This window comes from Barbus barbus (genome assembly GCF_936440315.1).
Source record: "Barbus barbus genome assembly, chromosome: 43".
NCBI classification, from domain to species: Eukaryota; Metazoa; Chordata; class Actinopteri; order Cypriniformes; family Cyprinidae; genus Barbus; species Barbus barbus.
Genome location: NC_136721.1, coordinates 23,238,493 through 23,382,671, shown reverse-complemented (window position 1 = coordinate 23,382,671; position 144,179 = coordinate 23,238,493). Strand labels below are relative to the sequence as shown.

Genomic DNA, 144,179 nt, shown 5'->3' with positions numbered 1-144,179 from the left:
GATTTCTTAAACTGTTGCCAAGTTATGCAGCACTCTAGGTTTTGTAACAAAACTTAAATGTGAAGCATGCAATATTTTAAATGTTAAAACAGTATACTGTATGTGTGTGTGTGTATATATATATATATATATATTGTGTATATATGAAATTATATAAGTATTAGTATTTTTGTATTTAAAAAAAAAAAAAAAGTTAAAGTTAAAACTTAAAAAGCACAGCAAACAATAAATAAAACTAATGAAGAAGCAAACAGAACTGCTAACAGCGGCGCTCACCTGGTGTTCGGTACAGGTGTGTGTCATGATTAAGTGTAAATATAGCCAAAGAAAAATCCGCTGCAACCACATTTCATGACAAAATCCACAAGATGGCAAAACCTAAAAAGACTGTCCTTTAATAAAAGTTCTGGCGCGTCGGAAAGCGTTTGCAAACACATTCGTCTTTTCGAAATGAAAAACTAAGGTCAAAGCTTTGGAAACTTTCTTTATAAGTTCTTCACGTAAGTATTCTTGGTATTAAGATGAACAGTACTAGTAATCTCATATAACCTAACTTGTAATCATTCTTTTTTTCATATATAGATATTATGATATTCAGGGATGACAGACTGAATATGTGATATTGCTGAATTTCTAATATTATGCAGAGAAAGCTGTTTTAAACCGCTCTGAGGTTGATCATAAATTTAGCTATGAATGAAAATTATAATGATTATTATTAATACATTTGTTTATTGTGCATGGTGTTTTGTGCCATGTTGCACTTAAGGCAGTGAATTTTACCATGGTTAAGGGGTTTTAGACACTACATTGTGTTCTACAGTAACAACACATGGTAAAATCACTGTACAGTGAAAATAATTTGGTGTAGAAACTACTAAAATAGCAAGTCAATTTCACAAATAATTACAAAGAAATTTTGAAGTAAAAAGACTGAAATGGTATTTTCTTGTTCTGTTTTTTGTTTTTTTTAGTGTAGTGACCCTTCAGCTGTTTATTTTATTAAAATGTGTTAAATTAAAACAAAGAATACAGAAATGGCTTATGGAAAATATATTGCATAGAAAACATTTCCATATTTTCTGTATCAAGTATTCCAGGAAAGCATGTAATAATGATCTCATTCCTTTATTCTAGATCTCCAGAACTCTTCAAAGTGTTTTCTCTGCTTTCTTGTTTAGTTTGTAGCATGAAACTTTATGGCTGAGTGCTGACATCAGTGAGATCAGGCCAAGACACACAGAACTACAGATTCATCCTATTAAACTAGTACTCTAGCTGCCAGCTGTCTATTGTCTTTCTCTGTCCACCTCAAGCTGCTTTCACTCGGTGAAAACCATATTCTTTCCCTTTGTTTCTCTTCATATCAGCATGCTCTATTTCTGCAGTATGTAGTATGTATACTATGCACAGTAAGCACATTTTCTGTGTGCACTAATACCCAAATGACTACTTTTACCAAATTGCACCGTACAATACAACTGTAGATGCACTGCACTCAACTTGACCTTCAATTTACAGCGATTTGGTGCTTTATTTAATCCGAGAAAATAGTTTATAACAGCACATAAAAAATACAAAGTGCATTTTTTTAAAGGTGTAAATCAGAAACAAGCATGAAAGTGTGTTCTCTTTAAGCACACTTAATTAATATTATATTATCTGCAAGTAAAGTTTTTATTAAATATTCTTTTATGATTTGAAGTGCATTACAAGTTTTTCACAAGAAGCATGCTACTGTTTGAAATGAGATATTTCCTACTTTTTTACTCTCTATTTTTAAAAAGTAGGCGGTATACAGTATGTTCAGTAAAATAATGTTAGTATTCTATTCTAGCAGAGTCTCATTGTTTTCTATCTTCTGTCATATCTTTTCTCCCTTCTTCCTGTTTCCTCCCCCTCTTTCTTCTTCACTTCCCGCTTCTCTCTGTCTCTCATTTCTATTTATAGCACTGGCTCATTTGTGCCTCTAAATCAGAGAGCACTGTTGTGTAGCATGAGGGTTTTTAACTTTCATACACACGTGTCCACACATTGACATGTCTTACTGTTTCATGTGCACCGTGGTTGTGTGATTTCAGAGAGGTGTGTGCATGAACAACACATTAATGGGTGTGTGTGTGTGTGTTTGCTCCCTTTTTCCGCTGAACTAAGCTGTGATTCCCCCATCATTAGGGATCTCTGTCTTTCTGTCTTTCTCTCTCTCGCTTTTTGTTCCCAGACAACATGAGCCAACTAAGAATCAAGCACTTGGAAACAAACCATGCCACAGGGTCCAAATTTAAACTTTTGTCACATCTGCCAGTGGTTGGTGAACTGAGAAAATGTACTAATAAATATTACTGGCCATGAAACTGTATTCTGCATTATTTTTTATTACAAATACATATTTTTACCTACACTCTTTTAAAAAAAACATGGTTTTCAAAAGGGGGTGTATTCACATCGATGTCATAGAAGAATCCTTTTTGGGTGCTCTAAAGAACCTTTAGTGAGCATTTCTTACAAGAACCATTTGTTTTTTCTTAGTGTGAAGAACATTTTAATAATTTTAAGAACCTTTCACCACTATAAAGGAACCCTCTGTACAATGGAAAGATTCTGTGGATGTTCTTAAAGGAATAGTTCACAAAAAATGAACATTGGCTGAAAATGTACTCCCCCTCAGGCTATCCAAGATGTAGATGAGTTTTTTACTTTAGCATCACATCACTTGCTCAGCAATTGATCCTCTGCAGTGAATGGATTCATATTTTAGCCAGAAGCAATGGTTTAAAGTTAAAAACGTCTTAATAATGATTTTTTTTCGTACAAACACGCAGCTTTTGGCTTCTCAAGATGTTAATTAATGGACTGGAGTGGTGTAGATGACTTGTGGATTGTTGTGATGTTTTTATCAGCCGTTTGGACTCTCATTCTGACGGCACCCATTCACTGCAGAGGATCCATTGGTGAGCAAGTGATGTAATGCTATATTTCTCCAAATTTGATGAAGAAACAGACACATCTACATCTTGCATGGCCTGAGGGGGAGTACATTTTCAGCAATTTTTTTTTGGGTGAATTATACATTTAATGGAACCATAGATGCCAATAAAGAAGATTTATTTTTTGCAGTTTTCATTGCATTATTGTGACAAACTGTACAGGTCATTGTCTCATTTGCAGCATCATATACTCCACAAAACAAGCCAAATGAGCATCCCTGTCACATAAACGTGAACAGACATGTTCCACGTTTTAATTTTAGTGGCTTCATTTGCACATACAGTATGTGTCACCACATGGCATTAAACAGAAAAAAATAGGATTTAAATGTTTTCCAAGTACATTTAATATTGTGGTAAGTGTTTATAGAGTTTTAACAGATGTTAGTTTGCATTATGTTGCAGTTTTATTTACTAGCCAACTGAGGAGTAGCTCTGCACAGGTTATTTTTACTCACATATGCAGCTCAGTGAGTGTTAATTTTGGACCCTGGGCAGAAACATGCACAAACTGGGACAAGCACACACACACGCAAACACATGCAACCACAGCATTGGACACACGCAGTAACACACACAGACTAGAAAAAGAGCAGCTGCTGTGAGATGCGAGAGATGATTAAATTCCACATTAAATAACGTGTTTAACTCATTTTGCTTCCGTAATCTGACATATTTCCAAGTGAAAATGCAGGGCTGGACACTTGTTCATTGGGATTTGACTTGATGTATAGTTTGACGTTATATGTGTGTGTGTGTGTGTGTGTGTGTGTGTGTGTGTGTATATGCAGGTCTCCAGACAAAAAAAAACAAAAAACGAGTAAGGAGCCACTGGCTCATATAAGAAAAAAATTGGCGCCAAATAATTATTTTAGGTGCCACAGAATAAACGTGTTTTATTTTTTTTAACATTTTGACATTTCAATCATACCGTCATGTGTTTATGTCTAATCTTTTCTTGAATTTATCAGCATCTTGTAGATGACCTGGGAACTAAGGTTCACTTAAAGTGGGAACTAAACATCTTTTCCAACTTGAAATATACAGTCAGAAAGAATTGTTTATTACACAGAATCTGCAATATTATGGGCCATAAGCATCACTTGGCCATTGAGTGTACACTTTTAAGTAATTGCAATTTAATAAATTTAAGTTGGTCCAACTTTTTTTTAAAAAGTGAACACAACACATTTTCAAACTGTTGTCAGTGTAACGCAAAATTGTCAAGTTCACTTAATGTATTTCTTTAATTATGCATGAAGTTTATTTACTCAGTAATTTTAAGGCAACGGTTTCCTCAGTTATTTTAAGAAAAGTCAACTGATTGCTTTTTACAGTGTTGGGCTCCTCCTCACATCCACTTGGTTTTTCTTCATTAGTAACATGCAATTTTATAGGACGTGTTGAATTTTATCTTTAGCTTGCATTCTTGCATTTGTTAGACAACAGGTTAAATAAAAATATTAATATGCAATAGCAAAATGCATCTCTTTATAATTATTTTTCTAGCTGACTGATGAGCTAATGGACACCAAACGGTTATTCTGAGGTAAATGAATTGTTACGTGGCATTGTTTAGAAACTTTACATGTTTTCTGCAGTTTGACACAGAATGAGGGATTACATGAGACATTTCAATAACTTGTACTATAGGCTCTCTTATAAAATAGCTTACCTTTTGATGTTAATTCACGTTAATGTCATAGAGAATGATATAATGCGACCGATTTAGTTGCAATCTGGAGCCCTGATATGTATGCATATATAACGTGTGTGTGTTATTTCATATATAAATATATATATCAAAATATATACAATGCTGCTCAAAAGTTTGGGATCAGTAAGATTTGTAATGTTTTTAAGGGAGTCTCTTCTGCTCATCAAGGCTGTATTTATTCGATCAAAAATACAGAAAAAACTGTAATATTGTCAAATCTTACTGCAATTTCTAATAATGGTTTCCTATTTTAATATACTTTAAAATAGAATGATTTCTGAAGGATCATGTAACAAGGATTAATGATGCTGAAAATTCAGCTTTGATCACAGAAATACATTTTATTTTAAAGTGTATTAAAATAGAAAACTGTTATTTTAAATTCCAATAATATGTCACAAAATAATAGTTTTTTCTCTATTTTTGATCAAAAGATGTTGTTTAGGAATAATACTGTTCTTATAGACTTCCTCCTTGTGGGTGTGTGGGCCTGGTTTCTGAACAATGAATAAGGGCCGTTAATGTGTAAATGTGGACAGTCGTGTGCTGATTGGTTCATCTAGCTGAAGTTTGTGGTTGTTTAAAACAAGACATTTTTGTATGTTTAGTTTTAATAGACCCTCTATTTGGACGGGCGAGGAAGTTCTGAGCGCTGAAACTTACTGTATGTCTTCATAGCGCATACTGCATTTCAAAGTTGTTTTTTAACGCTCTCAGTAATTATAACCTGGCTGTTGGTTAACAGTACTCGGTTTCCACCCCACTTTTCTCTGTCATCTGCATTTGTCATTTTCTTGGAAGGAGAGATGGGAGGATCCCGTCTGTTGTAAAGTGCTGACTGTGCCAGGCTGCCCGACCTCATCATGTCTAAAATGTAAAAGGAAAACGTTCGGGCGCACTGTGGATGTCTGCTTGCGGGCCCATTAAGGGCCCCATTAATATTAAAGCGCTCGGGATGACCTGAGGAACATTCCAGAGGCCAGTCCATTAGCGGCCAGCTCCGGCACAACAATTCAAGGGTTTGTGTGTGTGTGTGTGTGAGAGAGAGAGTGTGTGTGTTACAGTGGCTTTTCCAGTCCTGGTTTAAATAAGAATCAGTATTTTAGAGTAGCTTTGCATGTGACAATATTCAAACAAATCCATCTAAGGGGGATTTAAAGGGATAGTTACACAAAAAAATGATAATTCTGTAATGATTTGCTTAAGATAAACCACAAAAGCAGATAATTTGCAGAATGTTCACACTGAAAAATGACCAAAAAGCACCATAAGAGTAGTGATACATACAATTTGAGCAACATATTCCAAGTCAGGCAAGGCATTAGTAAATGAGTAAATGAAGGCAGAATTGTGATTTTTTGGGGGGGGGGGGTGAACTACCCATAAATGGATTTGTTTGAATATTATGACATGCAAGTTACTTTGATTCTTAGTTAAACCAAGATTAATACATACCCTCACTTATACAAACAAAATTTAAAGGTATAATTCACCCAATATCGCATTTACTCACTCCCTATTGGAATATGGCGCTCAGATTTGATATATGACTACCTTTTTTGGTGTTTTTTGCTTATTTTTTTAAGATTGGCAGCATTTGTACCCATTTACTTTCACTCCATGAAAAAGAACAGCGTGAACATTCTGCAAACCATCTGTTTTTGAGTTTTATGGCAAGTAAATGATGACAATATTGTGGCATGCAAAGTTACTCTGAAAATCTAATTCTTACTTAAAGGGGTCAAATGAAGCTTTTTTAAAGATCATTATTTGGTGTATTTGGTGTAACAGAATATCTTGACACACTTTAATGTTCAAAAAACACATAATTTTTAAAATACTGTACATTATTGTAGGTCCTCTATGCCCCGCCTCTCTCAAACGCTTCGTTTTCTACAAAGTCCCTCCTTCCAACAAGCACAGTCTGCTCTGATTGGCCAACTGGCACATTGCATTGTGACTGGCCGAACACCACACGTACTCGTCGGAAATGTAACGCCCCTTACCATAATCGCGAGATTCAGCTTTCAAAACAAAAGTAAAGACAGTTAATAATGTCCTTAGTTTTACCATCAGTGGGGAACAGAGTCACGTGACAGACACAGTGATGAAGCTAGTGTGTGTCTGAACACAAGCCGCGATTAAGACAGCTGACTCCACTGTGATGTGTGATCCTGTCTCTCTCTTCCTCTCTCACACGTGCGTGCACACGCACACACACACACGACGCGTAACTCCGCATTTGAACAGTCAATAGCAAATACTTAAAACTAAAAACAAAACATACAGTCGCTGATTCAGAAGCATCAGTCTGTCATAGCAAAATCAGAATTACCTCCTCTACTAGGTTCACGAAACGGTCATCCATAAAATGCGTTGTGATAACATCTGGGTTGTGCTGTTCTATTGAAAGTAATCTTAATGATTCCTAAATGCGTCTACTTTCGGACGGCCAAATAAAGTGCTTTTTCTTTCATGTAGAAACACACAGTGTCTCCCTGACATGCCTGCATCAACACTACTGCGGTACTGAAACTGTGCCTTCTTTCTTTGCGTGAACATTTGGGCGGCGTTATGCAAATATTTCCACATCGTGATGTAGACATGTGGGGGCGTGTTTAAATGAGCCATTTAGGGGACGTGGCAGAGTCTTAACTTTGATAAAGAATATCTCTTTGGTTTTGACACTTTAGTCTTTGCAACTTCAAGGAGTTTATGTATTTACGAACAGCTTGTAAAACTCCAAAGAGAAAGGAAAACTTGAAATCAGGGGTCGCCACAGCGGAGTGATCCACACAAATGATTTGGCACATGTTTTTTACGCCAGATGCCCTTCCTGCCCTGAGAGTGCACTAACTCATACAACCCCAGTGCTGTCTCCTTTAGCCTTACATTAAACAGATCATTAACTGTTAAGTGTGTGTGAGCTGTGTCCATTTCCGGCTCCTATGCGAGACCAATAACCGTATATGTTTTTTTCCTGCATCAGTTCCACCAGCAGCTTCATCATAGTGAAAAGGCACAATCATAGTGAACAAAGTTTATGTGTGTTTGTGCACGACATTGCAGTGTTTGGATAATTTAATCAGGGTTGTATTACCTCTTTTCCCTTGACACTAGTATTTATTTATGCTCTTGTTCTCTTCAGCCTGCACAACCTTCTGCTTGTTTCTTTCTTCTGCAAAGTCACTGGTACTGTTGCTCTTAATCGAGTTTAAGCGTTAAACTAAAGTATTAAACAGGTGAAAAAATAACACATGCTTACTTTGAAGGATGGACCCAAGCCATATCTATATGTATACATATAAATTATTTTAGTATCATTAAGACACTGTTAAATTAATTTAACAAATAAATAATTAACATAAAATAATTTAATTAATCAAATTTGACTTGTAAATCTTTTACATTTTCAGTTTTTATTTTAATTGTAGTAATTTTGTTGTCATTTTTAATGTCTATACTGGTAGATTTCATTCTTTATTATTACTTTTTATTTGTTACATCAAGTTAAACTAAATGACAACGAGAATTCATTCTATTTCAAGTAATTTTTTAGCTTTAGTTAACTATAATAACCCTGCACCAGACAGAAAGAAATAACCTAGCAACACCTTAGCAACCATCTACAACATCTCAAAGGTGCAGTCACATTTACAGCTGCACAACGTTTGCACAGGCAAGCACCAATCACACTTTCTTTTACTAACAGAACTCATTGACTGATGGAATATCTATTGATTCTGTATGTTGTCCTCACAAATCTCATTTAATAAAACCTATGGTGCACTGCGTGACCTCCTTGCCCTTGAGCATAACCTGCTGACCCTGCTATAAGCGAAGTGAAATTCGACATCCTCCCGGTCCTCTGTTCCTGTGAGCCTGACTCTGCCAACAAACCCACGTGGGTAAACAACACCTCGGCCTTCTGCTCTCCACGCCTGCTGACCTCAGCTGCATTTTTTCTGCTGCGGTCGGTGACCTGCACGGCACATCCTGCTCAAATTAACGCTGCTTCAAGACCTCCGCCCCCCATAATGGGCGCAGTTTGGCACCATTCTACGAGCCCTGCTTAGTTTGCACTGGCCAATGGCTAGTGGTCAAAAAATTAATCGAGGAACAATCTGGAAACATCTGCCAGCGGTCCGTCCCATCCAGGTACTAACTGACACTTTGTAAATTCTATAAAGTTAGTATAATTAGTTAGTCAAGCCCACACTGAAAAAAATGCTACAAAATTTTTTTTAAGGTAAGTGGTTGCAAACAATTTAAAAATTGTTTATTTAAATGTAGCTGAAATAAATAGATTGCAACCACTTTTAAACATTTTAAAAGTATTTTTTTTTCAGTGCACTTTTGTGCAATAATCATATTTTATTAGTTTTATTTTATAAAACAGATGCAAGATGCAAACTCAATGCATCAGTTAATCAAATGAACGAGTGCAACTGGTAAACAGTAATCTTAAAGGGACAGTTCACTTGACGAAGCAATATTATGGAACGTGGACTCGTATTTTAGCCAGAAGCGACGGTTTGGTGTTCAAAACATCTTAATGATTGATTTGTTTCTTACAAACATGCAGCTTTTGGCTTCTCAAGATGTTAACTGATGGACTGGAGTGGTGTGGAATACTTGTGGATTATTGTGATGTTTTTATCAGCTGTTTGGACTCTCATTCTGACGGCACCCAATCACTGCAGATGATCTATTGTTAAGCAAGTAATGAAATGCTCCATTTTCCAAATCTCTTTTCATGAACAAACAAACACATCTACATCTTGGATGGCCAGTGGGTGGGTAAGCTGTCAGCAAATTAAAATTTTTGGTGAACTATTCCTTTAATATGATGAGCTCCCACTTACCAGCTTATAGGCAAATGACTTAAAGCTACTGGGAAACGTTACATCACCTAATTGTATTTGTCAGGCTAATGAGTAGAAAAAAAAGCATGCAGGAAGAAATGCATCTCTGTCAAGCCTGCTGACCATGTAATCTTTAAACTTCTGGTTGTGAGAAACAGGAATTAGCATGCTGTATATTTTTATCACACCCTACTTCCCCATTTGACATACTGCCTGTCCTGAATAGTATGCAAGATTGGAATTAATATGTCCCCCGATCATACAGTAGCATGTTGACAAAAGCAGGCCAAAGTTGCCCGGATGGTGTACTATTTCTGGTGGATTTTGAAAGTGGGTATTTGATATGTTTTTGGGGTTAATGTGGATTTTAACATTTAAGTATATTTTACAGAGCCTGTGGTTTGATTTCTCAGAACACCTGCGTTCATATGTTTGGGTTGGTGATATTTTTGAATGATTTTGAACGTCTCTTCTGCTCACCAAGGCTGCATTTATTTGATCTAAAATACAGTAAAAACTGTAATATTATTAAATATTATTACAATTTCAAATAACTGAATATATTTTAAAATGTAATTTTTTTATGTGATGCAAAGCTGAATTTTCAGCATCATTACTCCAGTCTTCAGTGTCACATGATCCTTCAGAAATCATTCTAATATGCTGATTTACTGCTCAAGGAACATTTCTGATTATTATCAATGTTGAAAACAGTTCCTGCTTTATATTTTTTGTGGAAATTTTGAAATATTTTTCAACATTATAAATGTCTTTGCTGTCACTTTTGATAAATTTAACACATCCTCGTTGAATTAAAGTAGTAATTTTTTCCAGAGGACTCACCAGAGTGCAGAATCTCTCCGGTGGATTGCCGCAGGTGACGCCTGGCGGCTCGACACGGATGCGCATGTACTCCTTCATGGCCTGGGCTTTGGGTTGGCACGCGTAATGCTCCCACACAGAGCCTTCGTCCGTGCTCACGAGAGACTTGCACAGGTCGTACTGGCCTCTTGCTCTCGCCAGCACATGCACCAGCAGGTAGAGGAGTCCCGCGCATACACGCATGGCAGGCGTGCGAATAAGAGGGGATTTCCAAGGGTCCGGAGAAACGGAACAGGGACCACCGTGGGTTCAGAGGTGGGACGTGTTAACATGGAACAGCAGCGCCGGTGGTCAGGTTAAAACATCCCATAACATCGCCACAGTCATTATTCCAAAAGGAAAAAGTCAGATATATAGAAAAAGAAAATGTGCATAAAAGTGTTTCGTTGTTATGAGGTTGAGGGGATGTCTTGTAAAGCAAGTTTATTGTTTTGTGTATTGACTTCTGTCTTACTTCTGCGTGTTTGGACACTGTCCTGATATGTTGGGTCTAAGGTGCTGATGCTTCTACTTGGACCTACATCCATAGCAGCTCCTGGACTGCGTCACCGCAGAGCATATTTATGTCCCGAAGGTCACATGAAGTGGGTTTCCCCTTTTCCAAGCTCAGAAATGTCCGCCTGGTCGCATCCTTCACTCTTTAGCAGCTGCTGTCCATGGTCCTGAAAGCAAACACCACACATTTCAGTGTTTAACTTCACTGCTCTTTTGTACACAAGCTCTTGATGTCAGCCTGTTTTTTTTCTAGCACCGCTTTCTGCTGATGGTCTAATTTGCCAAACCCCCCCTAAACAGACGTTGGATGTCATCCTGTGAACCGCCACCGGTCCGGACAGATGGCTGATCTCGCATACAACACGAGTCTGCAGTGAGGAACATGCGTGGTACATGCACACACACAGACAGAAATTATACAAGACAGGACTTCGAGGAAGATAAGCAAAAGGGATGTGCGACATATCTCATGCAGATATTACCATGCAGAGATTGTATGTTAAATATTGCACGGTATAGTTTCATGAATGAACCACTTAATTTCCATTGGGAAATAGGAGGAGTGAGGAATGGTCTCACGTGTGCAGATACGCACATAGCGATGACATCCATTTCTAAGGTTGCAAATGCAATGCATGGTAGGATTTTTGCCAAGTCAAAAATAGACAATCAACCTGACTACATTACAACATTTTTATATCAGATCAGGTAGAAAATATCATATTTGCATGTAATTTCACAGTAAACAAAACATATTTTCAACTCCTTATTGCATGCACATTTATAAATGTTTCACGAATAAAAAGTAAGAACTGCAATATAATTTATGGGGAAATGGCCGTTTTAAGAATTCCCTGCACAATGCATAACATTTAGGTTTTGTTTAAAAAGTTTTTGTTATCTTTCATGGACATTTAATGGTGAGTAGACAGTGTTTTAGTGAATATATGCATTTCTTTGGCCTCGAGAGACCAGTTATGACGAACTTTAAGTCATTTAGTAGTTAGTAGGTTGGTAAATGTAACATTATATATGAGTTAATGACAGTTTCGAACTATAATATTCAGTCTTACCCTAACAATTGTAATATCGTCAACATGGCAACCACAACTAGTTTTAACCTCAGAATTAACACATTTACTAGTCTTCATAACGCCTTAATTGCATTCCCGATGTGTTTAATTCTTCATTTATCACCAATCTGATCGTGTTGGAGGTTAATACAGTATAGAAAAGTAATTAAAACGCTTTAATATTACATTTTCGTTCTGCCTCACGTAAAAACATACAAGTTCCATTCGTTAACAGAACATCCTCCTCCGTACTGTACTGTAAAACATCTCCAACAAGCATCGATGTTCCTCATACACGCCCTGGAGGTAATCCAACATCCGCACTGTCACAAAAACCATGACTAAAGTTGAAAACTGTGGTAGTTTAGCGTCAGAAAACAGTTTTAAATCGGTCTTCCCTCTGCAGAGCGGAGAAACGCACGGGGTGTGTCGCACGCGCGTCCCGACACTAAAGATGAGGAACTGCGATAAAACACACTCTCGCGTTTAACGGTAACAGGGCTGATTTTGCGTTTGAACTCGAGCAGAAACAACTTTTTGGCGTTTCAAACATAAATCAAAAGTGAGATGCATTGACAGGCTCGTTTCATCCGGGTGGCTGAAGTAGTTGAGATGGACTCACCGCGCGCTCGACTTGGGTCCGTATGGAAACGGCATCGCCTCCCGCAGCGAAGATGCGGTTCTTCCGTATTTGTTTTTTTATCTTTATCTCTCCCTGCCGGAGAGTTTCTTAATGCACACTCCGTCGGTTTGTCACGAGAGTACGGTGCCCTACTTCTCCAGGAGATGCTGGATGCAGGGTGCGTGTGTATGTGTGAAGTATCCAAAAGTGAGAATATGGACTTGTAGTGCGTGTGCTGTCTACTTTACTGGATCAGATTTGCCCTGTGTGTTCAAGGGCAGAAAGCTTCATGGCAAATCTCCCTCCCCTCTCTCTCCCTCTCCCTCCCTCTCTCTCTAATCCATTTAACCATCACTCTCAATCACTATCTGCTGGTTTGAGTCAGGCTGGCCCGGCTGTTCTGCTGTCTTCTTGGAGGGATGAAACTGAACCGTCCCACTCTTGAGGCACCTGGGAATCCACATTTTTACGCTCTCCAGACCTCCCTGCTCGGGGAAGCCTCTGACAGGTCGCTTTCTTCCTCTTTTATTGAATGGATTCTCTGTTTCCTCGGACTTTCATTCAGAAATGCTGATAGAGCAACTCTCAGTGCAATATTTGCTGTTCAATGCTCAAAACTCAATATCCCATAACAGCCAAATGGCCCTTGATGGCTGATGTGTTGCCATAATGTTTTTAAATGTTTTTAAAGTATTGATCACTTTTACAGTCTGAGAGTTTGAATTTACATTTACAGTAGAGTTCTTCAAAAAGTACATGCAATGACATTAGAAAACATGCCTAATTGCATTTGATTTTAAAAAAAACAATAATAATCAATGTCGTTTTTGTTTATTTATTTATTTATTTATTTTAAAGATAGCAGATGTACAATTTTTAAGAAACATAAAACATTTTTGGGGTTTTAAATGATAAACGGTATGTATTATGTTGCATGTTGGGTTTGTTTGTTTTGTTAATGTCATGTATTTCACCTGTGGTTCTTCTGCCTGTGTGAACTGATTAAAAACCACTAAAACAACGGTTGATTGCAAAAAAATATGAAAAAATATTTTGGGACCACTGTGTGTTCTAATATGCAAATATAGTATGACAGAATTTCCATTAGGGCAAACAGGTCAACTGATTTACATCAGTTCTCTAGTATACTAGCGTTAATGCAAAGACTTAAATGAATGGTTAAAGGAGAATGGGGCGGTTCATTTTCAACCATTCATAGAAAAAACATCAGCTGGCCCACAGACAGTGATGAATTGTGATGGTTAAAAAATTGTTTGTTTAGTTATTTATTTATTTCCATGGCATTCAGACAAAAAATACATTTTCTCATTTATCATTATTCTCAATAATTCTCATTATATCCCCAAAAGCTTTATTAATAGTATTATGTATTTTTATTTTTATTATATTGGCATGAATTATAAATACAATATTAAAATTAATTTTTATTAAATTGGCATAAATTAAATATATAAATACTAGTGAAAATATATAAATACTATATATACATAATAAATATACACAGAACACAAACATATATTATGCAAACAAAAGCTTTTATTTTGGATGCAATTAATCGTTTGACAGCACTAATAAATACTCCTAATAATTATATTATTATTCTTTGCATTCAGTAATTAGGCTCCAAGTGTCAGGGAAGTACTTAATGTTCATGTAAAAATTCTTAATGACCCTAAAATAAACAAATTTGTTCATGCAAATTATAATTTCATATTCTTACTTTTGATTTTTGGGATGAAATTTGACCCGGACATGTTCTTGGACAGGTTTTGTGAGATTCACCCTTGTATTTCTCAGAGCAGAATTCTTTATGGAAATTGATATGGAATTCTTTTAGTTCTTTTATGTGAATTGATAAAGTATATGTGATGTTAAAGAGAGCAGAACAGAGAAAGAGAGAGAGAGTTGGTGTGATTCTGTGCTCTGGACGGTCTGCGTTGACAGGAGTGTGGATCAGATCGATAGTTTGTCCTTGCTGTGTCTCAACGGAAAGATTTCCGCATCTCTCTCTCTCTATCTCTCTCTCTTTTGCTCTCGCTCTCTCTGAGCTGACTTGACTTTCCCCCTCTTGACACACACCCAGCCTCTTTGTTACCTCTAAAAAAGCTATTTATAAAAATGTAACTGTACATTAAAAGCCATTATGGCTCTAAAAGCGAAAGCGATGTGATTTATAAATGATTCCAATTAATCCCCATCTGAATAGTTTGACCCGAAACGCGCAAACAGGATTATCCATCTTCAATTAAATGGGGAAAAAAGAAACTCCCTTATCCTATCTCTGTCATGACGTCACAGTCTGCCGAACTTTACTCGGGTTGACCGTCTGTTTGGCACGTCTGCTGGATGAATCAGAGGAAGTGCGTAATCCACTGGCACCTGTCACAATGTTGACATATCATGTCTTAATAAACCATAGATTAGGGATTGTAATCAGTGAAGTCAGGGAGGGCTTATGAAACTTCCGAACCCGTGACGTACTTATAGGTCATGAACTGCTTGTGACCTAAAAACGAGAAACTGAACCAATGATGATGAGCAGCAAACTGTTGGATGAGCTGGGTGGATATGTAACATTCATTAAACAATTTTGGGAGTACACAGCTTTGACATTCTGCATCCCCTTTTGTGCTCCACAGGAGGATAAATGCCATGTGCTTCTGGAACGTCATCAGGGTGAGTAAATGATGACAGGGTTTTTTTGGATGAACTGTGTCTGTAAAAGTTTGGAAGCCTCAAAAAGAGATCGAAAAGAAGAAAATCCTCCCCTGCATTGGCGTCTGTGTATGTTGAGCATAGGAAGCTTCAGAAGTCATTTACACATGCACCGTTCAGCCAGACGCCGCCTGATTCAGGCCTTACGGTTGGCGTCATTCACACGCCCACAACGCACTCATCCACTCGACCAAAAAAAAAACACATGGCAGGCTAATTCATACATTCATGAGTTTAGTAGGAAATAGCACTTTAGTCATGCCGTTGTGTTAATTTTGGTCCAAACATTCACTGTTTTTGCCATGAATAAACATTCTCATCATATATAAGACGCCTGTTTTTAGACTGCCCTAGAGTGGAGTCAGTATATTTAAATCTGGCTCAAAAAGGAGTTTGTTGAGACAAGACAAAACCTTGTCTTAAAGTTATGAAAACACCCTTGCAAGTGTCCTTTTATTTGATATATTGAATTCCAATATATCACATTAGGTTTGCAGTTTGAAGGTTACACAAGCAAGGTTACACATACAGTTGATTGAAGGTGGAAGTGTTTGCAGGGTGGTTGTTAGGTGCTTGCTAAAGACTTATGCATGATTGAGAGAAACAGAGAGAGCAATAGACAGACAAATATACTGATGGATGGATGGATGGATATACACTCTTAAAAATAAGGGTGTTTAAAAGGTTCTTCACAACGATGCCATAGAAGAAAAAAAGTCAAAGGTTCTTTAAAGAACCATCTCTTTCTTAACTTTTATAATCTGAAGAACATTCTTTCGCCACAAAGAAACAAAATTTTTTTTATGGAACCATTTAGACGAAAAGGTTCTTCTGTGGCATCGTGGAACACCTTTATTTTTAAGAGGATAGATAGATAGATAGATAGATAGATAGATAGATAGATAGATAGATAGATAGATAGATAGATAGATAGATAGATAGATAGATAGATAGATAGATAGATAGATAGATAGATAGATAGATAGATAGATAGATAGATAGGTTTGTATGTATTTGTTAGCTGGACTAAAATATGTATTTCCTCAATCAACTTAATTCATCTTTACTTAAATGTGAGTGAAAGCTGATGATTAATGTGGAAAGTTTGGCTGTGTGTGTGTGTGTGTGGCCTGCTTGGCAGACCTTCATGAAGGTATACCCTTCACAAACACACCCCACTGTGGCCTGACTCTGTTCATCTCTCTCTCTCTCACACACACACATTAGAAGATTGACAAAAAGCACGAGATCAGACTCCAATGCAGCAGGACTAAAATGCCGGATAGAAATCAGTATTTTATGCAGGTAAGAGTCTTGGGCTTTAGTGCGTGACCTGCAATGTCTTGCCTGAACTTCCGGGACTCCCAACTCAACCAAAGCGTAATATACACACACACACAGAATCGAGATGCACACGTGCTCCTTTGTTCAGGACTGTAGATGTAGATTCGTAGATGAAGTGTTGATCCAGGATTGACACAGCATTATACAAACATCTCAAAATTGACATTCTGGCCTCATACTGCAGCGTGTAGTGTGCGTTTGTGCAAGAGAACAAGAAAGAGATTTGACTTTTTCTGAAGAGAATGTGAGTGGTGCATAGCTACAATGCTGGGATGTTGTGGGTGGCTGCCAGTGTGTTGCAATACAGAGGGTAAGTTGCTCTGAGTGCTTGTCAGCACGTTGTTATGCATTTGCTGTAATGTTCTGGATGGGTCAAGTCCATAGCAAAAACAGTTTAATACTTAGGGTTAAGGGCTTGTCTAAATCATTAACCCTAAATTTGAGCAATAGTAGTGAAACAATAATAGGGTTGCAAGGTTAATCAAAATAAAACTAAAATCAAAATATAACATTCTGCGTGTTTCAGAGTGAAGCGTGCCACTGTATTCTTTTACACACAAGCATTATAAAATTAGATTATTATTATTGTAAAATTATTATTATTTTCTTAGGTTTTGTTATAATTGTTTATTCTTAAAAACTATTTTTTTTATTTACAGTGAAATAAATGATTATTATTATTATTATTATATTCATATTGATATATAATCACAATAGTTTGGTCAAAATTTTGCTGACCTAAACCAGGGTTATTATATTTAACTACAACAATTAAAATCAGTTTTGTTGTTGAAATAAAATAGGTGTTAATTGAAATAAAATGTATGTGTGTGTGTGTGTGTGTGTGTGTGTGTGTGTGTGTGTGTGTGTGTGTGTAGATATGGTATACATACATACATACAACACCACCAACAGCATTTCTCATTTTTATTTAGTTTAATTTGATGTACTAAAATAACTGATAAAACTATATCAAACAACAAAAACTTATAAAAGTGATAAAAACCAAACTTAATTACTTTAATTAAAACTAGCATGGCAACATAAAATATAAAAAGTAAAATCTGATTCAAAATATTACAAAATAGTATAACAGTATCTCAATGATACTAAACTAACACTGCCCTAAACAGCAAACCTGGAGCTTTTTACAAATTGCAATCACAGTTTCTAATCACAATTGCAAAATTAGATTCTTTTCCCCTAATCATGCCACCGTAGTCTATTTATTTTAATGTTGACCAAAATTTGTTTCTGCTCAACCATTTGAAACACAGGCACCCTTCAAATAGAGGCAGGCAGTCATAAGTAATAAGAAAAGTAATAAGGAGGCTTATTTCTGTTTAAATCTTAAAGAGCGCTATTAAAGTCAGTGTTGTTACATCAGCACATTTTAGCATGGTTTAGTCCACAAGGACAACCCCATCAACCCAAGCAGCTGATCTCCTCTCTTTTGGATCACAATAACTGTGTTTTCAAATTCATGAGGCATGATGGAGCTCTGCTAATATCCTTACTGAGTGTTTTGTCTTGATTTAATGGGATGTCAGGATTTGCTCCTGACCCGTGTGAACTCTAGAGACTTCTAAGGGTCATTACTGAAATATGAGCTGTTTTGTCCATGATTTGACATTTTTATTGAGGTTGTTATTATACAGGCTAACAAAATGGATGTTTGGGTAAACAAAGTTCAGCAAACACAGGCAGTCTAACTGGGGATATGTCACATATTTAGTTTTCTACAGTTCTGTAAGACGCCTGCTATAAGAAAACCTTGCAGTAAATTTGTAGAAAATATCTTATTATAGTTATTACAGTCCATTGAAATAAACCATAAAATATTTGTGTTACTTTAAATAAAATAAACTTTAACTTGATGTACTGAAATAACAAACTAAAACTGAAATAAAAAAATTAATAACTATGTAGACATAAAAACAACAACAAAAAACTTTTAAAAATGACAATAAAATTACTAAAACTTTAATTAAAATTAAAGTGGAAAATACACAAAAACAAATTCAAAATAGGCCTATTAATAAAAAATTTGGTAAATGTAAATTATGCAATACTTTTTAAGATTTTAAAGGAATAATAACTTACATTTTGGTCTGTTTACACACAAATTATTGTGTTGCCGCAGAAGACTTGGACAATGCTGTCACACTTTTGTCATAGAACACATCAGAGAACTGGGGAAGCGTCGACATCACCATGGTTACCATGCTAAACAGACTTATAATTATGGGATATAGAGCCCCGGGGGCTGCAAAGTAAAACTAATTTATTCACCACGGATACATTGTTCTTCTAAAACAGACAGAGGGCAAAAGAGAGAGAGGAAGGAAAAAGGTTTGGGGAAATGCCTAGAGAATAAGAAAGAGGCAGAGAAGAACGACTGTAACATATAAACTAGATCTTTGTGTATTAGATTAGAAATTCTGATTATTATTTTACAGAATAAAATGTAAGTCATCATGTTTAAGGCAAGACACCACAGACAGGGTGAAAATGTAAACTTTTTAAAAAATCATTTTTTTAAATAGATGCCACCATACTTTATATATGTATGTATAAATAAAGACAATTGTTTTGCATTGCAAGTTTCCTAATATTATTTTTAATAAGCAAAGCAGAGCATTATATAATTAATTATAAATTAATATGCATATATTTCCAGAACATAAATCTGAACATTGGATAAAACCAGGTTGAAAATTCTTATAGATATTAGAAGTAAAGGTTTATACAGAAGGGATTTTGGATATCTTTTTTTTTATAACTATATAAATCAGAAACTGCCAGAAGAAACAAAATACATTTTAACCATGTTTTAAGGAATAAAATGTTAGATAAATCGGTGTGAATTATTATATATGAACAAACCCTCTATAAAAACCTTCAGAATAGGAATAAAACTACAGTATGGTGTATGTAAGTGCTGCTGAAGTGGGGGAAAAAAACTTTTAAAGATATGTATTATAACTTAAATCTATGTAATGTTTAATAAAATAAACACGTAAATGTGTATTTTGAATGTTTTCTTTCCACCAGTCTAAGAAAAAGATATGTCATGGAAGCAAAACCTCAAAAATAATAAATCAAAAATCAACAATGGTTTTGCATGTAGTGTCTTGTCTTAGCTGTGTATATGCATTGCTATGAAGTTCTTCAGGTGTTCTGAGTGTTTGTTTGCATGTCCCTGTACAGGTGCTCGGGAGGTTTTGGTGGTTGCCTATTGGTCCAAGTTTGAGTTAATTAACACAGTATTTCCATGTTTGTTCATTTTTCTGGTCTGATCTGATCACAGATGACTTGGACCCTGTACAGTCCATGAACAGTAAATGACCCAATACTCTCTCTTTAAACATCCAGTTCTTCCACTCGGCTGAATTTGGCTGAGGTAATCGCCATGACGACCTTGCATTTCACCAATCGATGTGAACATTTAGAGGTGCCTTTCAGAAACTCCAGTGTTCGTGCGTGTGTGTTTGAGCTTGCATAAATGTGTGTTGTGTTTAATTATGTGCATGTGTTTGCATTGTTTAGAGGGTCTTTGTGTTTGTTTAGTTTATGTGTCTCTAGGGTTGTGTTGGTTTTTGCTTACTCAGAGAGATATAAATGGATCAGTGCCTGTCCTCATATGATTGATCGGTTGCCTTTTCCCCAGACCCTGACCATTTCACGCTGTCTTTAACCACAGATCCCAATACACACGTTTCCTCAGAAAGATCTTTACCGCATGTTTGTGTTATTAACTTATCTGGCTTACAGTACAAACACTTGTTCTTCAGGAATCCTGCAGTAACGTACACTGTTTCTAGATCACCAGCGTAGAATTGGTTTGAAGTTATAATATCAGTTGTGTACTCCCAATAAACAGTGAGTAATTCACAGAAAATATTTTTTTTTTTACTGCTATTGAACAAGGGCAAATGTCTAGATATAAATGTACTCTTTTTGATATTTTATTTTTTATAATGAGCTCTCAGTCTTGGAAATAATTGAATTAATTTAATTTAATATAATTGTGTGTGTGTGTGTGTGTGTGTGTGTGTGTGTGGCCTTGGGCCTTGTACCTTATACCAGCCGAAAAATCTGAACTGTTGATGATCTTTATAAATGATATATGGCAACAGAAAGATTTTATTGTTGTCCCATTTTGTAAATGTTATTATTTCATTAGACACTATGACATCATCTGTGGGTGGAGCTTTAACTCATGAACTGTGGGGCGTTGCTCGTTAGGGTCTAACTGAGGCTGTTACCATAGTAACCATTTTCAAGACATGCGCATTATGTAATATTATCTGTTTTATGTTGTTTGGCCACCAGTGATAAGTCAAGTAATTGGTTTATCGTTTCTTTCAACAGAGCAAGATGAAACAGGTTTTGCTCTGTTTCGCACCACTAACGACAGACAGCAAACATCTCTCTCATTAACATGACCGGCCTCATTGTAAGTTTACTCTTCATGACAAATCTTTTTCTATAATGAGGAAATATTTCAAATGTTTAGTTGGATGACATTTGCTGCTTGTTTTAAGACTAAAGTTGCAGTGAAACACCTCTTCCATGTTTCAATGATTAAGAGTTCAGTTCGGGATGATTTGGAGCAGATGGTCCATTGGGTCACCAATCACTGATGGATGGATGGATGGATGGATGGATGGATGGATAGAATGATAGAGGGATGGATAGATGAAGAGGTAATTGATGGATTGATGGATGGATTGTGGATGAATGGATAGAGCCATGGAAGGATGGTGGATGGATAGATTGATAGATAGAACGATAGATAGATGGATGGATGATAGATGAAGGAAAGGATAGACAGATGAATGAAAAGGATAAAGGATGGATAGACGATATAATGATGGATAGATGGATGGATAGATAAATAGATAGATACACTGTAAAAAAAATGTGTTCTATTTATCTATCCATCCATCTATCCATCTATCTGTCTACACTGTAAAAAAAAAAGTTGAGCAAATTTAAAAGTTTAAGGCAACCAGCTTCAGCAGATTTTTCAGTTTTCTCAACTTGTTGTTTTAAGTTTATACAACAAAGATGTGAGAAAACTCAAAAATCTCCTAAAAAAATAAGTTGAGAAAACTCTGCTGAAGCTGGTTGCCTTAAACTTTTAAGTTTGCTCAACTTTTATTTTACAGTGTAGATAGATAGATGGATGGATGGATGGATGGATGGATGGATGGATGGATGGATGGATGGATGGATGGATGGATGGATGGATGGATGGATAGATAGATAGATAGATAGATAGATAGATAGATAGATAGATAGATAGATAGATAGATAGATAGATAGATAGATAGATAGATAGATAGATGAAGGAATGGATAGACAGAATGATGCATGTATAGATAGAATGATGGATGGGTTGATAAATAGAACAATAAAACAATAGATAGGTCAACAGAAAACTATAAGTTTTCACTTAATTTTATTAGTAAGATCACCAGTTAAGGCTGATTTATACTTCTGCATCAGACCTATGGCGTAGCCTTTATGCATCAGTTTTCATTTATACTTCTGCTTCGTTGTCCGCATCGACGTGCAGTACACCTGCAGACTGCAGTGTCCACGGGCATGTTGCTGGTGAAACCCAGAGTATCAAGGCAAAAGCCAAAGAAGAAGCGGCTCATCGGAGAAGCATTATAGCGTAAATAAATACCAAATCATTATTTAAAACTACAAAAAGGAGACAACAACAGAACAGGAGAAGATGGCATTCTTTCAATCTGCATAAGGACTTGTACCACGGCAGATCAACATTGTCTGTTGCGGACAACTAGTGATGTATAAAGTTATGTAGTATAATAAATAAGACACTTGTTTTATTTTAAATAAGAAGGTGTACCATTAAAATATATTTCACATAAAACTCAACATACGAGGAGGGAGGGGTTCTAGCAGACCAATCACAGCGCTTGCTGTCCGCGTAGAATTGACGCGCTGTTAGATTTTTGGAGAGGTGCTCGTCAGGCTATGGCGTATTACATAGAGCTACAGCGTAGGTTCGACGCAGAAGTATAAATTGGGCTTTACATTTTACAGTGTAGATGAATAGATAGATAGATATGAAACATCCTCCATGTTTGAGTGATTAAGAGTTCAGTTCGGGATCTTTGTTTGCCGATGCTCCATTAGGTCACCGAGCACATAAGTGCCCGCTGGAGGTGAGAGGCATAGTTTTCCGCAAGATTCCTGGCAGGGATGTGATCCGTGTGCCAGGAACATCAGAGCAGCTGCTGCAGCCGTGCGTCGCAGAGAGGGAGTCGGAGCCAAGTGACACTTTCTCTCTGGAACAGTTGTTCTTTTTATCCTTCCTTATGTGACAGATGAGCAGAATCATCCCTGAAGGCCTCCATCAGTACAGCTTATCCATTCATCTCTGTCTCACTCTCTTTAGCCCCCTTTTCCCGTCTCACTATCTGTCAAGATCAGCTTGTTCTTCTGTTTGGTGTCATTTTCGGCATAAGTAGTAACACACGAGAGCTTCTGCCCTTGCTGGAAGGGTCTTGTGTACAGCTGTCTGATTATTACAGCGCGTGACAGAACAGCGGTGTGATCACTACATTTCTCTCTCTTTCTGTGGATCTGTTCCAAACCTGTGAGCTACCGACATGGGCAGCATTTTAAGGCATCATAAGCATTAAGATGGGATTAGTTTTGTAAATAACAGTGGAGTTACAGTCATTAACATCGGACATCTGTCACTGTCTGGATGCATGAATCAAAAACCAACAACTAAAATATAACATTTATTCAATGGAAGATGTGTGTGTGCGTGTGTTTATTAAAAAAACTTTAACCTTTAACATTCAACAGTTAGTCTTCTGAGGGGAATATACAGATTTCTTATGTTCTTACTCTTAATTATTACTCCAATTTGTTGTTTTAAATACAGAACTGTATGGGATTCATTATTTTATTTTAACTTTAAAGTGAATGTCATTCCTGATGCTGCACTAGTTCATTGAGCAGTTCATGATCAAACTTTTCTTGCTGATTTAATTTTCTTGTTACAGATAGATAGAATGATGGCTGGATGGATGAATGAATGGATGGAATGATAGAGGGATGAATGGTGGATTGATTGATGGATAGATAAATTGATAGATAAAACAATGGACAGATGGATGATAGAATGATGGAATGAGGGATGGATGGATGGATGGATTGAACAATAGAGGGATGGATGGATAGATTTGATAAAAATATGGATAGGTGATGATGGATATAACGATAGATAGATAGATAGATAGATAGATAGATAGATAGATAGATAGATAGATAGATAGATAGATAGATAGATAGATAGATAGATAGATAGATAGATAGATAGATAGATAGATAGATAGAGGATAGATCAGTAGAATTTTACAGAATATTTTAGCATGAGAAAACAGGATTTAAAAATTTGTGTGAGATTATTAAAATCTCAAAGTACATCTGTGAAATGCAAATTTAGTTAACCTGGGAAATCCCATCCCATCTAAATACTGTAGCTGCGCTCCAGACATGAAGAATGTTCCAAAACAGTCTGAAATGATCTTTTAAAGATAATAAGATGGCTAAAATCAAAGGCAGCATCACATTTATCCTTAATAGAGTAGTAAAAAGATGGTAAAAGAAGAGAAATGTTGAAAAGGCATTAAATAAAAACTTGTTTGACCTTATTAAAATGAACCATTGCATGCAATATTTGTGTATGTTATGTATTTTCGTGTTTATTAGTCATTTATAGCTTGAAGCACTGTTTGTCTTGTGGCCTGTTCCAAATCAGTCACCATTTCTTTAGTTAAGATGCTGCCTATGTAGGGAACACATCAAGGCAGCTCACCAGGTTTTGGAGTGGTTCTGCTCTGTGTGTGTGTGTGTGTGTGTGTGTGTGTGTGGACCCCTGTCGAGTCATCTGCATTACTCCAGTCTTTTATCAATGATGTACCCTGCTGTTCAGACACAACACACACTCCATCACTGTCACTTACTGTGAGTGTGTGTGAGCGTGACATCATAGCCCACATTTCCACGCTTCAGCTTACTGCGATTAATAGTCAGTCTTTACGGCGTGTGTGATTGCTAACGGCCCAGGGCTCTAACGCCATCGTTTGGGGAGTGTTAAGGCTGTTAAAGCACCTGTTTAAGCACAGCGTGTGTGTGTGTGTATGTGTGTGTGTGTGTGTGTGTGTGTGTGTGTGTGTGTGTGTGATCGCTGTATCAAGACATCACGCTCAGCCCTCCGGCTGTTCCTGTAGACACAGGAGATCCCAACGCACCTGCTCTAGTGCCAAACACACACACATGCTCTTTCTCTCTCTCACACACACATCTTTCTCTCTGTCTCTAGTCTCATTTTATCATGGCATAATTTCATGAATATCAAAAACAGCTCTGTCTCAAGGTTATTATAGTTAACTAAAACTAAAACCATGAAAAACGTTCGGAAATAAACTAAAATAAAATTCATTTTATAAAACTTCAACTTGTTTTATTGTAGCTAGCTTCTAAGGCAATATATGTATTTTTTTTTATTAACTCAAAATAAAACTGAAAAAAGAACAAAAACTTTATAGGCATGTTTAATAATAATAAATTATAAAATAAAAATTACAAACACAACAAAATTACTAAAACTAAAATTACAATGAATACTAATTCAAATAAATATTAATACAAAATGCTAATAAAACTATAATACTATAAAATCACGGGGATACTAAAATAACACTACTTCGTATACAAAAATAGTATTTTCTTATAAAACGTAATACACTAATATTTGTTTTATTTACCATTTTGAAAAATATTTTTATAAGAAATAATAGCATATTTCATTCCCTTACACGATATAATATTCTTTTTCATTCATAATGTTATATTATTTCAATACTGTAATGCATTTTTACAGTATTTATCCACCATATTTTGTACTGCTTTTCATGTACACAAACAAAATAAAGCATGCTATGTTTTTCAAAAGACAGTAATTTCAACATCAGTTTGTGAAATAAAAAGTTGCATTTAGTATAATAAGTTACACTATAAGTGTAAGCATACTAGAAATGGATGCAATTGTGGAAAATACTGTTTATGGATTGCTTTATTTTTATGTTATCTATTTTATATAGATAGATTGTTTCAAAGCATCTTCAGGAAAATATTAGAGTTACATTTTACTGTAAATATAACTGGTTTACTTATTACAGTTGAACCATTAGTAAAAGAACGATTTATGCACTTTGCTGCTCAACATTTTTCTATAGAGGAATAATGTAAATATTTAAAGAAAAATGCATTCCTAAGAGCTGTGCTTTGAAAACCTCCCAACTGCCATTGTAAGTGCATTACTGTAAATGTGATTTTGTTTGTTTTTACAAACTGAGAAACAAGTCAATTATTTTCTCTTGTGATCAACAGCAGTATAATTGAAGCGGAACATTTCTTTAAAGATGAACAAAGGCGAGATCAATTTTGATGTGTGACGGCCTACATCTGTTAAACATTTGTATAAGGATGGATATTCTGTGATTTCTCTGTTTTGGTTTTACAAAATATGCTTGAATATTATTAATAGCGCTTCTCTTCAGTCTAACATTGTTCAAAGGAGACGTTTGATCTTTCATTGAATTCTAAGGGGAATCTACTGTGTTTTGTCCATGTTTTCTGTAATTACTCACCATATTTGTTTTTTGGCTTCTTTTCTCTGGCTATAAACCTCTCCAATCTTTTCCTCCACACACACGCTGAGATCTTAAACGAAGGCTTTGAGTGATTTTTGGCTTGTGGCAGGTGTTGATAAGTGTCATTGTGTCACCGCTTCAAAAATGACTTGGGATTTAAAAGTTCTATTGCTATTTTTCTTTAATACTTTCTTTTATTTGTAACAGGTCTGAACACCAAACTACCGTGAGAAGTTCATCGCTTTGAAGTTTGTCATGTGCATATCCTGTTTCCTGTGGGTGTGAAGAAAAGCTGTTGTGACTGCATGTGACATCCATCTACAGTAAGACAGCAGCATCTAGCAATCTGAAAATCAGCAATTAATTCCACGTTAAAGCAGCAAGCCCCTTGAAGCCGTGGTTTACAGTGAATTTATAACAGCGCCGTGCCTACAACCCCCTTAGCTGTTATAAATCCACTGTAAACCACGGCTTCATGGGGCTTATTGCTTTTATAAAACGGTTATTCCATAAACCTAGTAAAGTTTCACAAAATAAAACAGAGCAAATAAAGTGTAATGATATTAATAAAAACATTCTTCCACCAAACAATGCAGTTGCTCAGAAACAGATGTGGTTCCAACAAAGTGGTTGCAGAGCAACACACAAATGTAAATAAAGGTGTATGTCTGTAGAGTAATTTACAACAGATGCAAATTTGGCTCGACCAATCAGAACCAAGGACCGGAACTATCCGTTTTATTACATAAATCAGAGATCACCTATATATTTGTGAAGATTTTGTTAGTAATGCATGATCTATTTGGACATTAAAGAAATAGTATACACAAAAAGGCCAATGTACTCAGGCCAAACAAGATATGTGGATGAGTTTGTTTCTTCATCAGATTTGGAGAAATGTAGCATTGTGTCACTTGCTCACCAGTGGATCCTCTGCAGTGGATGGGTGCCGTCAGAATGAGAGTCCAAACAGCTGATAAAAACATCACAATAATCCACACCACTCCAGTCCATCAGTTAATGTCTTGTGAAGCCAAAAGCTGCGTGTTTGTAAGAAACAAATCCATTGTTAAGGCATATAAACCTTGGCCACTTCTAAAATATGAGTCCATATAATCCATAATAGCGCTTTCTCCAGTGACAAAGTCCATCTCCTGTTGTCCACCCTTGTGAAAAAGAAGTGCACTTAAGTATACTTTTATAAATTGTACTTATTGCAGAAATAATATACTTTAAAAAAACACACATAAGTGCAAATTAAATGTTATTTTCAACGCTTAAATACATTGTATTTGTAATCAACTTCAAATGTATCACATTTTAAAGTGATCTTAAATGCTGAAAAAAAAGTTGAACTTTCGAGTAATTTTTTTAAACCACTTAAGTGGTACTTTTTAGCACATCTTTATATGTACTTTCATAATTGTGTCTAGTGTCTTTAAAATATGGTTAAAATGTACTACTAATGTACTGACAAGCAATTAATGTTAACTAAAATATACTTTAATGTCACTTAACAATACACTTCAGCATGAATTAAATGTAATGTTTTCGACCAACTAAATGCATGTTATTTGTAATTGATTGCAAATATATAACAGTTTAAAATTACAGTAAATGCAATTAGTTGAACTTTTGAGTGATATTTTTGAACCACTTAAGTGGGACTTTAGTATATTAGTGGTGCTTGCCAAAGGCAAGGCATCACTATTGTTATCTTGCATACTTATTATTCTGCTTCTTCTTCTTCTTCTGGACAAAACTTTGGTTTGCTACTCCTCCTGCACCGTTTGTCACAGATCCATGAATGAGGTGTCAAATCGAACGGCTCATTGAGGAGAGGTGTGCTTTATCTTTTCTAAGCGATCGGACCTACGATGTTCGCACAGCGGACGAAAAAGCGGGCAAAAAAGTCCCATTGACTTACAATGGTGGAATGTTCGTGAATTTGAATCTCGACTGTCACTTTCTCACACACACACACACACACACACACACACACACGCAGGCCCTTAGGAACCCCTTCTCTCTCTGTAACTCACACACACTCATTTGACTCATCTTTTAAGTAACCAATAAGTAATAACCTATGATCTTCATAGCCACACCCTAGCAACCACTTACAGCACCCTAGCAACCATCCTATAGACCTCCATTGAAAACAAATCAAAAGGGATATCTTTGGATAGAAGTGTCATAGAAACATGCAGGTTTTGCTCTTTTGACTCGTGATCGCAAACAGGACTTCCCTCATGCATGCTACACATGCTAGCAGTGAATAGCTACATGCTAATAGTGATTAGCTAAGTGTTAAACCAGGCTAAGAACATTCTAAGAACTAGAATGCATATAAAAATGCATAGTAATGATGTTAAATCATGCAGCATATTGAGGAGAGGTGTGCTATATCTTTCATAAGTAATTGAGTGTATGGCGAAAAAGTCCCATAGACGTAACATTGGCACAAAATTAGTGAGATTATATCTTATAAGGGCTCATTTGACTCGGCCTATCAAGCAGCCAATAAGTACTGACATGATAACTTCATAGCTATGCCCTAGCAATCACTTACAGCACCCTAGCAACCGTAAAAGGACATTAACAAACTATTTTTCAGCACCAAAAAACATTGTAGAAACATGGCGTTGGGCTCTGTTGATTCAGACTGTCAGATATTCTTTAAATACCATCCCATAAACTGTATAGCCACACCATAGCAACCATTTGGAGTACCTTAGCAACTGAACAAACACATGAATAAGCAATTTCTCCAGAAAGTGGTATAGATATGGTTTGGCCTCTTTTGTTTGGGCTGAAAAACCAGTCTGTAAGTATCACCATGGCGACTGTGCAGCTACACCCTAGCAACCATATAGAGCACCCTAGCAACCATATAGCAACATAAAGAAGCCATATCTCTGCTCCACAACATCATACAGACATGGGAGTTGGCTCTCTACAATCACGCTGAAGGCTCGACTGACGGTCTAGTGCCGAGTTTTGCCACGGTAAGCACCACTCACATTTTCTTCAGGAAATGTACATTCTAATTTTAAATGTACTTTGAAATATGGTAAATATGTACTTCTCAATAAGCAATTAATGTGAACTGAAATGACATTTAAGTATATTTTAATGTACTTCAATGTTACATATCTCTGGCAATAAAGTTGAAATTCAGTATAGGCTATTTAAAATTTAATTTTAAAAAGTCTGTTTATTACCTAGTTACAATCAACACAAACCCAAAATGAAAACCCACTACATTTATTGACAAAAATCTCTAAAACAAATACACAAAAATGCTTTTTGCTTATGCACAAGAAAAACCCAACACTATACACAGCATGCAACACTTTAACTCACTTATTAGAAAGAGTCTGGAGAACAATGCAAAATCACTTACATACAAAAGTACCTAATCTCGCCATCATAGAAAACATAATTCTGTATAATGTATAAGTCTGTTTCCTCATTGGGGACCTAAAAAATGTCCACAAGTTCAAAATTGACTGGTATTACTATCCTTGTCATTTGGTCTCCATAACGTATAGGATTACTAACACACACTTAATACAAAAAAAATAATAATTCAAGAAAATTATCATTCGTACAACAAATGAGACCTTGTTGTAAAACATTACCAAACTGTGTTAATGGTACCCTCGGTTTCACAGACAAGGCTTAAGACCAGCCCGACTAAAATGTAATTCTGAGCTGTTTCAATTGAAAGAAACTTGCACTGACTGATCTTTAAAAGTATCAGTGCCTTTGTTTTGTCCAAGATGCACACCAGTAATGTTTTTTCTAAGGCATGCTAATGAAAATGACTTAATGATTAAACCAGACCAAAAGGTTTCTTCTAAAATCTTACTCCAGCATTAGTGAATGCAAGTTTGACTAAATAAATAAAGTCCCAAATGAACTTGCTGGGAAGTGGTGTTTGTCAGTGTCCCAAGCTCTTCATCGGCAGTAAACTTCCAATGTCATGAAGCTGCACACCATCTCTCCACAGTCTCTGTGAATGGAAATGTTCCAAAGAGACAGGAAAGTCAGAAAAAAACATTCTTGAGGAAAGAAAGAAGAACAATTGTTATAAAAAATATCCAGTCATTATAAATGGTTCAGTTGAGTAAAAGCAATAGACACAGTTGCAGTCCAAAGTTTATATACACCTTGCAGTATCTGCAAAATGTTAATATTTTAAGCAGTAAGAGGGTAGAGGGATAGAATCATTAAAAAATGGCAATTTCTCCTCTGATGAAGCAGTTTATTCTGCAAGGTGTATGTAAACTTTTGACCACATCTACATCACCTAAGAGGTTAATTACCTCAATCATCAGGGCAACATCGTAGTAGAATGCTGGAAGATCTTCCTTCAGATTTCCTACACTCTTAGAAGAAAAGGTTCTATATAGAACCTTAAAAGGTTCAAATTTTTTGCATATGGGCCCGGGGCTGACTTGCTACGCCACTGATATATATATTGTCCAGCCCTACTAGCCTTTACTCCTTATATTGTACATTATGTGCATTGTCCTTTTGTCGTCTATGTTTGTGTGTCTGTGTATTTGTAATGTATGTGGGTTTGTTTTCCAGGCAGTAAACGCTCATTAGTGGTGAAAGCGGTCCACAGGGCTCTTTCAATCAGTCGGCCAGATGTTTGCTGCTCTCTTTACACCGAGAAACCCAACCCACACAACATGCTCACAGGTACAGCAGCCCAGATCGATTTCAGCTCAAATACATTCAAAAAAACTTCAAAGTCACAACACAAGGGAGAAGATGCTCTAAAGATTCTAAAAAATGAAGGTTCCAATTAGAACCCAAACAGGTTTTACCGTTTGACTAGAACCTTTTTGAGAACTGTTTGTTTTCTAGTTCTTTAGCAGATTTCTGTTCTGGTGCTCTGAAAGCAGTGAATGTCTGGATCGTGCATTAGTTGCTCAGATAGAAATCTGATCCAGGTTTGGCATAGAGAGCTTCTCTGTGGTTTGGAGCTGCTCTCATTGTGGAGCGGTGACAGATCAGTTGAGTTTGAGTGTTGTGAAGCTGCCTCTCTAATGGTTGATGGATCTGCTTTGATTGAGCAGTTCTGGAACAGTTTTGTTTCTTTTTATGAGAGCACATTCACTAGATCTGATTAGAAATTTTCATGCTCAGAAGTTGCTCTTTCATAGCTCAAGAAACTTAGGTTTCTCAGATCTGCTGCTTTTAAATTGAATCTGTTTTAAATTGCTTTGGAAAATATAAAAAAATAGACAGAAATGAGAAAAGTGTTGACATGCAAACAGAGTAAAGAGTTTGGAATGGAAATAATACTTTTTCTTTCTTTTTTTTTTGCATAGAGAAACTAAGCCTCTTTTAAGACCATTAAGATTTTTTAATTGTTTCATTATTTCCATGGCAATTAAGCACTGATTATGTATTTCTTTTTTTTCTTTTTTTTTGTTTCTTTGTAATTATTTGTGAAATTTACTAGAAATTTCAGAGCAAAAAAAAAAAAAAAAAAAAAAAATTCAGTGTACTCTGTCATATTGCCTATAATTTGCCATTGTTTTACAATATTGCTACCATCTAGAATTGTGATAATAAAGATCTTGTTTGTGATTTCTCTTTCCTAGACAGAAGCACTGAGTCTGATCTGCTAATGCAGTCCTGGAGCTTGTATGTATAAAGTATGTAAGAGAAAGAGTGCTGAACCCGCGCTCACCTGAGAATGATGGATTATTCCTCCAGCACATGGCCACGTATGTGTGTGTGTTTTAGTCTGTTGGGAAAAGAAAGAACTGATGTGACATGAACCAGAACAAACAAGAGTGTTATGCACTCAACGGCCCAGTTCAGTGTGTGTGTGTGTGTGTGTGTTTGAGAAAGAGAGATTGATTCAGATGGTGATTATGTTGTCAGTGTCATTGTCATGCATAGTAAACACTCAGCATTTTGCATACTTACATACTTAAACCTGCACACAAAAACCCACAGTTGTTCACCTCTCTGTCAATTAATGCATATTTTTTAGGCCCATATGCACATGCGGATATGTGAACACAAAGGACTCTTTCTGCGCAATGCATAAGATCAATTCTGAGGGTGTTAAAAAAGACAGGTCAGTTTGGAATCAAACAGAAATACAGTGAATTAAATTCAATTCATGACACAATGCTAGCATGCATTCCTCATTTCCTTGTGGGATTTATTTTTTTGTTTTTAAAGAAATAACTTGTATTCAGCAAGAATGCAGTAAATTTATCAGAGTGACAGTAAAGACATTAATAATGCTACAAAAGATTTCTATTGCAAATAAATACTGTTCTTTTGAACTTTCTATTCATCAAAGAATCCTGAAAAAAATAAATGTATCATGGTTTAGACAAAAATATTCATCAACGCAACTGTTTTCAACATTAATAATAATCAGAAATGTTTCTTTAACAGCAAATCAGCATAATAGAATGATTTCTGAAGGATCATGTGACACTGAAGACTGGAGTAATGATGCTGAAAATTCAGCTTTGATCACAGGAATAAATTACATTTTAAAATGTATTTCAATATAAAACAGTTATTTGAAATTGTAATAACATTTCACAATTTTATTGTATTTTTAATCAAATAAATGCAGCCTTGGTGAGCAAAAGAGACTTTTTTGTGGCCATGTTGAGAATAGAACGTTCTTGCGATGCATTTTGAAATTCAAAACAGAAATTAAGTCTTAAAGGGGGTCATCGGATGCAAAATTCACTTTACAAGTTGTTTGAACATAAATGTGTGTTGGAAGTGTGTGTACACATCCATCCTTTAATGATAAAAATCCACCCAGTGTTTTTTTTTTAAATCCCTGTTTTAAAATCCCCTTTCTCAAATCAGGCTGTTCTAAGATTCCTGTAAGAATGACATAGTTCTGCCCAGGCCCCTCCCACGATACTTGATTGACTAGGCCGTCTTACGTTAGTCCGCCATTGTGTTGACTCCAGTGCAGGGGAAGACAAGATGATTGAGGTGTTCTGTTGTTGAATGTAATAATGAACATAGCAGTCATTATTTACTCCTGACGTCTGAGCCGCTGAAGACGCAGAGGATTAACGTTAATTTCAGTGTGAAGTGAATGAGCCGATCCTGATCTGCCTAAATGCATCTATGTTCACGCGAATCATTCGTGATCCAGCTTTATCTACAGAAGAAGTGAGTATAAGGGTTATTTGCAAATCGCCCTTTCCTAATATATGCAAGTTAACCAGTTTCGCCGCTGAAGTTTGCAGTCTGCTCGTCACCCCATGGAAGAGAGGGGCGGGGTCAACAGAGCTCATTAGCATTTAAAGCAACATGGACTAGAATGGCTTGCTGAAAACAGAGCTGATTTTGACAGGGTAAAAAATGTGTTTTTTACACTACCATTGAGAATTTTTAACCAAAGTATGTTATAGACTTGGGCATCCGATGACCCCTTTAAGACACAAAAATGAATTAGTGTAGCTCAAAGCACTTACGTTCACAGGTATATATTTTACATTGTTTCACGTCTGTGTGCTTTAGTATGTTGTTAGCTTTAGAATAAATATCACTAACCATCTCTGTCTCTATCTCTCTCTCTCTTTCTCTGTCTGTCTCTCACTCATTTAAAATCTGGGAGCAGTTTCAAACAGTTGCCTCATCCCTGAATGACTGCACCAGAGAACCTGTCCTTAAATAATCTCTCAAACACACACACACACACACACACACACACACACACTGCCTTTTCTTTTCATCCTTCCCCACCATTCTCTTCATCATTTCATCTTTTTCTTCTGTCACTCTTTCTGGAGTTTAATGATTTCACTCGCCATATCATTTAGATTTCAGAGCGTGTGTTTCCTCTGCTAGATTCCTTCACTTTGACACACACACACAGACAGAGAGAGAGAGAGAGAGAGAGAGAGAGAGAGAGAGAGAGAGAGAGAGAGAGAGAGAGAGAGAGAAGCTAATTAGTTTTGGGCCTGAGCTCATGTTAATTAAATAAATTCTGGGTTATAGTGTGTGTATGTAGAGGATTGTGTAATGTAGAGGGCGTCCCTGCCTGCGGAGAGAAGCGAATCTCTCACACACACACACACACACACACGTGGTCTGTCTCTGCTTGCAGTTCAGGGCTGATAATTAGCGCAGGAGGAGGAATATTTTACATCTGTTGGCAAACACGCACACACAGACTTTCGTAAAGGCCTCTAAATTGGCTGGGATCAAACATTCCCTTGGTTTAAACAGACTTTCTGCAACAAAACAAGCTGCACACACACTAATACAGTATAGCAGTTTGCTAGTTAGGAGGATACACACACTGATGTGGGTGGTGACGTTCACTAGATGTTCTGTGATTTTCATCTCATACACACACATAATAGTGTTTAGTTTTTTTTTAATTGCGGAGAGACACACACGTGGACGTACAGTATTCAGATCCCCTGAAGGTGTGTGTGTGTCTCTTTTATACTAACCTAAAATATGGCAACTAACAGTGAGCGTTCTCACAGCGTTCTCTGGCAAGGTTATCTGGTCTTTAATAATGTTCTCAAATCATTAGCACAAAAACGTTGTTTATACATCATCCATGGAATGTTTTTTCCTTAAACATTTAGTTGGATATTCATCTAACATTGTTTTAAATGTTTTTTATACTTGTTTCAGAATGTTCAGACATCATTCAAAAGTAACATTCCAAAATGTTTGCAAAATGATGCATTGAAACATTCCATTAACATCCAAAAAACACTAAAAACATTTTAAACATTTTAAAAAGCTGGGCGTTTTGAACATTCAGAGAACATTCATAAATAATGTTTTTATAACTTCATGCGAACATTAGCAAAATGTACTTATAATATATTTTTGTTACCTAAAATCCAATAAAATCAGTCTGTTTCTGCCGTGGAATAATAAAAAAAAAAAAATTGTGACCTTTTTATCTCACACTTCAGATTTTTTTGTACAAATAAAATCAGAATTTTGCAAGATACAGTTTGCATCTCACAAATTTACATTCTGCCAGGAATAAAAACTTGTCTTGTAAATCTGAGTTTATATCTCACATTTCTGCCATTATATCTAGCAATTTAGATTTTTTTTTTTCACAGAATTGTTAGGAACAAAAGACAGACTTGTGGGGGGGGGGGGGGGTCTAAAATGTGAGCTAAAAAGTTGCAATTACATATTTTTTTCATCCCATAGCAGAAACAAGCTTCCATACCCATCATCCCTCTCTACACCCACTTATGAATTGCTATGGGGATAAGATGCATTTTTATTATGAGAAACTGGAACTCTGAATGCATGAAAAAAAATGTTAACTGAATAATTTCTCATTGCAAGTGTTGTTGATTAGTTTCAGTCTTTTGGTAAACTGTATCAAAGCTGATTCTTCCACATATCAAGATAATCTGTTTTATAAACATCTTATAACACACACACACACACACACACGTCTGTGGTTATAGAGGAAGCGAGTGCATGCACTTATGGTTGGGTGAATGTCAGTGCAAGGTGACTCAGCTGTAAGTGTGTTGAGACAACTGAACTCAAGTGATGAATACATCAAATGTTGATGATAAAAAAGTTTCCCTCATGACGATATCCAGAGAGAAGCTCAAGCTTGAATTAACAGTAAAACAGACCACATCTGTCCCAGATGACATTCAGAAAACATTAGATTGGTGCAAAAGGGATGAAAATTTAGTTTGCATTATACAGTTTTGCTTCAGATATTATATTATATTGTACTACACTATATACTTATTTTATATTACTTATATTAGATTACAAAAATTCTATATATATTTTTTTACTAATATGTGTATTTCACAATATTACAGTTTTCACAGTATTTACTGTTTCTTTCTTTCAAAAACAGCCTCACATACACAGTATATATATATATAGATATATAGTGTACAAAAAATTTAGTTTTTTTTTCATTAATACAATTTTAAATACATATTTGTCTATTAAAATGTCATATTTTTTATTTATATTTAGTTATGAATATTTCATTGGTCTTATTTAAATTTTTGTATCATATTTTAAAATACATTTTTATTGTAATTATTTAGATTAGATTCAACTTTATTGTCACTGTGCAGAGTACAAGTACAGAGCCAATGAAATGCAGTTAGCATCTAACCAGAAGTGCAAATAACAAAGTATATAAATAAATATAAAAAATGTGTATATACATTCAGTTTTATGACATATAGTGCAAGTTATGAGGTGGAGGGGGAGAGACTAGCTCAGTGCAAATGACTGTACATACAACTTAGGTTGCAAGGAAGTATAAACAGAAGGTGCATTATACAGTGAGTATAAACAGAAGGTGCATTATACAGTGAGTATAAACAGAAGGTGCATTATACAGTGAGTATAAACAGAAGGTGCATTATAAGTGAGCTATGTAAGTAGCATATGTTTATATATGGCCAATGACCTTAACGGCATCCGGAGGTAGAAATGTGCAAGGGAATGTGCAAAATATCAGAAATGTGCAAAATAACAGAGGAAACAATACGAACATTGTGAGTGAGGAGTGCAGACAGGTTATTGAACAGTGCAGTTTTTTTTGTTTTGTTTTTTTTCCATTAGGTGGTCCGTCTTGGATGTAGTGTTCAGCGCCTGAGATTGCAGTTCAGTAGGCTGACAGCTGAGGGACTGTTCCTAAATCTGCTGGTGCGAGAGCGAAGACTCCTATAACGTCTCCCAGATGGGAGAGGAGTGAACAGTCTGTGACTGGGGTGAGAGGAGTCTTTGATGATACTTCTCACTCTCCTTAGGCAGCGTTTGTGGTAAATGTCTTTGATGGAGGGTAGCACGACACCAGTGGTGTATTGGGCAGTTTTCACCACCCGCTGGAGGGCTTTCTGGTCCGAAACAGTGCAGTTGCCGTACCACACTGTGATGCAGTTTGTGAGAATGCTCTCAATAGTGCAACGGTAAAAGTTCAGCAGGATGTGGGGGGACAGGTGAGCTTCCCTTAGTTTCCTAAGGAAGTAAAGGCGCTGTCGTGCCTTTTTGATCAGTATGGAGGTATTGAGGGTCCAGGAGAGATCCTCAGAGAGATGGACACCAAGGAACTTGAAGCTCGTCAAGCGCTCCACTTCGGTCCCATCAATGTAGATGGGAGTGTGTGTGTGGTCCTTCTTAGTCCGCCGGTGGTCTACAATCAGCTCTTTGGTCTTCTGGGTGTTGAGTGCAAGGTTGTTGTTGGCACACCACGTTGCTAGATGCTGGACCTCATCCCTGTAGGCTGTCTCATCATTGCTGCTGATCAGGCCTACCACCGTGGTGTCATCTGCAAACTTGATTATGGAGTTAGAGCCATGTACAGGTCTGCAGTCGTGGGTGAAAAGGGAGTAGAGGATTGGGCTCAGCACACAGCCCTGTGGTACCCCAGTGTTTAGAGTGAGGACGGAGGAGGTGTGGGTACTGATCCTAACAGACTGTGGTCTATTGGTGAGAAAGTCCAGGGTCAAGTTACAGAGGGAGGGGCTGATGCCAAGATCAATGAGCTTGGAGATCAGTGTGGATGGGATCACTGTATTGAAGGCGGAACTGAAATCAATGAATAGCATCCTGACATATGTGTTGGTTCTGTCCAGGTGCGTCAGGGCAGAGTGGAGAGCTGAGGCGATGGCATCCTCAGTCGACCTGTTGGATTTGTAAGCAAACTGGTATGGGTCCAGTGTTGGGGGCAAGCATGTTTTCAGGTGGGAAAGAACCAGCCTCTCAAAACACTTTGCAATAATGGGAGTAAGAGCAACTGGTCGGAAGTCATTGAGGGCCAGTTCACCAGCATGTTTTGGTACAGGTACAATGGTTTGCTGGTTTATAGTCTGTGAGGGCATGGATGCCTGTCCACATGCGCAGAGGGTCGTTGTTTTTAAATCTGTCCTCAATGCGCAGTTTGTAATTGTATTTAGCTGATTGAATTCCCCTCTTCAGATTGGACCTGGATAAGCTGTAAACTTCACGGTCGCCAGATTTGAAAGCGGCGTCACGTGCCTTCAGCAGGAGCCGGACTTCCTTGTTCAGCCAGGGTTTCTGATTGGGGTACAATTATAAATTATATATAATAATTTAATGATAATAATAATTTATTTTAATAATAATTTATGATCAAACAAATGCAGCCTTGTTTAGCGAAGAAACTTCTTTCAAAAACATTTGAAAAATCTTATCAACCTCAAACTTTTGAACGGTAGTGCATAAATCTTTTAATAAAAAAAACGATTTATTACAATAATAATTACAAATGTAATTATTCCATTAAAAAGTATTATTTTATTCCCTTAATTATATTATTTTGTTAATAATATTTATGAGAATTTAATCATTTTTATAATATGTGAGCCTGGAGCACAAAACCAGTCTTAAGTTGCTGGGGTATATTTGTAGCAATAGCCAAAAATACATTGTATGGGTCAGAATTATCAATTTTTCTTTTATGCCAAAAAGATATTCCATGAAGATATTTTGTAAATTTCTTACCGTAAATATATCAAAACTTAATTTTTGATTAGTAATATGCATTGCTAAGAACTTCATTTGATCAACTTTAAAGGAGATTTTCTCAATATTTTGATTTTTTTGCACCCTCAGATTCCAGATTTTCAAATAGTTGCATCTCAGCCAAATATTGTCCGATCCTAACAACCCATATCAGTGGAAAGATTATTTATTCAGCTTTCATATGATGTATAAATCTCAATTTTTAAAAAAAAATGACACTTAAGACTGGTTTTGTGCTCCAGGATCACAGGTAATATTTTTATTATCACTATTTTTACAACTCGTTTGTAAAAATTGATCGTTTGATTGATCTCGAAAAACTCATTTGTGATTGATTGATCAGGGTCGAGTAAAGAAATGATGTGCATGTTTCTGTCAAATCCCTCTCTTCACCTCAGTCCATGTTTTAACTTTTTGCAAATCTTTGTGAAGTTTCTCTTTGTCATGTGAGAACACACAGTGATCTTTTGAAGTTTCTGCAGTGGAATCGCGGCCTGTCATCTCCTCTGTCCCTCTAACACACATTCTCTCTCTCTTTTGTCTTTTTCTCCAGCAGACGAGATGATTGATCAGGATGGAGAGACAGACAGAGCGAGTATCAGGTTCTCCACAGCAGAGGTTTGACAGCAAGCACCACAGGCGCACATGCGCAAACACACACGCTCTCGTTTCAATCGCAGACGATGGCCGAGCTCTGAGACTTTCATCAGAAGATTCATCACGTGTGTGAGTGAGAGTTCATATTTCCTGACATGCTGTGATAACCAAGGTCATCCTGACAGGCCTGCTGGGAATGCCCTCTGTGTGTGTGTGTGTCCTTGCAGGACGGGTCCGGGGGTGGCATGTCAGGACGGTTCTGATCTGAGAGGAAGTCAGGCGATACTTTGTGCCCGTGTGTGTCAGGAGAGATCACCTGACTGTCAGGTACGCCGAGCATGAGAGATGATAATGAGGTGGTGATGATGTCAGTGTGTCTTTATTCAGCTGTCCGTCTTGACAGAGCACACGCCAAACACACGCTAAAACACTCGTGCAACTTCCGTGACGGCTGGATGTGCTGCGGCTTTTCCCATACGCTGTCCAGGGTTATTATTGTTAACTAAAACTAAAACTATTAAATAACATGTAGCTCAAATAAAATAAAACGTGTATTAGATGGAAAATTAACAACAATGGATGTTTTTAAAATTGATAAATTAAACCTAATTAGTAATATTAAAAATAAAAATGACAGAAACACATAACAAAATTAGTCAAATAAAAACGAAAAATATAAAAATGAAAGCTATTATTAATAAATACTATAATACTGTCGTAGTAAATAATAAATAAATGAAATAATAAGCAATAAATTTAAAAAGTAGAAAATGAGTCGTTTTGGCAGCTTGGTTTCAATAAAAGCTGTTTTAATAAATTCATAAAAAGTTTAATAGTATATAAATAATACTAAAATACACTGATATGTACTTAATGAGTGCACATTTTAAGGGAATATAACAGGTTGGTATCAGTGTGTTGTTGATTTAAACAAATTTAAACCTCAAACAACAAACACTATTTGTTTTAAATAATACATTTAAATGAAAAAAAGGTTAAACATTAAAATGTATTTAATGTTATTATACAAATAGTTTAATATTATATTAAATATAATACATTATATAATAGTAGTGAGCTTCAAATGATAATCACTATTTAGAATAAAGAGGATAACAAAAAGTAAAATTGTCATGAAAATAATGTAAAAATGTGTAATATCCTAATGCAAAAGATCATTTCCTTTTTATATTTTGAGTTGAAATATTGCTTGGAAACAAATCAATAAACTGAAATATTTCTTTTAGAATGTGACTAAATCTGTAATTGTTTTGCTGTGAAATGAAAAATATATATTTTATATATGTATTTATATATTTTATATTATATTATTATATATATAAACAATATGATATTAATATTAGTGCTGTCAAATGGATTAATCCAAAAGAAAAGTTTTTGTTTACATAATATTTGTGTGTACTGTGTATATTTATTATGTGTATATATAAATACACACATATGCATGTATATATTTAAGAAAAATATGTTACGTTTATATATTTAATATATTTATGTATGATATATCAATATAAATATATACATGCAAATGCATGGAAATATTTTCAAAATATATGCTGTATGTGTGTGTCTTTATATATACATTATAAATATACACAGTACACACATTTATTATGTAAACAAAAACTTTTCTTTTGGATGCGATTAATCGTTTTACAGCTCTAGAATAGTATATATAAATATGATTAGGTGAAATATTGCTTGGAAACATTTAAATAATCTGAAATATACCTTAAACATATGACTAAATCTGTTGTTTGTTTCTGCCTGATAAACCTGACCTGAAACAACCTGGATGTTTTTTGAGGTCTAACAGCAAATACGTCACTAACACGCATCACATCTGTCACCCCTTTTAAATGCCCTCTGCTCAAAAGATCTGTGTTGAACTTTGAGATGGTTTTTCTTTGTCTTTTATTTGTCCACATCCACCGTTGAGTCGTTCATTCTCTTATATAAGGCTGTGTGTGTGTGTGTGTGATCTGTGAGGGACGGGGATTAGGATTGAGATTATGCACCGCTGGATTAATCTGACCCCGATGCAGCGCTGGCCATGTGATCATGAGAGACGAACACACACATGACCGGTGCTGTACAACCATATTACTACACACTCTCTCCTGAAGCTGATTTCAGTGGCCAGAACTGAAGATTAGAACTATACACCGAACAAAAATACTTTCAACTTTCAGAAATTGCTAGTAAATTTAACAAATAATCACAAATAAACAACAAATAACACATTGAATTAAATGTGAAATTTTGAAGTAGAAAAACGGAAAAAGTACTTATTTATTTTTTTACACACACACACACACTGTATATACTGTGTATATTTTGTGTTTGTATATATATATATATATATATATATATATATATATATATTTATAATTGAAATAATTCTGATATAAAAACAAAGATCAACTTTAGACGAAAAGCAACTAAAATAAATAAATGTAAAAAATTTACTTAGCAACTAATGTTAATAAAGTTTAAGTTAAAATAACTTAATAAAAAAAATTAATTTGAAAATAAATAAAATAATGAAATATTAAAAAATAAAAATAGACAAAAGCATATAACAAAATTATTAAAACTCTATAGGAATATATAAATAATAAGAGGTCAAAAATTTGTCATTTTGGCAAGTGGATTTTATAAAATATATTTTTGGACCAACAAGGAAGTTTCGATTTCTGAATAATAAAATAAATAAATAAATACATACATACATACATACATTAAAGAATTCTTATTAAAAAAGTACTAAGCTGTAGCAGCTAAACAGTACATCTTTTACATATTAGTACCTTAAAGGTACATATTACTTCTTAAAAAGTACTTTCTTCCTGGGACTGTACATTGTATCAGATACTCTATGTAATTTCTCTGCCGAGAAAGTTTGATCAATTGTAAAAATGACAATATTAGTTCATAGACATCATTCAACAAACAGGAGAGTCCAGTTGTGGCTCCCTCTTGTGGTTTCTAATGCAAAATTAAACTCAAAGATTAGAAATTTATGTAAAAAAGGTACAGGCAAAGTTATCAGAATGAAGCCTTTTACAATCAGAATCCTTGTCCTGGTTGATCACATGACCGTCTCTGTCAGTACTGAATGGTGATTGATTTGCATTAGTGTATCACACACATATCGCACGCTCAGAACTGACCTCCATCCCACAGAGAAAGTGTGTGTCTGACACTCTGTCTTGTGTTTCTGCTGACACAGATCCATACGGTGTGTGAGTGTGTGTGTGTGTGTGTGTGTGCTTGATCAGGACAGCAGTAAACTCACCTCTGTCATTGATACCATTGATAAATCAAAGACAGATTTGTTTCCACGGTAACAGTCTTGTCCGGTCAGACACATTGACAGATAGCACTGACGAATGAAACTCACACACACACACACACACACTGGGTTTGTTTGCGGTGTAAATGTGTATCTTTAGGAAGAGAAAATTACAAATAACTCTTTAAATGTTCTTCTAGATAACAAAAATGTAGGCATTTCCTGAAATGTCCTGTTTCTCAGATATTTCTCCTGAGTAAAAATCCAGAGTAATCTCATATACAGTATATGTCTTCTAAAGTTTCATAATGTCTCAGATATGCCAGGATCCCGAAGTCAGAGATCTCAATATTAAGAGTATTTTTTGCCATATTATTTATTTATTTATTTATTTTTCAGTTAGTCATTTTAGTACTTCAAGTTATTTCAGTTACAAACCCGATTCCAAAAAAGTTGGGACACTGTACAAATTGTGAATAAAAACAGAATGCAATGATGTGGAAGTTTCAAATTTCAATATTTTATTCAGAATACAACATAGATGACATATCAAATGTTTAAACTGAGAAAATGTATCATTTTAAGGGAAAAATAAGTTTATTTTAAATTTCATGGCATCAACACATCTCAAAAAAGTTGGGACAAGGCCATGTTTACCACTGTGTGGCATCCCCTCTTCTTTTTATAACAGTCTGCAAACGTCTGGGGACTGAGGAGACAAGTTGCTCAAGTTTAGGAATAGGAATGTTGTCCCATTCTTGTCTAATACAGGCTTCTAGTTGCTCAACTGTCTTAGGTCTTCTTTGTCGCATCTTCCTCTTTATGATGCGCCAAATGTTTTCTATGGGTGAAAGATCTGGACTGCAGGCTGGCCATTTCAGTACCCGGATCCTCCTTCTACGCAGCCATGATGTTGTAATTGATGCAGTATGTGGTCTGGCATTGTCATGTTGGAAAATGCAAGGTCTTCCCTGAAAGAGACAACGTCTGGATGGGAGCATATGTTGTTCTAGAACTTGGATATACCTTTCAGCATTGATGGTGCCTTTCCAGATGTGTAAGCTGCCCATGCCACACGCACTCATGCAACCCCATACCATCAGAGATGCAGGCTTCTGAACTGAGCGCTGATAACAACTTGGGTTGTCCTTGTCCTCTTTAGTCCGGATGACATGGCGTCCCAATTTTCCAAAAAGAACTTCAAATTTTGATTCATCTGACCACAGAACAGTTTTCCACTTTGCCACAGTCCATTTTAAATAAGCCTTGGCCCAGAGAAAACGTCTGCGCTTCTGGATCATGTTTAGATATGGCTTCTTTTTTGACCTATAGAGTTTTAGCCGGCAACGGCGAATGGCACGGTGGATTGTGTTCACCGACAATGTTTTCTGGAAGTATTCCTGAGCCCATGTTGTGATTTCCATTACATTAGCATTCCTGTATGTGATGCAGTGCCGTCTAAGGGCCCGAAGATCACAGGCATCCAGTATGGTTTTCCGGCCTTGACCCTTACGCACAGAGATTGTTCCAGATTCTCTGAATCTTTGGATGATATTATGCACTGTAGATGATGATAACTTCAAACTCTTTGCAATTTTTCTCTGAGAAACTCCTTTCTGATATTGCTCCACTATTTTTCGCCGCAGCATTGGGGGAATTGGTGATCCTCTTGCCATCTTGACTTCTGAGAGACACTGCCACTCTGAGAGGCTCTTTTTATACCCAATCATGTTGCCAATTGACCTAATAAGTTGCAAATTGGTCCTCCAGCTGTTCCTTATATGTACATTTAACTTTTCCGGCCTCTTATTGCTACCTGTCCCAACGTTTTTGGAATGTGTAGCTCTCATGAAATCCAAAATGAGCCAATATTTGGCATGACATTTCAAAATGTCTCACTTTCAACATTTGATATGTTATCTATATTCTATTGTGAATAAAATATAAGTTTATGAGATTTGTAAATTATTGCATTCCTTTTTCATTCGTAATTTGTACAGTGTCCCAACTTTTTTGGAATCGGGTTTGTAGATGCCAAGGCAACATTTTCAATTTCAGTTAAGTGTTTATACTTTGTTTTATTTCAGCTTTATTTTAATTGAGAAAAATGTTATATATAATATATACATGAGCTGCTCTACACATTGATTTTATAACTCTTTACTGTTTTATAGTTCTTGCTGTATGTCAGCTATTGACTATTTGGGTCAGTTTTTATTTTAGAAGATGCATCTGAAACTAAGCTGAGACTAAAATGAATGTGTTTCTAACCAGAAGTGTGAAGTATCCAAACTAACTGGGATTTTCAGCATGAACGAGCCCTCGGGCCCTCAGATGGTGTGTGTGTGTGTGTGTCAAGGTCGAGATAATGTATTTAACGAGGCATCACTGTCTTAATGACCCGCTGTTAATTAACTCTTTTCACGGATTCACTCTCATTCCCTTTTTTGTCTTTCTCTCCATACATTTCAAAATCAGATACTGTCTGTCCTAAATAGTGTGCGAAATTGAATTTAATGCATTCCATATATATACATACTACAGTTACCTGGAAATTATACTAGCTCATTCTCTAAAATGTTTCCTATTTTTTTTTTTTTTAATGTGGAGTGTGTGATTTATTAGTGATGGTCGGTCATGAATGATTGGTTTATTGCGTCTGTCACATGACAATTTATATTTCTCATAACTTATCTTTGGCTGCATAACGATTTCCTCATTTAGAATATGATCAAAGATGCATATGTGGACATGTTCAGAGAACTTAGCGGCTGAAACATTTTAATTCTGGCAAATGAATGAAATTATTTCAATAGACAGTTCATTTGGCTGAAACGTTTAATACTTCTTTTCAGGAAGGATGCATTAAATTAATCAAAAGTGACAGTAAAGACATTTATAATGTTTTAAAAGGTTTCCATTTCAAATAAATCCTTTCTATGCATCAATAATCATGAAAAATTATATATCAGATTCAAATAGAAAACTGTTATTTTAATTGTAATAATATTTCACAAATTTATGATATTTCAGAGTTTTTGATCAAATAAATGCAACTTTAGTGAGCAGAAGAGACTTAAATAATTGTATGGTTTCCCCAAACTTGTACATGTATGATCACAGATCTCTTATTCCAGAAGTCACAATGACATAAGGGTAAGTGTGTGTGTGTGTGCGTCTGTCTGAGGGGTTAAAAGTGATTGATTAGTCCACGTTAAACACATGCCTTTCTAATTAGCTGATAGGTTTTATTGAGCGCTGCAAGTCAATCAGCTATTGACAGGACATTTCAGTTGCTGCTTTGCACAGAATTACCACTTTACACACACACACCATTCATTACTGAACTGCAGGATGAGAGTGATCTGCGAGACTGACTGAGGTTTCTGTTTGAGAATGTGCTAAAAGCTGCTGTAAGGTCAGAGGCTCTTTATTGACCCTGAGGACACACACACACACAGCTTCCTTTCTGCTCTGTCTGTGTGTACTGAGTCTAAATGTATTATTCTTTATGAAATCATGAATCCATTTCACATAGCATTGATCAGTCATTGGTTAAGCTGTCCCAGGTCACCAGCCTCTCTCTAGATTACTGTATGTGTCATAGTTGAGATTTTAGAATCACATTTACAATCCATCCAAAAATTATCATTCTGTCATCACTTAGTGACCAGGGGCTTCAAGCTCCAAAAACAGAGCTCTTTAAAGGGAATAATTTGTCCAAAAATTAAAATTTGATGAAAATACTCACCCTCAGGCCATCCAAGATATAGATGAGTTTGTTTCTTTGTCAGAACAGGTTTGTAGAAATGTAGCATGGCATCACTTGCTCACCAGTGGATCCTCTGCAGTGAATGGGTGCCGTCAGAATGAGAGTCCAAACAGCTGATAAAAACATCACAATAATCCACACCACTCCATCAACTGATGTCTTGTGAAGCAAAAAGCTGCATGTTTGTAAGAAACAAATTAATCTCATTCTGATTCTGACTCTCATTCTGACGGCACCCATTCACTGCAGAGGATCCACTGGTGAGCAAGTGATGTAACAGTAAATTTCTCCAAATCTGTTCTCATGAAGAAACAAACTCATCTACACCTTGGATGGCCTGAGGGTGAGCACATTTTCAGCAAATTTTCATTTTTGGGTGAATAATTCCCTTTAAAAGCATCATAAAAGTAGTCCATATGACTTGTGGACCGTCTGAAGCTGAGTTGTTCAAATATCAAATCTATTTTGTGCTTATGCATATTCAAACTCAGTTGGCATCATTGATAACAAACCGAGTTTGAATACACACAAAAACAAAAGTCAGAATAAACTCATTATGACAGTATAATTTTTTATAATTTTTTTTAAAGTGTGTGTGTTTGTCTCTTGGTGTGCATCCATGTTTTACAGTTTTAACAGAAATGTAAAAGCTGTCAAAACATATATTTTTCTCTCTCTCACACACATAATCCTGTCCAATAATTAAGCATACACATATTCTGAACTTTGATGAATTTAAAAAATAAGAAAGAAGTCTCTTCTGCTCACCAAGGCTCCTTTTATTTGATCAGAAATTGTGAAATATTATTACAATTTAAAATTGCTGTTTTCTATTGTAATTTATTTGGAAAATGTAATTAATTTCTGTGCTCAAAGCTGAATTTTCAGCATCATTACTCCAGTCTTCAGTGTCACATGATCTTTCAGAAATCACTCTAATATGCTGATCAGCTGCTCAAGAAACATTTCTATTATTATAAATGTTGGAAACAGTTGTGCTGCTTCATATTTTTGTGGAAACATGAATTATCAGGATCCTTTGATCAACAGAAAATTCAAAAGAACAGCGTTTATTTGAAATAGAAATCTTTTATAACATTATAAATGTCTTTACTGTTACTTTTAATGTGTACATCTCAATTTCACACCCCACACAGAAATAACCTATATAAACATATATGTTTTAATATAGGTTTTGATATATGTTTTTAATATATGTGACATATATAAAATTGGCCGTTTTCCTATAATATATGTACATATATGTACCTATATAGGTACATATATGCATGTATATATATGTGTGCATATATGCACCTATATGTTTACCTATATATTAGTAAAATTATTAAAATCCATAGCTGCTAGACAACATAAATAAAAGCCCAAAATGTCGAAATTTACATTTACATGTACATATAGGGCTTATATGTGGATATAAAGAAGCAATACAGGAGACCTATATGGCCTTTATATGCACATATATGCACCTCAATTTTGCCTATATGTGGCATATATACGCATATATGCAGCATATATGTTATCATATATGTGCATATATACTGCATATAGGTTTCATATATGCGCATATATCCTCATATAGGTTCTTTCCATGTGGGACCTTACTGACTGTTTTGGACTGTAATTGCATTGTGGGTAGTTGTTGTGCTATTAGAGTCTTTAGGGTTTGTGGTAGTAACTAAAGAGCTGAAGTCAAATGACGGAGGTCGCACAGGCTGAGTGTGTGTGTGTGTGTGTGTATGTGTGTGTGAGAGAGAGAGTGAATGGAGTGGGAGTGTGTCAGTGTGTGGAGGGGAATCAAAGCAGGGCTTCAAAGCTGATCAGGGGTCTCATGGGTAATCTGCCATCCTGCACTGCACTAGTTCAAAGCGCCGCACTGTGAATGCCAGTTAAGAGTGAGAGAGCGATGGAAAATTAAAGAGGAGCGGAGAGAGTGGGATGTGTGTTTGTGACTGTTTGTGTGCGTGTTTGTCGAAACGTGTCTTGTTTATGTGTGTGTGCTGGCAGTAAATGCTTAGGGAACATTTTGAGATGCGACTGCCTTTGAAACAAACTTATACGCTTCAGCTGAGATGGTGATAGAAGAGAGATGTGTCAGAAATTCATCAAAAGTCAATGCTGAGTATTTGTAAACTCATAATACAGAGCATAACTTCATAAAACAGACCGTTTCAGATCTCTGTATTAAATGAGCTGCATTAATAAACACGACTTAATTTTATTTTGTAATGTTTTTGAAAGAACCAAGGCTGCATCTTTTTGATTAAATATACAGTAAAAACAGTAATATTAAGAAAAATTATTACAATTTAATATAATATTAAATTGTTTTTTTTGAGTAAATTTTAAAAAGTAACTTATTTCTGTGATCAAAACTGTATTTCCAGCATCATTACTCCAGTCTTCAGTGTCACATGATCCTTCAGAAATCATTCTAATATGCTGATTTACTGCTCAAGGAACATTTCTGATTATTATCAATGTTGAAAACAGTTGTGCTGCTTCATATTTTTGTAGAAACTGTAACATTGTAAATGTCTTTACTGTCACTTTTGATCAATTTAATGCATTCTTTCTGCATAAATTTTCAGCAGTAGAGGACATTATATAAAGTTACATAAAATATATATTTACGTTTTTTTTTTATTCGCTACAAAGCATTTAACAGCTTACACTTAGATTTTTTTATTATTACTAATTATTATTATTATTATCAATTTTGAAAACAGTGCTGCTTAATATTTTTGTGGAAACCATAACAACAAATGTCTTTACTGTCACTTTTGATCAATATAAGGCATCCTTGCTGAATAAAAAAGTATATATATATATATACTGTATTACAGACCTCAAACTTTTCAGCAGTAGTGGACATTATATAAAGTTATATAAAATATGTTAATTTCTTTTTTTAATTCACTACAAGGCATCTAACAGCCTGTTAGACTAAAAATCTATTTAATAAAATGCATTCATAAAATCAGTAAGCCATAAGAGGTCATGTGTTTCAGTGATTTGGCTCCGTTATTTTACTTCACAGCACTCTTTAACCGTGGTGAAATCACTGTAACACACAACTTGAAGAGACTGACTGATTGATTTATTATTATACTCTAGTTTCACTTTGAGCCATTTACACACAAATGCATAGAAAAGTCTTAAATGAAAGTGAACTTTATTTTCTTTTCTTCTTTTTTTTTTTTGACTAAGAAATGATTTGCTTTATTTATGAGTTGTTTTTTCAGTTGAGGACGTCCTTGCATGTCCCCAAAGGAAGTTTTTGTCAGATTTAGCTCACTTGTTCCCTAATTATAGCGAACTAAACCCACACATACATCTTTGTAGGTCATTGAGTATAAACTCACATGAGACCTCCCTATGTCTACTATATTTACATAAACGTACATTCATTTATTCACAGAAAATGCTCAAGAACACATTGCATGGAAGCTGGGAATGAAGGAAATGCTTGCGCTGTGTTCGTTCAGTTAATGAAGAATGATATCAAGGATCCAACAAGTGCATTTATACATTGACATTACGGAGTGACTCCCGCTGAGATTTAATATCAACACACGAACACTTCCTCTCTCGCTCTGCCATTGTTTCACTCCTTTCTTTCTCATCTTTTGAACAGATTTTTAATCTAACACCCCCGCCAACCCCAAACACCCTCCACACACACACAAACACACACACACACACACACACAACACTTCTCTTGGGTGCCGGATCTGGCGTTCTCTCTGTTTAGTGTTTTGTTAAAGTTTTGTCATGAAGTACACAAATATTCAGTCTTTTATCCTCGGCTGAACAGCTGCGGAATTCAAATGAGCATCAGTATCGATGAAACGCTTGCTCCGTCACTCTTTTGTTCTGCATAATTCAATTCATATTCAGAATGCACACTTCAACAACAGTCCTGTCAGATAATGGCTAGTCATACACCTAAAGCTTTTAATAATGCATGGAGAATTCGCTCTTAATGCATTGTATATACAGGCTAAAGCAAGGGTCACCTACAGTTTTTAGGCCAAGGACCCCATGGTGCATTGAAAGATGGAGCGTGTTGCAAATTATATTCAAATGTATATGCATGCTTTATTTTGATCACAAAGCCATTAGATAATAAAGGTGATCGTTGCGTTTAACCCAACTGTAACTTAATATTGTATTTTTGTTTTCACACATTTTCATTTTTCACGAAAAAATTGTGAGATCAAGCAATAATTGGCAAGACCCCTGGACTGATGTAAATACAAGTAAACCCGCCTCTCTCCATCACATGATCATGCTCTGCTGACCACAGGGTTATTATATAATTAACTAAAATTGTAAAACAAATGTATTTTATTTCAAGTAATTTTTGTTACTTGAAATTAAATAAACATTAACTGAAATATTTTTTTTTAGCTAGTTGCCAAAGCAACATTCTCATTTTCATTTAGTTTAACTTAAAGTACTAATAAATACAAATAATGATAAAAGAAATATATATATATATATAAAAGCATAATAAAAAAATTACTATAACTCAACATAATTACTAAAAACTTTAACTGAATTTGAAGTGAGAGAAGAAAATATAAAAATAAAGTATAAACTGTAACGGTATATAAATGATGATAAAATAACACTGGGTTGCCTGTCTGTGATTAGTCTGTCGAGCTGTCAGTCATGTGACATCATTTTAATTAACACAAACAGGTGGGTGGGTTCTTGTGTTGCCGTGGAGACATCGGATTCAGATTCTGACTCTGTCACCATGGTAACACTAGAACCCACCTGTTTGTTTCAGTTAAAGATGAAGTCACATGACCGACAGCTCGACAAACAGGTGTTTTCTAGTGTGGCTGCGGTGACAGAGTGTGAATGAAGAGGTCATGGTAGTGATGGGAAGGCGATGTGTGTGTGTGTGTGTGTGTGTGTGTGTGTGTGTGTGTGTGCGTGACATACAGAATCACTGAGGGAACAAAGTGACCCTTACGGGGGTTTCTCAGGATCTCCATCATAAAAGTAAATCTTGAATCTTATTCTCTAAGAATTAAAATAAGATTTTCTTTCCAGAGTACAGTTCTGCGCTGACAGTATGTAAATAGACATTACAATGCAATAAAACATGCATATGTTATGTGTGTATTGTTTTGAGCAACATATTTCTAACTGGGCCAAATGTAAATGTTATTAGAGTATTTTATTTTGTAGCATATGATGCTCATGCACATTTGAATCAGTTTTCTTTGGCCCATCAGTAAATGTATCGTTTAGATGCAGATTTGAACATCTGGACTGTATCAGACATTGAACTTCATTTTTTAAAGATGGAATCATTTTTTCATGAGAGGAAGAGAGCAGTGACTGGCCCAGGAGGAGATCTGTTTCGTTTTTTATTTATACAGATTTATATTTTGTTAAGTGAGAGAAAGAGAGATGTGTGCCTGAAGCTTGTATTTTTAATTTTGTTAATTCGTTTATTTAGTGTGTGATGTGTTTGCATGTTGTGGATTTGGCTCTTTCACATCGGAACCTCTCTCTTCACATGTAATTCACAGAGAAAACATTTGTATACCCAAATATTGTATATGTCATGTATTTGTTTTTAAAAAAGAGTTATGAGATCTTTTTCTCAGGAGAAACATCTGAGAGGCAGGAGACTTCAGCTTCTCCGTGTGCTCTCTTTGTGATCATGTTGCTTTCCATGAGAAACAATGGAGCAGGAAGAGCTGTTTGAATATCATGCTGTGCTGATGATGATGATGATGTCATCCGCTGATATGTTATTCATGGCTCTGTGATTCATGTGTCCCTCAATAACATTTATTCAGTGCTGTATGTGCATGTGGAGACAGATGGTGTCGGCTCTGGATGTTGCCAGGAATGCTGCGTGAGTGGTTTTTTGGAAATGATTTGAGGGACGTGTCAGTAGAGCTGTTCAACGCTCACCGTCCAGACACACAGCCATCTGCTCGTCCAGACATGATCTAGAACCGGCTGGATCCACATTCTCACCGATCTAGAACCAGTCCAGTTAAAAACTGCTTTTATTTTAGTTCACTAATGCTATAAAGAATTCCTGAAGGCCTGGTAAAGCGGTGAAGGTTCCTGCATAATTTTAAAGTAATTGACTATGGAGTTCTCATTTGACATATTTCCCAGTTAAACAGGATATATAAGAAGTAAAATTATATAAAAGGATTTAATCCACATGGTTAATCCATGATGTATATATGATTTTCAGTTGCTTACGGATTTTTTCATTTTCATTTGTTATATAAATTCGGTGTTGTGTGTGTGTGTGTGTGTGTGTGTGAATGTCTATATAATCATTTCAGAGGTGGAGCAAGTTGATGAAAGATTAAGAAAGTAAACGTAGTCCAATCTGAGTTCATACTGATTTTAAGACAGATTTGATACTTAAAATCCTTTTGTGTGCTTGTCTGTCTCAAACCCTATGAGTTGTCTGGAGTGTTAGTCATCATTGTCATGTTGGAACAGTTGATAGTTTGAAAACACCTGTGATGCCCAATCGCAGTGTAGGTCAGCAGCTCTATGGGGTTTGAGACACATGCAGCCTGCCTGGGACAGTTATTGTGGAAGTCCAAGAGTGGCTCTGAGGTGTGTGTGTGTGTGTGTGTGTGTGTGTGTGTGTGTGTGTGTGTGTGTGTGTGTTTTGTTCCTGGTTATTAAAGAAACATTAGCAATAAAATATTGATGCTGGAATGCCAGAATTGGAAAATAGCATTTTACAGATCAGAAACTCTCTCTCTCTCTCTCTCTCTCTCTCTCTCACTCACACACACACACACACACATTTACTAAGCCTTCTAAATGAGAACATACCCTAAACCTCTGTAGTTTTATGTAAAATTATACTTAATTTTTATATAAAGCAAATCATGCTCATTGTGGATTAGCCATAATCAAAATTATAAGAAGAAAATATTTTAGAATAATTTTTTTTATAATAATCATTTTAGAATATATTTAGAATTTTACAATGCATTTTTAGAATAAAAGTAGCTGAACTGAGAAGGATGTTTTTAAAAGGGTCATGAACTGATTTTTTTTTTAATATATATTTCATAATGTTCAGTTTGCTCCACTTCTATTGTAGATGAGATTTTTGTTTTTACATCAAAGCACTCATAATTTAGTACTAAACAACCCTGTTTTTGAGAATCTGGTTTTCAAACTCTCTATTTAAAGGAGCGTGTCTCCTTTAAGACATGTCCACGCCCACTGCTGTGATTGGGTAACATAATTATTACATGTAGAACTATTAAAATGTGAATGTACAGTAGGCCTATGTTTTTTTAGCACAACGGCCACTTAAATGTCAAAAGATCAAGCACAATTAAAGGTGCAGTATGTAATATTGACTGATAATAGTGGTTGAAATGGGTACTGCAGTCCAAATTAAAATACTGGAGAGAGCTGTTTCTTACGGAAGTTCTAAGCGGCCATGCATTATTATAATTTTTCTGTCTTGTTTTCTTGTGATCACGAGATATAACGAGTTGTTTTGTCGTTATCACGATTTAATTTTCTCGTTATCTCGACATAACAAAAGTTGTTGATCTCAACGTAAAAACGTAAAAAAAAAGACGTAATTTTAGCTATCGTGAGAAAATCAGGGTCGCTATATTGTCTTCGACGATAAAGGTGCAGACCCGACAGCCTCCTTCTCAAGTGTCGAACACTTATGTGTAAGTCGTCAATCACTGACAGACACAGAGCTATTTCAGTTTGAGTCCCTGATCAAAGTAAAAACGAATACGATCATCCATGATGCTGCGATGATGCTGCTTCTATAGCATTTTCTCATGCCGAATACACAGAGAAAATTAAGTCGTGATAACGACAAAACAACTCGTTATGTCGAGATCACGAGAAAATTAAGTCGTGATAACGACAAAACAACTCGTTATGTCGAGATCACGAGAAAATTAAGTCGTGATCACGAGAAAACAAGACAGAAAAATGATAATAATGCATGGCCGCTTAAAACTTCCGTAGTTTCTCCTGTTCCCTCCTCCTCAGACTCAACACTCCCATGGGTTGCCAGATTGAGGACACGCAGGAATGAGTGCAACAGACAATGGGGTTGGTAAGTTCATGAGTTGATTTATCCCCTTTTTATATCTCTCTGGTCATAGAGTTTTTTAGATGGATGTCGAGGCTTTTTGCTATCTCTGACCCAGTTCGATTACTGGCTTCCATGGCTGGAACACGCTGTGTTTTCCACCAACTGGCAACCTGGGGTGTTGAAATACTATTGGGTAAATGAGCAGTGGGCGGAGTCACACTGACCAAAACAAAAACAGACATTCCAACACAACTCATATTTCAAAACAGAACTGGCTGTAGCATTGTTTTTCAAATAAATCACTTATGTGTTTTAGTATCTGCTAACATATGCTGTTTTATGCAATAGTACAGTCAAAAAATGACAGCACCTTTAAGTTCTGTTGGCTTTCCTGTATGTTTCCATTGTATCAGACTCTTTTATTGTGAAAGATCAATGAGAAATGTTGAGGAAGCTCCTGTCTGTTCCTCAGAAGTGGAGTGTGATATGATGGTGTTTGTGGTGTGAGGTTTATTGATCATTGTTCGTCATGATGTGTGTCGACTGCTGTCCTGTCTGTGGCAGAAATATTCGTCTGGTTAATCCATTTTATTCTCTGCTGTGTGTGTGTGTGTTAATGCTAACAAGCCAGTCTAATCAATAACTGCTCAATCAGCCGTTCACGCTGGAGCTCAGATCAGGAGGTCGTGAGAAAGTGCAGGTCTGACCCTCATGCACACAGCTGTCTCTCTCTCTCTCTCTCACACACACAAACACACACACAGTCTGTCCATCGTTTGCAGTGGAGGTTTAAACTGGAATAAGCTTTTTGTATTTCTCTCAGCTTTTGTAATTTACTGCGCTCTTGGGGTGTGATTATATGGCTTGTAGTTGGTATTAAAAATAATGTGAGCTTTTTCTTACGGAACGCCGCACTGTAAAAAATGACCCTCTGACCTGATCCGACAGTATTCTGATGGAAAATAATATTTAATCTCGGAAAAAGAAACAAAGTGCGTTATTAAAAAAAGGTTCAGACGCACTAGGCTGCAGTGACACACACACACACACACACACACACACACTGAATATGAGTGTGTGTTGAGTGTGATCGAGGAGATGCATCAGACTGCATTAAGTACTAATCTGTTTCCTGTCAGCAGTCCTGTACATCACACCAGGGGCGGATTGGAGAAGTAGTGTGTGTGTGTGTGTTTGATATGTTAATGTGCTGCACTGCTGATAATAACCATATACACTCCATATAGAGCAGAGACAGAGGGAATGTTTGGATCAGCATAATAATACCCATACTATTTCTGTAGTATATAGTATGAATATTGCAAGTATGCAGATTTTGTTTTTAATTCCTTAATAAATCACAAAGTTTTGAAATTGAGAAATATTTTTTACTCCTTTGTATTGCATTTTTTTATATATAAATTACAAGTATTTATTTCCTAATTATAACATCTTATAATTTACATTTAATTGTTTAATTTTTTATTTTTAAATTATTGTTCTAATACAATTAATGATTTTAATATTAATTTATTATTTTTTATTCCATCCAACTTCCATGCATACATATAAAATAATATATTATAATATAATTTAAATAATTAACCCATTTTAAATGTGTCTTTATATGAAGTATATAAAATATATCTTATCTGTGTAGGCAGATTGAATAATAAAATAATTAATAAAACTAATACAATAAAATGAAAAAAAAAAAAAAAATTTAAATGTGTCTTCATATATTTGGTTTAATTAAGCTGTTGTTAATTTATTTTTCATGAATTAATTTTTTCCTATTAAATGTAATTTTTATCAAATAAAATATTTTTATAATTGTTAAGTTTAATAATTTATTTAATAAAAATGTACCTTATTTTATAACTTATCCTTAGTTGTTTAAATATAGATTTTTAGATTAAAGAAAAACTTTACAATGGTTTCATAAAAGAAGCTGGTAAATGCTTTTACCATAGTTTAAATTTATGTATTATATTATTATTCCATCTACCTAATATTTTGGTCAGTTTAATTATTATTATTATAATTATTTTTATTTATCCATTTGAAATGATTAAATTGATAATTATGATTTTGTTTTCATTTGAAGTCTTTGTACTATGCAGTAAGTAGTACACTAGTATTCAGTACACTAAAATACGAGCAGTACACTAGAGCGAGAGGGTTTAAAGCTCACACCTCACAGCAGCACATGCATACAAACGAGCTCTGGCCCATTAAATATTCCTTTTGATTGGGTTCGAGCTGCATCGATTTAAACACATGCAAGACTTCACACTCACACACACACACACACACACACACACACACACACGCGCACGCGAGGCTAAAGACAATTCAGTTTCTGCCCCTGATGGAAGATTATAATATTCATAACTAGCTCTGTATTAGTTGTGTTGACTTCAGGGAGTTTTCAAATGAATTACAGTCTTTGTGTTTGTTGTTCTGGATGAGCTTAACGGATGTTGTTTTCTTCTTTAAATGAGTTTTCCTCTGTGATATTTGTAAGTGGGGTTTGGGATAATGGCCACTGTGTGTGTGTGTGTGTGTGTGTGTGTACATGCAGTTTTTACAGTGAAGGAACATTTCTTGGAGCACTTTTGGAATGCCATGATAATGAATTTAACCTTGAATCAATGTTACATACATCACACAAATGCCAATCAGCTTGTGTGTTTGTGTCAGTCACGCCGCTGAAGTATCCAGCATCAAGGGGAAGCTCTCTCTCTCTCTCTCTCTCTCTCTCTCTCTCTCTCTCTCTCTCTCGCTCTCTCTCTCTCTCTCTCTCTCTCTCTCTCGCTCTCTCTCTCTCTCTCTCTCCTCATTAAGGCGTATGGATCAAAGTGCAGGCCTGTCCTCGTCCCCTGTGTGTCTCTGAAGTGGCCGTCCTCTGGACTCGATCCCTGGCTCATTCACTGGAACCAACATGCAGCAAAATCCCACTGACATTTGTCCTTTGACTCTATGGCTAGGTTTGGAGTACTATACTGCTTCATTTATTTATTTTTGTCCTATTTCCTGTTATTTTTAAAGTTATTATTATATAAAGTATATTATTTTATTATGTATTATTTTGGTTTTCAGTTAAATGTTTTTAAATAAACTACATTATATAGATTTTATACTTGGACAGTCATAAAAAATGTTGATAAATGCTTTTTTTCTTTTAATTTGCAATAGGCAAACATTATTTATATGTTTTATCTTAATTGCATTTATCTTAATTGTTTACATTTTGATTTTTGTATTAAGGAAAATGTTTTGCCAAAAGATAAATGATTGATAAATGATTTCTATTTTGATACATACGAGACATTTTTATTTTGAATAAATTCTGTCCTTTGTGACTTTTTATTCATCAAAGACTGAAAAAAGTATCACAGGTTCCAAAAAATAATGAGCAGCACAGCTGTTTCCAACATTGATAATAAATCAGCATATTAAAATGATTTCTGACAGATCATGTGATCACAGATTCTGAAAAGTAGTTTATTTACATTTTAATTTTTAATTATTAATCTGATAATTAATGAATTAATTCAATTCATTCATTTTGTGCAAAATGTTTGGAACAAACACTACACTAATTATCATTATTATTATTGCTATTATTATTGACCGGACTATCTAAAGAGATTTTAACACAAAAATGGATTACAAATACAAAAATAACCATATTTTCATTACAAGATGATAAATGCCACTTGCTACATTAAATATGTCATGTGTCAACAATGTATCATACTACTGTTTGAAACATAACTGTGCAGTGAGCAGATAGTTTTCATTACAAACAAAGTGTTATGTTTTTTCACTGTCATCAGGGTGTGAATGTCAGGAGTGTGTGTGTGTGTGTGTGTGTTATACTAATGTTTTCTTAAAATTTTAATGGCTCATATACAGATCTTAAAATGTTCCCTGAAAGTGTGTGTGTGTGCGCGCGTTTTTGTGACAAATGAGGACCTAAATGTGTATAATGACACAGGTATGACACAGGTATAGCAAGGTGAAGGTGACTTTTCAGGACATTACCCCATGTCCCCACTTTTCAAAACGCTTATAAATCATACAGAGTGAGTTTTTTGGGGGAAAGTTGAAATACACAGTCTGTGAGGGCTAATTTTACATGTAGGGTATGTGTAGGGCAATAGCACATACAGTGTGTACAGTATAAAAACCATTATGCCTATGGGATGTCCCCACTTTTCACAAAAACAAATGTGTGTGTGTGTGTGTGTGTCATCCAACACAGCAGGTCCAACACCTTGATATTTGCCTGTCCTCCAGCCAAACCTCAACCCAAATATACCCATAAAACACACTTTCTTCTCTCTCGGCCTGTCCTGCACACCCCTGGGGTTTCTCTGTACTCTTTGTTTTCCTCGAAATGTCATCCCTTCATCCTTCACTCTTGCCATTCTGTCCGTTTTGCCTCTGCAGTAGTTTCATCTTTTATTTTGATTTTATTCAAGCTTAATGTCATATTCGTAGCGTCACATAGATCAACTGCCACATGAATGGAATATTCACACACACACACACACACACACACACACACGTGATTGATGCACCCCCTGAAAGCATCCAGTGAGGTCAAGAACATCCCGATCTATAGATGAAAGGACAGATGGGTACAAACTAAAGAAAGAAAGAAAGAAAGTAGGCCTTAAAAAGTAAAAGAAAAAATAAAATAATTTTTAATTCATTCATTCATTTTCATCAAAGTGTTGGTGTAAAAGAGGCATAACAATCTTAATTTTCTATTTACTTAATATTTACAATTTTTGCAACACAATTTAAAAATGTGGTGCATGTCTAAATGCAGTTTTATTTTTCAGTTAGTTAATTTTTTAACAATAAACAAACATTATATATGTAAACATATATATATTTATTTATATAATAGTTTATTTGCACCCTAATTACAAAATGTGGTACGTCTAAATGTTCCTTTATTTCACAATAAACACATATGAACAATTGTGTATTTGTAATAATTTATGTATTTTATATAATATTTGCAATTTTTGCAATATGATTACAAAATGTGCTAAATGCAGGGGTTATTTTTCCCAATATATGTATTATATTATACAAACATAAATATAAAATTGTGTGTGTGTTTGACTGTAGAGCTCTGTGTTGAAATGGAGTGTGTAAGCAGTTTTCTGTGTGGAGTGAGAGTCTCCTCTTGACCTTATCTGTGTGTGTCGGTGTGTACGTATGTATTTGTGTCACACTTGACGGATCATTCTATTTTTTGCTCAAGATATTGAGCAGGTTAGGAGGATGACCTTTGATCTTTCTCACTCTCTCTGCTTGTGTATTTGAGGACGTGTGTGTGCATCAGTCAATGTCATCATGCTGGAGGTCAAAAGACAAAACATTCCTCCATCTGAGGTATTTTCATCTGTCTGTATCTGTATGATTCTCACTCCTTTTGATATTTGTAAGCCCATCTCTACCCTTCACGCTGACAGTCAGGCAGATCAAACGATCCCTGCTGCACTGCTCTGATCTCCCACAGACCCGAGCAAACGCTCCAGCTGAGCTATGGACAAGAACGGATCAAACTCCCCGCATGGACACACATGCTGACAGACGCCGCAATGCATTTGACTCTCTGCAGTTCAGCTCAAACTGTTATAAACATTATACAGAACAACTAAAGGCTTCAAACTGGTTTTAATGTCTTTTTAGGAGAGAAGTTCTTTGTGTTCAGAGGAACATTGATGTTTATATAAAAAAACGAGAACACAATTATCTCGTTAACATTTTGCTGTTGACCTTTTAATTCCACATTTTTCCCCAGAGATGAAAATATCCAAATGATGTGTCATTTAGTAACCCTTTGAAATAATCAATAATTAATTTTTGAATTTTTCATTTAAAAAGTGTGTGAAAAATTGTGTTTTATGGTCAGTCACAATTGTGACCGGTGGGATAATGTGTATACTTAATTAACATATTTCTGCAGTCATAAAAATTGTTATAGTGCTGTCAAACGATTAATCGTGAACACAGAGATAAAAGTAAAAAAAATACAACCATCAACGTATTTCAAAATTGTTACTTTTTTGTCAAATATAACATCAAATTTTTTATATTAGTGCTACCAGTATTACAGCATCAATATTGGAAATTTTTTGTAGCATTTGAATTTTTATTATTATTTCGTGCAATATTTTGTCATTGCAACATTTTATTGCAATTTTCACTAACAACTGCCGTTGGATTTATATTGCATACCTAAGTTCACTGTTATCCCACCAACACGTTTACTCATTCTATGACCACACTCAACAAAACTGAATATATGTGAATTCGCATATTAATACTAGACACCTTAAAGATAACGTGTACCAAAAATCTTTGTCACATCTTTATGTTAACATACTTTACTAGCCTTTCGTTTTGGAGCTTTGATGCAGCCATCCATCATCTTCTTAAGGCAGTAGCCCTGCGGAATAAAGATCCAGGGGGCGGGGTTGGATCCACATCTAGGGGGTGGAGTCTAGTCCGACCACGCCCCCTGGATCTTGTGTTCTGCAGTGAGGACCATCTCTCTCAAGATGCAAACAGAAAATAAGCTGCTCTGATCATGTGACAATTTGCACTAATCATGTGAAACTGCACATTTTTAATTGAGACCCTTTATTTTTTCCATATTTTCAGGAAGTGCACTAAAACATCACCTCATTAGTGTCTCTCCGCTGATAAACACTTAAAACTTTAGAGTGCAATTCTTTCGCCTCGAGTGACTCTCTCTAATTTAATTGGTCTATTTATTTACTGTATATGACAAGGAGACACGTCACTGACCATCCTAGAAATTGAGTTTGTAGCATTTGCTATTTAAGAATTTTAATTAAAAACTGTCTTGACAGCTATTCACGGTATATCACTAAGAAAATTATTAAACCTGTGCCTACTTCACAGAATTAAAACATTTATTTTGAATAATATTGTGATTTCATAATTTAGCCACTGGATGGCAGCAGATGGCCACACTTCAGATCCTTCAGTGAGTACACTAGACAGTGCTCTACACTTAGTAGTCTGTGATATTTTATTTATTTCAATGTCTTGGAAGTAATTGAATTTACTGTAGTTATTTTTTAAATAATTTTAGATATGAAATATTGTGTTATTTTACTTTGTTGGGAAGTATTTTTAACACAAGGGGAAAAACAAACAAGATAAAAAATATTGTATCCTTAATAGTAATTGTTATTAGCATATTATGAGTATAGAAAAAAATGTGTAAAAAAAATGTATTTCAGTATGTATGTGTACATCTTATTTTCTATCATTAAATTAGTGAAAATTACGATTTTTGATATATAATTAATTATTATATATCAACAAATTATTGACCATCTTTGTAATACAGTATCTGCATCAGCATTTGAAAACCCTTATAAGTAGACCACTAGCCAGTAACAATGGAATATAATAGAGAGACTAGTAGCAAATGACTACTGGTTTGCTTACTGTGACATAAAAATAAATACCATGTGTGACCCTGGAGCACAAAACCAGTCTCAAGTAGCACGGATATATTTGTAGCAATAGCCAACAATACATTGTATTGATCAAAATGATTGATTTTGCTTTTATGCCAAAAATCATTAGGATATTAAGTAAAGATCGTGTTACATGAAGATGCTTTGTAAATTTCTTACCGTAAATATATCAAAACTTACATTTTGATTGGTAATATGCATTGCTAAGAACTTCATTTGCACAAATTTAAAGGAGATTTTCTCAATATTTTGACTTTTTTGCACCCTCAGATTCCAGATTTTCAAATAGTTGTATCTCAGACAAATATTGTCCAATCCTAACAATGGAAAGCTCATTTATTCAGCTTTTAGATGATGCATAAATCTCAATACTAATAAAAAAAAAGACCCTTATGACTGGTTTTGTGGTCCCTGTCACATTTAATTTTAAGGAATAAATGTCCAAACCGCTTGGAATATAGAGGAGAAGTCGTATGGACTGTTTATTATTCTAGCTTTAATTAGTCTTTTTCAGAGTTTGATAGCTTCCCTATCCGCTTTCACTGTATGGAAATTCTGACAAACATCTCGTGTTGTGCCCCACAGAACAAAGAAACTAAAACGTCTTTTGAATGACACTAAAAATATAGAATAACGACAGAATACGTGTTTTAGCTCATTGATTCCCGTCGAGATGACAGCAAACGATCCCATTTTCATCATCCCTGTAGCTCGTGATTCCAGTCAGAGAGCGTCGCTGTGTTCGCATCCCAATGGATCCTTAGGACGGGACACACACACACACACAAGCAGTAGCGTTCACTGTCTGTCTGTCGCCAGCGTGTGCATGTGAACGGATTCTTGCCTCCTTTTTTTTTTTTTTTTTTTTTTTTAAACCAGGGATCTACGGCCACACGGACCCAGTAATGTGTGGCTGAAGAACATAACTCGGGATTACTCTTGTCTAAATCCCTTATTTTGTCCTCCAGTGACTGTCCAAACTGAGGATTTGCTCCGTCCGGCGCAGCGATCATGTCGGGGAAAATAGAAAGCAAGCACGGTAAGCGCGAACCGGCCCGTTGAGTCTATAGGCCTGGTTAGATCGCACTTTAACAGCTACTCGCTCTTTAATCAATGCATTTAATGCTCATTTTAAGTATGCATCAAATGCACGGGTCTCTAATGTGTATTTCCACCCAGAAATAGTGGAATAAATCAGTGCCCTTTAGCACGCGCTAGCGCCCGCTGGGGACCCAGAGCTCGCGCTGGCGCACGGGACATTTAAACGGGATCATCCCGGTGCTTTTCAACCGAGAGACGCATGCAAACGAGTAGAGGCAGTTCTGCCCGCCTGTCTGTGCAATTAAAGATGTATTTCTCAATGTTTGCTCGCATGCAAACACTACAGCAGCAGCAGTTAGAGGCTCTCCAGCCTGCTGCTGTTGTCAATCTCATGCTCAGACTGATTTTACACACAGACAGGAATAAGTTATGAGTTTAATGCAGCGTGTTATGCACAGGTTTATTTAATATACGTGCATTTCATTCGTTTTGTTTACTGTGTGATTAGATTGCACAGTTTGTCTTAAAACTATTTAAAGGGTTCAAATATGCATTTTATATTTGTTGTTTTCTTACATTAAGATATGTGAAACTATTCTTAAAAGAGCAGTTGACAAGTAACATGAGTTTGAATATTAGTTAAAATTCACATGCATAGCTAAACTGATGTTGTTTTTCGATATTTTATTAACATTTAATATTTGCACATCACTTAAATACTCCAGATTTTTTTTTATGTAGTAAAATGATTTCACAAAAGCAGCATTTATTATTCAGATGTTAGGTAGTAAGTTTTAGATGCAAGACTGGATGTCATGTATCCAAATGCAAATATGTTTTTTGGTGCGACAGTACTACCTTTGTCATGTTTGTTGTGCTGAAGGAGGCATCTGTCATTATTTGGGAGTTAAATATGGTGAATTTGTCAGTCTCATTGGCTTTTTTTAGACAGAGTTGGATGCTGTCATGTTGCATGTTAAGTTTAGGAATATGACAACACAGACCGGAGACTGTGTGTTTGTGTGTGTCTCTAGATGTGTCTATCTGGTTGTGGTGAGTCTAGTAACGGAAAGCGACAGGAGGTTTCTTTCGGCGGTGGGAAGGAAACTCAATCCCCCTGATCACCTCACCCTAAACAGCTGTCCTGGACGCCTGGATCGGGTCAGGGTTTAGGGTGAGGCTGCAGGGGAAGTTTTGTTGTTGCTCCGTGGATATTGCTGTAATAAAAAGCTCATTTTTGGTTAAAGACTGTTACTAAGAATGAACAATGCGGTATATCAGTTACTATGTCATTACTGAGCAGTGGAGTTATTTTAAATGAGTTCCTTAGCAATCAAGCTGTTTTCTTAGTGAAATGGAAGTGATCTCCTTGTGGGAAAGGAAAGAATGCGTATCCCGAGGCGTTACTCACCTGAACATTTCTTTTTGACACACCTGAAAGGCACATTTTAGCAGGGCTGAATGTGTTTGAGCCTTATACATCATGTTAGGGCGCTTATTTGAGAATGACCCTAATTTGAACAAAATACGGACATAATTTGGCTGTTTTATTGAAGTCAGAGAGGTTTTGTGAAGCTGCTTTCCTTGCATGTTTTGTTCAGGTCCACGTTGTGTCTTGCTGTCTTGTAGCGACCTGTAGGATGTCTACGGTACGGGTATGTGTGCGCTCGAATACACCCACTTTGTTTGTTTTGAAGGTTTGTGTGTTTGGTTACCGGGTCGCCTTGGTCAGGCGAATCGATGGACGTTTCGGATAAATCTAAAGCCAGCCCGAATCAACAAGAGCAGAGTGTGCAGACCGACTCTGTGTGAGCGTATGATGTAATTCTCGGCATCAACATGTTTCTCTGTCGCCGTGGATACGCTGACCTGATGTCATAATGGCACTGTCATTCATGCAGAAATATTAAAACCGGTCACCTGCTTTGAACTAACCTCCCTCTGTCTGCCTCTCTTTTTCTCTGTGGCGCTCAACAAAACCAGGAAGCTGATTTGACCTCCCTCAACTTCCTCACGACAGTGGGGAGGAAAATGAGCTTGTGAGAAATCTTGAGTCTTCCCGGGATGGATGATCTTAAAGGAACAGTTCAGTGAAAATGAAAAATGTTATTTTCTCAACCTAATGTTGATACAAACTTTCTTATGGAAGCTCGTTTCCACTACAGAATAAATACTTCAAATTTTATTATCTCAGTTCTGACTTTTTTCTCACAGTTTGGATAATTGTGTGTTATAAAGTCAGAATTGCAAGATATAAACTCGCATTTCTGACTTTTTTCTTAAGAATGGTGAGTTTGTCTCAATATTATAGTTAAATTGTTAGAATTAAATAGTTAAATTGTTAGAATTTTTACAATTTGTAGCTTATTTTATAACTTGCAATTGTAAGTTTACATCTCACAATTCAGACTTTTTGCCCTCAGAATCGCATGCTATAAACTCTCGCACTTGTGAGGAAAAAGAAGTCAGAATTGTGAGAAAAAATTCAGAATTGGGAGTTTATATCCTGCAATTCTGACTGAGTTTATATCTCAAAATATTACAAAGTCAAAAAATTATAAGACAAACTCACAACTGACTTTTTTTTCTTATATAATTTAATTCTTAGAAAAAGTCAGAATTTAAACCGAGATGCCAATAGTCCCCCCCCCCCCCCCCCATACATTTCTATACTTAAATTGTTTAAAAAAAGAACATTGTTTCATAATTTCTCCCTTTATGTTCCATGAAAGATTCGGAACATCATGACAAAATTCTCCTTTTATGCAAGAAACAATTTCTTCAATACTTAAAATAATTTTTCTGCAGAAATCATGCCGTGGTTTTAACGTGCCCTGTATATATGAGCAGTTCTGAGGAATTGTCTGTGTGTTTTCATGTGGTTGAGATATTGTGACATTCTCAAAATAACTCTACTGTAATAATCTGTATTCGGTGGGTGTTTTGGATGTATTTCTGAGTAGTTGCATCGCTATGCAAATCCCTGACAACACAATTATTTATAAGTGCGCATGGATGTGTAATGCGTTTGGTTGGGTGTGTGTGTGTTTATTTATGAATAGTTGCATTGCTATGTAAATCCCAGACAACAAAGTGTGTGTGTGAATGCTCACATGTACATGCTTGTGTCTTAAACACAGTCCAGCAGTAAACTGAGAGATAACATAGTACTGAGAAATTCAGACACGACAGATTAAGACTAGCGCATGTCTTGGCAGGATGAGAAGTTGTTTGTGTGTGTGTATATATATATATATATTTATCCATTTGTTGGTAATATAAAATTAAGCTATATTTAACAATATAAAATTGTCAATTTATTTGCAAAGCGCTTTTCACAATACACACAATAGGCCTAAATATATACTCAAATAAATGTATATACATGGAAAAAAAAAAAAATATATATATATATAATACTCAATATATATAATACTGTGTATATATATATATATATATATATATATCAAATAAACGAGTATATATATTATGTTTTTATAATGGTTTTGTTGGCTAAATAAATTTGAGCTACATTTTGCAATGTAAAATAAAATTTATTTGCAACACACTTGACTACACATTTGTTTGTATTTTATTGTGTATGAATTAAGTGATTATTATTGCAATGTTTGTTTTGTTTTTTTTTGGGGGGGCGGGTAATTTGAGATACATTTTGCAAATCAGTCTACACTGGAAAACCATTTATCAATCAGAAATTGCTAGTAAATTTCACAAACAATGACAAAGATATGGCACACACTGGATTGAGAGATTTTGAAGTAGGAAAAAAAGAAATAGTAGGCTATTTTCTTAACCTTTGATTAATTTACAACTTAAATCGACCAATCAGATTGCTCTGTCAAGTTTTAATGTGAGTATTTAAGTGGTTGTCATTGTGATTCTTTCTGATTTGTGAAACGATTTGAGTCAAAAATCAGCATAAATCGGCTCGTGAATTGGTCCAAGTCAGATTTGAATGGAGTTGTTCATTTGGGCATGTCGGTTAGTTCGTTTTCTTGTATCTTCACTCACAGATGCTTTCACTTAAAAGAACATTTAGCCACACAGCGTCGTTTCAGTGATATCACATTCCCCAAAGCCTTCATTCTAATGGGTTTGTAGTAAAACAATATGATTATGCAAACTTCACTCATGCTGATCTAAGATAAAATTGGTTTTAATTGAATCTGCTAACTTGTTGGGCTTTATTTGGCTGGAGCTTTTAATTCCTGATTGGTTTCGTTTGAGTGAACTACATTCTGATTGGTTGTTAGAGACATTTTGGTTTTTGATTGGTCAGAATAAGTGCAGAATTATTTTAAGTCGTCTCTGGCCACTTGTTTTTCAACTGTAATTTGGGGTTTTAGAGAAATGAGTGCAGTAGATTACTAGAATGAAAAACATGCTCTTACTATCCTGAGCTTCTGTAATTATGGTGCTTGCGCCGTGTGTGTGTGTGTATATGTGGACTTGCAGGGCTTTGTGGGAATAAAGTACTGAACGGATAGACGCGAGATTGAGTATTTCAAGCGCTCCGCTCTATTTGAGCTGTATTATCTGATGTCTGCTGCTATTTTTCCTCCTGTAATGGAGGTTTAAAATGTATTGACCGGTTTTCCATGGTCTTTTTCCAGATCGGTGTAATTTCATTTGCGCTGTTTTCCATGCCATAGGCTTTATCGATCGTTTCTCACATGTCAGGCAGTTGTTCATCTGTGGATCTAGACCATCATTGCTCCATAGTTCCTTTTGGAATCGGGATGTTTTGGCATTCAGACATCATCCAGCACACACGGAAATCTGAGACGACGAACTTCTCTGCAGTTCTATTTGAGTTTATTTTTAGATTCCACTCGGTTTAATGTCTGAGTCAGGCTGGGTCATGGGATTCGACTGAGGGTGATTAACCACAAACTCTTGAGTGATATCTCTGACCCTGGATGCTTATTTCTGACTTCCACCAGTGACCTGGATGCGGATGGACAGCGGGCTGATGTCTTGGGGCTTGAAGGAAATGTCCAATATCTCCTCAAAAAATCCCTGTTTGAGGTGAATACGTCTGAAGAAAGTCTAAATCAGTTCTTAAGTTCAGTAACCAGAACTTGTCCAGGTTCTACATGGGGAACAGCAGTCGGAGAACCCAACCTCTTCTAGAGGAGACAGATTATTTTGATACAGGAGAAGCAGATACAGGTGAGAACGGATGGTTTGAAATTCCATACAGGAAAGATTTGAATTGATCAGGGTCATTGTAGAGTTTACGTGGAGGCATTTGGACTTTGTTTCCTGATGTAACAGGTGTAATATATAATACTAAGGCAGGATGGACTTTGCATTTGGTCGCTTGGAGTTTATTTGTGAAGTGTAACATAGCTCTTTTGAGATTTCACTAGTCGTAGGTGTACTTTGGTTTTAATGACTCTTATTGTGAAGTTGGAATTTGGACCTTGAAGGATACAAATGTTGTCATATTTCTGTCCATTTGCTGTTGGTTTTGATTGTTCAGGCTCTGTTTTGGACGTTCTTGGAAGTCAGTTTGCTTATCTTGAAGGCTGGATGTTTATATTCTTCTTAAAAATCTGGATTTGGATGTTTTGGAGTTTATGTATCAGACTGTAATGCTATGATATTTTAATATTGTGGTACAGATCACAGAATGATTGTTATTTATGTACTGTGATCATTTTTGCTAATGTTACATTAATACATTAATCGTTCGCTTTAAAAAAAATGTGCAAGCAAGTTTGTCTCCAACAAAGAGAGTATTTCTGGGAATACAGAAGCTTCTGATGTGAAATTCCATGGACATTCCTTCCTGTTCCAGTTGTGTGGCTTTTGTCTAAGTGCTCATTTCATCCAGTCAAACTCTGGGTGTATCCAACCCAAAGATCAGCGTCCAGAAACAGCCGTGCAGAGAAAGTCTTTCAGGTTGTGCAGGAGATGAATGAGTTGGTCATTTTGAGTGATCCGTGTGGGTTATTTAGGATTCAGGGCATTTAGTGGATTGAGGAGAGTTTCTCTAAAGAGGAAGAAATGTTGGTTTTGCAGACAAATAATTCTGATACCTGTATCTGAAACATTGTATTTAACTTTCTACTTTATCATTGAAACATGCACTTGAATGTTTGGCCTTTGCTGTGCCAGCATCTATTCAAGGCCTGTAAGTCCAAAATAGGACATTGAGAACTGCTGATGGCAGAACCTCGGATCGTATTAAACCGTCGTCAATTGGCTTCTGTGTAACTTCAGACAAACATCTGGGTTCATATTGTGCTGTCAAAGCATCCTGTCTGTTTTAGAGGATAGAAATGATCGTTTTACCCTGTAGTTTCAGTGTGCCAGTTTGTAGACGTTTCATGCTGAAATAAAGCTCTCCACTAGGAATGAAAACTAGAAGTGAAAATGTGAAATGTAGAAGAAAAGAGTGTTGTCAAAAATATCGATATTTCGATAAATATCGATACTGAAATATCTGAACGGTACCAATATTAATTTCCCGAAGTATCGATACACCGATACTAGCCGAGCTGTCACTTTCACTTCTCTCCAAAGGCACGTGGACAAGCACCACACGTGACCGCACTCGTCTCATTCGCTCTGGTTAAATAGCAGAAGTGAAGTGAATAGAAAGATGACTGCTCTGGTTGTTAAAGAACACAGCAGGAGCGCTATCTGTAGGGATCTATGATCTCCTCGATGCAGAGAACGCCATGGAATCCAGTCATAAAAACGGAATTTACAGTTTAACGCGGAATGTCACGGAATTTGTCAAAGTTTGGATGAATTAATCAAAAGTAGGTCATTACACTTAAATCAAATCGCGATATGGACTAGTATCTGTAAATATTAAGCTGCAAAAGTGGATTTAAATATGAATCCTGCATGTTCTGCGCGTCTCTGTGTGAATGTGCTGCACGTGCGGTTGTGTTTACTAATGTGGCGCTCGCGGTGATTTCAGCGTCTGCCGTCTCAATGAGGACATAAATACATCAACAATATCTCCAGAACTGATCTGAAAGGCACTTTACGAGCATTTTACCATTTAATTTGAGTAAAAGTAGCATCATATCATACACACACAGAACTTTAGAAGTATTCACGGCAACCCGTCAAAATAAAAGTTCAGTTTAACATAGCCTATTAAAGACCGTGTGCCAGAAATAGGCTATATTACTATTATTTAGTAGAATGTACATAATACTACTACTTACTACTACTGTTAATTTTTTTAAAGAAATAATCACAAAATATTTTAATTTTAATAGTAAATCCCCTTCATTTGCCAAAAATGTAAATGTTTAATTTTCATTAATTCAAATATAAATTAATTAAAATAGTTTTATGCCTTCATCTGATATCCAGTAAAATTTAAATACACAACACAGAATTTCTGAGGGGGAAAACACATTTCATAAGGCTACTGTAAGAATAAATAAAAATTGTTTGTATGCATTCAAATAATAGACATGCTAAAACACAGAATTTGGTAACAATAAAACATAAGGTGAGAAAAAAATAAAACATTTCATACGGCCCTAAACGTGTCATTTTTGTTACACTTTTAATAAATTAAATGTTAAATTGTATAATTTTCATGATTTTAATGAATTAGACATGTTTTTAGATTAATAGCATTTAATTTGACCATTAAAAAAAAAAAGAGTCCAGAAAAATTCAAACGGAAAAAAAACGGAATCCAGAAAAATTCAAATGGAAAAAATTGAATGTAGAAAAAAATAAAACGGAATTTGGGGAAAAATAAAACGGATTTCATAGGGCCCTATATCTGGAAATAGTTTGGTTATGAAGCAAATGAGAATATCAACAAATAGAGCTTTGGATTTTAATTAGTAAATTTATTAGTAAACGTTAGTTTCAATTAACATTTAACTAAGATTAATAAAAGATTAATAAATAAATCAACAAATGCAGTACCTCAAGACATTTTTTTGTTTTTTTGTTCGACTTGTTACATTTATCTTTAAATTAAAAAAATTACCCCCTTAATATTGTGGCAGTTTTTTTCACCGTGGTATCGAAAATGGTATCGAGTATCGATATTTTTCAAGGTATCGTATCGAAGTTAGAAATTCCAGTATCGTGACAACACTAGAAGAAAATGACTTGCATTTAACATTTAGTAGTTCATTCATTCCCTCGTAAAAGATGATTAATCTGTAATTCCATTTGTAACCAGTTTTGCATCTGTAATCTAGTGTGATTCTGAGTGAAACAGGAAAAAAATTTAAGAACTTAATTTTATGCTATGACTGGATTATGAAAAGTGGGCGTGGCATTTAGGGCTGCATGATAAATTGCATGCAATCTCGTCAGTAAAGCCGGTTCTGTGATTTAGTAGTAAATCTCCATCACGTGCATTCAGATGGAGCGGCATTTAATACACAGAGCTATAGTTCACTGACAAGTTATGTAATATCACGTTTATAATCGCAGATGAATCGCATTCGATTATGAACACGATATTGCGTAGCTTGTATTAAATTCCGCTCCATCTGAAAGCACGTGATGGAGATTTACTATTAATCACAGAACCGGCTTTAAATGACCGCTGCATGCGATTTATCGTACAGCCCTAGTGGAATTGCAGAATTGAGTCAGGTGGTTGAGGGGGAGGAGTTAAAAATAGCTGGACTTGTTGATGTCATCAGAAAACAAAATTTTGTTAAAACATTGCGAAGTGTGTTTATTTGAAATAATGTTTAATGAATTGTTCACAATAAGACAAGAAATGAATGTCAGAGATGAAAGCATCAAAACAATCAAAAGTTTAGGCTAATACAGCTTTTTTTGTATTAGAATGTGTCTGTTTAATTTGATTTTTTTCTATAGAAAAAACGAATGATTATCCTACATTTTACCAGGAGTTACAGAAAATTTTTTATTTGTATAATAATAGTAAAAAAATCTTGTCAGGAATCATTAGATGACATTAAAAGACTAAATAATTGTCAGTTGTGTTAATTTTAAATCTTGAGCAAACATTGTCGTTATCCCTTAAACCACTAGGTTTTACCCATTTTTCAGCAAGACCTTTTTAATCATTTAAAATATAATAATTTTGTATGATCACTTTTTTATTTATGTATTTTTATAAATTCAGAATAAGTATGTTGCTTCATTTTTATATAAATATATAATCTGTTATGCTGAATGATGATATAATCCATATTTTGATATTTCATTTTCACAAACATTTAAAGTAGACTTGACTTGCGTTTAATATGCTTTTTATGCATATAAAATCACTTATTTTGGGATGTCTCATCTTTGACCTGCACAGTATTGTTTTGAATTCTCATGATCATTAATCTTTGGTTCAAGGCAGATGATGTGTTTGATGATGACTTTTATGATTTTGTTTTAATACTCTCGGAGAAAATGAATGGGGTAAATACTTCCGGAAATTCTATTAGATATCATCCAAGGCCAGACAGAGAGAGTTTAGAGCCGGAACAGTGTTTGAGAACAGGATACGGCTCTCTGGATGAAGTGTGTGTGTGTGTGTGTGCGCTCGAGAGAGATAGCGAGTGAAGGATAACGAGTGTTTTGCGTTCAGAAATGATAATCCTCATGCATTTCTCCCATTGCTGCGCTGTCATTGGCTCTCAGGCTGCGTAATGCTGTTTACACCAAACAGAAACTATTAAAACCCCATCGGTCCTGACGTACAGTCTGTCTGCCTCCTGACACTTTGACTGTCTCGAAGACACAAACGCTCTCAGAAACCCTGAAGACTGAAGTGGAGTTTGTGAAAGCACCTTCATTATTTTGTTCCCGTCAGGTTCAGGGGTTTATTGGATATTTACAAAATATCACGACAAACAGAATTTGGACGGAAATGTCACTAGGCACAATAATGTAGTTGCATTATGGGAAAAATATGAGCAGACAACAGTTGTTATTTGATATCATTGCACATTGTTTCATGGGAATAGTCTCAATGGGTTTTTTAATTGACAGTAGCTTCTTTTGTTAACATTAGTTTACATGAATGAATGTTTGTACAATGAATAATTCTATAGTGTTTATTAATCTAAGTTCATATTATTTTCAACATTTATTAATCTATCTTTTGAAATCGGAAGATTAGCAAACATTGCAACAAACTTTTATTTTTTATTAAAATTGTATAAAAAATTTTTATATTTTCTGTTTAATTTTAATTTTAGTTAAATATTGTTTTTCGTAATTTTTATTAGTTTTCTTGTTTTTAAATATGCTTATAATAATAAAAAAAAATATTTATTTATTTTATTTATTTATTTTATTACAGATACCATTTTATTTCAAGTAATGCAGATGTTTTTTTTATGGTTTTAGTTATAATAATATATAGCTAACTATGTTAATATATATGAGCCTACATAACAATGAATTAATTGTACCGCAACTTAGTGTTTAATTGTTTATATACAACTACATTTAGACTAAGAAACTTTGAGTAGAGTTTTAATTGGAGGAAGAGGAAATGGAATTCTAATGTGTGGACTGGCTCTTTATAAGAGTTTGTTTTGTGTCGTAAATGTTAGTGACACTTGCTCAGAGAGGAGACAGGAGTTAATTTCAGCTGACACACGTCAATCACATGTCACTTTGCTTATGTCACCGTGGCAACAGAGTCTGTGTGTGTGTGTGTGTGTGTGTGATATTGCGTAAAGCAGAAGAGCAGAAATAGATCAGGACCGCAGTGTGTGTTTGATGGAATGTGGAACTCTAGATCAGAGGAGGACGCCTGTGTGTTTAATCATGGCTGAGCCATACAGATAAACACAGATCAAAAAAAATATTTAACATGCATATTGTTATTTATATTGTAATTTATTTAGTATTGCAGCATACATAGTCACAAGTTTGGAATAATAATTTTTTTGGATGTTTTTGAAAGAAATCTCTTATGTTCACCAAGGCTGCAATATTTTTAGAATATTGTTACAATTTAAAATGTTTTCAATTTGAATATATTGTAAAATGTAATTTATTCCTGTGATGCGCAGCTGAATTTTCAGCATCATTACTCCAGTCTTCAGTGTCACATGATCCTTCAGAAATCATTCTAATATGCTGATTTGCTGCTCAAGAAACATTTCTGATTATTATTAATGCTGAAAACAGTTATGCTGGCTAATATTTTATACTCTACCATAGGGCTGGGCGATATATCAAATGCGATGATCATGCGCATCTCGTCAGTAGCGCTTCTGTGATTAGTAGTAAATCTCCATCACCAGCTTTCAAATGGTGCAGCATTTAATACACAGAGCATATACACATCAAGTTAATTTAGAATGTTTAAAGTAAAAAACACTTAAAGTTTTGTTAGCAACAAAGCACGTTTTCCACACTATTCTTTACTAAATGAATTCAGGAATCATATTAAATCTTTATTCTATTTGCGCCAATATATAATTTCCTCACGAACGAGGGTGAATAAATTACAGAATTTTATATTTGGGTGAACGATCCCTTTAAGAACCCTGTGACATCAAAATGAAAGTTGATGTCTTTTATTGTTAGTTTTGGAGCCCTGCTATGGGAATGTGTTTGCTTTTGTCACGTGAAAACAGAGACTGTGTTTCCTGAATCTAAATCCTGCACACACACACACACACTCTTCTGAACCGGGTTAGTAAGCGTGTTCAGATAAGTCATCTGTGTGCTGTTTGCTGTCCTTCGGCTGGCGGCACACGCGTGTTTTTTCTCTTGAGTAAGTCTGTGCGTGTCACGTCTGCTCCAGTAACCCACTTCACCTCCTCTTCCTCCTGTCGTCTTCGCAGCTCATTTATGACTCGCTTGATAGCGTTTCCTGTCAGATTGTGTGGGTAGATTCATGCCTACATCTGGCAAGAGCATGTTATCAAGATCATATTGCAAATTTACACTCATGTGCAAGTGATTCTGATTCTTACCTCTCAGTATCTTTATCCCTTTTAAACGAATGATCTGGTTTACACCCACTACTTGTGTCTGAAACTCGCAATAAAGAGGCTTCACAGTCATAGACATGAATTCATGCCTTTTTTTAAATCAGAATAGTATATATTTTAAAAATATAAAAATGTCAATATTTTTTTTAAATACAATATTCAGAATATATTTGTGACCATATTTATGTATTAGTTCAATAATTTTTATTATTATTAGTTACTGTGTATAATTTTTTTGCATATATATATATATACATATACATATACATATATATATATATATATATATATATATATATATATATATATATATATATATATATATATATATATATATATATATATATATATACACATATACACATATATGTGTATATATATATGTTCCTTTAATAAATGCATTTAACTACTAGTATTAGCATTTTTGTATTATTATTGTATTATACTTTAATAGATAATGACCTTTGAGGGGCATGTTTTGTATGGACCCAGAAAAATAGAAACATTGTTTTAATTTAGAGTATACCTAATAATTTTGACTATAATATGTGAAACAATATTTTATTTAAAGTTTGTGATTTAACTAACAAAATTAACTTAATTTAATTGATTTAACAAACAAAAATGAGCAATTACCAAATTCATAATGTGAGGGAGGTGTGTGAGTGTGTGTTTTATCCATGGTGTTCCAGAGTTCAGCGCTCTTTGTTGTAAAGAGGATGGGCAGCATCAGGAAGTGCTCCTGTTGGTTGGAGCCAGACAGGAAGTTGATGGGTAAGTCTGAGGCCAAAGCAGGAAGTGGTGGCTGTGACCTGCAGGTGACATGAGTTAAGAGTAAGTGTGTGTGCGTGCGTGTGTGTGCGTGCGTGCGCGCATACTCTTATGCTTACATGCTGAGGCAGGCCTTGAACCGGAGATCGGGGAATGCAGTCCGCTGCTGTGGGGTCGCTGGACAGGAAGTGATGCAGGATTTGGGCGTGGCTTCCTATTCCTGAATTAATTTTTCTAGTGACTGGCTGCCCATGTGTTTAGACACGTGTGTTCATTAATCTGTAATGGATTTGAAGGACATAGCTAATATCTGATGCCTCCCTCTCTGTTTTTCCGTCAATCTATATAATCAGCATAACATTAAAGACAGTGAAAACACTCCCTCAGGCGGAATGAGCGAGGGAAGTGTGCTATAGTTGAACTTTCAGAGCAGTACTTTAGCCTGTCTATATTTCGCGTTCATAATCGAATGCGATTCATCTGCGATTATGAACGCGATATTGCCTAGCTTGTCAGTGGACTACGGCTCTGTGTATTAACTGCCGCTCATTTTGAAAGCAGGTGATGGCGATTTAGTGCCAATCACAGAACCGGCTTTTAGAAGCTGTTAAAATGGAGTGCCTGAAAGTAGTCCCCAGCTAGGTAACTACTAGGGACTACTTTCAGGTGCTGCGTAATATCACTGCGCCTGCTGCACCCATGGTATGGCAGCAAAGTTCCTTGATTATTACGCCGTAATGAGAGTATAGTTCCTAGCCATATCAGCCTAGAAAATCTCAACTCTTCATTTTCCGTCGGTCTTAGTACACAATGTAACTACAGAAGAGTCAAGTTTTAAATAGGAAAACTATTGAAACTCTTTGGTCATTTTTGAGTGAGATGCTAATGGTCTAATCCGATTCAATGACCTATGCCAAGCTAAGCTAAAAGTGCTACAGCCAGACCCGGAGATCGCCTGAATGGATTCAAAAACGGTAAAAGTCAACTGTTTAACTCCTAGGGGAGTTGTAAAATGAGCTTATTTTCAAACAAAGTGGAGTGTTCCTTTAAGTTTATATTTCAGCTACGTGCTACAAAATCATTTCTTATTTTATTTAGTTTAAGCTGAATTGCAAAATAACAATAATAATTAGGGATGCACCGATACCGCTTTTTCCAGTACTCGCCCGATACCGATACTTTTATTTTTCGTACTTGCCGATACCGAGTACCGATACTGATATTTTCATTGCATTTGTACATTTTTAAAATATTAGGTACAGAAACCAAAAGAGTATGTATAATGTTAATTGGTTAACTTCATTTATCAAATAAATACAGTCAAACCAAAATGCATTCAAACACCTTTAAAATTTCTCACATTATCACGGTTTATTCGCTATAGTTTAGAAAATGGTAATAAAATATGACAAGAACTCAGAGTAAAACTGTGTCTGAACAAATTCAGCTTGATAATGTCAGATAACTTTGATAGAAAGGTACATAATGGGTTACAATCAACCAAAAATTATTCAGACAGCTGTTAGTATGACAATATTTACACAACTATCAATACTCTGTCGGGCCACCCTTAGCTTTAATGACAGCCTGTAGTCTCCTGGGCATGCTGTAAACCAGGTTCATGCATACTCGGTCTGAATAATTTTTTTGTCCCAAATTTGTATCAATTTTACTGGTAGTCCATTGTAGGAAGAATTTTTGGTTATAATATGTCACAGTTTACTTTATTTTGATTTGACTGTATAATATCTTTGTTTATTTTCACACTTAATTATGCCCATTCAAATGTATTTTACAAGTTTTTGTTACTTTCACTGTTCATTTTTTTTGCTCTATGGTACATCATCTTTAATTTAATAGCATTAGAGCGGCTCCCTTGCAGCGGCTCAGTACTGTAATTACGCGTTTTGCTGTAATAATGCAGGAAACCACTCGTTATAAATCTGTGATATTTTCAGAAATAAAAGTCGCTTTTTTTCATCTGAAACGTGCTGCAATTTATATTCCGAAGCCACTCATATAATGCATAATCACTCATGAAGCAAGCAAAACACACGCAACGTGCGCACATATTTATACTGGTGCAGAATGAGAGGGACAAATACAGAAAATAGCACATAAGCTATTAGTTTCACTTTTGCCATAATGTCGTGTATGCTTAAGGTTGAAAATAAATGATGGTTTATAGTGAATACCCCTATAAATTGTCTTATATTTATGATTTAGTTTTAAGCCAAATGATGCGTGTGCCAAGTGAACGAACATCAATAAAGATCAAGAAGTGCGCGCACGCTCTCTCTCTCTCTCTCCCTCCCTCCCTACCGTTAAGTAACTTGTGTATTGTTTTACTTACTTGTTTTTGACACATCCGACCGAACTACAAACTATCCAGTGATGTCTGTGAGAAAGGGATATTCACTCGACGAGCTCGCGCATCTGCGCCGCCGCGCGCTCAATCCACTCAAGAGTGCTTTGCTTAGACCATCAGCTCGCGCTCATCAGCTATACAGGCGTCAATACTGAATGTTTAACATTAATTTCATTGCATGCATATACTTCGTAGACATCCTTAATCTCTAATAATAACTCCATTCTGCGGTCTGTTGTTCTGTTTGTATTTCTTTGTCTGAATATGACACTTATCACATGCTGTGTGGTATCGGCGTTTGGTATCGGGGCATTTTAACGAGTACGAGTATGAGTACAGGAGCTCAGTATCGGGCCCGATACCAGTATCGGTATCGGTGCATCCATAATAATAATAATAATTAAAAAAACATACTGTATACACATTTCTTTAAAAAAAAAACGAATTCATAATGTTAACAAAAACTTTATAGTGTATCAATGATACTATAATAATAATAGTGACTGTTAGTCATCACTGCATGTAAAATAATCCTTTTAATTGCACAATAATAGGTCTGAGTCAGAACTACTTTATCTTTGTGTGGCACACCCACTTACACGCTCAGTATTGTATTGTAGAGATTGACTGGTGAGTGCTGGTGTGTAATATGGATCTGCTGTATGGATTTTAGTGGTGGTTACTGTAAAAATACTACATTACCCACACTCCACTGCTTTTCCTTTCAGACTACAGGCCTTAATATGCCCACCATGCGAGTGTGTATGTGTGTGTGAGGGTAATTAAGAGTTGAATGTGTGTGTGTATTAGAGCATAATGGGTCCACCCATGTTAGTTACAATACGACTTTCCTGTTTTACCCAGAAGGCATTGTTCTGAGCACGCTCTGAATGGAAAGGCAGAGCCCTTTTCTGCAACAATGGATGTCAATATACACACCAAAACACACGCATGACATGTAATTTCCTGCGTTTTTGCCCCCCAGAATCACACGCACTGCTGTGTCTAGTCTTTTTTTTCTCAAGAGGGGTCAAGAGGTCAAATGTGACCCTGGAGCACAAAACCAGTCTTAAGTCGCTGGGGTATATTTGTAGCAATAGCCAAAAATACATTGTATGGGTGAAAATTATTGTTTTTTCTTTCATGCCAAAAATCATTAGGACATTAAGTAAAGATCATGTTCCATGAAGGTATTACTGTAAATATATCAAAACTTAATTTGATTAGTAATATGCATTGCTAAGAACTTCATTTGGACAACTTTAAAGGCGATTTTCTCCGTACTAAGTACACACTTAAACACACATTTAAAAAAAAATACAATCTTCCTTAATTTTTTGAATGTTAGTCTAGGTTTCTTGCACCAAAAACAGTTATAAATGGATTTTTTAAAACCATATTCCACCCTCTCTTTGACTTTTGTTTGTTAATGCTAGAAATGACACACTTTAAACAGTGTTTTGCTGCTGTACCTTTAAGATTTCTACCTCTATTATGATTAGATGAACTCTACAAAGTGCCATACTTCACACTGTTGTTGGGCTGGTGTTCCTAAACACTGTGTAATTGGGCATGTGGGCTGTGATATCATATTCATAATGATTTCTGAATGAGCTGTGCTGCTTAGTTTGTGTCAATGGGTGAATGGGAATTGAGCATTATATGTAAGAGTGTTTTTTAACAGCAGATCTTTCTTTGAACAGGGAGATAAATTCAGAAATACACCAGCTGCTTATGTGCAGTGTCTCTCTCTCTTTCTCTCTATAATTATGGCCCATAAAATTCCAATTATGATAAAACCCCACAGACGGGGATTCTAGTTTATGTAATTGCCTGCGGAAGAACGTTTGTTTGGTGATGTTTATCGCCAGCAAGGCTTGTGTAAGTTTATTTGTATAGATTAATTGTGTTGATTATATAAAATGACTCTGATCTTCCGTTGATTGCAAGTTGTAAATATCCCACCCTCCTGTTTTAGTGACAGATCGTCCTTCTAAACGTATCTAACCAAAACACTGCTTTGAGTTTGTCGGAGACAAAGCCAGAAGTTTTTTGGTCAGTGACAGACAAAAGATTTTTTGATGAAAAGCATCAAGCATTTGTTTTTGTTTTTTTGTTTTGTTTTCCAGAATCCCAGAAGTCTCACCTCTCCTCTTTCACAATGAAATTGATGAAATTTCATTCCCCGAAGATTAAACGAACTCCATCTAAGAAAAGCAAACAGCTCCAGCCAGAGCCTGCAGTGACGACTCCAGAGAAACCTGTCAACAAGGTAGAGCAAGTCTATCCACTCCCTTTGAGTTCTACTGTTATTCTACATTAATACATATTCATTTTCCACACTTCAAACTTAAGTGTTCCACTTAACTCTACAGCAACTCTAGTGCTGCTCTATCAGCAAACATTAACTGTGTACTTTTAAGGTCCTTACACTTACAGTCTGAAATTTCCATGTGTTTTTTTTTTGCATTCGTCGTCCTTTCCTATCATAATGCTTGCTACGGATGCGAAAATGCAGAAAATCGATATAGTATATAGTTTAAATCCACGTCGTCTTAGCTGTATATTAACCGCCACGGCTGCTCTGTTTCAACTCTACATTGTCTATTGCTGCTCTATCAGCTTTCCACTGTCTTTCAACAGAAGGTGAGTCGGTTGGAGGAACAGGAGAAGGAGGTGGTGAGTGCTCTACGTTACTTTAAGACGATTGTGGACAAGATGAGCGTCGATACGAAAGTTTTGCAGATGCTTCCTGGTTCGGCTAGTAAAGTATTGGAGGCCATATTGCCTCTGATGCAAGTAGAGGCTCGGATACAGCACAGGTGAGTGTACCAGCATTACACTACAAAACAATATTAACATGGTAATACCGTGGTTTTCTTTGCATGCAGCCCTCGCTCCATTTTTCTTATATTAAAATCCATCTCTCTAACCGCAGCTCGGCAGTGTCCTCCTGTCATAACCGCGTCTATCAGAGTTTGGCGACTCTCATTCGCTGGTCCGACCAGGTGATGCTGGAGGGCATCGACCTCGACGACAAGGACACTGTGGCAACCGTCACCACGGTGATCAAAGCTGTGCTGGATGGTGTGAAGGTGAAGGGATGAGAAGTGCATTTGTGACAAGGTTAAAATAACAGACATATTTATAACCCAGGGGTGTGTGTTTGTAACAGGAGCTGGTGAAACTCACTATAGAGAAACAGGAGCAACCGTCCCCGACGTCCCCCAGCAAACCAGCGCCTCCTGTGGCCAAAATGGAGAGGTGCAGTCATAAAGGACGATATGAATTTACCTACTTTGCATAGTGACAGATAGTAATGTTTGTCTCTCTATCTCAGTGTGTGTGAAAATCCTCTAACTGAACGAGAGAAGGCGATCCTGAGTAAGACCACGCCCATTGTCACGCCCACTGACAGTTTGACTGACATGTCAGAGGAAGAGGTTGCTCCGCCCAAACCTCCTCTACCTGGAGTTAAACTGGTAGAGCACAGGTGAGGGGGCGTGGCTTTAGAAATATGAAAGTTGTTGTTGTGGGTTCAGAAAACCCAAAAAGAAGCTTGATAGTTTCTCAAAACATTTTTAAAAACGTAGATACTACTCTTGGGTTCAGTTTGCACTCTTGAAATCAAAAGATTGAGCTTGTTGCATTGTGGGATTGCTTTCTAGTAAATGTAGTAGCTCATTGAAGAATTCCATGCATACAGACAGTTGGCCAGAATACATATTGAATGTTAGTTTAGCATGCCATTCCAAACAGGCCTTCATATTGGTTTTATCCCAATTCATTTAACACCTCACTGTTTCCTTTACAGCTGACAGATTAAGGTAAATTTGTGTAGTGAATAGGATGCATTGATGGGGTGAACGTCAAGTGTACTTTAGTGTGCGCTAGTTAGTGTGTGCTGTAGTGTATACTCAGGAAGTATATTAGCATGTACTAGGCAGTTGCAGTATGTAGTATCTATAGTGATGGTAATTTCCCACAGATGAGTCATGTTCATTCTTAAACCTGCTTTTTTCCACAAGCAAGTATCTAAATATATCTGAATGAGAACACATCTGACACACTCACACATTCATGTAACAGCATCCTCGGTGACGCTTGGCTTCCGAAGCAGAAGTTTGTTTTTCCGTTTACTTTTTGTCTGTGATTAGAGACACGTAGTAGTAGAATTGCATCATGCACATTCTGCAAAGGTCACATATGGCTGGCTGTGAGTTGATTTTTAACATCTGATGAGGAGAGATGTGTGTGGAGTGTGTATGAAATCATGTTATTATGTAAATAAGAGTACATAGCACATTTAATTCTCATAATTCTTTGTGTTTTTGCAATAGAAATTTGTGTAAATGTACATTTTATATTAATGATGCACCAATAAATCGACTGATATTTAGGGGTTTTTTTCAGATTCAAATTTTCAAAATCAAGTTGTTTTTTTAATAAATTCAGTTAATGTTATGACAAATGTTAATTTCATTTCAAAATTTATTGTACATATTATTTTGCATTGTTAAATCAAATTAAATAATTTTTTAATATTTTAATAATTGTAGCGATGTTAAGTTATTTTCTAGTCTTTTTTAATGTCTAACTATCTATACTCAAGATATTTTAATAATTTTTTTCTGCATTTAGAAACGACTAAATCCTAACTTCTTAATTAGAACAGGCTGCTTTATAAAATTAATATAATGCATAGTCAACAAATAAGTAATTTAACCCATTTTATTGGCAGTTTATTCAAGGCTGTTTTTCACAATGTCTTTCTCATTGTGTGAGTTTTGCTTTGTTCTAATTTTAGCAGAAAACCCAATATTAAATAACTGATTAAGTGGATTACTGTAAATATCTGTAAAAATGTCAAACCTATTATCAGTGTGTCGCTAATATTTGAATATATAATGGTGTTATATTGGCTATCAGCCGCCTGCCCTCAGTTTTGCATCATTTTGCATCAGTATCAGCCATTATTAAACTCACAGCATGAAATGTACTTCCATCCCTCACAGCCTCATTTTCATTTGTGTCAAATTAAATATAGCATCAGCTCTAATTATTGTCTGTTTGCCTGTTTAGCTTGTTATATACCATGTTATTCTTTCAACCACTGTATCTGTTGTTCTCTCAATCTTCTTTGTGTCTTTTCTGCATTTTCATCCATTTTTGTGCGTAATTGTTCTGGAATCGTTTATTCATCCTCTTTCTCTGTACTCTGTGATCGTTTGATTGTCCCGGGCCAGGAACAGGATGCAATTGTGCTCCGATCCTGTTGCCGGGCAGCAGAGGGCCACGGCGATGGAAACGTACGTTAGCCAACGGTGTTCTCTGTGTGCATTTTGACACAACACAGTTACACCCCTCAGCCTCCCTGATTGGTCGGCGGCACTTAGCTGCATGTGCTTGTGTGGCAGTGTGCGTCCAATTGGATTGCACATTGCAAAGTGACGGCCAATCATTGGAAAGCCTGATTGCAGTGAATTTGCATGGCTGACCAATGAGGACTAGTCTGTAAATCCTAAAAGAATGTGAATGGAATTTCTGTAATAATTTGCAGGATCCTAATGGGCATATTTTACAACACACACTGAAAATAAGTATAAAAAGTTGTAAATAAAACAGAAATAATATTTTATTTTTCACCGAAAATACTATTTCAGTGTTTTTACTTTTCTAAATTTCATGTTTAATTTAACATGTTACTTGCCATTTCTTTGTAATTTTTGGGGAAATTTACTAGCAGTGTCTGAGTGAAGTATCGATACTATTATTTTATTTAGTTTGACAGGGACATTGTACATTAATAAAAACATTCCTGTAAATGTACCAGAATTAGCCAAAGGCTATTTTTCATCCGTAGTCCCTGGACAAGATGTTACAAGTCACCCTAAAGAAAATATGATTTAGAAATACATAATTGAAAATTTAATAATTACACAATACAATCATACAGTAGTCTATTGAAAATAATATAGGATCAATTAAAAACAATGCAAACAAAATACAAACAATAATAGGATGGCTAGCAGATATAAGATTCTAGTGTTGACAAATCTGAGTACTGATTAACCAATTCTTCAATTCAAGTTCAAGTTTATTTGCATAGCGCTTTTTGCGATACAAATCGTTGCAAAGCAGCTCTACAGGAAATTAAGTTTCCACAATAAATATATATTGCAGAACCTTAATATATTTAACTTATGGCAAAATTTGGTAATTCTGTATGTTGTCTGAGCATTGGCATCCTCTGAGGTCCTCTGAGGGGTTGGCATTATCTTTTCTCAGGTGTTCGGTCAACTCAGATCATTTAAGGGTTGGATACAGACTGAAGCTTCTGTCATTCCTAGTTACCACGGGATGTTAATCCCATGACAGAAACAGAGAAACAAATAGAGACGATGGAAGAATGCTGTTTTTGTAACCTGGGAAATATGGTTTCCAAAGAACAAGTTGCTGTCTAATATAACACCCAGATTTTTGACTTTAGAGGACGTAACAGTACATCCGTCTAGTTGCTAATTTTTAATCCAAGAGATTCTGTGTACTGTTTTTTGGTTCAATAAGTAATATCTCTGTCTTATCTGAATTTAATAGGAGGAAATTATTGGTCATCCAATCTTTTACATTTTTTACACAATCTATTAGCTTAGATAGTTTAGAAGTTTCATCTGGTCTTGTTGAGATATATAGTTGAGTATCATCAGCATAACAATGAAAACTAATCCCGTATTTTCTAATAATATTACCAAGGGTCAACATGTATATTGAAAATAGCAGAGGACCTAGGACAGATCCTTGTGGTACTCCATACTTTACTGGTGATAATTGAACCCTAAATAAAGCATATGTGCCTAGATCTCTTATAGTTGTCGGAATAGTATTCCATTCTTGTGCAGCTTTGACAGAAAAAGCAGACTGACTAAATTTACTTCCTCTAAGCGGTATAATACAGTCTACTCTTAATGCGCCTCTTGTAGAGCGATAATCAGTTGTTCTAATAGGAACTAACTGACCAAGAGGGGGAGAAGATAAGCCGTAAATAATTTTATACATCAAGAATACATTTGCATATTTAATCATGTTTTCCCAATTTAACAAATTATATTTTTTCAGTATTGGACTATGATGATAATGTACCGATTTCTTATCGAAGACTTTAAGTGTACGTTTGTATAAGGACTAATGGTTTTAGAGTCACTGAACTCGCCTGAGACCAGGTGGTTAAACAGTAAGTCATGTGAGAAATAACCATAGAATACATATACATCTTAGCTGCCTCTAATGACATGTAATCTCTAATAAATTTAAAATTATAGAGATTAAACTTAACCTGCTTACAAACCTTTTTAACTTGAGCTTTAAATGTAAGTTTAGAATCAATTAGGATTCCCAGATATTTATATTGAGGCACTACCTGCAGCCTTTAACTTTCCCTTTAAATGTACAGTAGTCTGACAGTATTCTTGAACTCCTGTTCAAATTTCTGTTTATTTAGTTATATTTAATTAAATCCTTTGAAGATTCTAATTGATTCCCATTTGGATCCTTTACATATTTTTTTCAAATTATTCCAAAAATTCCAAATAGAATCCTGTGCGCATTCCGTCAGGATTGTTGACTAGCGCTGCATCCCGCTCTAATACCTCCCACTGGGAGTTCTATGATTAGTTTATTCTAATGTTTCCATGGTTACCCGCTAGAGCTTAGTGTAAAGAATTGTCAGGGAAACCCAAGATCTGAACTCACCGCCCACACATTCCACCGCTGTGCTACTTTTATGTGTGTGTTAGCGTTTGTGTGTGTGTCCAATTAAATTCCAGGCTAGACCCTCACTAACCGTGTATGGACTGTCTGTGCTCGTTTCGTTTGACCTTGTTGCATTGTTTGTTTCATACTTGTGAGCTCATTTGCATATTTCTGCATACTGTGCCATAGCCCACCTGCTCTGCCTCCCAAGAAGCGACAGTCGGCCCCCTCCCCCACACGTGTTGCCGTGGTAGCGCCAATGAGTCGAGTCCCATGTGGTATCAACCTGCCTTCTGGAGCTCTGAGACAGGTATAGCACCGGAGCATGACCCTTGACCTTTGACCTCTCTGAGATGGCACCGTGCCTAATCATGATTACTGATAAAAATAAAATAATAAAATACTAATGTAAATAACTGAGTTAACTCTCAGTTGATGTAGGAAATAAAACACATATTTTAAAAAAATAACAAAAGAAAAAATCATTTTTTGCTGGTCTTAGCTGGCCAAACGGTTGCTTAGCAGGTATTAGTTTTATTATTATTAATACAACTTCAGTAGTTGTGGCGCTGTGCAGTAAAATATAGATATTTTTATATCATGTATTTTAGCATGACTGGAACACTGCTTTGACCAATCAGCATTCAGGACCAAATTGCCTATGACATCATTCATTACAAAAAGCAAGAGTTATTAAAAATAATTCTACCACAAAATTTCATTAATTATATTTGTTGACTCTTTTATTTTTAAAATAAAACTGCTTTTTGTTAAATATTTTGTTTAATTTTTGAAAAAGCAGTTATACGTGAGCATTCAACTTCATCATAAAGGCATGCAATATTCAAAACCTTATATAATAGGAAAATCATATTCAAAACTTCATTCAAAATCACATAATAAATTTGCATGTCATTACAGTGTGCATTCAGAGAATTATTTTAAAACCATGGATGTGTCAAAACCTAGAGCGACAATGTTTTGGTAACTGAGTTTTTGTCACATGATCTGTGTTTAAAGCAGCAGGAGTTTGACGTGGATCTCCTCCAGAGGCGTTTCTCCGGTGGGAGCCAGTCATACGGCGGGGATTCGCCTCGTCTTTCTCCCTGTAACAGTATCGGAAAACTCAGCAAGTCCGACGAGCAGCTCTCGTCACTGGAGCGAGACAGCGGCCAGTGCTCTCGCAACACTAGCTGTGAAACTCTAGGTATGCAAACACTATTACGAGTAAAAGTTGAAGGTTTTTGAACACTTACCAGGATATGATCCTCTCTTTGTTTGTCTATAGAGGGATACGATCACGATTACGACTTCCTGCATCAGGATCTATCCGTATCCGAGCATTTACCCTTTCCGACAGGCACTGGCAGCAGTCTGAGCCCTCTCCCAGAATGCCACGGGGAGTCTCAGTCGTTAAGCCCCGCCCAGGCCCCTGCCCACCCGCGTTTTAGCGCTCCCGTCACGAATCAGGCTTCCCTGGGGTACTGGACCCCGCCCCTCACACCTGGACCAACCGGTAGTGTGCTTCCCCCCGCCCTCCCGCAGAAGAAGCGGCGGTCTGCACCGATCATATCGGCGTACCCTCTTTACGAGCGCCTCCCATCGCACTACGATAACCTATCAGAAGATGAGCAGCCGACGCCGCCGTTCCCGCTGCTGACGCCGGCGTCGCCGCTACCGCAGATCAACGGAGGAGACGAGCTCTCGCGCTGTACCGACACCGACAGCCCACCGCCGCTGCCAGAGAAGAAGGGCAAACAGAGTAAGAGAATATTTATTATATTTTTTTAATAATTTTTTTAAGTGGGTCTCTTGAAATACCGTCCAGAAACAGGTCTGGGTCATATTTCATAAAATAAACAAATAAGAAATTATATTGTGTATAAGAAAATAAAGCCAATTTTTTTGGGCCATTTAAGATTTTATGCATTGCCAAATCAATTAATCAGTTAATTCAATATTTTTAAGTTACTGTAAATCAAAAAAGTAATTTGATGTTTAAATTGTATAATAATTGTATAATAATGGACTTAATTTTAAGTTTTATTCTCTCTTGCAATAGCATTTTTCAGTTTTATGTGCTTTATTGGCATGACAAAAAGTCAATTTTATTTCTAAATCAGCGCAAATAAAGCAAAAAAACAATTGTGCAAATGGCAAAATAAGTCAAATTTAAAAAATAAAATTAATTAAAAAAAATAATAATAGGAAATAAAATGTATTTAAATAAATAATTTATTAAATTAAATCTTTATTTTGAAAACAATATTTAACAAAAAATATTTTATTAATAAAAATAACTATAGGGGTAAACAGTTAAACAGGCTCGATTTCTATTTTTGTATCACAATATAAAATTTCTCTCTCTCTCTCTATATATATATATATATTCATATATTTGAATAACACAATTTTATCATAAATTTAATATATATGTGTGTGTGTGTGTGTGTATATATATATATATATATATATATATATATATATATATATATATATATATATATATATATATATATATATATATATAATTATTTTTTTATTGTGATACAAAAATAGAAATCAAGCATGTTTAACTGCACGTTTAACTATTTATAAACATTATAAAGACTGATTTCAAAACCACATATAGAAATAAATATTTTGCATAAGAAAATGAAGCCCCTTTCAATATTTTATGCATTGCCAGATCAATTTGAAATTAATTACTGTCAGTTCTCAGTTCCAAAATGCTAAAACACTCTTTTTCTCATGTAATTGCTGTAAAGCAAGTAATGATGTTATTTCAGTTTAAGTTGATCTGATTTTTCACTGTTATCTACAACAGGATCTGCATTTTCATAGGTTAAAATAAAAGCATACAGTAGTTTTTTATTGTGAAATAGAAATCAAGAAAATGGCTTTCCTTCACGTGTGTAACTCTTTTTTTTCTCTCTGTAGTCCTCCAGTACATGCAGTTTGTGGAGGATTACTCTGAACCGCAGCCGTCCGTCTTCTATCAGACGCCTCAGAACGAGAGTATTTACGAGCAGCGGAGGAACAAGCGCTTTCAGGAGGTTTACGGCTTCAACGATTCCTACAGCAGCTCGGACTCCGTCCACGCGCCAGCACTGCCTCCCAAACAGAGACAGCTGGTGAGTTCCGATCATGTGCAGGCGTGGAGCATGCAGCAGGTCAGAGGTTAAGCTCCTGAAGGTCAGAGGTCAAACTGAGCTTCTTTAGATTAGGCAACACGTGACTGTTTTGGAGGCCACGTCAGGGTCACTGTAAAGTCAACTGGAAAATACGGATTAACTATGTGGTTTTTTTGCTTTTTGTGAAATGGTTACAGATTAGATGCTGCGGGAAATTTGCACCACAGCGTGTATATGTGTGTGTATATATATATATATATATATATATATATATATATATATATATATATATATATATATATATATATATATATATATATATATATATATATATATATATATATATTATTTATTATTATTATATATTTTTTTTTTTTTTTTTTTAAAGAGTATTTCATTAATAATTCAAAATTATATATATCATTTTGAATGATTAATTAAATACTTTTTTTAATATATAAATTGCTAGTTAATAATTTTCTTCTCTTCTGTTAATTTCTTTTTTAAAGGCAACATGGAAATCCAAATTGACCCTATTTACTTTCTGTATAATAATATTTAAACATAAAATACAAAGTAAATGTAAATACATAATTACATGAGATATTAATAATGGTATATATTCAAAAAAGAATGTAAAAGCATTACATTTCATGTTGCCTCCTTTTCTACTTTTTTCCCGGCTGAGTTGATATAACTCACTTTGCCTTTCTTTCTTTTTAACCTGATTTCATCCTTTGTTCTTTTCTCTGTCTCTCTTCTTCCTTCCCATGTTTCTCTCTTGCGCTCTAGGCCTCCTACACTTCTGCTATTCCTTCATCCTCCTCTTCCTCTTTTTCAATTCTCCCTCCTCCTGCTGGGCTTCCGGAGGAGGCGGAGCCTGCTCTTGGTCTCAGCCTATCAGTGTCTAACTCCTTCCTCAGTGGCCACGCCTCTTTGACCACACCTGTGGTGAGTGTCCAGCAGTCAGGAATGTAACATGCATGTGAACAATTGCAAAAGATTTGATCCTCTCTCTTCAGATATTTTAAAAATATTATAATAATCCAATTTTTTAAATTGAATCCAAATTGTAATATTTTTTAACAATTAATTAAGGTGTCATTCTTGAGCAGAATACATTTCTGTGCTATTCGGTTTGTACTTTTGGAACCAGAATCAAAGCTGAATTAAAGTTTAAGTCTAAAAGCTTATCTAATCTTCATTTATCTGTTTATCTGGGTTTAAGGTTTAAGTCCAGAGTTTATCAAAATGCTGTTTAATCTTCATGTAGCATAAACTCAGTTTTGGGTCTGTGCTCATGGATGCCCCGCATGTGTTATTTTACTGACTAACTCTGTTCTCCAGTTGCATTTGATTTCATCAATAACTTCCAGTGCTGCATTTGACACTATTTTTTTGGTTTGTTGTTTTTTGAAGATTTTGCTCATCAAAAAACAGCATGCATCAGAGGTGGATTTATGTAGTCAAAATTGAGATTTTTGCCATAAAATTTGGGTTTTGTGCACGAGGTGAATTATTTAACAGTATCTAGAGTTTGTTTTTAATATAAGCCTTGAGATCATTCAGAATGTGTCATTTGTTATATGAGGGAAAAATTGAGAGATTTTATCAGAGATTTTCAGCAGTAAGCAATTCTTCCCGCATGAGTCTCATTATGCCGTATGAAGCTGTGATATTTTGTCTAGAATTTCAGATTCTACTGTTAATAGGATCACAAAAAAAACACTAATGTACGTCATATCCTGACTAGGCACGATGTAATGTTTCCAGCATTTAAGATTTTTTCTGTCCTCACTGAAATAAATAGTAAATACATATAGTTTTTATAAATATATTTATTTTGATCTATGGCTTTACTTGGCTTTTTAAAAACTGCTACACTTAAAATGGACTTCAGAGAGTCTTTTATTATTACTAGTGTTGTTATTGTTAGCAACAACTATAAAAACATTTTTTTGTTAATTGAAATAAATATAAATATTAGATGAAACTTAAACTCATTTTATATCAGTTAGTTGCCAAGCCAGTATTTCAAATTTTCATTAAAGTACTTTCATTTAAAATAAATATAAATATAATTATTATAGTTACATAATTATATTTATAAATAATTATAATTATTTAAAAAACAAATGAAAATTACAAAAGCACATAAAATAACTAAAACTGAAATTAAAATGAAAACTGGAAATATAAAAATAAAAGCTAAATCAAAATATAAATAAACACTAAAATAGTGTATAACATAACTCTGGTGATGTTTTTAGGTGCTATTTGCAGTTCTTTTCCCTGGTGATGTGTTTTAGGGACTAGTTTGTCATGGTAACGGAATCTGGGAATTGTCCCGGAATGTTCTGTGCTCTTGACCCCTGACCTTAGAGGTCAGAGCAGAAGCAATATGATGTTTATGTGAGCGTGTGTGTGTTTGCCTAAGGAAAGAGTTCAACATTTTGGTGAGTAAGTGACCTCTCTCTGTCTGTGTGTGTCTGTGTCTGTGTGTGTGTGTGTGTGTGTGTGTGTGTGTGTGTGTGTGTGTGTGTGTAAAAGATTGTGAGGAACCATATGGAAGTTTTTTTTCTCTTTTCCTCACTCCCTCCTCTGAGTCTCTATGGAATGCTTACATTCCGGAATGTCACAGACAGAATAGAATGGGGGCTGCTCTTCCCGATCTCTCAGGGAAACATGTTGGACCATGTTTGCTGTGTGTGTGTGTGTAATGGGATGATCTGGAATGTTGTTGGTGATCCGGGCGAGTCCCTGCAGGTGCTGACTGTAATCCCTCTGAGCAACATCCGGAAGTTCAGCCAGGATTTGACTTGTCCAGTGTTGCATTGTGTCGTCTGATGGAGGTTTTCTCTTTGTAGTTACAAATGTAAACTCACTGTCCTAGTATTTTTCACAAAATGGAACATATTTCCCTCTCCGTTCTCCAATCTTTTTCCTCCTTTTCAGATTTATTCCATATACGTCCTCTGATTCCATCTTTCCTCTCCCATTTCTTCTCTTTTCGTCTGTCTCGACTGATCGCAGAGTTCCGACCTGGTTGGTTTGACCAATGCCGGCAAAGCTCTAGATGGTGGGTGTGTCTCTAACGGGTCCTTGACCAGCTCTCTGGTTTCTCTGGCCGTCTGTCTTCCTTCTGAGTCTTCTCTTTCTGATTCACTTCTTACCTCTGCGGTAAACACACCCTCAAATACTCACAAGTTCAGCAGTTATATGCATATGGACTTATTGAATTTTAAACTAGTCAAATCATAATCACTACATAACTTTAAGTATTGCATTTCAAGAATTAAAAATAGAGCATGAATGACTTTTTTCCCACTAAAGACGTCTTCAAAAGGAGTTGCAATTGTCTGAAAAGCATAGCTACCTTAGACACACATGCATAATTAGCTTTAACATTATCTCTAATTTTCCTGAAAATACAATGTGGACCGTCATATTATGTGCAGGTCCTTGAGAATGTGAATTTACATGGTGCAAAATAATGTAAACGAGCGCCATCTAGTGCTCAGATGACACTCATGTAGTCTCTGTGTAATAGAAGTTCTGTTCTCAGAGTTTCTGAGTGAAAAAGAGAGGTGTGCTGTTACTTTTTGAAAAAAAAAAAAAAACTAGACAATTTTCATGTGTGGGACAATAAAAGAGGGTCCTGGGTAGTGTTACTTACTATAGTAGTTTATGTTAATATTTTAAATTAAATTTAGATTTAGATTTTTTTTTTCTTTTTAATTTTAGTTCAATTTGCAGTAATTGTTTTGTTTCTATTAAATATTTCCATATATATATATATATATATATATATATATATATATATATATATATATATATATATATATATATATATATATATATATATATATTAGTTCTTACATTTAGATTATTTGTTTAGTTATTTTAGTAGTACTTATTTTATGTATTCATTTATTTATGCATCCTTAAATATGGACATTTTTAAATATTGTGTACCATTTTAACATGTATAATATTTACATATGTCTATATTATTTCTTTTTTAGAATGTGTATTGTTAAATGTGTATTATTCATTTTTTGTTATTATTTAATCAATAATAATGACTTTTTTATGGTTTTAATTAACAATAATAACCCTGCTTTTGGGTCATAGCTATAGACCAGAATATCAAAAGCAATTCCCATAAATCCCTGGCAATCATCTGTGATAATTTATTGCTGTGGCATCATTTTTGCATGGAATAATTTCCTTGGAAAATGTCAATTATTTTGCATAGAATTCACATTTTACCTATATGTCATAGGAAACTCACATCGTGTGTTTGATGGTGAATATTTTCTGGCTGTCTGAGTGATCTGTGGCGTTTGTCCGTGTTGTTTTTGCTCTAGAGTGAAAGTGTGGATGAAGGCGGTGAGGGAGAGTATGTGAACCTGTACTCCTCCACACAGGCTAATGGAGAAAACACACACCGCACTGTAAGTATGCGTGGCATTGTGTTAAGCTGTGTGTGCATGTGTTTGGAGTGCAATTATACATTAGTTTGAATTCTTCAGGACCCCTCATCATGTGACGATGTGCTTCAGGACCACACCCCTCACATACCCACCTCCAATAGCAAGGAAGCCTTGTCTAAGGACAGGTATGAACTCCAGTCTTTGTACGTGTGTGTTTGCTGTCATATGGACAGGTCAGAGATATGTAAATATTTGTGATATGTTTTCTCTCGCTCACAGGCCGAAGGAACCCAGTCACGGTCAGATCGATGATGTTGATGAACTGTCCCTCATTGATCATAATGAGATTATGAACCGCATCACACTCAAAGCAGAGGTAACAATACTGTTTAAAGCTATATAAGGTGTTCATTAAACCTTTATTAAACAGCTCAGACTAAAAGCCAGGATGAGCACAGTCATGATAAACCTGGGAATATTAGCATTGATTTGATCGGTTATTTGTATTTATTTATTCATTTTGTTTATGCATTTATTTATGCATGAATTTATTTATGCATTTATCCACTTTTGCCTGCATTTATGTATTTATACATTAATTTATTTGTGCATTTATTTGTCCACTTTTGCCTGCATTTGTTTATTTAAAAATTATTTATTTATGCATTTGTGCATGGATTTATTTATCCATTTATGCATGAATTTATTTATGAATTTTATCATGTTTTTTTTAATGCATTTATTTATTTATCCATGCATCCATCATTAAATATGGATATTTTTAAATATACCATTTATGCTGTGCATGTATTTAAATATGTTCATATTTGAAAAATTTCCTGTTTGGGAAAAGTTTTGAAAATTATTAAAATCTTAAAAAGTCATAGAAATTTAAAAAAAAATATATATATATATATATATATATTAGGCAAAGATATAAACTATTTCATCATGTAGAAATTGGCATTATCAATAAAATGTGAAAACTCCTTATCCATTCATGTAGATTCACTGGTTAAACAAAAATAGTTTAGAACTGAATTAGTACGTACTTTACAGATGACAAAACTGTAGAGGCGCAAATAGTATGCAAATTGACAATCAAATTAGCATAATTATGTATGTGATGTACAGTCAGCCAATCATAACTGCAAAATAAAATCACTGTAGGATTAATTCAGCATGGCATGTTCATTATTACACGGCTTATCAGATAAATAAATAGATTGACATGAAATATTATTTTGAGTTAAAAATTATGGATAGAAAGAGGAATCACAGAGGAATTAAGCTAACAGAGTTATGTTGGAAATCTGTTGCATGTGGGTATTTGATGTATTGTGTTTTTTGACAAGGTCAGACCTTTTGTCTGTTTCCTCCAGTGTTTAGAGAGTAATTCATTAGTGGTTGATGCAAGTCTAAAACACACACACACACACACACACACAGACAGACGTCAGCTGGTGCAGTGCTGTGATGGGCAGCCGGAGCCAAACTGAGCCGGACTTCAGTTGCCTGCAGTAATATTTCTCTCTCTCTCTTTCTGATAGAATGATGATGGTCCTGATGTGAGAGCCGGCTCTGGTGATATACTGTTAGTTCACGCTACAGAAACAGACCGCAAAGGTAATTCACTCGCTTTCTTCATATGAAGCTCGCTCGGTCAGAATTTTTCTGTTATAATATGTCTGTTAGACTGATTGATTCCTGCAGTGTTTGTGTGATGGAGGTTTGCTGGATATCTTGAGTGCATATGAATCATTTGTCTGTTTGTGTTGTAGATTTGGTGTTGTACTGCGAGGCTTTTCTCACCACCTACAGAACCTTCATAACGCCTGAAGCCCTCATTAAAAAACTACACTACAGATATCCTTTCTACTGTGTGGTTTATTTTTATCTGTTAGTAGCAGACAGTTTGCATGGTGTGTTTCTTCTTAACTCAGCTGCACATATACTCGGTTCTGTCACAGTCCAGACACCTTCAAGAAGCGCGTCAGTAAAAACACGTTCTTTGTGCTGGTGAGAGTCGTGGATGAACTCTGGTGAGTCGATGCATGGTGTTGTTTTTTTATTATGTGGCTACTACTAACAAAAAGTTGAAGCTGGAAAATAAGTTGAAGAAAATATGTTTTCAGTTTATTTTTGCAGTAAATGTAATAGATTATCTGCCAGAAACTGATTTGCTGCTCAAGAGGCATTTATCCTTATCAATGTTGAAAACAGTTGTGCTGCTTCATATTTTTGTGGAAACTGTGAATAAAAAAGTTTAAAAGAATTTATTTGAAATAGAAATCTTTTGTAACATTATAAATGTGTTTACTCTCACTTTTGATCAAATTAATGTGTCCTTGCTGAATAAAAATATGAACAATGAAATCTTACTGACCCCAATCTTTTGAACAGCAGTGTATGTGTGATTGATTGACCTCTTGGTGTTGTCTGTGTGTCAGTCTGGTGGAGTTGACCGAGGACATCCTGCGGCAGTTGATGGATCTGGTCTTCCGGCTGGTCTGTAATGGAGAACTGAGTCTGGCGCGGGTCCTGCGAAAGAACATCCTGGATAAAGTGGAACAGAAGAGGCTCCTGCGACACATGCACATGCTGAAACCTCTCGCCGCGCGGGGTGTCTCTGCCAGGTAAAGGTCGAAGTTCAGGGGGTCATTGGGACGTTTCTCATCTGTGTGTTTAATCGGCTCTTTCTCCACAGGCCCGGCACGCTGCATGATTTCCGCAGTCATGAGATCGCCGATCAGCTGACGTTGCTGGACGCAGAACTGTTTTACAAGATTGAGGTAAAACACACCCAGATGCTGTTTTACTTGATATAGTAATGGAAAAAAATAGTTTTGAGATTTGTGAGTGTAAAAAGTAATCATCTCTGTCATCTCTGTCTTCAGATTCCTGAGGTGCTGCTTTGGGCGAAGGAACAGAATGAAGAGAAAAGTCCAAATCTGACCCAGTTTACAGAGCACTTTAACAACATGAGCTACTGGTACATATTTACTGATACCTGCTATCCCTTCAAAATGGCACGTTCTATATATATATGCATATTGCGCTCAAAAATATCTTAAAACCGCATCCTTGTGTGTGATTGGCTGGATTTACTCTGTTTGCCAGCAAACAAAGTTGTGTACAAGTACCCAGGCTGATACGAGGATTACTTCTGAGGAAGATAGGTCTGGAATTTTGAAGTTACAATTTTAGTTGTAATTTCTCTTAAACATAGTCATAGGGCCTTATGAAATCAAATTCGATTTTTCCTGCTTTAATTTTCTGGATTCAGTTTTAATAGTTAAATATTATGAATCAAAAAGCATTTTTAAGTAATGGAAATCATGAGATTTTATACAATTTAAAAGCAATTTATTAAAGGTTTAACAAAACTTTTATTTTTCCCAAATTCTATGTTTTACATTTAATTTAATTTGATTAAATGTTAATAATCAAAAAACATGTCTATTCAATTGAATTCATAAAACAATTTAATAATTTATATATGTATGTGTATATATATATATATATATATATATATATATATATATATATATATATATATATATATATATATATATATATATACACACACATATATACACATATCTGTATTTGTTGTTGTAATGTTTCTGGATTTAAAATGTATTATCATTAAATTAATTAATTAAATTAAACATTAAATTAATATGTTTTAAGTGTAATCAAATTAGAATTACTTTTATTTTTGTCAGATAAGTGATGCGAAACAGAGGTTTGTTGTTAAATTTAAAACATGAAAGAAAATTATGCAATATTCCTTAAAAAAAAAAAAATATATATATATATACTCTGCATACGTCATAAAGAATATTAACAGTTATAAATTTGACCATTATTCTTAGTTAAGTGTAAGTTGTTTTAATATGCTTTTGACTCGTGAATGTAATGCTCAGATAACTGAAATAAACCAGGCTTGATGACGTACGCAGCCTGCATATGTGACCTCCGGAGGATGCAGCCTTCTGTTTGAGAAACGGTCATCCATGTGTGTACTGAAATGTGATTCCTCCTGTCCAATAGGGTGCGCTCTATCATCATCCAGCAGGAGAAAGGTCAGGACAGAGAAAAACTGCTGCTCAAATTCATCAAAATCATGAAGGTAACTAGAGTAACAAAAATCTTGATCATCCACAATGAATTACTCTAAACTGCTTTAGGCTTTATTTGTGGCTGTGGGGTGATTCTGAATGCATCACTCTCTGTATTTTCTGAGTAATTTAATGGTTTTGTCTCGCTCATAGCACTTGCGGAAACTGAATAACTTCAACTCTTATTTGGCGATTCTCTCGGCGCTGGACTCTGCTCCAATCAGACGACTGGAATGGCAGAAACAGACGTCTGAGGTCAGTCTGACTTCCTTCTCACTGCCAAAACTAACACAACTGAAGAAAATCATCCAATAGTAGCCAATCATATGATTTTTTTTAACCTCTGTCTCTATTGTTTCCAGGGTTTAGAGGAGTACTGCACCTTGATTGACAGTTCCTCGTCCTTCAGAGCGTACAGAGCGGCGCTAGCAGAAGTGGAGCCTCCATGCATACCATACCTGTGAGTAGAGACTAAACTGAAATTAAATACGGAATCGGCAAATAAAGCATTTTGTGCTCATTAAGGATGGTTGTTTCAGCCTCAGACTGCTTACCCAAGGATTGTCTGGTGAAATCTGCCCGTTTTGCAGCTTTTGAGAGTCAGAGAAGCACAAATTCCTAGGTTCCGAGGTTCATGACATTGAATTTGGACCTGCATAAAAATATGTGCCCGAGGGTTTAGTTTTATTTATGTATTATTATAGTATGTATTATTTAAAATGACCTTTTTATACATTTTAGTAATTTTGTGCTTTTGTCCTTTTTTTTTATAATTTTTTTTGTTTTAGTTTTTTATTTAAATAATTTTAGTCCTTTTATTTCTTCAAAAAACTGTTTTTAAGCACCATTGTTGTTTTAGGATTATTTATGTATTTATTAATCTTTTAAATTACCTTTTTAATTTGATATAAAATTTTAGTAATTTTTTGCTTTTGTCATTTTTTTTTTTTTGTGTATATATATTTTTATTACAGTAATTTTTAGTAATTTTATTTATTTAACAAACCTATTTCAATTAGTTGCCAAGGCAATATTTCTCATTTTCATTGAAGTTTTTCTTCTTATTGTTCAACTGTATTTCATTTCAGCTTTTTATTTTATTTACTGAAAATGATTTGAAATAGTTTTTGTTAGCAATAACAAACACTGACACATCTGATGTTTTCTACAGATCCGCTGAATTTCAACAAAAAATGACTTTATTATATAAAACTAAACAGAATTTATCAATAAAATAAGCATTTAAAACTGCATTAATCTGGTGTGAATTATATATGCAGTTATAAAGTTTTTTTGTTTGTTTGTTTTTTCCCTGACAGGGGTTTGATCCTACAGGACTTGACATTCGTTCACCTCGGAAACCCGGATTTTATTGACGGTAAAGTGAATTTCTCCAAGCGCTGGCAGCAGTTCAACATTCTGGACAGCATGAGACGTTTCCAGCAAGTGTGAGTAATCTGCTGGCCTGAAACCCAGCGTTTGACGAACATGAGATTAGATTACATGTGATTCAAGCTGCAGTCCAAAACTCTGCTGTTGACTTTGCTCTAACAGACTTGGCAAGAAGGACTGTGGTCAAATCAAACATCACTTATTTCAGCCACATAAGAGTTTTTTTGTTAATCATAATCATTGCATTAAAGTAATGTTTATGAGATACTGAATCAAAAAATTATTTTGAACATGAGATAAAAATTATGACAAAAAAAATTGATAAATCAGAATTATAACATACAATTATGACAGTCATAATTATGACAAAATTAATAATTGACAAAAAAATGTAAATGATGAGATACTGAGTAATGAGATAAAAAGTTGAAATGATGACAAAACAATTTTGACATCAAACGTCAAAATTGTCATTAAAAACAATTAATATGGGTCGAAATTGAGATACTGACTCATTATGAGATAAAATGTCGAAATTGACAGAAAAATATAATTATGACCAAGTGATTTTTTTTATGAGAAATTCGTCATAATTATGACAAGTCGAAATTCTGACATAAAAAGGCAGAATTATGACATAAAAATTCTAAATCACTGTGAGATAAGGAAGCAGAATTATGAACAATTGTGGCAAAAAAAAAAAGTAGAAATAAAAATTATAACAATTATTTCCCGAAACATGATTTTTTTTTTCCCCCTCATATATTTTAGAGCTGGAACTATTTGTTTTTTAATGTGCAGGATTTTTATTTATGCATATTATTATGATTTTTAAAATGTTATATATATTTCATATATCATTTGCACTATTAAATGATTTTTAAAAATGATACATTTTATCTTAATCGGCTTTGTAGACACTACGAACTGAAACGGAACGAAGACATCGTCTCGTTCTTCAACGACTTTAGCGATCACCTGGCAGAGGAGGCATTATGGGAGCTCTCGCTCAAGATCAAACCACGAATCATCTCGCGGCGCAGGACGGAGCGCGAGGAGAAGACCTAGAACCTGAAATCTAGAACCTCAGACAATTTACGGTGAGACCTGAACCTCCTGCAGAACCTAGGGAACCCACGCTAGGCTGCTTCACCCACGCTAGAGTTCTTAATCCGGTTCTGGAGCTGAAATGGGCTGAACCGACACACACAAGCTCCTATTTGCACCAATAAACTTGAGACATTGGCAGTATTTTTCCCTGACTGTTGACTTTAAAAACTCTCGAGGGGAATCCTGATTCAGTATAGACTCGCGCGCACACAGAGGGCTTGAGAGGACCCCAACGCTGTGATATATATGTTTGCGTGTTTTGATGTGTGGCTGTACAGAAAGACACACTCTAAGAGGGCTTGGTTCATTTCATATTAATACACTGTGCCTGATGGAGTGAGTTTGTGTTTGTTTGTCCCGCTCGGACGTACCGTTTGACCTTTCAAAGGTCTGATTCAACCTACGATTCGCCCGTTTGGACCTGGGACCATTGGGAAACGGGCGGACGTGTGCAATCTTATAAGCGTTTTATAAGGAATATTCGCTGATCTGTTGAAATGAATATGTTTTGACAGAAGTGTTGAGCAATGGACTACATAGAATATATTAATTTGAAAATGAAAGAAGGAATTGGACATTTGGACTCTTTTCACATCATCTTGCTATATTGTTGTGTGATCATGTGCACCCCTCATTATACCTGTTTACCCCGTCACAACGCTGACAACCCCTCGAATTCCAAAGAAATCAAGTACCTTAAAATAAAAAGATAAATTTACATTGTGACATTATTTTCGTGACTATTTCTTTCCATGCACATTTCTTTCTCTTCCCAATTCTCAGTAGCTTGCAAAATGCAAAACAATTATCATATTAAAAAAATAAAAAATACATGAATATAAATGTTAATTTAAAATCAATTTAATGAGTAAAATCAGTACTCATTAAAAAAGTAAATTGCATTTGTAAGGTACAAAAATAATAATGGTTGTATTTGTTGTACTGTGAATTAAATTTACGCTAATTTGAAGTCACATTCATAAAACAAAAGCATAACTTAAAAACAAAATGTAAATTGTTCATAAAGCCTTTATGCAATTTAAATAATCTCGAGCTTAATTGTCATGAATAAAATGTCATAATGCAAAATAAATAAATAAACTTAATGGCTTTTTTTCTTCATCCAAATCTAATTTATATATTTTTTAATCTTTTGTTTATTGCAAAAAATGATCTTAATATTTACCGAAGCTGACTATGATGTCACAGAGAGGGGTGGGGCTCAGTTTGACAGCGTGCGGGGCGTATGAATGGGGTTTTTTTGGGGATGTGTATATGTTCTGTATAAATGTACATGTACAGTTGATGTATAATCTCCCATCATGTAGAGAGGGCAGAGGAAATATATTTTCAAACCAAACGAGTCATGCACTAAAATAACTAACATTATGAGGCAAAAAAAAAAAAAAAAACATGAGGACTGAATATGCTGTGATCTCTGGGCATCAGAGTGTGTGTGTGTGTGTGTGTGTGTGTGTGTGTGTGTGTGTGTGTGTGTGTGAGTGAGAGAGAGAATGTGTTTTTTCTACAGAACGTAGTTATTCACATATGGGAGAAGGGAAGCTGAAGCCGCTTTCTTCTGTGTGTGTGGCGTCTGTGATGTTTACCGACTTTTTTTCTGCTATACCTATAACATCCTGTATATTATTCAACCACCAATAAAACTGCTCTCTTTGTATTGTATGTGTATTTTTCCAACACTACATTTAGCACGTTTACACCTACAAAATTGCCATTACTAAAGAAATTAATACTTTTATTCAGCAATGCATTAAATTGATCAAAGATGACAGTAAAGGCATTTATAATGTTACAAATAATTCCATTTCAAATAAATGCTGTTCTTTTGAACCTTCTATTTATCAAAAAATAGGTTTTTACTAAAATATGTAGCGGCACAACTGTTTTCAACATTATAATAATCAGAAATATTTCTTGAGCAGCAAATCAGCATATAAGAATGATTTCTGAAGGATCATGTGACACTGGAGTAATGGTGCTGAAAATACAGCTTTGATCACAGAAATAAATTACATTTTAACATTCACATAGAAAACGAAAGTTATTTTACATTGTAATAATATTTCACAATATTACTGTTTTTACTGCATTTTTTGGACTTCTTTCTAAAACATTGAAAAATCTTCTGACTCAAAACTATTAAACAATAGTGTATCTTGGAGTATTATGTAAATATCATGATCAATGAATATGTATCAAGTTACTATCATGTTAACATAGTAATACCGTGATATTCTTTCTGGATATTCAGAATCAGTACTATGGTCCAATACTACCACATACCTTGAACTAATAGCATGTTTTTCAGACATACACAATGGTATTTGTGTGTAAATAGTCATTTAAGTACCATGGTATTTCCATGTATTACTATGGTACATCACCTTCATTTGTATAGTGCTTTTCACAGTACTATGAAAAACAGTACAAATAAATCAAATGAATTTGCATTATTTCTTCTATCTGACACCATTTCTTTGATCAAAAACATAATGTAAAAAAAAAAACATTTAATCACAAGCATATTCTCTTTAATGTTTAAAAAAGGTTTGTACAAGAAAAAAGCACAATCTGATTACAAATAAAGATCTATTTTAAAATATTCACATTTAGGGACCAATTACAGAGAGTTGAACAACATAAATTATACAGAACATTCAAAATAAAGAGACAAATCAGTGATAAGATTAATATTTTAAATACTAAACTATCACTGTAATTCACAAAGTATTTTACTTCGTCTCATCCTGACCAAACAGGAGTTTATGATCTAGACAAGGCTGCAACACCCTTATGAAGCACTGAAACTTTATTTCAGGTGTTAAAAAGTCATCATACTTGATAATAGCAACAAAACAAGCTGACTTTTATATTCTACATGTGTAATTACAATCTCATGTTTTATAGTGGTGAAATTACAACCTTAACGAGACGGATCAGGCAGACTGGGCTGATGTATATTGAGTTGACCCCAAGTACTGACTTATTATATCATATGAGTAGAGATTAATGTGATTAGCATGTGGATTGTGGCAAGTAATGTAGGACATTTGCTATTTTATATATACACAGAACAGTCCCTCTTTGAGAAAGATGTGACTACAGTTTAAAGTTCACGCTGAGGGTCAGGTGACTCAGTGACTTCAGCTGATAAACAGGAACAGTTGACCCAAAAATGAAAATTTGCTGAGAATGTCCTCACTCTCAGGTCAACCGAGATGTAGATGAGTTTGTTTCTTCATCAGATTTGGAGAAATGTAGCATGCCATCACTCACTCACCAATGGATGCTCAGCTGTTTGGACTCTCATTCTGACGGCACCCATTCACTGTAGAGGATCTAATGGTGAGCAAGTGATGGCATGCTACATTTCTCCAAATCTTTTCCCATGAAGAAACTCATCTGCATCTTGCATAAACTCGTTCTGTAGATGATCGGTCATCAGTTGGAGGCTGTCTGAGCGGGGTATGCTCGATTACCGCCTGGTTTTACTATCAATCACAGCCGATAAGTACTCCAATGTTACTCTTCTAGTTAGTAAATGTTTATGGGACATTTCTGTTTTTTCTATTTATATGCTATCGCTTCTGAACTGCGTCACAGCACGCTACGCAAACTCCACGAAACTTGTAATCAAACCCTCTTCAAAAAATTTCTTTTTTTTTTTTTTACATTATTTCCCTTTAATTGAAAGAAAAAAATTTTTTTTTTTAAATATAATTAAAAAAATAATATATACGTATGTAACTCGTAAACAAAAGCGAAAAGGTGTTGCAATAACATGTTTACCAGTCGAAGGTCGCTGATAAAGTGAGATGAGTTTGAAAATATCAAAGGACACTCAAGTGAAAATGTTGCAGTGACCACAAGGGGGGGCCAAACACTTAAAAACAACTTCTCCAAAGAGATTAAATGGTTGTTTTAATGCTTTATTAAGAAGATTATTAAAAAAATATAACAAGTGTCCAGTGATGCAATTGACAAATGTCAATCATGTTTTGTCTGAACCATCGGTCAGATGTGGTGGTTTCGGATCATCTGGATTATTTCTTGATGCCTCCTTTATTGATTCCTCAGCAAGAAATTCCAGGGCCTCGTCTCCTTGAACTCTTCTGACTGATTCTCCTTTAGCAGCCAAGATCTCCTCTATATTTCTGTGGCAAGACAGAACATACAGCAGTCAACGTCACAGTAAATGTTTTGTCATAATGCTTTGGGTTTTCCAACTCAGGCCCAGGGGATTCATTTAGATTAAAATAAATAATGAATCTAGCAGGACAGTACTATAGCTAGTAGAAATAATACTGTAATGTAATAGAAATTTTAAAAAATTTAACTATATTTTACACATGTATAATTAATTTTAAATAATAATTTTTATATTTTTTTCAAACGGGTTCATCAGGGGGCTGCTAGGGGGTCAGTGGAAAATAAACTAAAGTTAAAATAAAAAAAAAATTAAACAAATTAAAAAATAAATAGTAATTAATTAATTGTAAATATTTAAAATATATTAAAATAATAGAAATATTTACAGATTTAAAAAATAGAAATAAAATGTTAAAAAAAAGAAAATAAAATATTTACACACATTGATAATTTATTTTTCACGGTATAAATTGTATTACATTATAAAACTTTTTAATTTGTAGGATGGGGGTCCCTCACATCATATTTCCCCAAATTATATCTCAATTTAGAAACCCCTGCTTTAGAGAAAATAATCAAATACAGCATGGAACAGTGTCATGGAACAAAAATTGAAATAACATTCACTAATGAATCGTTCATGCTCTAATCTAAAACATACACACCTTTTCCCTCCAGGTCAGAGATCCACTTCAGATTATCAGAGATCACGTGGTGGTTTTTACAATGACAACACCCTTGTGATGGGCTATCTTGGATATTTTCTTCACGGGGCGAGTGGAGCACACCTAGGGACAAAATATACAATTAAATGACTGAACATGACAAGTATTCAAAAGTTCCCCTACATAAGAAGTCAAGCACAAACAGAAGAATAATCTTACTTTGCAGGTGATAGCTGTCCAATGGCTTCAGTCCTGCTTCCAGAAGTAGTGCAGCTCCTGCAGAAACTCAATCTGCCTCCGCTGTGTGACACAGAAGTCTCCAGTAATGAATGAGAGAAGTCTAAAGAGGTGTTCGGAGCGGTCTTCTGTGCCTCCTCATGCTTGCCTCTAGCGGTACTACATGATGTTTTGGGTACCGCACCGCGTGATCTGGGTATTCTCTGTCTGAATAAAAAGAAACATAATCGAGAAGTCATTATCGAAACGTTACCCAGCAAACTGTTCTTTTTAAACGCACGCAATCTCTTTACCAACGCTGAAATGTCATATTTGTCAAATGCGAGTTGAACCACTCGTCGCTTGCCGATGACGACAGAGACGCACCGAAGCCCCGCCCATCATGTTTATCCGCGAGCGACACGAGGATTACATCAGTTTGAGATGAAAGACGCAAAAGTATGTTTTCCTGTGTTAATATCATGATGTTTTGGGAATTTTTGAGTTGGAGATGAATTACTTAAATATTTATTATAAAAAAAAAAACTCAATAAACGATGAGAGGTAGAGTTTTCAGTTATTTCAATTTTTTATATTATTAAATTTAATATTTAGCTTGAATTTTGGTATACAGATATTTGATTCATTTTAATAAATAAAAAAATAACAATTGTTTTTGTAGAAAAACAAAAAGGATCATACACATAAATTTAATCATCTAATAATCATCACATTTTTAACGTATGACAATGAGATAATTATTAAAAGTGTAACATTTCCTCTGCTGCTTTCCTGGCTAAATATTATTATTTATTTATTTTTATGTTGCTATAGATATATGGTCCAGATATATGACTTATATATGCAATCATCATACTAGTAAATACACGAAAATGTATGATGTCAGTAACTTTCCGTTATTCAACAGTTGCGTCTCTTCTTGGCTTCCCCCGCGTCCGTGTCTTGCGACAGATCCTTCGGTTCCAGTAAACGACCTTCATCGCAGAAGGATAGTCTGCAGCGGCCGCTCCGCGCTGCGTCAGTCACGCCCGCTCGTGCTGGATCAGCGCAACGCGCCGCAGTACAAATCCTACTATGGCGAAGATCTGGCTCATGAATATTAAGTGACTCACGCTGACGTTGCTTAGTAACGTTGTCGCAGCGTCCATCACGCAACCTAATTAAATATTCATGAGCACAGCCTTTTAAAAAGGAATGCCGATGTGTATGTTGGATAGGGCAGAGTTAACAATTGTCTTTTTTTTTGAGTGAAACAAAAGTTAAATGTGTTCAGAAAAGTTTAGGTTAGGAAAAGGTTAAAAATTAAGTTTTTAGCCTACCAAGGGGGGCGGTAAAATGCCCCCCAGTCTGACAAATCAATTTGCTTTAAACAATTACAGCAAAATCAGAGTACTGCCAGTTTTATCTTAAAATTTAAAAAATAATATAATCAATAATTAAGAATGACAAAATTATATTAGTATATTTGAGTTAGCTGATGATGGCTAGCTACCTGATGCTAACTTGATGTAATTTTTAAATATAAAGTCCAAAAATTGTTATGCAACCAACTAGTTAGAATTAATTTGATGGAAAAACAAAGGAGTTGATGTTCAGAACAGAATAACTAGAGTAATTGCCCATTGCCCCCTTGGGGGCATTTTACCCCACACACTATGTTTGAGAAAAAAATGTCCCTCTGAAAATATAATTATATTTTTATCAAATAACACGTACTGTCTATATACAGGCCCTACAGTTCTCATATCATATATAACTGTGATGTTCTACAAAACAACAAGATTTAAAACACTTTGTTTCTTACAGCTGAAAATTAGATAATTTACTGTGAAATCCGTTTTCTCTCCGGTACATCACCAGTGTACGCTTCATAGTCTGCAGGAAGCCACCTGAACACTTCTGGTGTGACTTTAAATGCAGACCTTGAGCCAAAAAAAATCATCACCACCAAACACCAATGACTTGTATGGGTGCAGTCATAAGTCATTTTAGACACTGGAAGTGCCTTTTTCTGTTCTAAAGAAGGGGTGTACTAATACTTTTGTCTACAAGTCATTGGTGTTTGGTGATGAGTTTTTGGCTCAAGGTCTGCATTTAAAGCCACACCTGAGGTGTTCAGCTGGCTTTCTGCAGACCAGTCAAGTTCTTCCACACTGACTCAATCAATCATGTCTTTTTGAACCTTGAATTATACACAGAGGCACTGGCATGTTAGAATAGAAAAGGGTCCTGTCCAAACTGTTGCTATAAAATTAGAAGCACACAATTCCCTAGAATATCATTATATGCTTTAACATTAAGATTTGTATGAAAATTATTAAAGTAGTGAAACCTGTTCAATAGAAGGGGGTGTCCCAATACTTTTGGCAATATAGTTTATATTTGGTTTAATGTAGGAAAAGTCACTACAGAAAGGGAAAAAAAATTAAAAACAGAGGTTAATAACATTTTAAACATATCATTAAAGAAGAGGACCACACACTAAAATTACATTCCTCTCTTTAAAAAAATCGATTATAGAAACAGATTATAGATTACAAAATAATAATAATAATTTAATATAAAATTTTGTTTTATAAAATAAATATTCTAATAATAATAATAATATTTACATTTGTGCATTTGGCAGATGCTTTTTTCCCATGCAATTTTTTAAACAACAACAACAATAATAATAATAACAAGAACATTTATGTATTTGGCAGATGCTTTTTAAATTTGCTTTTTGCTATTTTTAACAACAATAATAATAATAAAAATAATAATAAAGGAAATATCACACACTAACAAAAATAATATATAAGATATGTTTAAAAAATATAAACTGTAACTTCTAGTTTTATTTTTATTAAAAAAAAATTTGACGACACCCTTTTCTATTGCCATGCAAATAAAGCTCCATTAAATTGAAAAGATTCGTTAAGTATCAGACTAGTCTTTGCTACAGCGCATAAAGTCTCTATCAGCCAATCAGGTGCGTGTACCGCTCCTAATGTAAAGTTACGTCATTAATGTTAATGAGCTGAGCCTTCGCCGTAGTAGCGTCCCGGGCGGTTCGGCTCACGCCAGTTCCTGGGCGTGGTTTATCCGCTTTCCTCAACTCTTTCCTCGGGCTGCGGGAGTGTGAGGCTGCCGCTGTGGATCGTGGACCGGAGGAGAGACATGTATCAGTTATGCGCCACAGGAGCCAGAGATCCACTCAGTAACGAGGCCGGTGAGTCGCTCCGGTTGTGTGTGTTTCTCAGGGCTTTGAGTGTGTTTAGGGTGTGTTCGACAACACAAGACGCTTTTAAGAGACCAAAGAGACAAGCTTTAATTTTCCACCCACGGAAACCCATTAGACTGCAGGCCTAGCACTGTGTGTGTGTGTGTGTGTGTGTGTGTGTGTGTGTGTACATTTTGTGTGCCTTAAGTTATGAGTCTATGAATTAATGAATTATGGTTATATTCTTATGCTTGTGTGTTGTTTTTCCTGTGGTTGTGTTTGTGTTGTAGCCCTAAATCTGATGTGATTAATGTAACACCTCATGTATATTTATTATAGGGCCCCTTAGACCAAGGGTCCGGAGACCCACAAGGGAGCACTAGAGGGTAAAAGTTCAGAGAAAAACAGTGTAAAAATAAGTAAATGCTTTTAAAAAAAAACTTAATAATACATCTATAATCGATTTTTTAAATAATGCATGAGTGATGATATTTGAGGGTTCAGATCATCTAAAATATTGAAAACCCCCTGCTTTAGACTGTTAGATTACAGACACTGATATAAAGCCGGTTCCGAAATAAAAATGCAAGTGTTTTTCTCTACTTAATGTAGAAATAAAGTGATTTTGAGACGCTCCTTCCTTCCTGGATGTGTTGTGGTTTAGTGGTTAAAAATCTGGGCTAGTAAACTGTTGGTTGTAGGTTTAAACCTCAGAAGGGTGAATGGTGTACCATCATTATGCAACTGAACACTACATAAATGAACCGTTAGCCACAAAATATAATTATTTTTTCCTCTGAATCCTTGGCTCAAACCGAGTCGAATGAAATCGACTAAGGTTTAGTTTTTTTTGCTATCTTCAATTGTTCGTTAAACCTACTTTGTCGAACTCGTCCTAGACGATTCGTCCGATTCTCACCAAAACTTGCTCAGATCATCTACAGACCATGGTGGCAAAAAGTTTTGGAATTCAAGTTGATTCGTCCAAGCGGTCTCGAATACCACACTAACGAATTCGCCGAAAAGCACGCAAAAATGGATCTGAGGCTATATCTCCGCAAGGGTTTGGCGTATTGACACGAAACTTGGTGTATGTTATAACAAGCATGACCTGAGGCTACCTGCAGTGTTTCGGCGCTGTGCCACCTAGTGGTCAGGAGATATGAAAAAGGCATATTTTTGCTTATAACTTGTGAATGGTTCGGCCAAAAATCACTGGTCTCATTGGATTCGGAGCATCATGCCGAGTCCAACCATATCCAATTTTCCCATGTCAGCCATTTTAGGCGTCGGCCATGTTGAATTTTGTAGTAAAATGCTATATTTTTCGAACGCATTAACGTATTACGAAACTTGGTATGGGTCATCAGCATGATGCCCTGAAGGAGCCTGAGAAGTGTCGAAGCAGCGCCACCTAGTGGTAAAATCAAATTTTCACATGCTTATAACTTTGGTTGGCGTTGACATATTTTCACAGGAGTTACCTTTTTAGACTCCTGAATCGTTGCCGAGTCCATCGATACCAAACTTGCCAGGTTTAGCCTTATGGTTTGTGCTATGTTGCATTTTAGCGCTTAAAAAACATCTGGCAATATCTTAGAAACCGTTACTCCGATCGACACGAAACCACCGTAGGAAATTCGGAAACATAGCGTCCCGGCGATATGCTAATACCCAGTTGCCAAAATTTTGATAGTAAGTGGCACAAAAATGCAAACAAACTCAACAGTCAGTCATTTTTCATCTACTTACACACAAATATGTCTATAACTCCGAAACAAAACAGTGCCACCTTGTGCTCAAAACTCATAATGAAATTTCAAATAAATGCTTATATCTTTCTGTGAATTTTGCCTATTGTATTGAGACTGGTATTAATATATTCCTTGGGTCATGCTGAGAACAGTGATACCACTGTTGCCATAGTCAGCCAAACTTCCTCTCTGCACTTTTAATTTACTTTAAAAGCCTACTTTTTCGAACTCCTCCTAGACCGCTGGTCCGATTTTCAGCAAAATCGAATCATATCATCTTCAGACCATGCTGACAAAAAGTTATGGATTTTGTGTTGATAGACAAAACGGTTTTCACATACCACAACAACAAATTTGAGGCATTATGCCAAAATGACACTTGAGGCCGTATCTCTGCAATTCTTTGGCATATTGACACCAAACTTTGTGTGTGCCATTGTCACCTCACACAGAACACACCGCATCGATTTGATAACGGTGCCACCGCCATCTTAAAATGGCTTCAATTACTAATTTCTGCAGTTGTTCTGATGCTCCGTACTATGCTTAGCTCATAATTTTGCCGCTGATGTGCTTGGCCCTGTCATTGCTGCTTGCAGCTATATTCCTTCATTTGCTTTCATTGTAATTTAGTCTGTTTTGTCCTAGAACATGGTATTTGCTCTAAAGTTCGACCCTGAGGCGAGAGATATGTGTGTTTTGAACAAGTGCGGGCCTGATGTTTTTTCTCCACGCGTGTGAAGTTGTCTTTGTTTAGCTGGAGCTGAAGCATGTGTTCCAGGAAGCAAGCTTGATCTGAGCAGGACACACCCGTAATTGCAGTGTGGTGTGAACCCAAAACCCAAAACCTGTGTCTGTGGGACGGCACTCACTACATCTGACTCCATTAACTCACTATGGATCAGAACGAATGCACAAACTGTATATACGGTAATGTCTTTTTTGCATGGAAGAAATTAAAAAAAAAAGTAGTTCTTGACTGCAGTCTTCTGAAGTCATATAATAGCTTTTTGTGAGAAACAGGCTATAATTTAAGCTAGAGATGTCTGATTTGTGAATGAATCATTCTTTTGAGTCAGATCTGTTTAGTGAATCGGTTTAAACCGGTTCTCAAAATGATTCATTCACAAATTGGATTGTTCCAGGTTTTGAGATCTCAGTGGCTCTGCCTATACACATTTTATATCAAATATATGTAAAACAAATTATAAAACATTTTACATGTAAAATTATGAAATTATGTTAAATATAATATATTAAAAAATGTTATGTAAAATTATATAAAACAATGATATAGTGTATAAGGTCAGTATCAAAGACTAACAAAAAGATATTTCAAAATGGCAAAATCAGAAAATATATATATAATACTACTATATACTATTAATATAAATATATTAATTATATAAAATCAAAATGTTTATTATATAACATAAAATAAAAATATATCAAATTTATATTATATATATATATATATATATATATGTGTATAAAATTCACTAAAACAAGTGTCATAGATCTGTTATTTTAATATGAAAAAATCTGACATTTTGAAATAACTGAAAAAAAGCCTGTATACGTTTGCAGTGCTTTTTGTAAGAAGTAGTATAGTTTAGTCAGTATAGTCATTGTTTACTGAAAGTCTTGGGAAAAGTAGAGATGTCTGATTCGTGAATGAATCATTCTTTCATTCGGATCAGTGAATTGCTTCGTTCCATTTCTCAGTGGAAATGTCTCAGTGTAATGTTTTTCCCATTACTGTAAATGCATCTTTTGCTTAGTAGATAAGTGCAAATTATTCTCTGTGCTAATTGTTACAAACAGAGCTTTATTTCACTTTGCTTTGCTGAAAGTGTGGTTAATACTCAAATGCACATGTTTAATTGCTTTGAGTGGTTTAACTCCATCTGTATACTTTGGAGTCAGTCTTGCTTGGATTTAGGATAGTGGTGAGAAATAGCCAGCGTTTATTATAAAAGCGTTTCCGTAGAGGAGTCATAGGATTTCAACAGACACACATCATCATGTCAGATTTCTGTAAGTGATGACACATTAAAACCTAATTTCTCTCTCTGTATCTGAGTGTTGTTCAGCTCTTTTGCTGACAGGACAGAGTGTGATGGTTTTGGGGATGATGCACGATCATGTGTGTTTGGGTTGCGTCCATCTTTAATACCAACCGTTAGCAGCAGATTGGGACAGCATGCCCTTGGGGAAGCTAAACAGAGAGTGAGTTTAACAACAAACCCTTTGTGTGTGTTTGTGAGATGCACCTGGAGTTCACGGCACTCAGGACAAAATGTTGTACGGAAGAAGAGTTAATTTCATGTGTTCACTCACAGGCTTTAAAACCATGCCAGTGAGTTAAAACAGGTCAGATACAGTCATGAGATGTCGTCATTAATGAGAAGAGTTCGAAGTATTGATGATCTGTAATATGCTGTGCAGTTTTTTCCAGTAGCAAATATACATTTATGGGAGGATAGGTATTTTACCATTTATTTCCTATTTTAGATACAGCATAGGGATCGTTGTGATTGTTTTTATTGTACCTCTCTAGTGCTGTCCACAAAAACAAAACCATTTCTATCAGCCTTCAGTTCTTTGCTGTATTGATCATGATATTCCATTATAGAAGGTTCTTTGATTTATAATGATCAAGATGTTTCATGGAAGTTTCTTTCTTACAGTATATATTGATCAATATGTTTCGTTATACAAGGCTTTTGCCATATAGTTATCCATATGTTCTATTATAAAAGGTTCTTTGCCATAAAGGGATCAAGATGTTCCATTATTAAAAGTTTTGTGCCATATAGTGATCAAGATGTCCCATTATAGAAGGTTCTTTGCTATATAGGGATCAAGAAGCTCCACTATAGAAGGTTCTTTTGCTATATAGGGATCAAGAAGCTCCACTATAGAAGGTTCTTTGCTATATAGGGATCAAGATGTCCCATTATAGAAGGTTCTTTGCTATATAGGGATCAAGAAGCTCCACTATAGAAGGTTCTTTGCTATATAGGGATCAAGATGTCCCATTATAGAAGGTTCTTTGCTATATAGGGATCAAGAAGCTCCACTATAGAAGGCTCTTTTGCTATATAGGGATCAAGATGTTCCATTATAGAAGGTTCTTTGCTATATAGGGATCAAGATGTTCCATTATAGAAGGTTCTTTTGCTATATAGGGATCAAGATGTTCCATTATAGAAGGTTCTTTGCTATATAGGGATCAAGATGTTCCATTATAGAAGGTTCTTTGCTATATAGGGATCAAGAAGCTCCACTATAGAAGGTTCTTTTGCTATATAGGGATCAAGAAGCTCCACTATAGAAGGTTCTTTGTTATATAGGGATCAAGATGTTCCATTATAGAAGGTTCTTTGCTATATAGGGATCAAGAAGCTCCACTATAGAAGGTTCTTTGTTATATAGGGATGAAGATGTTCCATTATAGAAGGTTCTTTGCTATATAGGGATCAAGATGTTCCATTATAGAAGGTTCTTTGCTATATAGGGATCAAGAAGCTCCACTATAGAAGGTTCTTTGTTATATAGGGATGAAGATGTTCCATTATAGAAGGTTCTTTGCTATGTAGGGATCAAGAAGCTCCACTATAGAAGGTTATTTGCTGTATAGGGATCAAGATGTTCCATTATAGAAGGTTCTTCTCCATAAAGTGATAAAGATGTTCCATTATTAAAGTTTTTTTTGCCATGCAGTGATCAAGATGTTACCTTATAGAAGGATTTCTGCTATAGTTATCAAGATGTTCCATTTATAAAATGATTTATAAAATGATTTTTGCCATGTCAAGATGTTCCATTATGAAATTGTTTGCCATGTAGTGACTATTATGTTCCATTATAGAAGATTCTTTGCTATATAGGGATCAAGAAGCTCCATTATAGAAGGTTATTTGTTATATAGGGATCAAGAAGCTCCATTATAGAAGATTCTTTGCTATATAGGGATCAAGATGCTCCATTATAGAAGATTCTTTGCTATATAGGGATCAAGATGTTCCATTATAGAAGGTTCTTTGCTATATAGTTACCAAGATGTTCCATAATATAAAATGAATTATAAAATTATTTGCCATGCCATTATAGAAAGGTTCTTTGCCATAAAGTGATTAAGATGTTCTATTATGAAATGGTTTTTGCCATGTTGTGATCATGATGTTCCATTATAGAATGTTATTTGTTATTTAGTGATCAAAATGTTCTGTTATAAAATGTTTTTTGCCATGTAGTCAAGATGTTCCATAATAGAATGTTCTTTGCCACAAAGTAGTGTTGTCAAAAATATTGATATTTCGATAAATATCGATACTGAAATATCTGAACGGTACCAATATTAATTTCCCGAAGTATCGATACACCGATACTAGCCGAGCTGTCACTTTCACTTCTCTCCAAAGGCACGTGGACAAGCACCACACGTGACCGCACTCACCTCCTTTGCTCTGGTTAAATAGCAAAAGTGAAGTGAATAGAAAGATGACTGCTCTGGTTGTTAAAGAACACAGCAGGAGCGCTATCTGTAGGGATCTATGATCTCCTCGATGCAGAGAACGCGCACGGAATTCACAGCGGAATGTCACGGAATTTGTCAAAGTTTGGATGAATTAATCAAAAGTAGGTCATTACACTTAAATCAAATCGCGATATGGACTAGTATCTGTGAATATTAAGCTGCAAAAGTTGATTTAAATATGAATCCTGCATGTTCTGCGCGTCTCTGTGTGAATGTGCTGCACGTGCGGTTGTGTTTACTAATGTGGCGCTCGCGGTGATTTCAGCGTCTGCCGTCTCAATGAGGACATAAATACATCAACAATATCTCCAGAACTGATCTGAGAGGCACTTTACGAGCATTTTACCGTTTAATTTGAGTAAAACTAGCGTCATATCATACACAAACAGAACTTTAAAAGTATTCACGGCAACCCGTCAAAATAAAAGTTCGGTTTAACTCAGCCTATTAAAGACCGTGTGCCAGAAATAGGCTATATTACTATTATTTAGTAGAATGTACATAATACTACTACTTACTACTACTGTTAATTTTTTAAAAAGAAATAATCACAAAATATTTTAATTTCAATAGTAAATCCCCTTCATTTGCCAAACATTTAAGTGTTTAATTTTCATTAATTTAAATATAAATTAATTAAAATAGTTTTATGCCTTCATCTGATATCCAGTAAAATTTAAATACACAACACAGAATTTCTGAGGGGGAAAACACATTTCATAAGGCTACTGTAATAATAAATAAAAATTGTTTGTATGCATTCAAATAATAGACATGCTAAAACACAGAATTTGGTAACAATAAAACATAAGGTGAGAAAAAAATAAAACATTTCATACGGCCCTAAACATGTCATTTTTGTTACACTTTTAATAAATGAAATGTTAAATTGTATAATTTTCATGATTTTAATGAATTAGACATGCTTTTAGATTAATAGCATTTAATTTGACCATAAAAAAAAAAGAGTCCAGAAAAATTCAAACGGAAAAAATTGAATGTAGAAAAAAATCAAACGGAATTTGGGGAAAAATAAAACGGATTTCATAGGGCCCTATATCTGGAAATATTTTGGTTATGAAGCAAATGAGAATATCAACAAATAGAACTTTGGATTTTAATTAGTACATGTATTAGTAAACGTTAGTTTCAATTAACATTTAACTAAGATTAATAAAAGATTAATAAATAAATCAACAAATGCAGTACCTCAAGACATTTTTTTGTTCATGTAAAATATACCGCATGTTCTCGACTTGTTACATTTATCTTTAAATTAAAAAAATTACCCCCTTAATATTGTGGCAGTTTTTTTCTCCGTGGTATCGAAAATGGTATCGAGTATCGATATTTTTCAAGGTATCGTATCGAAGTTAGAAATTCCAGTATCGTGACAACACTACCACAAAGATATTAAGATGTTCTATTATAAAGTAATCAAGATGTTCCTTTATAGAAGTTTTTTGTTGTTGTTTGCCATATAGTGATCAAGATGTTCCACTATAACATTTTTTTGGCCATATAGTGATTTAGCATTTCCATTATAGAGGATATTCTGCCATATTCTGATGTTGAAGTCTCATTTCTTGTCCTGTATTTGTTGGCGACTCAAGGGAGCACAGACTATAATGCACAACAATCTAACCGTCTGTTATTTTGACATAATGTTCAGATTCAGAGAAATAGGAACATACACCGAGAATACAGTTTCTCTCTCAGCTTGTTCCATTTTTCCTGCTGATGAGCTTTTTTCGGTGAGATGACGTTGCTTTCTGGAGGTCATGAGAGAAGTCAAAACTGTTTACTTTATGAAAGTATTTATAACTTTAACGTACATCATGAGGGAAAGAACTGAGCTATTTTTTGCAGTATGAAGTATTACCCTCATTACTGTGATGAAGAATGGTTTGTTTAGTGTGGAATCCAGAATGAGGAGGGAAATGTCAAGTGTAATTACATTCAAAGAAAGGCTTTTATCTCAAACAAGCACACAGTAAATGGGGGAAATGTGTGTGTGTGTTTGCTAAAGGTTATTGTGATGGAACAGACGTCTCATGGACGGCCAGCGCTGGTCTAGACTGGATCGGCAGACAGTGTGAGGAGCCGGACGGAGACTAACACTCTCAGCGGGCCTTGTGTTAAAACAACACGTCTCCAAACGCTCCTAAAGGAAAGAAACTGATCCTCAACACACACGCACACACACAGTCTTGTTTACTTTCTGAAGGATATGAGGAAATTGTCTGTTTAGATGATGCTTTTGGAATACTTGAAGTTTATTAAAGTACTTCCAGCTTTGTGAGGGAGGCAGTTTGTGTGTATATGTGAAGTGTTTGTGTCTCTGTGTACGAAGGTTGTTTGTTAATTGTTAATAGACTTTCAGCTGAGACTCGGGACGTGTTCAGAAATCTCAGTGCACTTTTCTTTTTTTTTTATCCATATGGATTGTCTGAATTTTAGTGTGAATAGTTAGTTGTGAAGTATGTTTTTATCTTCGTGTGAATATTCTGCAAAGAGAATGTGTGTTTGGGAGATAAGGAGGTGTTCATGTAAATAGGGTGTTGTGGATATATTCTATAGGGTTTGTAAAGTTTTCTAAGTGGTTTTGGCATATTGGTATTTTGTTTGCATATGGTTGCTAGTGTTGTTATTGTAAACTAAAACTGTTATTGTTAATAGAAATAAAGCTGAAATAAAGTAAACAGCAGTGTAAAAATATTTCACCACCAGTCTTTTTCCAATTAGATGAAAAACCTAAAGTAAAAATTTGAAAAATTAGTTACCTTGACAACTAAGTGAAGTTTTGGTTGAAGTACTAAAACTGAAAAAAAAAAAAAAAAAAAAAAAAAAAAGCGAAAATAAATTTAAATTTAAAAATAAAAAAATCATGGAACAAAATTACTAAACTTAAAATTAAATTAAAATGAAAACTTAGGTTTAACTTGAAAAAATTTAAATAAATAAATCAATAGAAATGACAAATGAATGTAACAAAAGTACATAATTTAAACTAAATTAAATACATAATTGTTTTAAACTACAGACTTATCAATCCAAACTGAAATATTTAAAATAATACTAATGACAATGGCAAAATGACTAAACAAACTAAAATTAACGTTAACTTAAAAGTTCCATTGTAAAGCCCCGTTCACACCAAGCACGATAACTATAAAGATAAAGATATAGTTCTAAAAATCATTCTCAATATTAAATAATAGCAGAGTCCACATCACAACTATAACGATAAAGGCACAGAGAAACGATATCGTTGGAATCACTTCCAGAATGATTTTTCCTGAAAGTTTTTCCCTACTATCATGAGCTTGAGAATTTAAAGTGGCAGACGCGTGTGCACTTGGAATAAACTGAGGATATCACTCGCTGGTGTGGGCGCTAATATCGTTATCTTTATAGTTATCGTCCTTGGTGTGAACGGGCCTTATATAACCAATATGAAAAAATAAATAAAAATGACAAACAACTAACAAAATTACTTAAACTAAAATTAAAATGGAAACTTAAAAATTAATTCAAAATATGAATAATACTATTATATAAATAACACTCTTACTAGTCCAAGTCAAAGCATTCACCCTCAAGTGTCTGTGATATTCTATTCTCTAGAAATGACTTGAGTTTACGAGAGGTTTTTGCTGTTTTAGTATAATAACAGCACACCTCTAACCAGATTTTAATTGGCTCATAACTCCTTAAAGGGGCCCCACATAGGCAGAGAGTCTGTTTCGGATAAAAATGGTTATATATATGCGTTTCAGTTAATAAAGCCAGATGGCTTTATCTTAACATGTTTACCTAAATAAGCAAAGCAATATACTATTTTAAAGCATCTAATCTTTGACCATGCCGTATACTCCAGTTGAGGATGTTTTGAAACCGAGGTGCTCTAACTTGGAGTCATTTCAGCCCAACGTGGAATTTTTACAAGGTCTCTCAATAAACAATTGCAGGGGCCTTTTCTGCATTTTCACTCCAGCTCCTGAATCCCAAACGGAAAATTCCCAGCCTTTCCGACTCTAAGTATAGATGTTAGCCGGAGCGGTTCTCGATCTGTAGTGAGTCACTGACGGTTGTTTGGTGTCTGTGGTGGTCGTCTAAATGCTGGATTGATTGATTAAGGGTAGGAAATGATGAATTATCTGTCTGGGTGCCTCATTATATCACTCTTTCTTTCTTCATCTCTTCACTTGTGTTCTATTAGCCTTTTCCCCAGCTAATAAACTCCTCTCCTCTCCCTTTCACCTCCCCGTTTTATTGGTCTCCTAATGCTTGTGTCTGCTATTCAAACCCTTTTGTATAGAATTGCCATTTTGGTCTGTTCCTCACACACGGCTTTTTCAGAAGACAACATTCATTTTTTTTAAGCATTCATTCTGTTAATGCACAATCATCAAGAAAGGTTGAATAGTCATAGTCATGGGTTTGTGTCCTAAGTCACTAAAATTGTGTATTTCACAATAATAATACCCACTTTGCAGCATACTCTATGTAAAAATGATGCTCAAATTACCATCTTTGCTGGTTCTATGTCACTTTTTACTAAAGAATAAATATTACTGAATAGTAAATGTTATATAAAAATATCATTATTATACTTTAAGGTTCAAAAGTTTGGAGTCAGTAAGAGTTTTATATTTTAAGTTACAAGAAAATCAATTTCAATAAATGTTGTTCTTTTGAGCTTCATCACAGAATACTTAAAAATTATGTATCACGGGTTCCACAAACAATAAGTAGCTGTTTTCAGCACTGATAATAATTAGACATGTTTCTTGAGCAGTAAATCAGCATATCAGAATGATTTCTGAAGGATCATGTGACACTGAAGACTGGAGTAATTCATTTTTAGAATATATTCAAAGAGAAAACAGTTATTTTAAATTGTAATAATATTTCAGTGTTTGCTGTATTTTTGATCAAATAAATGCAGCCTTGCAGAGGAGACATCTTTCAAAAACTGAATTTTTTTTTTAGCAACCAAACTTTTGAAAACAGGAAGGAATTGGGCAATATTGGATGAAAATGCATGAGCGTTTACACACGTGGCAGACACTTTTTCAACTTGCGTATCATCTTTTTAATCATTTCATACATTCTTTTGAAATCTTGCTCTGCTTTTTGAAGAATAATGTTCACAGATCCATCAGAAACAGTATTTCATTACATCCTGTTTTCAGCAAGCTATGATTTGGGGCAATTTTTTTATTTGGCTCATAGCAGACACGGCAGCTGTTGGTAATTCTCAGCTCCAATCTGGCAACCCTAATGATGTTGTGCCTCCAAAACATCAGTCCCCAGACTAGTCATAAACAGCCTTTATAAAGTCAAGCGCTCTGCTGGAATTAACCACACAACTGTGTGTGTGTGTACATGCATCATATGTACCTTGAAAATGCCTGCTAGTGCTAAAATTAGGCACAGCTCTGATTTTGTGGGACGTGTGTGTGTGTGTGTGTGTGTGAGATTTAATGGAGTTTTCTTGTCCTCTGTAACTGTACTCCTGCAAACACGCACAGCTGAGGATGGTTTGCTGACTCATTCCAGCCGCTTCCTGTGTCCATGGTCTGAGCTCTGACTGTAAGACTGCGGTTACTGTAAGAGAAAGATAGGAGACTCAATTAAGGGAACTCTGTGTGTGAAGTGAAAGGAGCAGCAGATAGAACAGGGTTAAAGGTCATTAGAACACGTGTTTTCTCACACAGTTAAAAGGCTTTCTGTAGGTTTTTTTACTTCTTGTTTTTTGTCTGTTTACCATTTTAGCATTCCAGGTCTCTCCGTGAACAATGTAACAGTGAATGTTATTCCAAGGGGAAAAATGTTTGTCTTTTAAGGGAGTTATGAATGTGCTTGATAGTCATGAAAATAATGCCACTCTCACAATGCACAAATGGTTTCATTGTCTTTTTGCAAAATATTTTAATTTTATTGTATTTTATTTACAGGTAATTATCTTTTGATCAAGGAGAAGAAAAGGCTTAGAAATTACCCTGTTTGTTCGCAAAAATAACCTTTTTCAAAAGGATGAGAATGAAATGAAAGGCTAGTAGGAAATAAAATGAATATATTCATTCATTCATTAATTTTTAGGTAGCAATTATCTTTTGCAAAATGTTTGATAATGATATGAAAGGCTTGGAAATTAATCTATTAATTAAATTAACTTATTTGTTATAATATATAATTTAGTATTTATTTATTTTATCTATGTTTTATTTATTTTATTTTTCGGCAGAAACTATCTTTTGCAAAAGATTGAGAATATGAAAACCTTAATAAAAATATTTCTATATATTTGTTTGTTTTATTTTATTTTATTTTAGAAATTACCTTTTGCAAAGGGTTGAGAATCATACAAACACTTAAAATTGTTTTTATAATATTAAAATATTTTATAATATTTAACTTTTTTATTTTGTTTTTAGGTAGAAATTACCTTTTGCAAAAGATTGAGAATCATTACTTCATGCAAAATAAGTTTTTTTAAATTAAGTTTTATTTTAATTTTAGATAGACCTTTTGCAAAATGTTGAGAATCATTACTTCATGCAAAATATTTTATTTTTATTTTATTTTAGACCTTTTGCAGAATGTTGAGAATGAATGACGTGAAAGGCATAGAAATGACCCTGCCTATGCAAAACATTTATTTTTCAATTTAATTATTTATTCATTAATTATTTTATTTTATTCTTAGGAGGAAATTACTATTTGCAAAAGGTTGAGAATATTTGATTATTGGCCTGTCACTTACAGTTTGTCATTTCTTGGTTGTCTCTGTTTCTCAGGTAAACTGTCATGATTCCCATCACTGAGTTGCGATACTTTGCTGATACACAACCGGCGTATCGGATTCTGAAACCATGGTGGGACGTGTTCACAGACTACATCTCCATCGTCATGCTGATGATCGCGGTGTTCGGTGGCACGCTGCAGGTCACGCAGGACAAAATGATTTGCCTGCCGTGCAAATGGGTCGTCAACCAGACCTGCGAACAACTCAACGTCAGCGTGCCGCTCAACACCGAGCCCAAGGGCATCCAGTACGACCTCGACCGACACCAGTACAACTACGTGGACGCCGTGTGTTACGAAAACAAGCTGCACTGGTTCGCAAAGTACTTCCCGTATCTGGTGCTGCTGCACACGCTTATCTTCCTAGCATGTAGTAACTTCTGGTTTAAGTTTCCGCGGACCAGTTCGAAGCTGGAGCATTTTGTGTCGATCCTGCTGAAGTGTTTCGACTCGCCATGGACGACGCGCGCGCTTTCTGAGACGGTGGTGGAGGAGAGCGACCCGAAGCCGGCGGGGAAGATGAACGGCTCGATGGATAAGAAAACCTCTGGCATCAGCGACCAGGATGTGGAGGCAAGCGTTCCCATGCTGCAGAGGACCAAGTCCCGCATCGAGCAGGGCATTGTGGACCGTTCGGAGACGGGCGTCCTGGATAAGAAGGAAGGAGAGCAGGCCAAAGCGCTGTTTGAGAAGGTGTGTGCATATGATTTATTCAAGAGTTGCTCTCAAATCACAAGCGGGACGTCTAGTGAACAGCGCTGTGTTCCAAAACCTAGTGAGCTGCCTCTGTAGTGAGCGTTTCAAGGCATCGTAGGTGCACTTTTTAGAATCTATTCCTCCAAAAAGCATTCTTTTGGCTAAATTCAATGGCAGCATTAGTGTAGAGTGCAATCATAGATTTGTATTGTGATTTAAATATGCCTAAATATGAATGTATTTATGAACATTAATGCTTCATATACTAATAAATAAAATATACCTATTTCAACCAATTCTGAAATATCGATTAATAATGTTATGTAAATATTTATATAAACAGTTAATAAAAATATTAAAAATTTACTTATATATTGACTTCATATACTAATAAAATAATTTATCAAAAAGTATTGATAAATATTATTATATAGATAACTATGTATTAATATATATTTAATAAATATATTTAGAATTTATACTTATTCATATACAAATGTATACTTATACATAATTCAAAATTATTTATAAATATTATTGCATAAATGTGTATATATATTAATATATATTTAGTAAATATATTTATAATTTGTACATTTCATATTTCAGCCAATGCAGGAAATTATTGATAAATATTGTTACATATTTTATAATTTATATATATATATATATAATAATTCTTATTATATACAATGCTAAAAATAATAGCTAAATAGATCTAATAAATACATATTCATATATTACTATATATTTAATAAATATATGTATACATTAATGCTTACTTAATATATTAATAAATAAAATATAGTTATTTTGTCCAATGCTAATTTTTTTGTAAATATTATTAAATATAAATTCATATATTAATATATTTAATAAATTATTGTAAATTTTTGCTTACTTCATATACTAATAAATAAAATAGTTATTTAATCCAACGCTGAAAAATATTTGTTAATATTAAATATAATTTTATATATTAATATTATTTATATATTTATCATCTTAAAAGTATAATTTTTTCATATACTACTAAATAAAACAGTTATTGATAAATATGAAAAAAATGTGTTTAATTTCATTTTATTTGTCACATTGTTAACTTTTCAGTTAGGATGCCTTTGAAGGATGCTGTCTATGTAGGTGGTGGACAAGGAGGTAGTCCACTAGGTTTTGGAACGGAGCCCAAATGTTCTGAATATATAGTCTCATCTCATCCTTCTCTCTTTTCAGGTGAAGAAGTTCCGTATCCACGTGGAGGAGGGCGACATTGTTCACCGTCTTTACATCCGCCAAGTCATCATCAAAGTCATCCAGTTCATCATCATTATCTGCTACACCATGTACTACGTCCACCACATCAAGTTCAGCATGCCGTGCACCGTGGACATCGAGCGGCTGACCGGTTATCACACGTACCACTGCGCCCATCCTCTGGCCACGCTCTTTAAGATCCTGGCCTGCTTCTACATCAGCCTGGTGGTGGTTTACGGCCTCATCTGCATGTACACGCTCTACTGGATCATCAGCCGCTCGCTAAAGCGCTATTCCTTCGAGTCCATCCGCGAGGAGAGCAGCTACAGCGACATCCCCGACGTCAAGAACGACTTCGCCTTCATGCTGCACATGATCGATCAGTACGACCCGCTGTACTCCAAGCGCTTCGCCGTCTTTCTGTCAGAGGTCAGCGAGAACAAACTGCGGCAGCTGAACCTGAATAACGAATGGACTCTGGAGAAACTCCGACAGAGGATAACCAAAAACTCGCAGGAGAAGCTGGAGCTGCACCTCTTCATGCTGAGCGGCATCCCGGACACAGTGTTCGACCTGGTCGAGCTGGAGGTGTGTGCGCCAGCGTTTGTATATGTGACCCTGGAGCACAAAACCAGTCTTAAGTCGCTGGGGTATATTTGTAGCAATAGCCAAAAATACACTGTATGGGGCAAAATTATCAGTTTTTCTTTTATGCCAAAAATCATTAGGATATTAAGTAAAGATCATGTTCCATGAAGATATTTTGTAAATCTCCTACTGCAAATATATCAAAACTTTTTTTTTGATTAGTAATATGCATTGCTAAAAACTTCATTTGGACAACTTTAAAGGCTATTTTCTCAATATTTAGATTTTTTTGCACCCTCAGATTCCAGATTTTCAAATAGTTTAAAATCTCGGCCAAATATTGTCCCCTTTTCGAAAAATTGACCCTTATAACTGGTTTTGTGGTCCAGGGTCACATATGTAAAACTCCTACTGAATGGATATTTAAAGAGTTAGTTAGTTCGGCCAAAAATTAAAATTAGCCCATGACTTTCTTCTTTCAGAATCCAATTGGAGTTATATTAAAAATAGTTTTTGCTCTTCCAAGCTTTATAATGGCACTGTGCAGGTGTTTTTGTTCAACAGTCCAAAAGAAGTCAAATAAAGCGCATCCATCATAAAACATGCCTCACACGGCTCCCGGGGGTGATTAAAGGCCTCCTGTAGCGAATCCATGCGTTTTTGTAAGAAAAATATGCTTATTTAAAACGTTATAAACACTTTTCTCTCACTTCCGCTGACTGTCATTCCGCCGGATGACGTAGGAAGTATGCGTTGCGCACCTTTGAGATACGCTGGTCTCATGAGTTTGTTTACAGGAGCAAAGGTAGCAAAGTTTCCTTACTTTAGCAAAGGAAAACCAGTCTCCTCTTGGCTTCCTTCGAAATCCTCTGACATTTTTCTTTACAGATCCTTGTTTTGTGACCGGTGGTTTTTATTTAGTCCTCTCTCCGTCACGCTTCCACGTTCCTCACTAATCACAGGGTTGCACAGTTCACACATCAAAATTAATATGTGCAATAATTTCATATTTCCATAGTAATAATAATAAAATTAATAAAATAAATGATTAAAGGTATAGTTCACCCACTCAAAATTGACGTTGTCATCATTTACTCACGCTCATGGTCTAAAAGAGTATATGTAATAAATTTGATCAAACTAAATATTTCTTGCTGAAGCTACTTTTTGTAATGTCTGTTGGATGCTTTACACAACAATGACTTTAAATGATCTTTTGGGAGTAATTTCTCAGACAAATTTGATGTGCGATTAATTTGTGATTAATTAGATTAATTAATCGCCACATCATGTAATTAATTAGATAAAAAATTTGAATTGCTTACCAGCCCTAATTTATTTAAATAAATTAAAATAATGATATTTATTATTATTAATGTTGTTGTTTTATAGTCATATTGATATAATCACCAAATGTTTGGTCTAATTATAAAGCCCTAAAAACAATTAATTTAAATAAATGAAATGTTTTAAAATAATTATAATAATACTACTAATATTTAAATACTTTTAATTATTTGATTTATTTAAATTAGTGTTTTATAGTCATATTGAGGAATTCACCAAATGACTGACCAATTATGCAGCCCTACAATTAATTTATTTAAATAAGTAATTGAAAATATTATTATTATTATTTTAAATTAATTATTAAAACAGACAATTTGTAGGGCTGTATAATTTGGCAAAAAATTAAATAAAGTCGTAGTTCAGTTTTTTCCCCCAAATCACGCAGCCTTACACTCGAGTCCAATTCAGCTTCCCCTTAAGTAACCGCTCGCCTGCAGTAAGATGAGTCTGTAAGGAAGTTAGAGCTGTTTCCTTTCCTTCCCTGGCTTGCTTTTTTCTGTCAGCTTTTTAATTCTTAAAGGCAAAGTGTGTCATTTCTTTGCCAATGATGTCACCAAATGGAATTGCAAAAATAATGAGGTTTCTGGAATAATATCCTCTATGCTATTGGTCAAAAAAAGATAGCCCTGCCCAGTCACACACCACTAGTTGCTTGAACTGCAGGTAAATGTACTCTCTGTGTTGCCTGCAGGTGCTGAAATTGGAGCTGATCCCTGATGTTACGATCCCGCCCATAATCGCACAGCTGTCTAACCTGAGGGAGATGTGGCTTTACCACACGCCGGCTAAAATCGAGGCTCCTGCTCTGGCCTTCCTCCGCGAGAACCTCAAATCACTACACATAAAGTTCACAGACATTAAGGAGATCCCACTGTGGATCTACAGCCTCAAGAACCTCAGTGAGCTTCATCTGACTGGAAACCTCAGCGCAGATAACAACCGATTCATCGTCATCGACGGCCTGCGGGAGCTCAAGAGGCTCAAGGTCCTGCGGCTGAAAAGCAACCTCACTAAACTGCCTCAGGTGAGATGATATTACTCTCAGAAATTCATCAGTGCATTCAGAAAGGCATGATGTCAAAATTATTTACTTTCTTATTACATGTTCCTAGTCTTGTTGTGCTTGGTTTATCAGTGCAAAGGCAAAAAAAAGTATAAATATATACATAATTTATGTATAATTTAAATGGTTTGTAATTTAAATAATGTAGAAATACATTGTTAATATATATATATATATATATATATCAATAATATAGTACTGTATAAAATATTTTATTGTAAAATATTGTATAAATATTTTTTATAAAATCATTTTTATCTTTTGGTTAAAAAAAAAGTTATTTATAATATTATGTATGTAATAGAAAAGAAATGTGTGCGTGTGTGTGTGTGTGTATATATATATATATATATATATATATATATATATATATATATATATATATATGTATATATATATGTATGTATAATATATAAACTAAAAATTAGTATAAACTAAAAAAATTTAATTAACAATTTAATTATGATATAATATTATATATACAGTATTTTTGTTATTTTATAATAAAATTGTGTATACAAAATATATCCTATATAATTGTATAACTAAAAATATTTAAATAATAAAAATTCTAATTAACATTTAATAATATAATTGATACAATATTGTAGACTGTATTTTTTAATATTTGTATTCAAATATTCTACACAAGATATAATTATATAACTTAAAATATTTATATAATTGTATGAATTTATATAATTAAAATTCATATAATAAATGTAATATTATTATATAATGTTAATAATAAGTATAGTGTATATATAATAAATTATATAGATAATTATATATGAATGCATATTATTTATATTGTATTTAATAAATTGTTCTTTCCTTCAGAGATAATCTGAAGGAAATTATAAATTATAAAATTAGCTTCTGTATTTATGCATTGTGATACTCGGTAGGTATGTTGGTGTTTTATGCGTATTGTAGGTATTTTTGTAAATATTCAGAACAAAATGTTAAAATGTATTTATATATAATTTACTACATAAAAAAGTGAAAATATAAGACCGATGTGGAAATTCTAATAATCATCCTAATATTCTTACCTCTGGAGCAGTTTATAATCTAACAGCTGAATATATTCACACAGAATTGTGTTTTATAACTCCTTTAGGACCAAATAATGATTCCAGCGCATCTTTCCTCCTGCAGGTGGTGACGGATGTTGGCGTTCACCTGCAGAAGCTCTCCATCAATAACGAAGGGACCAAACTGATGGTTCTGAACAGTCTGAAGAAGATGGTGAACCTGACGGAGATGGAGCTGCTGCGCTGTGATCTAGAGCGGATCCCGCACTCCATATTCAGCCTGCACAATCTACAGGTCATCAGTCCTCCTCCATCTAGCAGCACCAAAACGTTGCATAATGCCTATGCTTGGGCCATAATGTATTTTCATACATTATAGAAAGTTTCATTTGAATTGTTGAATTTGGCATCATCAAATTAGGTAATATTTGAGCCTTTTTTGCTGTTATTTTAAAAGATGCAATCATTTGCAATGTAAATGCATGTAAATCCAGATTATTAAGTGTCTGCGTTGTATAAATGCTGTACATTTCTTAATGCTTGGCATCTTACCACAGGTATTTTCATGCTCGAACAAGCTCTGTTCACTTATTCTGACATGCACATCAACTTCTGTCTGTAGGAGATCGATCTGAAAGACAACAACTTGAAGACCATCGAGGAGATCATCAGCTTCCAGCATCTCCACAGACTGGTGTGCCTCAAGCTCTGGTACAATCAGATCGCCTACATCCCCATCCAGATCGGCACCCTCACCAACCTGGAGCGCCTCTACCTGAACAGGAACAAGATCGAGAAGATTCCTGCCCAGCTCTTCTTCTGCAGGAAGCTGCGTTACCTGGACCTCAGCCACAACAACCTGACCAGCATCCCTGCGGACATCGGCTTCCTGCAGAACCTGCAGTACTTTGCGGTGACGGCCAACAGAGTGAGTTGAGCATAAATGTGCAGACTTGCACGTACACGTCACCTCACATTCCTGTGAGAGTCCCTCAGATCTGAGTTTATCTTTCCCTGTAAAACTGCAGATGTGCTATATGTGACCCTGGACCACAAAAGCAGTCATAAGTAGCAGGGGTATATTTGTAGCAATAGCCAAAAATACAATGTATACGTCAAAATTATTGATAAAATTATAAAAAAATATATATATTTTCTTTTATGCCAAATAGTTCTTTATTATCCAATTACGAAGGGAATGTTGGAAATATTTCTGTTTTAAACCATGAAAGCGAGCCAATGGATATCACACAAGCAACATGTAAACTTTGTGCAAGAGTTATGCCAGTGGACGTCTTAATCACTATGCAGAAAGTGAAAATAAAAACGTAATGACGGAGCTTTCGGCATCTGACGCTGAGACAACGAGACAAATCTACTTCAACATATGCTGATAACGGTATATAGCTAACTGTTTTCATTTATTCTCTTAATATGGTTGTTTTTGAAAGTCGGTTGTTTAGAAATAGGCTCAAGCTTTTTATTTTATTGATATTTATTGATGACTGCAGTGTTAATATTTGATTTATTCGTTGTATAGTAGACCTCTTTTAAAAGACCTTTTTTAAAACATTTTAATTGAGGAGTAAATAGCCTAGTCTTTTGTTATCCTCGCAGCGCGTCAGTTATGCGGTAATATTGCAGGGCAAATTAATTGTAATTTTAATTTAATAATAAAAGTAACTTCATATAATAATAATAATAGGCCTTATAGAAATAAGAATGTAACAGGCCTACATTAATTAAAAATGCAAATCCTCTTAATATTGACAATAATTGATGTTTTTGACAATATCTGATACAACACACGCCAGCAAGGGGAGGTTATCACTGGGCAGACAGCATGTTGCCTGTTACGTCGTTTGGGTTGCCTTGTTGAGTGCAGTGGCACTGAGAACATTATATTTCACACACTTTAAGCTCTTTTATTTTACAAAAGTAATAGGATTAGTCCAACTATTCATTCATACACATATATATATGTGTATGAATTAATGTAATTTATATTTAATTTTTTTATTTATTTATTTAGGAAAATCAAATAAAATTCCCTGATGCTATAAAGTCAATACAAGTTCTTTAATACTTCAGTATGTTCCTGGTGTTATTGTGAATGATTCATAAGTTTGTTATACCAAAGACGAAAATGTTTTCATAATCTTTTATTATGTACTAACTTGCTCGCATCTAAATTAACTTTTTAGCTGGCGTCACTTAAGCTGTGCAGACATATTGATTAATGTCGCCCATTAGCAAAATTGCCATTTAGTCGTTGTTTTTACTTACTGTTGTAGGTAACGCATCCTTTTGAAAATGATTGCAGTAGTAAACAGCTATGTAATGCTAGTTAACTCTAATTAAATTACAATTAGGGCAATCATAGCAAATATTTTTGAGGTTTGTAATATGAGTTAGCGTGTCTGTGGTGTTTCAGGACGGCAATCCTCCACAGTCCTCTGCAAACTCACAGTGCCAGTGACAATGTCTCAGAAAGCCGTCTCCAGTTGTGCTTTGGGAAATCCTGTTTGCTGTATTAAAGCCTGGTTTTTCAGCAGCTCCAGTCTTTCCACACCCTCGAATCACGTCTTACGCATACCTATCCCTCAGACGCCCATCAGAGCTGTCTCTGGGGCGTAAGCGGCATTAGCACCGTTGTTTTGTTTGATCTGGATTCTTTGAATGCGAGTCAACAGGGAACGTACAGACATAAAGTCCAGAAACATTGATGCAACACACACAACCTGTGTCTCTCATGTGTTTTGAGTTTGACGGGTTTTGAGTTTTTCTTGTTTTTAGTAATGGGCATGTTGGAGAGCGTGTGTGGCATGTCTCTGAAAATAGCGGCTTTATGGGATCTCCTATCGAGGAGTGTGTGCACTTATATATATACACACACACACACACAACCTTCCCGGTTCTTTCATTAGCTCGTTATCGAGATGAGTTGTGTAATTTGTGTTATTTGTTGAGAATCAAGGTGGACGGTAACTAGATGCACATGTTTGCTTTTTTTAGAGAGAGAGTGTGTGTGTGTGTGTGTGTGTGTGTGTGTGTGTGTGTGTGGGACAAAATTAGCCGCTTACTCTGGAGATAATTGGTTTTCCTGTGTATAATATGTTTCCTGGGTCTCCACCCTGCTGAGCGAGTGGCTTTAAATGGGGCACGTCCTTTATTACGTAGATGATATTACATGGCTCTCTGAAATACTTGATTCTGATTGGTCAGTCGTGACATTCTGCGGTCAAATATTTTTGCATAATGGCAGATAAACTGGATAACTGACTGTTTTGCCACACAAGCTATTGCCTGCGTGGCTCTGCTGGTTTTGGGTTTCTCATATCAATCAGTTGGCTGTTATCACAAAATAAACCCTGAGCAAGACACCTGATCATCTGACTGTACATTACTGTTACATACTGCACAAAACACACAGATTGCATCACTTAATGACTTGAGATCAGATGAACACTTATTTTACATTATTTACTCCATTAACAAAAATAACTGAAAATAGTTTATTAGCTACTGAAATAAAACCAAAATTGCAATATGACTAAGTATTATTTATCAAACAGCAAAGGCTGCAATTTAATTAAATGTTTTATATTTTTATTTAGGTCTTTAGTTACTACTACTACTACTACTACTAAGTAATTAGTTGTTGTTGTTATTATTATTATTATTATTATTATTATTATTGTTAGTCACATTGACATTGATATAAACCAGGGTTATTATAGTTAACTGAAACTAAAGCTAAAAGCTTAAAAACACATTTTCCTTACTTCAGACACAATAAACTTCAACTGAAAAAAAAAAATCCATTTAAAAAATAAACTTATTTTATTTCCGCTAAACTTTAAATAACTGAAAAATAAAATCTAAAATAAAAAAATAAACTACGTATATAGACATAAAAAAGAAAAAAAAATTGTTTTTAACTACATTTTCATAAACATGTACAATAAAGTGTATGTAGTTTATAAAAATAGATATTTTCTGGTCAAAACTGAAAAAAATAGTGTGTGTAATAAACTTCTATTGCAGAAAACTAGTGTTCAAAAACACACAGAGACCTGTGCATTATACATAATAAAGGGAATATTTAGTTTTATTGTATTTATTTATTTATTGTGGTTTTAATTAGATTACATTTTACACACTAATGAAAGAGAATCATATCACAGCGCTTGTGTGTGAACCATGTTTTTCTCCGTTTCAGATTGAGGCGCTGCCACCCGAGTTGTTCCAGTGTAAGAAGCTGCGGACGCTGAATCTGGGAAATAACTGCCTTACGGCGCTGCCGTCACGTTTCGGAGAGTTAACCGGCCTCATGCAGCTGGAGCTCCGCGGAAACCGGCTGGAGGGATTACCGGTGGAGCTCTCCGAGTGTCGCCTTCTCAAGCGCTCCGGGCTGATCGTAGAAGAGGACCTCTTCAACACCCTGCCGCCGGAGGTCAAGGAGCAGCTGTGGAGAACCGAAAAAGAACAAGCCTGAGCGAAGCAGAGGAACTTTTAAAGGCATAGTCCACCCAAAAAATGAACATTTGCTGAAAATGTACTCGCCCTCAGGCCATCCAAGATGTAGGTGAGTTTGTTTCTTCATCAGATTTAGAGAAACGTAGCATTGCATCATTTGCTCACCTCTGCCGTGAATGGGTGCCGTCAGAATGAGTGTCCAAACAGCTGATAAAAACATCACAATAATCCACACCACTCCAGTTAACTTAATACATTTTTGCTTGTAAACAGTGCTTGATCTGTGCACATTTCTCTCCTAATTCAGTCCAGATGATGTTTTCACAGGAGAAAGCAATATTATGGATTATGGACTTATATTTTAGCCAAAAGCAAGATGTTAATTGATGGACTGGAGTGGTGTGGATTATTGTGATGTTTTTATCAGCTGTTTGGACTCTCATTCTGACGGCACCCATCCACTGCAGAGCATCCATTGGTGAGCAAGTGATTTAGTGCTACACTTCTCCAGATCTGATGAAGAAACTAACTCATCTACATCTTTGATATACTGACGGTGAGACATTTTTCAGCCAATTTTCTTTTTTGGGGTAAACTAAGTGGTCGTTCTGCTTTCAATGCTCATTTTTAAAAAAAAAATTTAGTTCTTTTTATTTGGGCGATAACGTTTCTTCTCTGTATGAAGGGAAGTTGTGGACAGTACAGTGCCATCTGTGCTTAGAAACATACACTGATACACTCACTCAAACACGTTCTCATACACACACTTTTTTGTAAGGTCAAGTCATTTGTGTGCTGCCCCCTACAGGCACGGAGGGGCATGCATATAAACGATGACTACATGGTTAACATGTGAATGCCAGTGCCTATGTTAAAGCAGTGGCATTATGGGAATGAATAGATATAACAAGCAATATGTGGTTTGTGCATTATTTACTTAGCGGCTGCGTCCAATCAGGGAAGAGTCGACTGTTTATGAATGTGCCACCCGAGTTATCGAATACGTAAAATGTACATTTTAAAGCCAATACCCACAGAATTAAATGCCAAAAAAGGTCATATACAAAATCTACTACTTATATATGCTTTTAAAGACTATGAATATGATGCCACAAATGTCTTGCTGAAATCTTACACTCCACTCTGCACAAAGATGAACTCAAACACTTGAAAGAACAAACTTTTACCTTTCGGTCTGACTCCCATTTGGATCATGTGACCTGCACGTCGCATCCCATTGGTCGACTTCTCAAAGGGAGTGATGGCGTCATAATGACTTTTGTCGAAGCGACGTTCCCATACTATCATGGCCTTATCTCTCTCTGAGCTGTATGTTGGAGCTCATCTCAAAGATAAAGTGAACATTTTGCGTTTATAAGTTTTATAATTTTACAAAAAAAAAGAGAAAGAACAAAAAGAAAGCACGGACTCATGCAAACTGTTCATGTGTTTGCAAGAAAAACAATCCTATGTGTTAATGTATCTTTTTTATATGTATGTGTTCACATGATTTTATTTTATGATTTTTATTTGTTCGGAAGATTGCCTAATGTACACCGTATGGCTTTAAACAAAACCAAGTAAAGCGTTCTGATAAACATTCAAATGTGTTTTTTTTCATATTTTTCACAGAGATGGGTCGTTATTTTTAAGCATTTGCTGCAGTTGGTTTTGCATAACACAAGGTTAATTCAGAAATTATTGGCCTAGATGATGCAAATATAAAAGTAAACAATATAAAACACTGAAAAAGAGAAACTCCTAAATCATGTGGTCCAAAAATGATAACCCATTTAAAGGAATAGTTCACTCCCCAAAAAAGAGACTTCAGTCCATCACCAGTAAAAGTTTCTCACATCAAAATCCACCCACATATTTGTTTAGACGTGTTTTGGACTGTTTTCACTTATAAACAGTGCTTGGTGTATCCATATTTCTCTCCTGATTCAGACCAACTTTTTCACTGCAGAAAGCAATATTATGGATTTGTAATTTTTAAACTTAAAATGTCTGGATGGATTTATGTCTTAAAAACACAGTTTTTGCTTCACATGATGTTATTTGATGGACTGGAGTGGTGTGAATTAATGAGATTTTTGTTTGGACTCTCATTCTGACGGCACCCATTCACTGCAGAGCATCTATTGATGGGTAAGTGATGCAATGCTACAAATCTGATGAAGAAACGAACTCGGAGGGTGAGCACATTTTCAGCGAATTTTAAATTTCGGCTGAACCATTCCTTTAAATGTAATGGTGAATGTGTGTGTGCAAATTGGCTGATATTCTGATGAAACACTCACTTTTTAAAGTAGTTATATTAATAAAATATAGGGTTATGCACTAATTACTATCAAATTGATCAAATAATGACAAAGTTCAAAACCTTATTCATAATATTAAGTCATAGCCACGCTTGGCATTGTTTTCTGAAAAGACCCATAGACACCGACCCATGAGTTCTTAAGTACCACATCTCTCAACAACACACACACCTTGAGTCAGTGAACACTAGGCCTTTTCTTTCTGTTTTCTGTGAGTAAGCAGAGGTGAGTACAAGCGCCACGCCACATAAAAGCTCCCATTCACTCTCTCTCTCTGTGTGCGTTAGTAAAGTCATGGTCACTTCCAACCAAATGGCAGCCAATTAAACCAAAATGAAAACTAAGTTAGTATGCACTTGAAACTTTTTCAAACACTGTATGACATTTAGTCTGAATGATGCACAGCCATCACAAACTTACAATGACAATGTGTTAATGGAGAACACGCTCTCGTTAATTGGAATTCTGTTCATTTCTGTCTCAAATCTGGGCTAGAATAAGAGAATTGTTTAGTATTCATCGAATATGAGGGACAGGAACTGTTACTGTATGGCTGTCTAAAGTTGTTTTTTTTTTTTCCTCCAACTGATTTGAGATCAGAATTGTGTTTGTTAACTGATTAAAACGCACTACTAGGTGATCATCTGTTAAGCTTTCGCTTCCTCCATATCCTTTGTGGTAAAGCAGACGATACAAAAACAAGAGCACTGAGAAGAACAAGCAGAAGTGTTGACCGTCTGTGTGGCGCAGGCTCCCTCTCCAGGTACTGAGACAAAATACACCATAAAAGTACTACTTCATTTCTATAAATGTAGGCCTTACAAAATGTTCTCTCAAATCTTGAAGTTGAACATGAGAACTGGATCAGTGCGAGTTACCATACACTGGTTATTATACACTTTTGTTGCATTGAGCTGTATGAACTTTCCTTCAAAAAGTATAGTGGTTAGGTAATGGCAGATTTTATAACCTGAGGTGAATATTACTTATAAATCTAAATATGCATGGACTTAAAGGGATTGCTCACCCCAAAATGAAACTTGCAAACCTCTGTGGATTTTAGAAGACATTTTGAAGGGACAAAAATACTTATTTACAATTGATTCACCTGTATAAATTTGACATTTGACCCAATAGCTGCCAGAAAAAGTTGCATAAATTTAAGTGCTTTTAAAATATTACTTGTCCAGTGCATTTTTATTTTTAGTTTGCTCCAAAAGGTTTATGGATAATTTAATGTCCTTTAAGAAAATGCAAGAAATTTTATGCATAGTGTTTTTCTAATAAAACAAATAATTGTGCAATGCTTCCCTCCATATAATGAAAGTCAATGTTTTTTATATCTTCTTTTGTGTTCCGCAGAAGAAAGGTGAGTGAGTAAATAATGACAGAAGTATTATTTTTGTGTGAGCTATTCCTTTAAATAGCAGCTGAAAACACTTGTATCTTTCTCATGCCTTTGTGTGAAGAACAAAGGATTGATTCAGAAAGGAAGTTTGCACACACTGTATTAGTTCATTAATGTTTTATAATGCACTGAAACACAGTATTAATGATTAAATCATTGATGTAGATGATACATTTCGACCAACTTTATAAAAATGAATTAAGACACTGAACTACATTTTTCAAAGCTTGAATCTGTTTTGTGAAGTATCTTCAACACTGTCTTTATTACATGCAATCTTGCATCCTCCACAGGACAGAGGGTGACCTGTGTTCACTTTTTACCTGGAATGAAGTTAACTAGGCACATGTTTACCTTATAGGTTCACCTGAACTCTCAGTTATGCCTGCACATTTGAGTTTCTTGCACTGTAATGAAAGAGTTACTGTTCAAAATCCAATTATTGCATCAGCATGGTTACAGTTTAATCGAATTTGACATGGGGCAACCACGTGGTTGCTTAGAGAGAGAGAGATTTGGATGGGACAGGCTTCCTTTTAGCCTTCTTCTCAGACTGTCTTCATCAGCATGGATGTTTTGATAGATCAAGACGTGCAAAAGGTAAAAACTGCATCTAAATTGAAATAGCAACTCTTGAATACGACCGCTATTGTGTTTTTATGCACATGCTCATCAGAAACGCTGGAAAACGCAGATTTACGAGTACAATGCTGTTATGTGACAAACAATGTTTTGCATCTTTAATAATAAATATTTTCATAGATCAGCGCCTCGTGCACGCGTGCAAAAGATGCACAAAATTTAAATATATGTATATTGGTGAAAGCACGAGTGGAATAAGTTTGATCCTAATTTGAAGTGTGTTGCGTAATACGCTAGAAACAGAGCAAGCTGCTAGAACGGAATGTGGGATGAAGATGGGCGGGGCCTGCAGACAAGGCTTTAAAGCAACATTTCATATTTTAACTGTTCAGTGTGTAGGTTTTTTTTGTGTTTTTTTTTTTCCATGTCTGCTGGTATCTTAATGAGCACAATTTTTGATGAAAAATATTTGATGTTGTCAAACTGCTTACCAAGATGATGTACCACCTTCTTCAGTAAATATAAACAAATGCTTATTAAAGCAATAAGTTACTTAATTAAGAGTCGTGAGTGACATTATTAATGTAATAAATGTACAGATTCGTTATTTTGACATCTAATATTGTTCGTTTATGATCAGGGGCGTTTCTAGGATTTGAAAACATCAGGGGCTAATGGACGTGGTTGGGGGCTCATATCATGCTCATGTAAGACTTAGTGAGGCAGTGATTGGTGGGCCTGTTTGCCTCTAGGGGGGTCCGGGGGCATGCCCCCCCCAGGAGAAAATTTTATGCATTTTAAATTTAAATGCATTAATCTGGTGCACTTTGAGAGTTCAAAAATAAGAGCTCCAACCCATTTTTAGTGTGCAAATTGAACAAACAAAAAAAGTCAATGACACTCTAAAAAGGGTGTAGAACCGCTCTCGGTCAGAGTGTACCGTGTTCTTATTTGACCCATGCTACACCCCTCCTCTGAGTTTTCTGGACCCCCATTCTGCAGCCTGTCCTCCTTTTCAAAACGCAAATATCATATTTAAGGCTTTAATGTTACCTTTTTTAAGAACTGCAGAAATTAAATTTCTATGGTATGAGCAGGATAGAGCAATGTCTAGTGACATATTAAACCGATATCATGATTTACAGCTTACAGGTCATCACACACACAAAATGTTTTTTAATAAAATGATAAACATCACATTTCAGCCTTTTGAACCTTTTTTTTTTTCAAATCTACAGCTCTGTTTGCTGCATAAAATCATGGGTGGATTTTTGTATTGATATTATTGAAAATGCTTATTGAAAATGCACATACATTTTTTGTCGATAGGTCTCCGATGTCTTTTGGAAGGCAAAAATACAAATGGCATCAACTTTTCTGAAGTCAGTTGTCTTGAAAGTAGGGCTGGACAATATGACCAAATATCGCGTTTGGTCTCGTACTGTATCGTGTATCTTGTCAGTGTGTGCACTTGCTTGGCCATTTGTAGTTGATAAACAGGAAAGTGGGTCCAGCTGAGTTGAAATGATCATTTGTTAGATTGGTATAATAAAGGTTATTATACCGCGGCAGCGGTCGCGGCAGTCGTCGTGTGAAGCCCTCTTAGTGTGAAGACCAAAGAGTGTAAAGACCATCGACTCTACCGTGCGACTCCACCGGGCAGGGACACCGGCAAGGGATAGTAGTAGCTTTTTATTTAATTTTTTCATTGATATGTTTATTATTGAAATGTTGTTGTTATATGCATGTGTTAATTTTATTTAATTTCTTTATTTTCTTAAATATGTGGGTAGATAGTATTTATAGAGTTGTAACTTTTTAGTTTTAGTTACTTTTTCTTATTTGTAAGTCGCTTTGGACAAAAGCGTCTGCTAAATGACAAAAGTAAAGTAAAGTAAGTAAATATGCCGGTGTGCTGCAGAGTTTAACTACACCTGAACTAGCTAATCAAGGTCGTGCTAGGTATACTAGAAATTTCCAGGCAGGTGGTGTTGAGGCAAGTTGGAGCTAAACTCTGCAGGACACCGGCGCTCCAGGACCGAGTCTGGTGATCCCTGTTCTAATGAGTGATAGGCTGTGTTTCAAATCATGAAACAGGTTTGTGTTGCGTGACTTTGAGTACACGTATCTTCAGCACAGTTTGCAGTGATGGCTGCAATATTAGTAATATTACTTTTTTGTCACTTAAAAATGCACATTTGACAGAAGCTTGAGGATGCAGGTGGAAATTCATGTTCATTTTCAAAAAAACTCATTTTTATATGGTGAAATGTAATTATTCTGACTGAGTTATTAAAATTAACCCTTGGTCTTCCATATAACATACATAGGCTAATGATAACCAGTAAAAACACAGGCCTATAGCACCTCAATACCATGGTATAAAAATGAACTTGGCCTACATGGTTCTAGGTATTTGTATGAAGAACAATGCACAAACTATAGCTTAATCACACAATACTGTAATTATATTCAGACATGGATTTCACACGGGCCAGATGTGGGCCGATCTGGGCCAAAACTATGTTGCTGTCTGGGATATCTTGATACTGAATGATCACCATACTCATATTAATTTACATAGTATTTTAAAGAATACCATGCCACTACCACGGTACATGGGAAATGCAGAAATGTGACCATGGACCACAAAACCAGTCATAAGGGTCAATTTTCTGAAATTGAGATTTATACATCATCTGAAATAAATAAGCTTTCCATTGATGCATGGTTTGTTAGGATCGGACAGTATTTATACACAAAATATTGAGAAAATCACCTTTAAAGTTGTCCAAATGAAGTTCTTAGCAATGCATATTACTAATCAAAAATGAAGTTGTGATATATTTACAGTATGAAATGTACAAAATGTCTTCATGGAACATGATCTCTACTTAAAATCCTAATGATTTTTGGCATAAAAGAAAAATCAATAATTTTGACCCATACAATGTATTTTTGGCTATTGCTACAAACATAGCCCAGCGACTTAAGACTGGTTTTGTGCTCCAGGGTCACATATATTTAACTGTTGGGAAAAAAATAAAACAGCATATGCTGGTTAGGTATGCTTTGAAGCACGGCAGGTGGTTTGAGCTGGTTTAAGCTGGTCCTGAACTGGTTATAAGGTGGTTTGAGCTGGTTTAAGCTGGTCCTGAACTGGTTATAAGGTGGTTTGAGCTGGTTTAAGCTGGTCCTGAACTGGTTATAAGGTGGTTTAAGCTGGTCATGTGCTGATCCTACTAAGCAACTACCTCATGGTCAGGACCAGCTCAAACCAGGTCATGTCCAACTAAGGACCAGCTTAAACCAGCTGTTCTGCTATAAAACATACCTAACCAGCAAATGCAGTTTTTTCAACAGGGTAATGGTAGTTTTTCTACTTTTTTTGTGATGTCAGAAACAGCAATTGATGTTGATGTCCTAATCGCATTTGAATATGTGCAGTGAATAGGTTTGTGATATGTATTTATTGTGCAGTACCAGGATGAGGGCTATCTGGTGCTGGATGGCTTTCTGTCCCCAGAGGAGTGTGATGCTTTACGGGACCGTATGAGTGAGATCATTGAGCGGATGGACGTTCCTGAACACTGTAGGACACAGTTCTCCACAGACCACGACGAGCAGCTTAAAATACAGGTAAACTCGTCCAGATGAATACCCAGAATGCATCATCAGCAACCATTTACAGTAGTGCCATAATGAACGTTCTTCTACGATTTACTTCCCACATGCAACCAAATGTTTCTGGGTAAAGATGCAGGTAAATGTAGTTACCTATATTAGTTACAAACCCTGTCATAACTGGAAAAATGTCCCTTGTAAATCCATGACCATTCAGAATCAGTTAAATCAGTCAAATCATGATCATATTTGGTGTTTTTCCAGGGAAATGCAGACTATTTCATCACCAGTGGAGACAAGATCCGTTTCTTCTTTGAGAAAGGAGTGTTTGATGATAAAGGTTTGTAGTTTAGTTGCTTTGTTTGTCATGTTGAGATATAGAAAAAGAGAGTAAATTCATCTCATAATAAGACTGTTGTGCTTTCAGGAGAGTTCATTGTGCCAAGAGAACAATCCTTGAATAAAATCGGACATGGTGGGTATTAACGAAAATAGCATTTCATATAATTCAGTCATGTTTAAACATAACCTGTCATTTATCATATATCATTCTTTGCTCATAAGTGTGTGTGTTTTATCTTTCCCACAGCTCTCCACGCTTATGAGCCGCTGTTTAAAGCGGTCACCCTCTCAGCCAAAGTTCAAGTAATGTTCAAACTTCCATGTAAACTGTGGTCCTTATATAAACAGTACACTCATGTCAAAACCTCATTTGATTTAATCAGATTTATGAGAAAGCTCTTGGGAGACCTCTTTAAAACCAGACAACCCAGAGACTAGTGTTGTAGACTAAAACTATTACAAATAATTTCAGAATTTGAAAAAAAAGCTGAAATAAAATAGATTTTATTTTTTTTTTATTAAAAAACCTTGAATGAAATAAGCTGAAGTACTATATAACTGAAATAAAAATGAGTAAAAGCTATATAAATTAAAAAAAATGACAAAAGCACATTACAAAATTACTTAATACTTGAATTAAATATAAAACAAATCTAAATATTATTACTAAAATTGTAACTAAAATAAAAATCTATTAAATCTATATAGAAATATTAAAAAAATATGACAAAAGCAAATAACAAAATTTCTAAAATATAAACATTAAAATATAAAATTTTAAACTAATTCAAAATATTGTTACTAAAACTATGCCTGAAATAAAAAATTAAATCTATACAGAAATATAAAAAAAATTACTTAACTCAAAATATTAATAAGTACTGTTAGTACTATGATATTATATAAATAATACTAAATTAATACTAGACCACTCTGGTTTCAATCTAAGACTAGCCATCCACCGTTTAACCATCGTGATGTCAGAAAGAAAAATAAATCTAGCCAAATATACTCTTTTCATTATGCCAATTTTTAGACACTTTAGTTTGTCAAAATGTGTGTTTGTTTCTTATCTGCAGAATCTGGCAAAGAAACTCACCCTGATAAATCCTGTGATTCTGCAGAGTATGTACATCTTTAAGGTACAGTTACATACAGTACTTATATAATGTTACTTACATTGTAAGTGTAATTATTTCACTACTCGCCTCCTCTGTGCCTGTTCTGTCAACAGCAACCAGGGATTGGTGGAGAAGGTAAGACCCTTCCTCTATTTAACCAATAGGAATGCAGTACAAAAACACTTGGTTGACCTTTGATCTTTGACTTCAGTGACCCCTCACCAGGACGCCACCTTCCTTTACACGCAGCCTCTGGGAAGAGTGATGGGCGTGTGGATCGCTCTGGAGGATGCTACGCTGGAGAACGGCTGTCTGTGGTTCATACCGGGATCACACAAGGGTGATTTCACATGTGTTGGGCAGATTCATTTGTGCATGCGTGCTGTTTGAGTGAAGCTTTATTTTGCATTTAAAATGTGCTTGCGTGGCTCTTTTCCTGCGTGTGTTAGATGGGATTACCAGGCGAATGGTGCGGACACCTAAAGGCACGTTTCCTCTGACTGATTTCATTGGCCGAGAGAAGAATTATGACGACAAGCTCTTCGTTCCCGCTCCTGTTAAAAAAGGTCGTTTTTTATTGTTGTTTGTTAAAGTTTTAGGGTTTTATTTGGTTTCGCATTTCACTGTGTGAAACTACTCATACCAGAAGTAAAATTAGCTGTCAAACATTAATAATAATAATAGTAGAGTAAAATTAGTCTGTTTATAGTGCTGTCAAACGATTCCAAAATAAAAGTCTTTGTTTACATAATTTGTGTAGTGTATATTTTTTATGTATATATAAATACATTCACATACAGCATACATTTTGAAAATATTTACATGTGTATATATTAATATTCATATAATTTATATCATATATAAATATATTTAATATATAAACGTAACGTACGTGTATGTGTGTGTAATTATATATACATGATATACACAGTATACACACATATATTATGTAAACAAAAACTTTTATTTTGGATGTGATTAATCCTTTACAAAAATCATTTAAAAATAGTAAAACTATAACATACAACACAATTGCAGAACATTTCATATTAAGTTTTATATTTTTTATTTAATTTTATATATTTTATATTACATTTTTAATGGTCTATTCTGTTCAACAAGGCTGCATTTATTTGATAAAAAATTTGAAATATTATTACTATTTAAAATATCTGTTTTCTATGTGAAATATATTGTAAAATATAATTTATTTCTGTGATGCGCAGCTGAATTTCCAGCATCATTGCTCCAGTCTTCAGAGTCACATGATCCTTCAGAAATCATTCTAATATACTGATTTGCTGCTCAAGAAACATGTATGATTATTATCAATGTTGAAAACAGTTGTGCTGCTTCATATTTTTGTGGAAAATGTGATAAATGTTTTTCAAGACTGAAAAAAAGAAATAGAAGCCTTTTGTAACATTGAACATAAAGGTCACTTTTGATCAATAAAAGTAATAATTTCATTTTTGGACCACTTTTGTCGAATGCTTGTGGTACTGTAGGTGGACTGGTTCTGATTCACGGTGAAGTCGTCCACCGCAGCGCTGCAAACACATCCGACGCCTCACGCCACGTTTACACCTTTCACATTATGGAGTCTCAAAACACTGTTTGGAGTCCTGAGAACTGGTAAGAACAGTGCATGCTGGGTAATGCAGGACTTGCGTTAGGAAGCTTCGTAGAAAGCCTAGTTTGTAAAGTGAATCTGTTTCTATCTTTCAGGCTACAACCAACAGAAGAGCTGCCCTTCCCATCCCTCTACAACTAAAGACAGAAATAACACCAAAACAGACCTGATAACACGTGTTACCAATGATGACGAGATCAGGACAGTCACATGACTATAATGAGCCTTTTTAACATCTGGACCAACAATCACCTCTTTAAATATGAAGTTTTGTAAATGGTCCAAAAAATGTGAATCATCTGTATATTTTATCCACAACAGTGTTAATAAAAGGCTAGTTTTTGTTAACCAAAGAGTGTTTATTATTTAAATAATCTGAATTTAGAAAGCAAGAAACATTTAATTTGATTAGAAATTCACTTTATTTACTTTAACGCAACATTCTCTGCGTACTCAACAAAATCAATACAATATAGAAAAGGTATGAACGTTGGAGAAGTATAATCTGGATTACAAGACAAAGAAAATAAATGAGCATGTCAACCAATAACTGACAGGAAAATCTGAAAAATAATATTTATAGACATGGCTGAAAAACCAACTTTAACAAAGATAGCAACAAAAAAAAAACATGATATTTAACATTAAAAAAAAAGTTCCAAGAGATTTTTTCACAATAGTCTGAAAGTTACTTCTATTACTGTTTCATGCTGAGTCACTTATGTTGTAAAAGCTGGTCTTTTGATGCAAAGTAAAAGCACCAACAATCTTTGTCAAATCCCAATGTCAAAATATGGACCATTAAGCAACACTTTATTACAATTGCCAGGTAGTTTAAACGACAGTGTCATGCAAATGTCCCAGAATGCACTTCAAACCGAACAGGTGATTGACGCTTCAACCACAGTTCCCATGACAAC

General features: G+C 35.2%; 4 protein-coding genes and 1 long non-coding RNA gene across 6 annotated transcripts in view; 3 read left to right on the top strand and 2 right to left on the bottom strand.

Moving 5' to 3' along the window:
* Positions 1 to 12,904, bottom strand: part of LOC306862930 (netrin-G2-like) — a 60,348-nt gene extending 47,444 nt beyond the window's left edge. The window contains exons 1-2 of the mRNA XM_079406042.1: positions 12,642 to 12,904; positions 10,413 to 11,113 (exon numbers count right to left, since the gene is read on the bottom strand). Of these exons, the coding sequence (XP_079262168.1) occupies positions 10,413 to 10,634 (222 nt within the window). The 5' untranslated portion in view covers positions 10,635 to 11,113; positions 12,642 to 12,904. The remainder of the gene's footprint in view (positions 1 to 10,412; positions 11,114 to 12,641) is intronic.
* A 50,193-nt stretch (positions 12,905 to 63,097) lies between these two features.
* Positions 63,098 to 102,048, top strand: LOC306862569 (rap guanine nucleotide exchange factor 1-like). Of its 2 annotated transcripts, XM_079405456.1 has the most exons (27): positions 63,101 to 63,340; positions 80,556 to 80,698; positions 81,070 to 81,248; positions 81,365 to 81,521; positions 81,602 to 81,690; positions 81,767 to 81,919; positions 83,673 to 83,735; positions 86,365 to 86,485; positions 87,196 to 87,382; positions 87,464 to 87,937; positions 89,116 to 89,309; positions 90,102 to 90,260; positions 92,343 to 92,489; positions 93,680 to 93,766; positions 93,845 to 93,930; positions 94,025 to 94,121; positions 95,296 to 95,371; positions 95,527 to 95,611; positions 95,695 to 95,787; positions 96,196 to 96,381; positions 96,453 to 96,537; positions 96,643 to 96,737; positions 97,802 to 97,880; positions 98,023 to 98,124; positions 98,232 to 98,329; positions 99,189 to 99,317; positions 100,179 to 102,048. In XM_079405456.1, the coding sequence occupies exons 1-27, from the start codon at positions 63,313 to 63,315 to the stop codon at positions 100,327 to 100,329; spliced, it is 3,543 nt and encodes a 1,180-aa protein (XP_079261582.1). In that variant the 5' UTR covers positions 63,101 to 63,312; the 3' UTR covers positions 100,330 to 102,048. The 2 variants fall into 2 exon arrangements, with proteins under 2 accessions (XP_079261581.1, XP_079261582.1); XM_079405455.1 differs by lacking the exons at positions 83,673 to 83,735; positions 90,102 to 90,260; positions 92,343 to 92,489 and having other exon boundaries at positions 63,098 to 63,340.
* Positions 102,049 to 104,300: 2,252 nt separating this feature from the next.
* LOC306862451 lies at positions 104,301 to 105,557 on the bottom strand. The gene is made up of 3 exons (XR_013783565.1): positions 105,426 to 105,557; positions 105,207 to 105,329; positions 104,301 to 104,546 (listed from the first exon to the last, which is right to left on the bottom strand). It is a non-coding gene; the product is annotated as an uncharacterized lncRNA (long non-coding RNA).
* Positions 105,558 to 108,553: 2,996 nt separating this feature from the next.
* Positions 108,554 to 133,828, top strand: LOC306862724 (volume-regulated anion channel subunit LRRC8A). The gene is made up of 7 exons (XM_079405656.1): positions 108,554 to 108,657; positions 121,752 to 122,451; positions 123,688 to 124,296; positions 126,338 to 126,670; positions 127,871 to 128,041; positions 128,369 to 128,674; positions 131,969 to 133,828. Exons 2-7 carry the CDS (start codon positions 121,762 to 121,764, stop codon positions 132,242 to 132,244), a joined length of 2,385 nt encoding a protein of 794 aa, XP_079261782.1. The 5' UTR covers positions 108,554 to 108,657; positions 121,752 to 121,761; the 3' UTR covers positions 132,245 to 133,828.
* A 1,402-nt stretch (positions 133,829 to 135,230) lies between these two features.
* On the top strand, positions 135,231 to 143,778 carry phyhd1 (phytanoyl-CoA dioxygenase domain containing 1). Its single transcript, XM_079404721.1, has 11 exons — positions 135,231 to 136,557; positions 140,020 to 140,178; positions 140,428 to 140,503; positions 140,591 to 140,638; positions 140,753 to 140,808; positions 141,585 to 141,647; positions 141,740 to 141,761; positions 141,838 to 141,966; positions 142,076 to 142,192; positions 143,135 to 143,261; positions 143,355 to 143,778. Exons 1-11 carry the CDS (start codon positions 136,525 to 136,527, stop codon positions 143,398 to 143,400), a joined length of 876 nt encoding a protein of 291 aa, XP_079260847.1. The 5' UTR covers positions 135,231 to 136,524; the 3' UTR covers positions 143,401 to 143,778.
* The last annotated feature ends 401 nt before the right edge of the window (positions 143,779 to 144,179 follow it).

Excerpts from the sequence above, each read along its gene's own strand:
- phyhd1 (XM_079404721.1), top strand. The coding sequence starts at position 136,525 with ATGGATGTTTTGATAGATCAAGACGTGCAAAAG. Across the intron at positions 140,179-140,427 it reads ACGAGCAGCTTAAAATACAG|GGAAATGCAGACTATTTCAT; the intron begins GTAAACTCGTCC and ends GTGTTTTTCCAG. Across the intron at positions 141,967-142,075 it reads CATACCGGGATCACACAAGG|ATGGGATTACCAGGCGAATG; the intron begins GTGATTTCACAT and ends TGCGTGTGTTAG.
- LOC306862569 (XM_079405456.1), top strand. The coding sequence starts at position 63,313 with ATGTCGGGGAAAATAGAAAGCAAGCACG. Across the intron at positions 83,736-86,364 it reads AGGGCCACGGCGATGGAAAC|CCCACCTGCTCTGCCTCCCA; the intron begins GTACGTTAGCCA and ends ACTGTGCCATAG. Across the intron at positions 97,881-98,022 it reads AATTCATCAAAATCATGAAG|CACTTGCGGAAACTGAATAA; the intron begins GTAACTAGAGTA and ends TCTCGCTCATAG.
- LOC306862724 (XM_079405656.1), top strand. The coding sequence starts at position 121,762 with ATGATTCCCATCACTGAGTTGCGATACTTTGCTGATACACAACCGGCG. Across the intron at positions 122,452-123,687 it reads CCAAAGCGCTGTTTGAGAAG|GTGAAGAAGTTCCGTATCCA; the intron begins GTGTGTGCATAT and ends CTCTCTTTTCAG. Across the intron at positions 128,042-128,368 it reads TCAGCCTGCACAATCTACAG|GAGATCGATCTGAAAGACAA; the intron begins GTCATCAGTCCT and ends TTCTGTCTGTAG.